At 42.8% G+C, this 144179-nt stretch overlaps 2 protein-coding genes and 1 long non-coding RNA gene across 9 annotated transcripts in view; 2 read left to right on the top strand and 1 right to left on the bottom strand.

Annotated features, from left to right (window-relative positions):
• LOC121488323 overlaps window positions 1-11609 on the top strand; it is a 16269-nt gene extending 4660 nt beyond the window's left edge. Inside the window, exons 2-4 of one of the 2 annotated variants that reach the window (XR_005987023.1) lie at window positions 1-71; window positions 10862-10997; window positions 11126-11609. The exon at window positions 1-71 is cut by the window's left edge and continues 352 nt beyond it. This is a non-coding gene — a long non-coding RNA (uncharacterized LOC121488323). The remainder of the gene's footprint in view (window positions 72-10861; window positions 10998-11125) is intronic. The other variant, XR_005987024.1, reaches the window with a different exon arrangement.
• Window positions 11610-48984: 37375 nt separating this feature from the next.
• Window positions 48985-132339, top strand: TARBP1 (TAR (HIV-1) RNA binding protein 1). Of its 5 annotated transcripts, none has more exons than XM_041746860.1 (30): window positions 48988-49953; window positions 55397-55494; window positions 57055-57124; window positions 59360-59508; window positions 60419-60471; window positions 62152-62249; window positions 64951-65086; window positions 65650-65746; window positions 66900-66989; window positions 72221-72362; window positions 78159-78255; window positions 79218-79390; window positions 88571-88668; window positions 92060-92221; window positions 94688-94875; window positions 95245-95506; window positions 95598-95786; window positions 97297-97487; window positions 97662-97733; window positions 99001-99121; window positions 105710-105820; window positions 108221-108370; window positions 113930-114016; window positions 121048-121244; window positions 125255-125336; window positions 127280-127451; window positions 130422-130613; window positions 130779-130903; window positions 131299-131435; window positions 131756-132339. In XM_041746860.1, the coding sequence occupies exons 1-30, from the start codon at window positions 49041-49043 to the stop codon at window positions 131922-131924; spliced, it is 4821 nt and encodes a 1606-aa protein (XP_041602794.1). In that variant the 5' UTR covers window positions 48988-49040; the 3' UTR covers window positions 131925-132339. The 5 variants fall into 5 exon arrangements, 3 of the variants coding, with proteins under 3 accessions (XP_041602795.1, XP_041602794.1, XP_041602793.1); XM_041746859.1 differs by having other exon boundaries at window positions 78156-78255; XR_005986531.1 differs by lacking the exons at window positions 130422-130613; window positions 130779-130903; window positions 131299-131435; window positions 131756-132339 and adding an exon at window positions 125551-125648 and having other exon boundaries at window positions 48985-49953; window positions 78156-78255; window positions 127280-127415.
• On the bottom strand, window positions 111429-143901 carry LOC121486112 (cytochrome c oxidase assembly factor 6 homolog). Of its 2 annotated transcripts, none has more exons than XM_041746862.1 (3): window positions 143448-143760; window positions 143195-143357; window positions 111429-112911 (listed from the first exon to the last, which is right to left on the bottom strand). In XM_041746862.1, the coding sequence occupies exons 2-3, from the start codon at window positions 143336-143338 to the stop codon at window positions 112795-112797; spliced, it is 261 nt and encodes an 86-aa protein (XP_041602796.1). In that variant the 5' UTR covers window positions 143339-143357; window positions 143448-143760; the 3' UTR covers window positions 111429-112794. The 2 variants fall into 2 exon arrangements, with proteins under 2 accessions (XP_041602796.1, XP_041602797.1); XM_041746863.1 differs by lacking the exons at window positions 111429-112911; window positions 143448-143760 and adding exons at window positions 137011-137354; window positions 143767-143901.
• Window positions 143902-144179: the final 278 nt, after the last annotated feature.

Genomic DNA, 144179 nt, shown 5'->3' with positions numbered 1-144179 from the left:
GTCGGCACCCTTGGCAGTGAAGTGTGACCTTGGTCACCATCGCCTTTCAGCCCCGGCCACGCGCGCATCCTGTGAGTACCCTGGGGAGGGCGACTGTGGGGTTTGGCTTTCATCCAGGAATCGTCTAAGACATTAACTCGCGAGGGGCCCTCGTGGAGGTCTGGGTCGCTGTCACGTGGTGCGGAAGGGGCAAGCCCAGAGGGGTAAGTGATCTGCAGTGAATCACAGAGTGACAAGCACCTGCTCAGCCCAGAAGAGAAGGCTGACTCCCCGGCCACGCCCCAGGCCGGCTCTGAAGCAAGATGTATTTTTAAACACAAGCCTTGTAGAGAAAATGTTCCCTAGCATGTCCCCATAGCCTACTAATGGGGCAACTGTTGGCAACCAGGACTATCAGCCCGTGCTGAGGGCTGTGCTCTCAATTTTTAGTTCTATTCTTGTCCCCTGGCATATGATAGGGGCTGCTGTCCCAGGAGGCTGCAGGCTGCTGATGAAAAAGAAGGTTTCAGTAGGTTCTCGCCTGCTCTCAATTTCAAGACTCTCTGATTTCGTTCAGACGTGGGGCCTGTGGGCCTGTGCTCATTTACGGAGTTGGAAACTTTTATTTTTTTTCTTCTTCTTCTTCGCACTGACGCCATGGAAACTGCCCGATGCTTCCCAGAAGGCCGGGGTCCCCCTGCTTCGCCCCAGGGCTGAGAAGGTTGTTCCCCTGGGGTTGTCGGGGGCGGGGAGGCAGCGGTTGTGCTCCCTCCTGCCTGGGCCTGGTTTCCCAGCTTCCCAGGGGCTCACAGGTGCCTCGTACCCACCCCTCCTTTGCAAATGAAAAGAGCCATTTCGGGGTCAGTTTTGCTGCAGCTTCTTGCTCTGATCAGGGTCTATTTCTCAGCCAGAGCAAAGAAAGACACCTTAGAAGTCCTAATTGAACGGTTCTTGTTAATCCATTCAGGGTATCCTGCTGCATTGTGCTGGTGTGTCCCTGTGGGTTAGTCGGGTTGCTGTGGTCCGTGTCATTGTTTGAAAGGAGGCTTTGCTGACCAGGGCTGGAGGCGACGCCCTTTGTCTGCCTCTCGGCTCTGTGGTCCTGGCCCTCGCCAAGGGAACGGTTCTTGCACTGCTGTGTTTATTTGAGTTATGTAATATAAACAGCTCCAAGGAGATGGGCTCCTCCACTTTTGTGTTTAGACTCAGCCTTCACTTGCCCTCTGCAGAGCTCGTCACTTGGGTGGTTTCCTCTAGCCTGCTCTGTTTTGTTGCTGGAGAACAAAACAGCCTGCCCTTGACCCTTCTCCAAGACAAGCTCTTTCCTCTCATGACCCAGCAAAGGAGAACTAGACGCTGCTCATGCGTGTCCTCAAAGGCTCGGCTCGGGCCAAGGGGACAGGGGGCCGTCCAAACCCAACAGAGACAAATCAGTCGTGGGTACTGACTTTCTCTGTGGCTTCTTCACTGACATGGGGTTGGTTCCTCCACACCAGGAGTATCCCTAAAGCATTGAAGACATAATTCCACTTAGCCTATGGATTCACACCCGACTTTTCAGGAACACAACTGATGGGTGAAACCCATGTGAGTACAGCTAGGAGGGAAGTTCAAAAGGCATTATTATAGACGTCAGCTCCACATTGTTTTGCTAACCTCATCCACTTCAATCAAATATTTTCAAAGCATTTCATTGCTAATTAGGCCACATTCATGGTTTATCCCCCTATGACTCCACACAACAGGAAAACACTGTGCATCTTCTCACTGAGTTTGCCTTGGCACGATGGCGTTCAAGGCACAGTTGGATTATAATGCATTTTTAGTAACAGGTTTCTTGAAACAACTCTCCAAAGGCTGAGTCACTTATTTCTTTATTTATACAGTTGTCTTAATGCAGATCACAAATATTTTCGGAATAGTTATTGACTCTCACATTTCTTATGGTGAGATTCCATCTCTTTCTCTTTAAACACCCCCAACACTCAGATTTGCCATCTCCTGAGGTCACCCACCTCAGGGCAAGAAGGATGTTTGTTCTTGTCATCTCTTCATACCTGCAGGACTAGAAAAAAAAAAAAAACGTGTGCCCCCAGGGTATCAGGGTCTGGAGGAGGGAGAGAGACAGTGGGAGTGACCCTGAATACAGCCAGAGGGGACTGTGCCAGCCCTATGTCTCCTCCCACTGGATCCCCAGAAAACTAGGAGAGAAAGGAAGACAGGGAGGAAAGAAGGGAGGAAAGAAGGTGGGAGGGAGGGAGGGAGGGAGGGAGAAGAATTTATAGCAATGAGAGGGAGGGAAAATAGAATTGGAGCTTTTTTGTGTTAAGAAATACTTTAAAGTCTACCAGCTGAAGCCCAGCCAGGGCCCCTGACAAAGCCACACAGTATCCCTGTGTGCCTTTAAGGCTTCCAGAACCTCCCTGCATTTTTGCTGCAGCAGCAGCAGCAGCAGCAGCAGCTACAGTGGCTTCCAGCCCTTGTATCTCTCTAACTTGCAAAGGCCCAGCTCTTACTCTTCTGTCTCCCTCTGTTTCTCTCCTAAAAGGTCAAATCCCAGCACACCTCAACTTTTCAGCACTTTCCGGGGCGGTGAGAGCCCCTCCCTGGGGGGCTGGAGAGAGGGTTGTGAGGGTGGGGGAGTGGGGGGTTTGCTGGAGGAAATCTGCTGGGGCCTTGACTTTCTCACACATGTTTCAGATGTGAAGGGTGTGATTGTAAACAGCGTCCTCATCGCTGCCAGAGCTGGCCTCCCCACCCGAGTCCTGTTCCCAACACCCTAGGGGTTCCAGTAATAGGGCGTAAAGCAAACAAAGAAAAACAGTAATCTGGTGTTCCAATTGCATTTTTTGTTTTTAGAAAATGTTAATGATAGGTTATTTGATTACCCTAGGTTTGGCTCTGCTTGCTCTTTATTAAGCACATCTGGTATTTAGTGACAATATAAGTAGCAGGAGTTTTTTTGGCACTTGAAAATAAGCTCATCCAATGTTGCCATGCAGTTTGGAAACTCGTCAGAGAGGCCAGCCAAACTTGCGGAGATACAAGACTTTTTCTGTAGGCTGGGCAGCTGGCCAGGACAGCTAAAAAATGTGAATTGGCTAAGAATTGCTGCCACGCAAACACTTCTGGAAATTTCTATGCTTGGGCCTGCCAAATCCATTATGCACAACATGAATTACAAGAGTTTCTATCTCTCCCAGCAGTTGCGTTTTGAGTGTAATTCTCTTGCGCGCTTTATGAAACATACACACACAACCAAAATGAGAAAAACACCACAAAAATCCACTACCATTTTTTTCGTCTCTTTCCATTTGGGTTGCCAAGCGCACAACTTTTCCTGAATTAGGAGAAATAGCCTCAAACTTTGGTTTCAATTACATTAAATCTAACACGTGGGAGGGAACTGGGCTTCCTGGAAATTCTAGAAAGGAAGGATGTCTCACATCATGGAGACAGCCTAATATCTAAGTAGGAAGAACAATAAAACGCAACGAAAGAACTTGGAAGGGGAAAAACATAGACACCCTCCATTCTCCAAGGCCAATCACTGGGGTTTGGGTCTTGCTGACAGATTTTTAGTCAGAGGGGGAAGCCAACCCATCCACAGAAGGTTCTATTCCTGTACCCACGATTGTAACCCTGCATGAGGGTCCATCTGGCACCTACAAGCACACGAGCAGTTTTTGAAGTGGAGGATGGGCCGGGAGGACACGCCACAGCTGGACAAAGGGAAAGCAAGCAGGAGAGAACAACTGACCTTTCTAGGCAGATCCCGGTTCTGCCCAGGCTTCCCTCCTTTCCCAGGGCTCAGAAATGTTTGCATCATTTTCTGATTCCAAATTGAGACTTGCCTCTTTCTTGTGATTCAGATGTGCTAGATTACTCAGACTCTGCCCAGGATCATAAATGGGCCTGGAGCTCTACTTCTATTCTGGAATGACATTCTTCACAGCACACATTTAATAGCTAATATGAGATAACCACACTCGCTAGCTAATAGCTAGATAATCACACTAGCACGTTGTGAGACAGAATGTCATACCTCTAAATCCTTCCAGTTCTGACCAGATGTAATAATGCTTTCTTGACATACAGCCTTTCTCACAAGAACTTTGAGAATCATGTCAATACCAGGGAGTCAAAACTATAAGGTGTTCTAAGAGCCAATGGTCCCAGCTGTGCCATCATCAAGCTGCTACACAGGTCTGTGCCTCAGTTTCCCTCTCTGTGTTTGCTGGTCACCATTTTCCCAGGATATGGAAAAGGCTGTGAGATTGAGCATCAGGTCTGGCCAGGACCCTTGTAACTCTGTGACCTCCTTCCGGGAGGCAGATGTCAGCATACTGTCTTCACTTGGGAAATGGGGACAGTGACAACTTCCTCATGGCACGATTGTGAAGAACCAAGTATAATAATAACCAGGCAACTGCTTTGCAAACCACAAGGCACTCTGCACATGTGGATTGTTATCAGTACCTTGGAATTCCTGATCATAGAACTTTGATCACTTAAATTCCTGTGAATGGGACGTAGAGTGTGTGAGTCAAAGCAGTCCATGCACATGCATAATATAATCCGGAATTTATTGGGGCCAGCAATGAGGAGAGGCTGTTGCTTTCTGCAGCTGATATAGGACAACCTCTCTCAGTATAACTCTTAATTAAAGTATGTCCCTTGCTTACCCTCTCATTCCCCCTCTTCCTCTCTCTTTTCCTTCTTTCACGAATCTATTGGCAGCAATCACTGTGAATGTGCCATTTGACTATGTCGACCTAAGATTGGAGGTGAGGTTGCCTGAGCTAATTAAATTTCCTTTCCCAGAGTGAACTGTATCCCAGAACTATAGTTCACACTAAGCAGTTAAACAGGTTTGGGCATTTGGAAAAAAAAAAAAAAAAAAAAAGAAGAAGAAGAAAAAGAAGAAAAAAACACACTGGGGCCCCGAGAAAGCACTCTTGGCCTCATTTCCATTTGGCTCACATTGTCCTGTTCTTGGCTTAAATTTGGATCCCAGGACACATTTTCTCAGTTTCCTTTTCTCATGTTCCTGGATCTTTGTTGTAGAATTGTAGGAAACACAGAGTCAGGGGAGTCAGCCAAAAAGGATTTCTCCCTTTCCCGGGAAGGTCTCGGATCCTGTCTCAGACACCACAGGGTGGGCAGCCTCCCCTCTGCTATATTGTTTTCTTCGTGATGGCCCAAACTGGGGGAGTTTGAATTCACATTGGTCAAGGGTTTTTTTTTTTCCTTTCTCACTTTTGAGGAGTTGCCCTCTGACTCCCTGGTAAGGACAGCACCAGTAAGCCAGCCTGGTTCCGCTTTAACCTTGGGGCTCCAGGGCTTCTGAGGTCAGACCTAGAGCCTGTGAACTAGGGTGAGTCCAGCCCAGCGGAAGCGTGAACAAAAGGGAGCACAGAAGGCCACTGTTGGGACATGCAGAGGGAGAGAATGGGGCCTGGGGGCGGGGTGGCAAGGGCGCAGGAGGGCATGACTGGAAAGAAGGCCCGGCTGCCACCACTGCCATCCCGGGCAAGGACGGTGACAACAGGCCAGCAGCTCACACACAGCACAAGGGCTGGCTCTGCCTGTCCGGCACCCCAGAGTCTGTGTACTTTCTCTGTTGAATCCAGTTGGCACTGATGTTGGTGGGGTCACAGGGTGAACGTAGAATTTTCTGGAATAAGAGGCAGATGGTGAAGCATTCCCAAGACTTTGTAATATCCAACCAGCCACTCCTGCCGTTTACCTTTCAGGTTTGCCGCTGTGAATAATAGCCATAAATATTTATTGAACCATGACTCCCTCTCCCAGCTTGTCACTGTGAATTGCTTTATTCTCACAGCAGCTCAACACCGTTTCTCTATGACCTAGGCCCTAAAATTACCCCTATTGTTCAATGGGGAGACTCAAAGCTTGGGTGGGTTAAGTGACCTGACCAAGTCTATACGGCTCGTGGGACATGCTGGGCCTCTCTCTGGTGTCCTATTGGTTAACACACAGCCATCACCCAAGGCTTTGGACCACTGACCACTCACCCCTACTCTGTGTCAGTAATACTGTTTTTGCATTTTTGTCAAAATGGGCTTTCCATAGCAGGAGGTTGAAGCACACACTCCCCATCCCTCCCCACCCCTGGCCCCGAATTCCGGGGGTGCTTTATGATTCCACCAGCTTTGGCTTCTAGGTGGTTGCACCTTCCCAGGCAGGCTTACCACCACAGCCCTCACTGCCTTCTGCTTGCTAGCCCTGGTGACAGCAAGAAAATCCCATGCTCTGACCAATAACTAATATGCGAGAGGCTCACTAAGTTTTCAGGTCAAATACACTGTCAAGTGCTCACAGACAAACCATTTCATCCAACATTTTTGAAGTGAAGATGATTTTCCACTCTTGCACTCTTGTATATTCAGTGTTTGCTGAGCACCTGCTGTGCTTAGTATCATCCTACTTGTACTGTTTGAGGCACTGCCTCAAAGAGGTCGCATGCACAGGATGGACATGCTCTTGAAACTCCAGCATTCCAGAGAAAACTCTTCCTGTGATTTTCACACAGAACCCACTCTTCCTCTCCACATGACCCCTCTGGGTGTGAGAGAAATTAAAAAGTTCTTCGTGGAACAGTTATCTGATGCTTTTTTTTTTCCCAAGTTTTTATTTATTTATTCATGAGAGACACAGAGAGAGAGAGAGGCAGAGAGATAGGCAGAAGGAGAAGCGGGCTCCATGCAGGGAGCCTGATGTGGGACTTGATCCCGGGTCTCCAGGATCACAACCTGAACCAAAGGCAAATGCTTAACCACTGAGCCACCCAGGTGCCCCATTATCTGATGCTTCTTAATGGGATTGTTGATGTTACCAACAGGACCTCCCTATGAGCCACTGGTTGAGAAAGTCTGTGTATGACACAAGAAGAGAATGAGGGAGAAAATACAGCTGTCACTATTGTTTCTAAATGACAAGACTGGTTTTAGCACCATGGGTATAGATAGTTATTAGTGTTACATATCACCTTTATGTTTAATGTATGTAATAGTCCAAGAAGCTAAAAAAAAAAATACTTTGGAGGGGGTGGTAAATCTAAGATCTTACAGATACCTGCTAAATTGGGTTGAGTCCTAGCTCCTTCTTAGCTCATAAGTGTCTTAGTTTTTTACCACCATGTAACAAATTACCATAAACTCAGCAGCTTCAAAGGACACATACTTTTTATCTCACAGCTTCCACTGGGTACCTGGGTCCTCTGCACAGGGTGTCACAAGACTGCAGTCAGTGTGTCAGCTGGAGCTCAGGTCTCCTCTGGGCTCAGGGTCCTTCCTCCGCAGGCCCACAGGCAGAATTCGTTTCCTCAAAGCCATACAGCTCCTAACTGTCTGCTTCTTTGAGGCCAGAAGGGAGACAGGGAATCTGCTGCTTTGTCTCTGACCTCTAGATTTTCTTTTGAAGGCCTCATCTGATTAGGTCAGACCCACCCAAGATAATCTCTCTTTCGATTAACTTAAAGACAACCGATTAGAGATCTTAATTACATCTGCAAAATCCCTTCACCTTTGCCACTAAGGTAATGAAGCATCAGAATGATATCCTATCACCTTTGCTGTGCTCTATCGGCTAGAAGCAAATTAAAGCCCTGCTCACACTCAAGGGGGAGAAGGTGATACAAAGGTGACAGACATTGGGGTCATCTTAGAATCTCTGGGTAGGAAGGTCATCTGCATACTTTTTGATCTATTTCTATTTAGCAAAGCTATAGGCACACGATGGAAAAGCAATGGATGGATACTGAGAATTTAATGTTTGGAGATAAATTAAGGCTTTTGAAGACACAAAGTTTCTTCCAGCGCACACCCTGAAAAAGGTTATGCTTTACCCCAGTAGGTCTTCAGGGGTTGGGGTGAAGGAAGTGTGGGTAGGTGACAATTCAGAAAGTACATGAGCTAAAAGAAACACAAGCTGGGAAATCTAGGGCCCGGCCCAATTGCTCCTCTGAAAGCTCTGTGAGCTTCCCCCATTTGGGGAGCAGGGGAAACAGTACCTGCTTTCCCTTGGCAGGGCTGCTGACCAGGCAAAAAGAGACCAATAAACTGCAGGGACAAAGGTCTTATTGTCCTGTCCGGACTGCCGAGGAGCTGGCTGGCAGTTAACAATATGCTGCTATCTCAAAAGGTGGTCGTGTGATCACATCGCCAGGAGGTGGTTTTGTTTTTTTCAATGATAACCAGTGAGGCATTCTTGAGAGGCAGCCAAGTCTCTCCCATAAACTGGGGAATGCATTTTCTGAGCCCACGTTGGGGAGAAAGAGCCCCTTCCACGCTTCCTCCAGAGTCCCACCCCAAAGCTGAGTTCTAGGGCCCCAAACGCCCGGTGCAGCCGTGCAGCCTCTCCAGCCGGCCTCCGCAGTCCCCCACGAGGCACACAAAGGAAGCCAGATCGTGGGGGTCCGGGGTCTTTCTCGGTCACGTGAGGATCGCTCCTCAGTTAGCCAGGGCGTTGCAGCGGCGCGGGGCAAGCCCAGGTGCGGCCCGCTGGGACCCACCTGCACGGTGCGGGCGCGGCCTGCGGAGCCAGCCTCCCCGCGAGGCCGCCGGCCGCGGATCATGTGCAAACATCAGAGTAATGTAGGAAATAAACGTGTAATAAATAATAATAGTGTCGTAAGAGTGGTTGTCACTGCAGTGGTTCTCTCTGTTGAAAATATGGGCTCCAGAGTGTGGATTTCTTAGGCTAATTTTGCCCTTATTTAAAAGAAACTGACAGATGTGCTTTATAATAGGAAAGACAAAAAAATAATAATAATAGGGAAGACAATTTAAAAAGGGCAGAATGGAAGAACACAGCTTCATTTAATCCTTGTTTAACCATTGCCTTGTTCTTTTGGCTTCGAAAGGTCAAGTAAGTTTTTGTTTTCTGGAAGAACCGGTATGTATGTATGTATGTATGTATGTATGTATGTATTTTTAAAGATTTTATTTATTTATTAATGAGAGACACAGAGAGAGAGGCAGAGACATGGGGTGCCTGATCCTGATGCAGGACTCGATCCCAGGACCCCAGGATCACGACCTGAGCCAAGGTCACATACTCAACCACTGAGCCATTCAGGCCCCCTGGAAAAAACAGTATTTAGATGCGACCCTCCACATCTCCCACCCTGTCCTGGTTTCCCCACATCACCACGCCTGGGTCCTAAATTCTCCAAGAAGCTACGTGACTTCAAGCTCAAACCAGGGCTGCAGTTGTTTACGTGTAAGAAAAACAAACATCTTTAGTGATCTGGAAGCCAGCTCAATTTATGATTTGCACACTTTGGAGCTTTCAGTGGAAACACCCCAACAGCGCTGTCTCAATGCGTTTTTCCTGACTCATCAGAAGGAACAGGCCCGTGAATGAAGGAAGCTGGATTGTGACTTCTCTTGTATTCCTGCACCCACTTAAACATGCATTCTAGAACATGAGGCAATTTGAGTAAACCATCTTGCTTTTGAGTCACACACCGAAGATATTTTCGTATCTGAGATGCTTAAAGCATGCCTTACATGGGACACAAAGACACAGCCAAATGAGGGCAAAGTGAGGAATGGGAAACGAAATGTCTTGTAATAACTGCCTGGTCTGGACTATGGACTTGGTTGGAATTTCCAAACGAGGGGATCTTGTTGTTTTTGAAAGCCATGTTGACAAACTGATACTGTATTTTTAGCATGCTGCAAATGGAAAGCATGCAAGATATGTGAACAATATATTTCCAAATATGACACATATTTATAAAACACAGTAAACGCATGACAGATTGAGTAGGATATGTGGAAAAATAACAGCTGTGCTACACCCTATTTCTTAGCAAATTCATACACAACAAATGACATTCACATCCCATGTTTTGCAAAATCTAGTTTTTACGCATTTTGGAAAAGGATGTAGGGAATGAAAGCAAAAGTTTGCAAAAGAAAAAAAAACGGAAGATGGCTGTAAATTTAAGCGACATGTCATGTAATTATCATGTAGAAAACTAGTTCCAGGTAGGTCACCCCATTTCTCCCAGCATGCTGCCTTTTGATGGAAATGATATTAAGTGAAGCATTAGAAGTGATTTCCATTTTAAGATGGGCTAGAAGGTCACATATAAGGGAAAACATATAGAACATTTCAGTATCTAAAAAAACCAACATGTCTGCCAAGGATGTGAAGATTCACTTAGATGGAGTAGAATTGATGCCATTCATAGTTTGTGGCATCAAAGACAAGACTGGGCTCTGAACTGAGAAAAATCTGACCAGAGACTCTTGGATTTGAATAAAAGGCCACAGAGATCCATGCTATGTTCTAAAGCAGGGACTTATCATGAGAAGCAGTGTTTTTGAGGAGAGTATGTTGGCACCTCTGAGTACAGTGCCGGCAAAGCAGTCTCTAACGACTGTGGTATGAATTCCGTATATTTGTAATATAGACATTTACGATTTACAAGTGAGTTTTCTCATTTTCAAACCCATAATTTTATTCAAGCTATGGAACAGCCCTGTGAGGCCTGCAAGAAAGGTTTCATCATTCACACTGTCCTTACAATGAAACCAAGAGTTTGTGACTTCAGGGTCACCCTTAGAAAGAAGAGGCGCCAATCCAAACAACAGGGATATTTGTTCATTTAGGATGCTACCTGGGAGAGAGGGAGTTATAGGCCTTTTTTTCTTTCCTTTTCTTTTTACTTCTGCTTTTTTCCAAGTTTTCTGCGATTAGAAAATCTTATTTTATAGTTAAAATATTTTCTAATATATAAATTAGTAACAATATAGTTATAAAATAAAATAATTTTATGACTATAAAATGACAGTAGATATTATTGCTGTCAGCAAAGGACAAAAATCTCTGTTCTCCTTCCTTGTAGACCACTCCCTTATCTCCATCCTCTACTTGAAGCTGGAGCGGACTTCCCTGTGCCTTTCATTGTTGGCCTCTGCCCCCAGGCCGGAGGAAACGCAAACTCAGAGAATGCCAGGCTCTACTCTGTAGGCTGAACTGGTGTAAGTGAATGTAGAACAGACCAGATTGTGAGTCTAGAAAACTAAACTTGCATCCTATTTTCTACAATGCTGGGAAGTTCCTTCATATCTGTGTGCCCTAATTTCCTGTTCTGTATCCTTTTTGCCAGATATGGAGTGTTTCAAGATTCCGAAGCAAACAGTGCCTTATCAAAGAAAGGTGATGCTAAGATTACATTCTTATGGGAGACTTTGCTAAAACGTTAAAATACTGCCATTGAATTTTCTGGTTGGCCTTGGCCCTATTGGAAGGAGACTTTGGGTAGCAGAGTATGGGGAGGGAAGGGCCGGTGGGCATGGGAGACTGTGGAGAGGGAGATGTATCAGTTGAATTGAGATGGAAGTCATCGGAGGGTATCCTGAGCTCTTCTGGTCCTTCCCTTGTGGGCATGGCTCTAATGGGACCTTCTTCACTAATGGACTCGCCACAGAAACTCATACAAGGAGGCCATCTGATCTAGCATCATAGATAAGAACAGACCAGACTGCTTCCTTGATGTTGGGCAAAGCAACTTAGCCTCTCAATTTCCCCCTTTCTCTACCTGTAAATAAATGATCTCACTGGAAGGTGAAGAATAATTGAGATCAAATTCCTGGAGGACTTGATCTTATGGTTCAGTTTTAACCCTTGGGGGAGGAGGGCCTTTGGAACCTTCTGAGCATCCAATGAGAGCTAGGAGCCTTCCTCCCAGAACAATACCTCCATAACCATCAACTTACACATAAACTCATGTGATTCATAGACTCCCTGAAGCCTAAACTTCCTTTAAGTTAGAAAAAAAAAAAAACAACAACAACACCTACTTTAGAAGAGAAGTGTTATAAACATGTAAAGATAAATCATGTGGCATTTTCATCATGTCACTGCCATCCCACGGACTTCATTCGTGCATCTCATGTGCTACATTATCACTACTATCCTCATTTCATTGTTATTAAAAATACTCTATCATCTCTATTGGTGTTTGTCCTTCCCACAGGCCCTCACCACCTGGTTTTTTATGATTATTATTTATACTCTAAGGGCCTTGGAACCAGGGATGCTTTGCTTCTGGTCCTGTGTGTAAGATAACATAGATCTCTTCCATCTAGATATAATCTAGTAAATAAATAAGAATATGTATAACTAAAGTGAGTTGTTAAAATGAGCTGTTCTTTATCACCCTTGGACAGTTAAAATTACAGTGACTGAGAGAAAATGAAAAGTAGCCTCTCAACATATTATAGAGGACACTTGACACACGCATTCAAACCAAGACTGATTAAAATTTGCATACTTATTGTACTTATTATTTGTTCTAAAATAATCAAAAAACAGTGGTCTTGAAGAAAGAATTTAAAAAAAAACAATATTTTATTCATTGGTTCCAAAGGAACCAGCCCATTTATTCAATGATGAAACAAAGCATTATTTTCACATTGCCATCTAATGTCTTCTGTTTTCTCCTGTCATTATTTAGCTCAGCTGGAAATTAGGCATATTCCTTCATTACGCTTAAAAAAGAAACTGGTATTATGAAAGAGCAATATTTTTGTGGACAACTGGACTTTCTTCAGAAAAAGACACTTGTGTGCGTCAAGGTGCCTCTCAGGTTTAGACTGGACCCTCCTGCTTTTTCTTTTCCCATTTTTGGCCCCATGAATAGGTTTTTAACATGCCAGGACCCACAGTTCTCTCTCTCCCTCTCTCTCTCTGTATATGTGTGTGTATATTTTTTTTCTTTTTACTATCTTCTATAAAAGGAACCTGCTATTGATTGCAGCTGACTGAGTCGTTTGAGTTAATATCTAAGCAACGCTAACCCAGATAGGGATTAGCATTACATCAGCTGTCAGGCGAGGAAGCCTGGCAGCATGCCAGCCTGTAAAAACGGAACGCGTTTGCGTCACTGTTCCCTTGGTAATGCTTCTTGGAGCCTTGTCAGCTGTCCCCTGAGGTTGTTTCCTTAATATGTCAACAGACATTCCTGAATCTTTAATGCTGGATGGCTCTTTTCCTCTTCCAAAAACACTTAGGTGACCAAGAAGCTGGTGCATCCTGTTGCTATGATCTTTTGAAATGTATTTCTTTCATGAAATAGGTGTTTGTTCTATTCAAAAACATTCATTCGAAGGGATTTAAGAAGGTTTAGGTTTCTGCTTCTCCATGTTACAGGACCTATTTTTGAAGAAACAGGGCAGCCAGCTTAGTGCTGAGAGCTGCTTCTCTGCTTTTATCTTCCTTAGGAAAACCCCTTATTCCCTCACCAGCTTATCCAAACCCTCCAATTATCCTGTTACCGTGTGACATTTCATAGAACAAAACATCTGGTTGGAAGACCCGGCTGGAGTTTGCCCCCATTTATGATTTGCTCCCTGACCTTGCTCGAAGAACATCCGCGAGGCAGAAAAAGGTGTGGGCAGTGACCTTGAGCCTTGTCCCCTGCTTACCGAGAACCACAAATAAGAAAGACTTGCCCACCACTGCTGACGTGCGATCTAGTCCCTCGGTTCCCCGTGTCCTTTCTTGCCCTCCTGGCAACTCAATCTCCACTTCCATCTTGGAAAATGTTACGCTGCAAAATACCATACCCGAGTGGTTAAAGCCTCGAGCTCACACACCTTCTTTCTCTCTCTCTCTGCAAGTAAATATAGCTCATTGACACTGGATTATTTCCCTCTGCTCAAGTAACCCCCCAGATCCTTACGCAGCTGCTATAAGGGTTAATTACAGTCAATAGTTTGAGCAACTTCAATTTGGAAAGAAATCATTTGGTTTTTGGAAGGTTAGTGCGGGGGTGCTATTAAATTCACTTCATCATTAGTGACCATGATGGTTGGGGGAAAAATTGGGGGGAAAGCTACTTGCCCCGTGTGAGCCTCAGATTCCACTGTCAGAGGGATGCCTCTCACCACCAGCCCCCCAGTGGGTGCTCATCTTGTCCTTTTGGAAACAGGCGAAGAGAGTTCTGTGGCCATGGAGTCTGCCTCTGGGCTGGGTCTCCTGAGAAGGCTGCTTCCTCATTCTGCCAGCTGATGTAGCAATCCGGTTTCTATTCTGCAAGCCTTGTGCCCCCAGCGCCCGGCCTCCTGGGAGCCCCTTGATCCTCTCCCACTCAAGAAGCTCCCCAAGGTTCCCCAGAGGAGAATGGAAACAGAACTGCCCAGAAGGGGGGAGATTTAGGATCACTGGATTTCAGCATCAAAAGGGGTTTTTAGAGATGTAGTGAAGCTCATGTTCGACATTCATTTTAAGAATGAAAAATCCGAGTGTGCCACTGTGGCATGGTTGGTGTTGGATCTGGGAGGAGGACCTGTCTCTCTGCACTGGCCTCTGCCTTTCTTAGTACGGCAGCTCTTGTCCAGAGGCTGGGCTGGCCTGGGGCAGATCGGTTCCCTCTTCTCCCCAGTTCGGTGCCATGTCCAGGGAGTTAGAGGCTCAAGGACCATTAAGACCACGTGCAATGGGAGTGGGTGATAAGAATGACTGTCGCCTGGGACACCTGGGTGGCTCAGTGGTTGAGCATCTGCCTTCAGCTCAGGTCATGATCCCCCGGGGTCCTGGGACAGGGTCCTGCATCAGGCTCCCCATGGGGAGCCTGCTTCTTCCTCTGCCTATGTCTCTGCCTCTCTCTCTCTGTCTCTCATGAATAAATATGAATAAATCAAAAATATCTTTAAAAAAAAGAATGGGTGTCATCTGAACACATCTCTATTTTTCCTCACTTAGCTGGGGACGCATAGGAGAGCTTTCCTACATGCCCTCCACTTACACCAGAGAGGGCACACCATCCCTGCCCGCACCTGTCCCGTGGCAGGACTGGAGAGGCAGCAAGAGTTACCCTAGCAGTGGCCTCAGGGCCAGAGGCACAGAACCTGGATGGTGCTGAGGACAGCATTTCATGAGACTCTTGCTCTCTTTCCCTTGGGATCCCAGGAGGAAAAAAAATCACAGAGATGCATATAAGAAAGTGGAAAGAGGACTTTTAACCCTCACAATAGGGCTTGCATATCCAGAATAAGATTTCCTCGCCCTTCACTTCTCTTTCCCCCAAATCTATGGGCTACAATGGTGCATAGAGCTTGGTGACCATGATTTAGAGGGAGGGCTCGGGGGCCCAACCTCCTGCATTTTGGCCCACACTCTGCTTGCTACCTGATAGCTGTGTGATCTTGAGCAAGATTTTAGACTCCATTTCCTCATCTGTGAAATGGAGAGAACACCAGTTTAATGAATACCAGCACAAGAGTGATCACATCACTTGTGCTATTCACATCACTTCAGGAACTCCTGGAGAGAATTCTTAAGGCAATTTATAAATACACATCTTCTCTGTTATCAGGTAAGAATGCATTGGTAATCAGTGTATCAGCTTGGTGAATGAGAGGGGCAGTATAGACAAGGAGATGGGTTGGGTGGGAACAAGGCAAATTCCATGAGACCTTGATCCAGCTGCATATCAACATACATCCCACCTAAAGGGTTAGAGTCAGCTTGAGCTTGCCAGGGAGCCCCAAATTCTAGCCATACTAGCTTACAGGTACCTGGTTCTGCCTTGCAGTCTAACTACTGGACATGACTGTGGGGAAAAGAGACAAAAGAAGCCCAAAAGGATTAATGGTTGGCATAGGCATGGCACATCACAGTCTAGGGAGGCTTTACTCTCTATAGACAACATAGGGTTTTATACTATCAGATTATCAGATTTTTTTTACAGATAAAAGAAAGCATTTTTAGGGGCACCTAAGTAGCTCAGTTGGTTAAGCATCTGCCTTTGCCTCAGGTCGTGATCCCAGGGTCCTGGGATCCAACCCCATGTCAGGTGTGCACACATGCACACATAGGCACATGCTCACACACAGATACACATGTACATATATATGCAGGTACACAGGAGCACGTGTGCACGTGTGCACACACACACACTCACAGTCAGATGGGCATGAAATAGGCCAGGCAGACCTGGTGTTTGCAATGCACTCTGCTTCTTGCACTTCCCCAGGAGTGCATGGAGGTGGCTGCAGAGGCGGGGCTCTGGGCTCACTGCTCTGAGGATCAGATAAACCCAGGAACCAGGAACCAGGAAACTGTTTGGAGCTTCATGTCCCCCAAGGGACTGGGGCTGACAGGCACAGGAAAAACTGGAACATCCCCTTTTGTGTTTCCCGATGTGCCTTCGGCCATCGTGACAAGTGAGAGTGAGTTGCATTGGGAATCATTCTTTCTCTCTCAAGCTCTGGAATGAGTCATTTGGCAAATAGCTTCATGGGGAAATTACAAACCTTCCCTGTCACCTATGGAAACCATGGTGGGGTTTTTGTTTGTTTTTGGTTTCTTCTGCTGTTGTCCTCACTTCTGCTGTGTGACAGGGGACGGGGAACCACATACTACACACGTGCTGGGCTCCACCTCCAGATGTATGCAGAGGGTTCAGGCAGGAGGGCCCTGGGATTTCCTCTTTCCATTTGCTATCTCCTTCCTCTGTGATCAGCTGCAGCTTTGCCTCTCTTGTCTTTGCTGTAGGAAAGCAGATTTGGCCAGTCGCCTACAACAATGGGCTGGGGTCAGCCCCTGGGCTCTGGGAGGCACCTCTGCATTTCCCATAGTGCAAGGGAAAGACTTTCTCTGCAAACACTTGAGACATATTTTGGGGGAAAGTTTTCTTGCTTTGTGTTCTCTGCAGGTTTTAGGGCTTACTTTTACCCCCATTATAATAAAACCATAAATCTTTCTTGTCTGTGATACTTACACTCTTCTCATGGCTCATTGAAAATTTCTTTCCTGGAAACAAGAAAGTAGCTAATAAGTTTCTTTTAAAGATTTTATTTATTTATTCATGAGAGACACAGAGAGAGGCAGAAACATAGGCAGAGGGAGAAGCGAGCTCCAGGTGGGGAGCCTGATGCGGAACTCGATCCCAGGACCCCGAGATCACGCCCTGGGCCAAAGGCAGATGCTCAACTGCTGAGCCACCCAGGTGTCCCAGCTCATAGTTTTTTAATAGCAATCTTCCATCCCAGTGGCTGTCATATATACAAACTCTGTCACTTGGGAATATTTTTTGAGCATCTTCTATGGTACGGGCATTGTTCAAGGAGCTGAGGATATAGCAGTGAACAACACCAACACATTAGTTGTCCTGAGGAAGCTGTACTGAAGACTAAGAGAACTTCATAGATATTCCATGAACCGAACTTAGAACTAAAGTCAATACACTGAAGCTTCACTTAAACGAGAGCCTGGGTGGCTAGTCGATTGGGCATCTGACTCTTGATTTTGGCTCAGGTCATGATCTCAGGGTTGTGAGATGGAGTCCTGCATCAGGCTCGGCTCTCAGCTTGGAGCCTGCTTGAGATTATCTCTCTGTCCCTCCTCACCTGCCACCCCTCCCCACCCCACCACACACACACTTGCTTTTTTTCCCTCTCTCTCTCTAAAAAAATATAATAAATAAAATTAAATTTAAACAAGATAGCCTATCTTTATTCACATATCTTTAAATATTGTTATCTAGTCACTTACTGGTGATCTAAAGTTGAGGACTTGGACTTCATTTCTTTTTAGAAACCCTGAGCTCATTTCCTGACTTCGCTGATCTGGGCTATCCACAGATGTCCACCAGGCACCCCACTGATGGAGGCTGTGTCACAGAAAATCTAAGATTCTGGAATGGTAGGAGTGTGGCTAAAGGGCCAAGAGGGCACCACCCGAGAGAACACATTGGTGGTCCCCAGAGGGCAGGTGGGGATGGGGGAAACAACTGATGAGGATGAAGCAGCGCACCTGTTGGGATGAGCACCGGGCAAAGTATTGAATCACTGTAATGTAGACCTGAAACTAATATAACATTATACATTAACGACAGTGGAATTTAAAATAAAACGAAAAAATAAAAATATATAGCTTAACTAAAGAGATGGTAGTTGAAGGACTTTTTTTTAAAAAAGGAAACAACTGTTTTTTGTTTTTGTTTTTTTTTTAGATTTTATTTATTTATTCATGAGAGACACAGAGAGAGAGGCAGAAACACAGGCAGAGGGAGAAGCAGGCTTCCTATAGGGAGCCTGATGTGGGACTTAATCCCAGGACTGGGGGATCACGACCTGAGCCAAAGGCAGATGCTCAACCACTGAGCCACACAGGCACCCCCAAACAACTGTTTAAGTAAACTACTTATGTCTGCAAATTGGGCTCTTGCTGATTTTAATGGGTGGCTCATTCATTCATTTATTTATTGAATGCTGTGGCGGGCCAGGCACTGTGCTCTGTGATAGAAACACAATGTTTAGTAAGACATGGTCCCTGCCTTCAAGGAGCTCATAATCCAGCAAGAAAAGCAGACGGAGAGACAATTGGGTAGCTGTGGTTACCGGCTTGAGGTTGAGGGATGGGCTCCACCCAGCATGGGGCAAACCTTCACAGTTTGAGAGAAGACGTTCAAATTGTGTCTTTAACATGAGCTTAAAAGTAAGTACCTTCTAAGAGCCAGTGCCTTGTCTCCATCTTCTTCTGTCCGACATTTGTCCATGGTGGCTATAAAGAATTTGGCCAAATTATCCAGCTACCAGTAAACATCTACACCAGCCCTTCTATGGGGGAAGCTGCTTAGTATTCTATTTTGTGCAGAGATTAAATTCCAAATTCACTGGCACTGAAGATGAAACAGCTAATTACATACAGTAATTGCATTTAAAATCCATGCCTTTGAATGACTGATGAAATCTTCTTTTTAAATGCTCCTGAAACTCAGCAACCAAACGTGGTTAAGGGGCAGTGTATTTTTAGTGTCCTAGTGTGGGCACAGCTCCATCCTCTTTCACTCACGTCCCTTCCTTGCATTCAGTCTCTGAATTTAAAAGAATACTTTCATCGAAAAGGAAGAAGTAAAATTGTCTCTATTTGCAGGTGACATATTACATTTAGAAAGTCCTAAAGACTCACTAAAAAAAAAAAAAAAAAAAAAAGCCTGTTAGACCTAACAAACAAATTCAGTAAAATAGCAGGATACAAAATCAATGTACAAAAATCAGTTGCACTTCTACACACTAGCCACAATCTATTAGAGAGAAATTAAGAGAATATCATTGACAATAACATCAAGAAGGATAAAATACTTAGGGATAAATTTAACCAACGAGGTGAAAGATCTGCACACTGAAAACTATAAAACATTGGTAAAATAAATTGAAGGAGACACAAATAAATGGAAAGATATTCTGTGTTCATGGAGTGGAACCATTAATATTGTTAAAATGTCCCTACCACACAAAGCAATCTACAGATTCCGAGTTATTCCTATCAAAATCCCAGTGGTATTTTTCACAGAAATAGGAAAAGCAATCCTAAAATTCGTATGAAACCATAAAAGACTGTGAATAGCCAAAGCAATCCTGAGAGAGAAAAATAAAGATGCAAGCACTACATCTCCTGATTTCAAACAAAGCTACAGTAATCAAAACAGTATGGCGTTGGCATAAAAACAAAGAGACAGGTCAATGGAACAGAATAAACAGTTCAGAAATAACTCCAAACATAGATGATCAATTACTATTCAACAAAGGGACCAAGGATGTACAAAGGGAAGAGGATAGTCCTTTTCAATAAACAGTAGGGGGGAAACTAAATATCCACATGCAAAAGAATGAAGCTGGACCTTTATCTTCTACCAAACAGAAAAATCAACTCAAAATGTATTAAAGACATGAATATAAGACCTGAAACATAAAACTCATCGAAGAAAAACCTCCTTAATATTGGTCTTGGAAATTTTTTTTTATTTGACATTGAAAGCTAAGGCAACAAAAGCAAAAATAAACAAGGGGGTTCCATCAAGCTAAAAAGCTTCTGCACAGCAAAGGAAACCATAAATAAAATGAAAAGGCACCTATAGAATGGGAGAAAATATTTGCACACTGTATGCCGGATGGGGGTTAATATCTAAAATATACAAAAAAACCCATACAACATAGCAGCAATAATAATAATAATAACCCAACATGAAAAATGGGCAAAGGACTTGAACATTTTCTGAAGTAGACATACAAATGGCCAACAGATATGTGAAAAGGTGCTCAACATCACTCATCATTAGGAAAATGCAAATCACAATGAGCAATCACTTGACACCTATCAGAATGGCTAAAACACAAGAAATAACAAGTGTTGACAAGAATGTACAGAAAAAGGAACTCTCGCCCACTGTTGGTGAGAATGAAAATTAGTGTAGCCACTGTGGAAAACAGTACGGAGGTTCCTCAAAAAACTAAAAATAGAATTACCAGATGATCCAGTAATTCCACTACTGAGTAATTACCCAAAGAATACAAAAACACTAATTCCGAAAGATATACGCACCCTTATGTTTATTGCAGCATTATTTATAATAGCCAAAGTATAGAAACAGCCCAAGTGCCCATCAATAGATGAATGGATTAAGAAGATGTGGTGTATATATATAATGGAATATTATTCAGCCATAAAAAGAATGGAATCTTGCCATTTGCGACAACAAGAATAGATCTGGAGGGTATAATGCTAAGTAAAATAAGTCAGAGGCAGACAAATACCATATGATTTCACTCATGTGTGTAATTTAAGAAACAAAACAAATAAAATGAGAGACAAACAAAAAATTAGACTCTTAAATATAGAGAACAAACTGGAAGTTACCAGAGGGGAAAGGTTGGTGGGGGGATGGTTGAAATACATGACAGGGATTAAGAGTACGCTTATCACATTGAGCACTGAAAAATGTATAGAATTTTCCAATCACTATATTGTACACTTTAATATAACACTGTAAATTAATTACACTGGAATTTAAAAAATAAAACTTTAAATATAATTTTTTTAAAAGAAAGGAGAGCTAATAAAATTTAGGAGACCTGAAAAAAAAAAAAAGACAAGAGATAACAAATGTTGGCAAAGATGTGGAGAAAAGTGACCCTTATGCACTGTTTGTGGGAATGTAAACTGGTGTAGCCACTGTGGAAAATAGTATGGAGGATCCTCAAAAAATCAAAAATAGAACTACCTCATGATCCAGCAATACTTCTTCTGGAAATTTATATATATTTTGTTTCCAAAGGAAACAAAATCACTTGTCTCAAAAGAACATCTGCACTCTCCTGTTCATGGCAGCATTGTTCACGATAGCCAAGGAACAGAAACAACTTACATGTCCTTTGACAGATGAATGTGAATAAAGAAATGTGATATCTATATATAGATATAGATATCACAATGGAATATTATTCAGCCTTAAAAGAATACTGTCATTTGCAGCATGGGTATTCACCCATGAAGGGTATTATGCTAAGTGAAACAAGCTGGACAGAGAGACACAAATAATGCGTGGGATCACTTTTATGCGGAGTCTTAAACACACACACACACACACACACACAAATTGGGTCTCAGAAACACAGAACAGAATGGTGATCTCCAGGAGCTAGGGTGGATGGGGGAATGGGAGAGGTTGGTAAAAGTGTTAAAGCCTTTCAGTGATAAGATGAATAAGTTATGAGGATCTCACGTATAACACAGTGACTATAGTTGATAATGCTGCATTGTATAATTGAAATTTTCTGAGAGAGTAGAATTTATGTATTCTCACAAAAAAACAAGTTAATATCTGAGATGTTGGATGTGTTCATTCACTCAATTGTGGGATTTCTTTTACAATGTACATGTTCATCACATCATCATGCTTACATTACAACAATTTTTTTTAATTTTTAAAAGTTTCCTCTATAATATTTGAAAGCTTATAATTTAAATACTTGTAATTTGCAGCACTTTAAATATATATTTAAGACTCTGCAGTGTTCTTACTCCTAATTTTAGTCGTTAGTTATTAAAATGTATTCAGTCATTTATTAGAATTTATTCATAGAATCCATTATTCATTATAAACATCTGGGGAAGGGAAGGTACATAGACCTTCCCCAGTGCCTGAGCTCGAGCCAGGGATGCTGCTGGGGATCTCAACTCAGGACACGGCTGCGTGTTTGGAGGACATTCAGTTTCGTTTGCTCTCTCCTCCATTCCTGGTTGAGGCTTCTGGACCTGTTTCAGTTGGATGGGAAATGAAGGAAGTTATGTCAGATGAATCATTTCACTGTGTGTTGCTTTATAGAATCACTTCCCCTGGATAATTAATAAAAGATTGACAGGAAGAATGTCCCTGGAATAATTAGCAGGCAGCTTCAGAATAGGAACTTCTTTTTTTTCATTGTTCAGTCACACCGAGCACCTAGTTTTTGCCATTGGAGGATTTTTGACAGAGGTGGAGGCAGCCTTAGAGGGATGACATGGCTGATTCTCATTAGGACACAGCCTGTGGGCTCCCAGAGCAGAGACCCCTTTCCTCCTTACCACGGAGACACATTGGAAAGCAACCATGACCAGGGAAGAGCCCCTGCCAGACCTCAAGGCCACCTCTCCAGAATCCTCTGTTCTACACACTGGTTTTGGCATTTCCTAGCTCCGACTCACATCTTTTTAATAAGGGCAAGTTTCTAGTTTGTAGGCAAATAAGTCAGGCAGTGCAAATTCAAGTGGCATAAAGGTTTCTGTTTTTACAGAAGATGGTGCCAAAAGTTTTCAGGGACTTGTGGAATCCTAAATCCTGTTTGGTCAAAACCCACATAGAGCTCACACTACAACAAATTGCCTTAAACTCTGTAAACTAACATGGGGACAATCAACTGATTTGCTTTTGGGGTCAAAATGCTGACCTGACTGGAACTCCTCTTTTTCATTACTATGGTTTTCATAGTTTTGCTTTTAAATGAATTTTGCTCCTTTTTGTGATTATCTTTTCCCGTCTCTTTAACTTTAGCGGAATAACATCTACTGATTCAACTGCCATGCTGATATGTGTCACAACTTTATTAATAATCTTGAAAATATTCTTCAAATAAAATTTAAGTCTGGCACTAATATGGCCTGTGACTTCTTGCAAGTCCCTTAAAGGCTTTGAATTTCAGATTCCCCCACTGTAAAAGGAGGCAATTAGAGCAGGATATTTCTAGTTCCTTCAAATGAAAAAAAAAAAATCTGTAGTCCTGAAGTGTACCTGGGTTGGCTTGACTGTGAGGTAGCCAAGGGCTCCTTGAGATCCCTCTAGGGACTCTGCTCACTACCCTCTCCCAACCTCCCCCCTCCTCCCCCTCCATCTCTCCTTCAGGTATCTCTACCAGGCTGACCTCCCAGCCTCCCAGAGCTCTGCTGCCCCAGGCCAAGAGCTCAGACTCCCAGGCAGGCTGCAGGCAAGAGGAGGCCACGGTACTCCAGCCCCAACCTCCTGGTGGGGTGGTGAAGGGACGCTTTGGGGCACACAGATTTTCTCACTTTTTCACAGGTCCTGCCAGGTAAGGAGTTGTTGGCTTTACAGTCCTCAGGACTGTTCTGGGTGACTTGGATCCTTGCCACTCCCGACAGGATGCTTTCCTAACCTGTGACCATGGGGCACCCCATTCACCCTCTCCCACAGGTCACTAACTTTTTCAGCCCCGTTGGAAAAGTCACTTTTGCCAGTCATTATAACTGTAACTTAATCGGCACGATTTATGTGGCTAATGCAACGTACAGGGGATTGTGCTATCACATCTTTAACAGGGTTTCTGCCTCTGAAAGTAAGAGAAACAGCCAGCCACCTTCCTGCTAGACCTCTGGGGGGCTGGGGTCTTGGAAAGAGTGCTGCCTGTTTACACTCTCAGGGGCCACAGAGACCTGGGGGCAGGAGTAGGGAGGATGATTCCAGATCAAAGCCAAGTGTGCCCTAGCCAAGCCAGGCACCCCTCAGCTGCTCTGTTGACAACAGGGTGCTAATAAGGAACCTACCTCGCCAGGGGGTGTGGGTGCACTTGAACTGATTTTATGTAGCAGGACACAAGTGCTAAGTATTATTACAGTAATAGGAAGAGAGCCACCATTAGCATTTTTAAGCCCTAGGGATACTTGAAAATCAGAAACTCAGAGAGGTACTGATAATGGCTGCCTGAGAGCTGGAACTTGCATATGCACAATCACCAAGCTGCCAGCATTTAACTCATCACCATGCACAGTAATTTGGATTACATCAGTCTGAAAGGGGGCTGGGGATCTGGAAGAGGTAGCAATTAAAAAAAATCCTTTTTCTATGTGTTCATTTAATCAACAAATATCGGGCTGAGTGTCAGGATTTGCTCCTGGCAGGGGGTGTAAGGCACCCTGCAGTGTAGCCAGCCTTGGAGAACAGAGGGGAGGAGAAATTCTGAGCCTGGGGGGGGGGGGGGTTATTCTGGAGCCCAAGGAGAGCAGCAGAATCCTGGGGAAGATGGACAAGTGCTGGGGGCCTTGGAGCCCTAGGACAGGGCCTGGCGCCCTGTGGATATTCCCACCACCCAAAAAACATTGATGGAATGAATGAAATAAGTAAATGAAAAAGAATGACATGGGCCCAAGGGTGGCTCAGTGGTTGAGCATCTGTCTTCAGCTAAGTCAGGTGGTGATCCTGGGGTCCTGTGATCAAGTCCTGCATCGGGCTCCCCTGCAAGGAACCTCTTTCTCCCTCTGCCTATGTCTCTGCCTCTCTCTGTGTGTCTCTCATGGATAAATAAATAAAATCTTAAAAAACAAAAAAAAGGAACGATAATCAGAAAGTCCAAACAGGTGTGGGATAAATTGTCTTGTTAGGGGCAGCAAAGCCCAGGAGAAATCATGGTGTGATGGGGTACCTGGCCTCCAAGGGACAGCACAATGGTGGCAAGAGGTCCCAGAGGCAGACCTGGGTTGTTCACAAGAAGGGGCCACAAAAGGACAAAGAGAACAGAAGCAGGGCCAGGCCCTGGGAAATGAGCTGACCCAAGTAGCTCCTCTCAGCAACAGTGCTGAATCCCCTGGGCACCAGCCAAGGGAACTCGCAGTTCAATCTCTGAGTCCCCACATACCACACCCCCGTGGCCAGTCTTCTCTGCTCAGGCAGGCCTCCTCTCAGCTGCCCCAGCAGGAGATTTTTCTGACCCATTCTTCCATTTCCATCCTTGCTGTGTGTTTCATAAATATTTTTCCATTTCATCCTCGCAGCAGTGATTTGGTGATCAGCAAAGGGCCAGTTTTTCAGATGACAAACCCTGGCTCAGAGAGGTTAAGTAGCTTGCCCGAAGTCACACAGTGAGTAAACATGGGAGCTAGGAGTTGGGACCAGGTATGTCTGACTTCGAAGGCAGGATTTGTTCTCCACCATCAGGGGCATTTCATAGACTCACAGAACCTCCAGACTGGGAGGGATCTGGACTATCATCTAGATGAGCCCTCTAAGTGAGGCACAAATCCCTTTCCAGCGTTCTGCATAAATTGCTTACAAATAAGGACAAAAAGAAAGAAGAGGGTGGAGAGAGACATGGAAAGAGGAAGAGAGGGAGGGAAGGAGAGAGGGAGGGAGGAAACCAAAGTCCAGCTTCAATGAACATACTTAGAATTTCATTGACAGAAAAGCCTAGTGAGAAGCTGTTTTAATTTCAGCATGCCTCAACAGTTTGTATGTTATGTTTAGTGTTGTTCTTGTATCAAGTTACATTTGGAGAGGGGCCCCGTCACCTTCTTGGGGTTGGAAGTCTCAGGCGGCGCTGGCCTGCTAGGCTTTGTCCTGGCCTCACACATGTGCTCTCTTCTTCCCAGGCAAACGCTTTGTGTCCTCTTGACAAAGGTCCTAATTTGCTGCCCTCATAATGCAGCTTTTTGATCACATTCCCCAGTTTGATCCCATGTCAGTAGCAGCCTAGGGGGCCCCATCCGGACGGCCCTGGCCTCCCCAATGAGACCAGACCCAGGGACAAAGCAGGAAACAGGTGGAGGGTACTCCCCCAGCAGGTTTAGAGAAGATGTGGTAGCTTTCCCAGATCCAGTTCCTCAGGGAGAAAGAAGCTCCAAGAGCCTGGAGTGGAAATGGGGTGCAGAGAGGTGAACTGGCTACTGTGCCCAGTATTTGTGGGGAGACAGCTCTTGGACCTAGAAGAAGATTAGCAAGTCTATTGCAGGTTGGCAGATACAGGGGCTTTTGTTCTGTTTACCAAGGAGCCTGTCTGGACTTCCAGGTGAGTCGGGGGACAGCCTGCCGGCAGCCCCACGGCCTTCTGAAGAGGAGACAAGGCTGTAGCTGGGCCACAATCACTGCCAAGCACCTCCTGATGCCTAAAAATGGGCCAAACAGCACTGGCTAAGAGCGCAGTAAGGCGGGCTTCCCACCCTCAGGTGGCCTCGGATCTAGGCCAGGGACCAAGTAGAAGGCACTTAGAAGCTAAGCTACATGAAAATAACCATGAGGGTAATAGGAACTTAAAAAAGAAGAGACAGATGTGGATGCAGGTACCTGAAGGAGCTTCTGGCAGGAGGAGAGTCCTGAAGAAGGTACGAGAAGTCTGGGATGGATGTGGGTGGAGAGCAAGGAAGATGGGAGAAGGACGTGGAGAGAGTAGAGGGTTTAAGAGCCAGAAGGGCGGAAAGTCCTCACCAAGTCAAAACAGAAAACAGTGCTGCTTTACGTTATCACAGGTCTCCAAGTCACTTCACATACAGCATCCTGTGACTTCAGCACACACCACACCTTGTCAACCTTTCTTGACAAGTTTAGGAAGCTATGGTCCCATTCTTCAAGCACAAGCTGATTCGGGGGAGGGTCGGGGCACCTGCCCGGAGGCTGGACTTTGGGATTTGGAAACCCAGGGTGATTCTGATGAGTTTCTTCCTGGTGGCTGGAGCTATAAGGGGCAACGTTTGGAAGACTGGAAAAGTAGAGGTAGTGGGTCTGAAGGGAGGGAGAGAGTGGGGGTACGGAAGAAGCAGGTGTGCCCAGATTCAGGGGGAGTCCCTCTTCACAAGCCATTTCGGTCTCGGGAAAGAATGAGGCTCAGTGAGAAACTTGTCCCAAATCATTCAGCTGAGAAGTAATTAAACCTACATTCAAACTCAGATCTGTCTGATCTCAAAGCCCAGGGTACCCAGCCGTTCCCCCATAGTGCCCGCATGTCTGTTAGTTGGCTAGGGCTGCTCTAACAAAGTAGCACAACCTTGGTGGCTTTGACAACAGAAACTTACCATCCTGTGGTTCTGGAAGCTACAAGTCTGACATCAAGGTATTGCCAGGACCTTGCTCTGTCTGCAGCCTGTGGAGAATTGTTCCTCACCTTGTCTGGCTTTTGGTGATGTGGGCAACCCTTGCCTTGTGGCTGCAGTACTTGTCGGTGGGTGTTTCTTCTTCCTTTTTAAGGACACCAGTCCTGCTGGATTAAAGACCCATCCTACTCCTGCCCGACCTCCTCTTCACTTGATTACATCTGCAGAGATCCCATTTCCACGTAAGGTCACATTCACAGGTATTGTGGGTTAGGACTTCAACACATCTCCTTCGGGGACACAGCTCAACCCATAACACTCCTCCAGAGAGTGAGTTCTCACTCGTGAGGGAGCTGAAGCTAAGAGGTTCACGGACTGACCCAGGCCACCAGGCCATCTGCCCACAGGTTGCTGGTGCTGGGAACGCTCTCTCCCCTCGTTCATGTTACAGGTAAAGCCATCTTATAGCCACGGGAGAAAAGACACAGAAAATAACGTAAATTGGGGAGGAGTGAGGAAAAGCAGATATTTAAATTCTCGATGATGAAGTGAAAAGATGAGTGGGAGCCACGGGTAAGGGAAAAGAGGAGCCAGCAATGAAATCACAGCGATCCATCTGGCTGGCCAATCACTTATTCCATATTAAGAGACTCCTGTGTACACAGCCCACAGGAACACGTCTGCCACACAGTAAGCCTTAGATGGGTGGTTCACCATTATAAATGCATTTGTGCATTCAGACTCCCTCCTGACATCTTTTCCTCCCGTCTTCTGTGATGTGTCTTTGGGTAATTCTGAAAGATAACTGTGCTTTACAGTCTTTTAAAAACCAAGGTTTTGGCTTGCTGCTTAGTTTCGGAGATTGGTAATAAATTTGTAAAACCAACATCATTGGGGAAGAACCTGAATTAGCCAAGCAAGAGAAGAAAAATGTAGGGAATTATACTAAACATGATGTGGCAATTCAGTTCATCTCTGGAAATCCCTAGCAAACAGTCATCTTCAAAATATACTTCACATACTATTCTGCACTAATAAAGATCTTGCTCCTATATGAGTATATATATGTGCCTACCATAGGTCCTAAGTATGTATGTACACGTGTGTATGTATGTGTATACAGGCCGTAAGTGTGTATATATAAGATATGTACGTGTGTATATGTGTGTATGTGTATATATGTATGTATATGTCTCTGTGTGTATACATACATATACAGAGAGAGGCCCTAAGTATATACATGCATTCATATGTGTATACATATGGTATGTGTGTGCACATATATGTGTGTGTATGTGAAGGCCTTAAGTATATCTGCATTTATGTGTGTGAGTATATATATATGGTACATGTGTATATGTATATATGTAGATAATATGTATATATGTATTTATGTATGTGTTGGATATGTCCTAAGTATATATATGTATTATATATCTATATATGATATATGTATGTATATATATGTAGATAATATGTGTGTATATGTGTGTATTTATGTATGTGTGTATTATATATAGGTCCTAAGTATATATACGTATTTATACATGTATATATATGTGTGTGTGTGTGTGTGTGTGTGTATATATGGTATGTGTGTGTGTTTTTATATATACACAGCAGATTATAATTAACATGCCTTGGTTAAATGTTCATTACCTTCAAGATCTCCAATGTCACTTTAGCCTCAAAACAACAGTATGACACTGGGAAAATGACAAAGGAAAGCTCCTGAGAACATAGAGCGTTACGCCATTTGGGCTTAGGAGACTAGAACAAGGGACCCCCAGAAAGAGGAGGTGCATGCCATAACATTCTGGATTAAGCACAAATCTTCAGCAATGAGGTGCTTCCCCCGAAATGCCTTCCCAGATTCTAAATATTCTCTCCCCTTATATTTCTGACACCACTGTCATCATTCTTCCAGTTCTCCTCCCCGCATAGCCAAGGGCTGGACCCCAGTCGCTCTTAGTTTTGGAGGCACCCCCCTCCCCTTTCATGTAAGTCATGTTCAAACACCCCCACCCTCCAAGTCAATCGATAACTACACAATGGCTGAGTTCCGTTGCGATACTGCATTGGCACGTTCCACTTTTAGACATCTGATGACACATTTATTAATTTGGCTTATTTTCTATTGAGATTCTGAGGACAATAAAGTCTCCTCTTGAGTACACGGGCACGTTTGGAATTCCTTATTCGGCATCCGGCCCTCTGATTTGCCTCTCCCAGTGACCTCTCAGTATTGACAAGGCACCAGCGGGCCCAGCCCAGCTTTGATTCCTGGATCTCTCTTTTTTCTCCCTCCTGCGACCTTAGTCATAGGTTTGCTTCAGGACCCAGCACGACCACCTCCTCTTCTCTTTGAACTTCCCTCATCTTGCCACAGCATCCAAAAGAGGCCCCCTCTGAACTTCTGACGGTGCCTCTTGTTTGGCACTTTCTTTTCTATTCCAACTAGATAGATATCGAGCGAGTGTCTGATATGGACCACCGCCGTGCTTTTGTGCCTCACTGAATCCCCTACTACGAGGTTTATTTATAGATGTTGGCTGCAGATACCAACCCAAAGACGCAAAGGGAAAAGTCAGCACTTACCTTCTTTCACTGAATCAAGGTGCACCATAATTTTCAAAACCTGTCTCTCAGCTTACAGACGTGCAAGCCCTCGAGCCCTCGCCCATAGAACCGAAAGAATTGAAAGAGTATTTTAAAACCCCAAAAGAGGACAAACATGAAAAGAAGCTGAGCTTTTCAGCACTCCCCATTAAGCAGGCTGCACCTCGAATGTTCAAAACAGTACATTATCTCTTCAAGTGTCTTCCACACACTTCGTCCTGGGGCTGAATATTTATTTTGACTTTCACCATTTATTTCCTTTCCACCAAAGGAAAAGAAAGAATCAGAAATCAGAAAGCCACAGCCCATCACTTTCTAAGAAATGGCCCTCACTCTGGCACACATATGTAGATAAGTGAGTCTTTCTGTCTTTCCAAATATAAAATAATATATATAGAGAGAAAGCAGCTATTAATTAATTTAATTGAGGACTGATTATCCAGTCTGGATTGGACTCAGACTCGCACTTTTCTCCTTTATTCTTTTCTCCCACTCTAGTGGATATCCTGGCCCCCATGGACAGCTGGCTTGGGAAGACAGCCATCACTCTTTTACACAGCAGTTTGGACTTGAACTCTTACAAGATCCTTGCACAGTGTTTGTACCTGGTTTCTTCATAGTTTGCTTGGTCCCCTTAATTAAACTGGGTCACTCCAGGCTGGTTTTTCAGAGGATCTTGATGATTTAAAACAAAACAAAGCATTCTCTGCTTAGCCAGGCCAATTGAAGGATGTCTTCTTGTCCCTCCTCCAATCGCCTGGGGTGGGAGTGGGAGTGATCTACCATGTGCCCTGCATGGAGACCACCAGTCTTTGGGGGATGCCCTCGAAGGGTGCTTTGAGGAGTCACTATTTAGCAAGTACAAAGTACCGTAGAAACCGAAATTGTTTCTGAAAAATGCTAAACAATAAGACATTGCTCAAAAAGGCCTTGGTCCTTTCAGTTGTTTTACAGGAAATCCAACTCTAGCAGCCTTACACAGCCATTATCACTTAATTACCAATATAAATCTCACTAGCAACTTCCATAACTTCATTTGCAAATGAATAGGCACACCTCCTAAATCATCCCCTCCCCTCCTTTCCTCTCTCTCTGGAAAGCCATTCCCCCCAAACCCAGAGCTCAGAGAAACTCCGCAGCTGTGATTTGCAGAGGCTCCTGGATGCCCGGTGTCACACCAGGCCAGCCTGCACCTGGCACATGGCAATGTGTGCTCCACAGGTCCCGCTTCCCGCTCACACCCATAAATCCCTGCTGGCATCAGTGGGGGCAGAAGTATGGCAGGAGCCTGGCTCCATCTGCTTAAAAGGTTCACAAACCACAGTGAACCTCTTAGTGATCTGAGGCCAAGTTTCCGGTATGTAATGAAAACTGAAACCTGGTTTTGGGTTTCCTCACCAAATTCACACAGAGCTAGTCATGGTGAGAGACGTGTGAGGTAGCAAGGACAAGCAGCACGAGGGTACAATGGAGACAGGGCAGTAAGTGGCAGAAATAGTTCTGGCTCTGCCACCAACTTGTGTGGCCTGAAGCCCGTCACCCACACTCACTCCACTTAGGTGGCTTTCTGTAGATTTGAGTGGGTGCTATTGAGCATGACTTTTCCTTCTGGGACCTGTAGGGGGGATCCAGGGCAGAGGACTCTGAGATAGTAGCATTCCCCCTGAGTCTCTTATTTACAGCACACAGAACCTCAGGATGCCATGGCCATCCCACTCATAGCAGCATTTACGTGTTGCCCTCTGCCTGCATTCTGAAGAGTTGCTTTTATTTCTTTAGGCTTCAGCTTTGGATTTCAGGCATATTTATACCTGTTTGGCTTTTGACTTAGTGGAGAACACCAGAAGAATGCCTACATTATTTTGAGGGTTCACCTAAATGACCTCCTAGATCATTCCCAGCGTGGCACTCCTGCGCGTTTGCTAAATGCCGTGGCGGAAAGAGAATGGACCCGGGCTATGAAGTCAGGCACACATGGTTCCAACTTGTAGTCCTTGAATCTACTAGCTGTGTGACTTTAAGCAAACTACTTAACCTCTCTGAGCCTGATTTCCTCATCTGAAAAACCAGGCCAATGCCAACGATCACACTGAAGAGTAAGCAAGTACTTCCAAGACCTGGAACAGAGTGCCTAGACAGTAGATGCCGATGTCAACATTAGATTCTGCTTTTCTGTATTCACATGCGTCTCCTATGAGTCAAAAATGTAGGCCATCCTACATTTGAATATTGCTTCTTTCTTCTCACCCAGGGTCCCACTTCAGAATGAAGGAAATAAGGAAATAAACAATAACCCTCAGAGAGCCTTCTGAAAGCATCACTCATCCATTGAAATGTACTTTCCATTCAAAAAGTGGGTTATTAATTATTCATTCCTATTGGAACTGAAATAAGAACAGAGCTCACTGTTACGACCTGGAGCTTGACAAGAACAGAGTTTTCCAACTGCTTGATTTCAATCATTTCCTGTGATCTTTGTAACATATTCCAAATCTCAGATTTGCAGCATTGAGAATCAGGCAAACTTTAGACTGAATGACTGTCAGGAATATTTAGTAAATGCCCTGGAATGACTGTTCGCTTTACTTTCATTTCCATTCCAGGCAGTGCATTTCTTGAGGATTATTTCACTGCATGGGTGGCCCGAGTACCTTGGCCCTCAGCCTGACGGCTCATTCCAACGCTCTGGGCAAGCAATAACCACCCCAAAACGCAAGCTTCTCTTTCATGCCCCAGTGGCATGAGTAACATCATTAACTCTTCGAGGCTGAGGTTTGGGATTACGTAAAAACCATTCGCCACCCCCCCCCCCCCCCCACGTGTTAGCAGTCAGAATACCAGAGTAACAAAGTGTTTGCAGTCTCTTTTCATGCCAGATGTGGTTGCCCTAATAAACAATCCTTGAGATATTTTTTTCCCCCAGCGATTACATTTCATCAGGATTGGGGGTTTCAAAATGGAAGCTAAGTACTGCCTACTTCTAGTTCCAGCAGAACACACAGGCAAGAAGAGACTCGGCTCTGAAACCCTCAAGGCAAGGGGAAATGCTGCTGACATGTCCCCAGGAGCAAAAGGGCAGGAAAAGCACAGCTGTGCAGTATGGGGTTTCACGGGTCCTCTAGAGATGAGCTTTCTAAAGAGTGAAAACCTTGCAGGACGCTGGTAGGAGGAGACACAGGAACACATTTCCTACGGGCCTTGGGCCTTGGGCCTTGGGCCTTGGGCCTTGGGCCTGCGCCGGGACCAACCGGAGGCCGGCGCTCGGGCACTGCGGGGTCCGCGCGCCATCTGGTGGCTCCGGGCTTGCATTGCAGGCACCATCCCCGCTTTCGCCCCATGGAGGCGTCGTTCCCGCAAGGAGGGCTTAGACGGCTTTGAAGTCCTGCTGGGAGGTGATCACCAGGGCCCCAGAGGAAGACACCAAAGGCCAGGTGTTCTGAATTCCATTACTTATTCTACAACAGGATACTGAGGCCCCAGTTTCTCCCGGAAAACAGAGATAACTACCCTTCCTCTGACCCAGCACCGTGAGCAATCATCTCTGAGCTGTCTGGCCCTTCACATTCTCCTTCCCATGTCACCATCTCCCAGCTCTGGGCACAAGAGTCCCCCACTTGCCCCTGCCTGGAACAGACTTACATTCTCGTCTTAGCCTTCTGGATCCTCCACTTCCCAAGAATCAGTCCACAAGTGCCTTTACATTCCCAGAATACCTTTTGCTCACCCTTATGTTTCCAAAGCATATTCCAAGAATATTGGATTCATTATTAAGAATTGTAACTTTGGAGCGCCTGGCTGGCTCAGCTGGAAGAGCATATGACTCTTGATCTTGGGGTTGTGAGTTTGAGTTGGATGTAGAGATTACTTTAAAAAAAATAAACGTTAAGAAATTCAGGGGCACCTGGGTGGCTCAGTGGTTGAGCATCTGCCTTTGGCTCAGGTCATGATCCCAGGGTCCTGGGATGGCATCCTGCATCAGACACCCCTCAGGGAGCCTGCTTCTCCCTCTGCCTATATCTCTACCTCCCTCTGTGTGTCTCTCATGAATAAATAAAATCTTTAAAAAATAAAAATAAATTTTAAAAAAATTGTAAAAATCACATCTTTAAAAAAAGGCATTCCACTTTGGGAAACTCTTGGTCATACCAAGTTAAAACATGTGGGACATCTCAAGAGCTTCGACCTTCAGAGATCAGAGCAGATTTTTAAGAAGGAACTACTGTTTGCTATATTGCTAAACTTACTTGACATCAAAACCTTTTCCCCATCCTTACTTTGAAGTGCTTCTTGACATATTGACTTGACAAGATAACTTTAGGGAGAAAAGTGTCTAATCTACTCTCTTAATTTGATAGCCATCTTTTCACAAGTGGAAGACATCTGTGTGAGTCTCCTCCAGCTGCCATAACAAAAGTACCATGCTCAAGGCAGAGGTGGGGGTGGGGTGCTTACACAACAGAAATTTATTTCTCACAATCCTGAAGCTAAAAGTCTGAGATCAAGGTGTGGTCAGGGTTGGTTTTTCCTGAGGCCTCTCTGCTTGGCTTATGGAGGGCCATCTTCTCTTTGTGTCTTCTCACGGACTTCTGTCTGTATGTGTCTGTGTCCTAATCTCTGATTCTTATAAGGACACCAGTCCTATTGAATTAGGGTCCAACTTCATGATCTCATTTAACTTAATTACTTTTTTAAAGATCCTACCTCTAAAGACAGTCACAATCTGAGGTACTGGGAAGAGGACTTTAATATATGAATTTTGAAGAGGGACACAATTCAATTCATGATGGCATCTCAGGTTTATACCTGTTGGAGAAAATTTGTGCATCAATGGGAAATTATGCATTCTTTAGGGAAGCGTCCCCTCAACTATAGCTAGGGTGTCAGATAGGGACTGCCACCTATGTTCATAAACAAAGTTTTATTGGCACAAAGCTACACTCATTCCTTCACAGACTGTCTATGGTTACTTTCGTGTTTAAATACCATATGGTTTGCAAAAACCTAAAATATTTACTATCTGGCCCTTTATAGAAAACACTTGTCAATGCCTGGTCTAGAGCACATCCCTCAGGGTTATCTAATTCCATTTCTGTAGGGGCTCTGTCACTTGCATTGCCTTTGAGCTGTTTTACAACTCAGTAAGTTGTAGATGGTAGAGAGCAATGCAAAATAATCTTGATTCATAGACACAAAGCCAGTTCTGCCTCCACTTGCTGGTTCCTTTCAACATTCCTCATCTATAAATGTGATGGTTCTTTGGATTCTCTTTTGAACTGGTTGTGACACCTTGCAGTGCCCTCATTAATCATGAGTTAAATAAAATCTTTGACATATATTCATTTTATATCTGGATGAGAGTCATAATTTAACCTTTTTGAAAATTTTCCTTTAACACATCAACGTTATTATTCTCGGGTCTGATAATAGCATTGGGATTATGAAGGACGATGGTTTTGTTCTCAGAAGATGTGTACCAAAGCATTTAGGAGGGAATGTCAGGACACTTATAATTTACTTGCAAATGGTTCGGCATATATGTATATATACACATGTATGTACATATTCACATACATATAAGGTGCATGTTGAGGAAGACAGAGAGAAAGAGAAAGGGTACACGATAAAATATTAACAGCCAGTGAACCTAGGTGAAAGCCACATGATGCACTAGAATGGTATACTACTCCTTCAACTTTTCTGTAGATTTGACAATTTTCTAAATAAAAAATTGGAGGGATAAGATTATGTCACATTCCCAGCTCTGCATGGAGCCAACCTCACATCTTGTGTCTGTGGGTGTATCTCCAGTACCTCTCTTTTTTTTTTTTTTGAGACTTTATTTGTTTGAGAGAGAAAGTGAGAGACCGAGAGAAAGCATGAGCAGGAGGAGGGGCAGAGGGAGAAACAGACTCTCAGATGAGCAGGGAGCCCAATGTAGGGCTTAATATCAGAACCCAGGATCATGACTTGAGCCAAACGCAAATGCCTAACCAACGGAGCCACCCCAGTGCCTCTATTTCTTCAGTACTTCTGAGAGTAGCCAATTACAGATCTTTGTTAGCTCTGACTCCCTGGAGTTGGTGCCACAAAGAATAGGCAAATGAAACATTGATGTTTCTATTGTCATGTGGCTCCATTTCTTTAGAGACCTTAACGGTACCAAGTGAACAAGATATTAAGGTAGAGTTTTTTAACTAGATTTCTCATATTCCTAAAGAACTCTCTTAAAATAATAGATATTGGAGTGCCTGGGTGGCTCAGACTGTTAAGCATCTGATCTCGGGGTCTGAGATGGAGCCCCCCCCTCCCCCATTGGGCTCCCTGCTCAGCAGGGAGTCTGCTTCTCTCCCTCCTTCTGTGTTCTCTCTCTCAAATAAACAAATAAATCTTGAAAAATAAATAAATAAAATAAAATAAATATTTTCAAATGAGCCCAGGATCTGAGGACCACTTAGAAGATGGTCATGTTCAAGCTTACCGTACTACTTTTGAGGGTGGGCAATGAGGTTTGTGTCTCTCGATTACTGTACAGATATTGTATTAACCCTCCCCTCCCCCCCCCCCAGAATGGCATCACCGCCTTCACACAGTTAGGGACCCCGTTAATTGTAAATTCGTCTAGTACTTGAGTTGGGACTGTAAAATTTGGAGCTTTTCACATACTTAGAGGTCTGAACAGCAAGGTATCAATGAAGGAAGAAAGGCAGCTAAATTCTCAAACATTGTGTCATTTAGCGTGAAGGTTTGGGATTGAAATTTTCTGCCTGAGGGAAGCTGAAAATATGAATTTTTAGAGAATGCTGCCTGTTTCTAAATCTAAAAGTCACACTAAAAATAGCTAATGGGACGGAGCTGCCCAGAGGCTTCTGGAGCTGCCCAGTGGGGCTCCGCGGGGGGACCCTGCTGCGTGGGCATCCCCGGGTGCACTGAGCCACCGTGTTCTCCCGCCCGCCTTTCCTCTGCGCGCAGGAAGCAGGGGCTGGGGCCGAGGGAGATGCTCCTGAACTGTCGGAGGCCCTAGAGGAGGAGACCTTCGACCTCCGCCAAAGCCGTGGTCCCGAAGGGAGACTCACCATGTGGACTCAAAGACCGGACCACCCCGAAATCGACCAAGAACAAACGGACTTTGGCCATGACTCACACTGCCTCTGAAGGAAACTGCCTTTCGTTCCATCCCCACCGATATCATCCTGTTTAAGACACTGGTTTTTCCTATCTGGGTCATCACCATAGCCTCTCATCTGGGTCCTCTGTATCTAGGTTTGCCCACTCCAGTGCACCTTACTAATGGACCCCAAATCATTTGTCTGTCGTCCACTCCCGCTCAGGTTGTTCTATGTTTTCCTGTGTGTGTCAGGATGGCAGAGGCAGTGGAATATTCATTTGTCTAAACCTCCACAGTGTTGAGTGTGGTGTCATTCCTGGAAAGGAGGTTCAAGAAATCGATTTTGAGGGTATACATTCAAAAGAATATTTGAGGGTTTATAGTTCCTCAAAAGCAGGGACTCAGGGAGAGCTGCATATCCGTGTTCACAGCAGCATTATTCATAGCAGCTAAGGGGTGGAAGCCATCCAAGTGCTCCTTGATGGATGAGTTGACACATAAATGTGTTGCATCCATATGATGAAATATTATTCAGCCTTTAAAAGGAAGCAAATCCTGATGCTTGCTGCCACATGGAGGGATCTTGAAGATATTATGCTGAGAGAAATAAGCCAGTCACAAAAGGACAAATACCGTCAGATGTCACTCATAGGAGGTTCTGACAGGAGGCAAATCCACAGAAGGTGAAATGGTGGCTGCCAGGGGCTGGAGGCTAAAAGGCAAGTTGTTGTTTGATGGGGACAGAGTTTCAGTTTTGCAAGATGAAGAGTCCTGGAGGTGATGGTTGCACAAGAGTGTGCATGTGCTTAATGCCAGTGAAACATACAATGAACAAGGATTAAGATGGTAAATTTTACATTGATGTATTTTACCGTGATTAGAACAGAAAAAGAAATCACCTTCAAGGGCTAAATGTTGAATTAAGGAGCTCCTGAATGATTTCTGCTGCATTTGTGCGGTCCTGCTCTTTCAACAATCTTTTAACAGGCAAATCACATCATTCAACATTTCCTCCTATCCCCTGCAAAGCCCTACAGGGGCTTCCCACCTAGAATCAATTATGAAATTCTTAGCCCAACATTTTGGCCTTCCTGGCCTGCCTCATCTCACACACGCATCCCTATTCTTTTGTCTTTCCTCCTACTCCCTCCTGTCTCATGGTTTCCACAGTTTCCTCACAGTTTCCCCTGGCATTAAGCACATTCACACTCTTGTGCAGACAGACACTGACGGCCCCCAGCACAGGCCCTGGCACATCACAGGCAATCAGACATTTGCCAGATGAACCAGCCTGATGTCACATTGTCCTTTGTGTTGTAGATTCTTTCTGCCAGCCCCACTGTCAGAGGTATGACACATGCTAAGACCCCAGGCAAAGTAAATTCATTTCAGGCCAGCTATCGGTCACCCCCTAATGCGAAAAAAGGTCAAAGTCACAGGCAATAACAAGTTCTGCCATCATTCCTAACCAAGGGGAATCAATATTTGCAAAGAACTGTGGTCAGGTGCTCAACTCACTCACTGCCCCGCTTATTCACACAGACATTGATATTTGTCACAACATCGGCTCCAGATATAAAAAGAAATTGCCCAAATACTAGATTAAATGTTAGTTTACCAATAGCTAATTTTCAAATTGAATGCAAACAAGATCAAGGACTATTTCTTCCACCTCCCCTCCAGACAGCCCCAGCACTCTGCTCCTCTTCACAAAAGGAACTGGTGTTGGTGATGGGATGGTCCATTCCATAACAACTTACCATTGTTTTTATCCCACTGTTTATTTGTCCTTTTTACCACTTTTGCTCACACCTCTCCTCTCCTCCTCCCACCTCCCTCACTGCCCCACTCTACCTGCTCCCAAAATCTTCTTCCTCTTGGATCAGGTCTCCCAAAGTTAGAACATCATCCTTTCTCTGTTCTCACCATCTGCTGCTGGATAAGGGGTAGAGCACTGAGTGTGTGTGTGTGTGTGTGTGTGTGTGTGTGTGTGTGTAAAGGGTAGGGTGGTCTTCAGTTTTGAGGATGAGGAAGGAAGCAAGAAGAGGGCCGCCAAAGTCAGGTCTCTGGGTAGAGTACCTAAAAAAATAATAATTCAATCTTTTTTTTTTAAGATTTTATTTATTTATTCATGACACACACACACACACACACACACACACACACACACACACAGGCAGAGACACAGGCAGAGGGAGAAGCAGGCTCCCTTCAGGGAGCCTGATGTGGGACTCCATCCCAGGTCTCCAGGATCACGCCCTGAGCCAAAGGCAGGTGCTAAACTGCTGAGCCACCCAGGGATCCCAACAATTCAATCTTTTGCACCAAAAAAATCACCTCTCCTTTCAGCATTTCTCCCATAAAGTCTTGGGTAAAGTGGCACTCTGTCTCCTTCCACTCAAGCCTTGCCTTGCATTACAAAGGCTCCCTTCTTTCCAGCACAGAGGAAGCAGAGAAAGAGCCACCTGAGAGGTAAACCACACTGGCTTCTATAAACCGCTTAAGGGAGTATAGAGTGGATGGATGCTGAACCAATTTATCTCCATTGATAGGTTGATTGAGAAAAGTTAAATAGTGACATAACACCTATTTCTTACAGACTCAGAAACACTATAGTATTTATTAGCCAACAAGAGCAATGCTGAACTTAAAAAATATAGCTAGCTATCACTAGAAAGATATGAGATTATCAACTGAAAAACACCATAATCTTTCAAATGAACTTCTAACATTCAGCAAATACTTTTTCTTTTCTTTCTTTTTTTTTTTTTACTTAGCATTGCTTTAGCAAACAATGTTTTCAGAAGCACTAAACTGTTTGAGAGCTTTTGTATATCAGTCAAGGTTCTCCAGAGAAATAGAACCAATAGGATATGTGTATGTTATATGCAGAGAAAGAGATTTATGATAAATTTGTTCATGTGATTGTGGAAGCTGGCAAATCCAAGCCTGCAGTGTGAGACCCAAGAGGGCCAGTGGTGCAGAGATGTAGTCTGAAGGCCACCTGCCACAGAGTTTCCTCCTGTTTAGGGAGGCTGGCCTTTTTGTGTTATTCAGGACACTGACTGATTAGATGAGGCCCACCCACAATCTGCTTTACTCCAAGTCATCACATAATATTAATCTCACCCAAAAACATCCTTCAAGTTGACACATCAAATTAACCATCACATCTTGTATGTGTACACTGACACAAAAAGAGAACCCAGCAGAGGACATAGTTCGGTAAAAAAAAAAAAAAAAAAAAAAAAATGTAGGTGCCCCACTACACACTAGGACCAAGGCTGAGAGCTGCCTTACAGAAGTGACACTTCTGGCATACTTTGTGGGGTGTAAACTACTCTTGCCCTAACTCAACAGGAAAACAAAATAAACCACACAATATCTTTGCATGAAATCTTGCAAAGTGTCTCAATAGTTCACCTTAAAAACCTTATCCCACCCCCAGTGAAGAATCAGCAATATCTACTTAATGCCCTCTGGCTCTGATCCCAGGTATAAAAATTTAAATCCATATGCCAAACCATCTCTAAGGACACCTCCATGTCTATGAGGGAAAGGAAATTTCCAGTATTTCAAGAAAAATGTCCCTGGGCATCAGCTACGATTGGTGAGAATTTGATTGGCCTCTTATGTCCAAGTTCGGTTGAATGCAACCGTTCAATCGCTTATCAGTGGGCTGGCAAAATAGAGACAATCCATAATGGATTTTACCCCCTTCTTTATTGCAAATACAGCCATTAAAGGCCCCTCCCATGCTCACAGGTTGGCATTGGCAAGAACTCCCTCCACTTCACATTCTCCCCACAGTGACGCAGTGCCTGCTCTGGAATAGCAATGCGTCATTTAAAAGGAATCTCGTGTGACTGTATATCCTGCCATCACCTCCCAGGCAGCAGCAGCAAAAGGAGAGATGCTGACAGCAAGAGCAAAGTTTGAAAATTCTGATTTGGCCTCAGAAACAGGAGGAGCAGGCTTAATCCTGCTCCCTCTGCCAAACTCCTAGGGATGCAGGCTCAGGGATTAGAGCAGCCTCAGTGGGGCATGCTGCATTCGCTGAACGGGGAAGCACGTTTACCCAGAACCCCTTCTGTTTGCAGAAAAACAAAAAAGGAGAGGAAAGGACTTAGTGGTAAAAGCAAAGACAATTTTTTTTTCTTTTTTAAAAGCTCTTAGATTGTGGTTGGCCCAGTCGCTTAAGCATGGTCTACCTTTAGCTCAGGTCATGGTCTCAGAGTCCCGGGATTGAGCCCCATGTCAGGCTCACTGCTCAACAGGGAGTCTGCTTCTCCCTTTCCTTCTGTGCCTCCCCACAACTCATGCTCTCTCTCTCTTATGTTCTCAAAATGAATAAATAAAATCCTAAAAAACTAAAATATAAAAACCGAAAGCTCTTAGATTGTGTTTAAAAGATAAACTGAGGGATCCCTGGGTGGCTCAGCAGTTGAGCATCTGCCTTTGACTCAGAGCATGATCCTGGAGTTCTGGGATCGATTCCTGCATCAGGTTCCCTGCATGGAGCCTGCTTCTCCCTCTGCCTGTGTCTCTGCCTCTTTGCATTTCTCATGAATAAATGAATCAAATCTTAAAAAATATATATATATATATATATATATATATATATATATATATATATATATAAACTGAAAATGGCTGAAAATTTGGATGGATGGCTGAAATGGCTGAAAACGGATGAAAATTTCATAGCCCTCATAGCATCTCAGTGTTTCATTGGGATCTCAGGAGAGACAACACATAGCCCACCGAGAATGAACATGTCCCTCCTGGGGACTGCTGTGAACATGGTCACACCTCCTTCCCTCCCCTTAGTCAGGCCACTGACTCTCTAGGTTCTTCACATTTCTCTTTCTAGGCATCTTCAAATGAGTGAGGCAGTCCCAGGCAGGGGTTAGACAGTGTCGGTCTGTAATAGGCTGCTTTGCTGACTATCGAAAGGATGGCTCGTCCCCAAATATTTAAGGGTTTATTTCTCTCCTCCTCCCCTAATTTATGGTGAATATCTACCATAAGAGTGGGAAATGCATGAGGAAGGCCAGCAGTTCTCAGCCAGCTTGTGGAGCTTTAAAAAAAAAAACATAACACGGACGCTGGTACCCCCCTCTCTGAGTTTCTGGTTGGTTGAGAGTGAGTCCAGGTGCTCTGTATGAGCAAGCTGATCTGGGGATTCAAGATCCCTGGTGATTCTTCTTGGCACCAAGTTGAAAGCCAACAGAATCTGGGTTAGGCCAACACAAGTGAAGATCTGACTTCCTAGAGAGGCAGAATTAAAAGGTCCGTCTTCATGGGATGCTAATGGCAGTCCCTCACAAACTTCTCTGTGATCACCCACTTGAGTACAAGCTGAGAAAGAGAGGAAGGAGGGATGCATGGCCAAGATGAATTGTGTTCCCTCCTTTTGTATTGGGCCACCAGTCCCAGGACTTAGCAACAGTGCATGTGGGGCTCAAGGAAGACCTGATCATGGCAGTTGATTAGAAGAGGCTCCTCAGTCCAGAAACAGTGAGATGCTCAGAATCAATTGAGCTAATACTACTAAATAATGTGCAACTGGACAAGAGTTCTTGACTGTTCCATACTTGACTGTAAGTATGGAAACTCAAGGAGAGATGCTCAAGCAAACAGGGTCTTATTTTTCTCATATAATAGTTAAGTCCTGACATAGATACTTCCTAGCAGGGGTTGAACAGCTTCAAGGAAGCCAGGTTCTTCCCATGGTTTCTTCTCTGCCACCTTTAATGTGGTGTCTTTCACCTTGTGCTTGTTCTCTGATGGGCTTGAGATGGCGGCCATCGGTCCAGGGAACATACAGTGTTAAGGCAAGAAGGAGTAGAGGCAGGTTGGGGTGCTGATGGTCTCTCTCCTTTCATTAGAAAGCAAGAGCTTTCCCAGATTGTATCGCTAGCAGATTTCTGCTGAAGTCTCTTTTTCAAGGACTGGGACACTCACAGCCAGCCCCCTAACTCTAACTCCTCCCTAAATCTAAGGATAGAGAACAAGATCATCCTGCTGGCTGCCTAAGCATGAACTGTTGCCCTGGGAGTTAACATGCCACCATCCGGAACAAAATCAGGTTTTTGTAAGCAAGGGAGGATGGAGGATAGATATTTGATTAACAACTAATGGTGTCTGCCACAGACCCCAAAGGAATTTGAGTCTTCTGGATGTTGTCCTTAAAACAAACCTACTCCTGATACTGCTACAGCAATTTGCTCCATGGAGATTCTCTGAGGGCTTTCTTGGGAGACATCACAAAGCAAAAATCTCAGATAGAACCTATCAAGCAGCTCCCTCCCATTCTTAGACCCTCAGAGGTAAACAGCTGAAGGCGCCAGCTGAAATCTTGCTAGTAGTGACTATTCTTTCCTTCTATACATGTCTTCCACTTTGCAACTGTGAGCATCAAGGATGGAAAAGCACACTGCATTGACAACCGCACCATCCTCTATCCAGAGAAATGTCAGCTTCTAACTAGATGGGTTTTGGTAATGCGACTATGCATCCACTCCAGAGCACGTGTGCATACAAGATGCAGGCATTTAAAAAAGGACTTTTTCGGTGGGTTTGAGCCCTGTGTTCCTATCTCGTGTTATGTGACCAACACTCACTATTTTTTTTGTGGATATCTACTGTCCACAATATTGTAATGCTCTTGCTCACTTATTCCTGGCAGCAGCAGGGAAGGATCCAGCTAAGTACTGCAGGGTGCCTCAGCAACTGCAAACAGAGAGCTCCTATAAACATTCCCATAAATAAGAGACATTTGAGAAAACATTTACCTGGATGATTTTCCTTAACTTCACTTCCTCTTCCCCCTTCACCTCTCTTCACTACCCTTACTAAGAGGAAGCAGTATTCATTGTAAATGGGAAACGTGAGAAGAGTCGGTATTAAAATTCAGAGGCACCGCCAACATTCACATTTATAAGCACACTATTTCAGCTTAGAAGGGAATCCAGGATATCCATCTTTAGAGATCTCATGGGAAGATTTAAAATACATGGCGTAGGCAGCTAAAGCCCATAAATTTGAATTATTTGTATGTTGCAACTTGTGTTGTGAGAGCCTCAGCATGGTGGTCATTCAGCTGTGAGAGCCAGAGGTGGAGCAGGGGGCATATCCTGGGAAATAGCCCCTCAGGGGCCATCTCCAGACACTTGCACCCACCAGACAAGGCACGGGCAGAGTCTCTTTCTCAGAAGCATACACATTTGTTGCTGGAGGAAACAGCATGCGGCAGGCTTTGGGTGTAAGGGATGCAAGAGAGAATGCTGAATACATGAATCCTTGAACTAAAGTAGCTAAGAAAGCAGGGGAGACTCTAAAACTTGTCTATACTGGCACCTCTTTTTGCTGTTAAAATAATTGCTAGTCATAGACTCTATTCATTTATGGATGAAGCAGGAAATTTGCCAGGATTAGAGACAACAAAGGAGTCTAAACTTCACTCTATCACTTGCAACCAAACACTCACCTTCACCAGGATGAGTAGGAATAGCCAGAGACTCTGGGTCTCCCCTGAAAGCAGCATATTATTACTACATGTTGATCTAGGCAACAAGGACATCAGCTTTCAAATGCTCATATTGTCAGAGTAATTGTGTCCCTGCAAATTTTCTGACTAATGAATTTATCATACTGTCACAATAAAACACTGAATTCTTGGGGCACCTGGGTGGCTTAGTTGGTTCAGCATCTGCCTTTGGCTCAGGTCCTGATTTCAAGGTCCTGCACAGTGGGAAGCCTGCTTCTCCCTCTCTCTCTGCCTCTTCCCCCACTAGAGTTCTCTCTCAAGTGAACAAATAAAATCTTTTTTAAAAATACTGAATTCTTATTTCTCCAGGTTCAAGTGCCTACTGCATGGTTACCATGCTTCTGGTACTTTGTTTGGTGTTTAGAATATGTGAATTAAAGCAAAATCCTAATTCCTAAGGGGTTCATAAGCTGTGGTAGAGACATACACATTCATCCACTCATACAACAATAATTTACTGAGTGGCTACTCTGTGCAACACAGGAAGTGCAGAGATTATGAGGCAGTAAACCTGACATATTGATTTTATACTTTTGTCTCTTGATGTTTTAGAGGTGACATAGCAGGGTGCATGGCTTTAAGTCAGCTCTGCTGCTTTTTTTGTCGTGTAACATTGGGGCAAGTTACTTAACCTCTTCCATTCTTGGTTTGCTCTTCTGTAAAATGAGAAGAATAATAGCACTTCATTTATGAATTGTTTTGAGGGTCAAATGTAATAATGCATATAGAAAAATATTACCACGTCTTCTTTATAGTAAGTATGATGGGTAACTGTTAGCCACTACTCTTACTGCAACTGAAGGTTTAGAGACTACAGAAGTAGAAGCCAGTATGATTCAGGGCTTTGGGAGTGAGTGGCTTCCTGGAGATGCCTTGTAATTTGGGTCTTCATGGAGGAATTAGAGATGGTCAGTCAATAAGCATTGATTTTATTCTTTTTTTAAGATTTATTTATTAGAGAGAGAGAGTGAGAACTCTAGTGGGGCAGGGAGGGGCAGAGAGAGAGAGAGAGAGAAGAGAGAAAGAGAGAATCTTAAGCAGACTCTCCACTCCAGCATGGAGCCCAATTTGGGGCTTGATCTCACAACTGTGATATCATGACTTGAGCCAAAATCAAGAGTTGGATACTTAACCAACTGAGCCACTGGTGCCCCTCAATAGCATTTCTTGAGGATGATAGAGCTAGAGGTGTAAGTGCTGGGATTAGTGTGATTAAAGACATAACTCCATACCTCCTCCCCATCACCTCCAGTCCTCAAATTGTTCATGGTGGGGAGGCAGGTAAAAAAGTAAACCTGCAATTACATCATAGCATGACAAATGCAGTGTTAGTGATATGCTAGGATGCTTGGATGTTTGGGGAATTTAGAAGAGAGTTACCTAACTTAAGTGGGGGTGGGTGTTGGTGGTGGGAGATATTAAGAAATGACTTTGCATAGAGACAACATTTGAACAGTGTCTTTTTTCTTTTTAAGATTTTATCTATTTATTCAGGAGAGACAGAGACAGAGAGGGAGAGGGTGCGGGAGGGGGGCAAAGACACAGGCAGAGGGAGAAGCAGGCTCCATGCAGGGAGCCCGACGTGGGACTCGATCCCAAGTTACCAGGATCAGGCCCTGGGCTGAAGGCAGCGTTAAACCCCTGAGCTACCCAGGCTGCCCTGAACAGTGTCTTGAAAGGAACTGTGTCTAGTCAGGTGGAGTAGAGGTAAGGGCTTTCCAGATGATGGAAGGGCTCTTGAAAGGACAAAGTGAAAGCACATGGCATGTTTTAGGGACTTCAAAAATTCTGGTGTATATTGGGCATGTGGAGATAGGGCTGGAGAAATCATCAGGGCTGGAGAATCAATCATTCATCTTGGATGTCATGCTAAAAAATTGAAACATTATTCTGAGGGTCGGTGTTTGATTTTAAGAAGATCATCCTGGTAGCAACAGGGAGTGTATATTGGAGTGGAAAGTGACTCAGGCGGGAGATCATTGCTGTTATCTTAGTAAGAAAAGAGAACAGTCAAAAACTAAGGTATTAGTTGGGGATGGAGGGACGCTAGAATTTTAGAAAGATTCATGGATAGATTTGAGGAGTGATGTATGTGAGAATCAAGGAAGGGAGTGAGAAGCCTATGGGCTCTCAGGGTTTTGACTTGGGCAACTGAGTGAATACAGGCATTCCCCTTAGTGGGAAGAAGTAAGGATGCTGGGGGAATGAGGATATGGACTCACGTTTGTAGAAGTGTAAACTGAGACCGATGCCCTGAGTGGTATGCCAATGGAGATGTCTGGTAGGCAGTTAGGTAGACAGGTTTGGAGCTCAGGAGAGAGATCAGGGCAGGAGATGCAGATTTTCCTCCTCATCATTAGCATGTAAATGGTAGCCCAATCTACAGTTTTAATGAAGTTATTCAGGGAAAATTTATAAAGTGAGAAGAACAGAGGTCTGAAGATTTAACTCTGGAAACAGGTTAGGAAGAGGAAGAGGAGTCTTCCTCCAAAGAGGTGGAGAAGAAACAGCTGGGAATGTCGGGAAAATAAAACAATAGGAAGAAGCTACGTAATGAGAAGGAGAGGAAGACATTTTGTGCTTTAGGAAAAGGAAATCCTTAACTGTCAAGTATAAGGACGGAAAAGGCAGCTTTTGTGGTTAGGAGACTACTCGCCCACCTTGGTGAGCCGGGGAAGCGGTGGCTGTGGGAGATATTCCTGCAGAGAAGTGCAAACATGTGAGGATGGGGAGGAGTTCCATGTGGCTGGAACACCAGGCGGAGTAGGGGAATTATAACAAGGCTGGCTGGCTTTCACCAGATGCCGAGAAGCCTTCAGTGCATGCTCCAGAGTTGGGCTTTATCCTGTAGGTAACAGGATGAATACATGGGCCAATGTATGAGCATGTTTTTAATGAGTCATTTTTAAAAACTAAGGCAAAGCTTACACGCAGTGAAATGCAGAGATCCCAAGCTTTCATTTCCAGGAGTTTTGACAAGTGTGAAACCTACATCCTCATCAAGATAAAATATTTCCATTACCTCAGAAAGGTCCTGTGTGTCCTGTTTTAATCTCTATTCTCTATAGGCAACTACCATTCTTATTTCTACCCAAAATATTTTCGTCTTTTCTTGAATTTCACATATACATGGATTCATGCAGTACGTAAACTTCGTTCTCTGGCTTCTTTTGTTGAACATAATGTTTTTGCGACTTATCCATGTTGTTGCCTGGATGAGTAATTCATTCTCTATTGCTGAATAGCAAGCGTTATTATAGGAGTGGATCACAACTTATCTATTCCTCCATCGATGGACATTTAAGTGGTAATGAACATTTGGTTTTAATGACTAATGTCGGCAAAAACATTCCTGCACAAGCATTTTTGTTGGAGTATGTTTTCGTTTATTTTAGGCAAATATCTAGGAGTGGAACTACCAAGTTATAAAGCAGGTGCACTTTAACTTCATTAGAAACAGCATTCTAAAGTGACTGTGCCGTTTACACACCCATCAGTAATATATGCAAGTTTCAATTGTCCCACATCCTTGGCTCTTTTCAATTTTGAAAAATTCAGCCATTCTAATGGGTGTGAAGTGGTATCTGTGTGATGGTTTGATTTGCTTTCTCTAACAACGAATAACTTTTCAGAGGTCTCCATTTTCTTGTCTTCATTTGGTGTTGCTCTGAGAGTTTTGTCCATTTTTATTTGATAGGTATATGAAAAATGGATGTGGAGGGAAACTGATTATTTACTGGCATATTATATGTTGAAGGCAATTGATATTTATTGACATATTGCGAGTGGGCTTACAATAGAACCATTTGTGCATTCTGTCAATGAAAAACTGAATGACTGAAAGAGGGGGGGAAAATCTTGCATCTAAGACGTCCGGTAATTTTAAATTTAAATAACTTTCAATTACACAAAATCAAAACTAGAAAAACGACTTTAAATGATATAAGATAACCTTAATTTTAGATAACTTTAAATTATACCTTACCAATTATGTTTATTACGCGTCAAGCTCTTCGAAGGTGGGATAGTGTCTTCTCCATTGACTACGGGAGAGATCTTTATGGTTAGAAGGCAAAGGAAACCCGACTCACAGATTCAGTTTGCCTGGGACTAAGCCAGGAGTCAAACCAGGTGGGGTCATGCTAATGTGAGGCTTTGTTCCTGTACGTAGCAGTAGATGCTGTCATAAACACAGGAAACACACAGATGGACAATTTTTGAGATGGCACAGAACACGAGCATTGTGTAGAAAGAAACACGTGCATGCAAAGGCAGGGGTGGGCCTCTGCTTTTCAGCCCCGTCCCCAAAACACAGCTCAAGTGCTTTTCAGCGCCTCTGAGCCGTTCTCACGTTTTCGTGGGTTGGTTTGTTGCTGTTTTGTTTTCGGGGGTTCTTTTCTGGCACCAGCAGGAAGCGGCGGGCGCTGATGCACCACCTCCCGCGACGTCCTACAGGGGCCTCCCGCCTCCCGCCTCCTACAAGCTAGTGAGGGCGGGGCCAGGGGGACCGGGTTGCGGGCGGGGCCTCCCTGCAGCCGCGCGCCCCGGCCGGCCGCGCACGCGCACGCGCACGCGCACACCCTCGCCCTCGCCCTCGCGCACGCGCACACCCTCGCCCTCGCGCTCGCCCGCCCCTCGTGTGGGCGCCGGTGTCGGCGGCGCGCGCGGCAAATGGAGTGTGTCCTCGCCGAAGCGCTGCTGTCGCAGAGCCGCGACCCCCGGGCGCTGCTCGCGGCGCTGTGCCGCGGGGAGGCGTCCGCGGAGCGCGTGGAGACGCTGCGCTTTCTGCTGCAGCGGCTGGAGGACGAGGCGGCGCGCGGCGGCGGGGGCGCGGGGCCGCTCCCGGAGGCGGCGCGCGAGGTGGCGGCCGGGTACCTGGTGCCGCTGCTGCGGGGCCTGCGCGGGCGCCCCGGGGGCGGCCCCGAGCGGCGGCGCGTGCTGAGGGCTGCGGGCGCCGCCCTGCGCTCCTGCGCCCGCCTCGCCGGGGGCCCGCAGCTGGCGGCCACGCTGGCGGAGGAGGCGCTGCGCGACCTGCTGGCCGCGGGCCCCGCGCCCGGCGCCGAGGCGGCCGTGGAGGTGCTGGCGGCCGTCGGGCCCTGCCTGCGGCCCCGCGAGGACGGGCCGCTGCTGGAGCGGGTGGCGCGGGCCGCCCTGGGCCTGGCGCTGGGCGTGGACGGGGCCGGGGCCGGGGCCGGGCGCGCGGAGGACGCGGCGGCGCTGGCGGCCGGGCGGCTGCTGCCGGCGCTGGGCCAGTGCGGCGGGGCGGCGCTGCGGGCCGTCTGGGGCGGGCTGGTCGCGGCCGGGGCGCCCTCGGGCCCGGGCCGCGTCGGGCCGCAGCTGCTGGTGCTGAGCGCCCTGGCCGAGAGGCTGCTGCCCGAGCCCGGCGCCGGCCGCGGTCCGCGCGCGCGCGAGGAGGGCCCGGACGCGCGGCGCTGCTGGCGCTTCTGGAGGACGGTGCAGGCGGGGCTGGCCCAGGCCCAGGACGCCCTGACGCGCAGGCGCGCGCGCTACCTCCTGCAGAGGGCGGTGGAGGTGTCGGCGGAGCTGGGGGCCCCCTGCGCCTGCGGGCCCCAGGAAGGAACCGGTACTTGCCTCTTTGCTTCCCGCCAGCCCCGCTTGGTTTTCTGGGGTGCGGGTGCGGGGTCGGGGTCCTGCTTCCAGCCCCCGTGCCTGCCTGCTGTGCATTCCCCGGAACCCTTGGGAGCCTCACCTGGAGGGTGTGCGCCACGTGGCACAAATCCCTGCAGCTGACAACCGTCAGCATTTCCTGACCTTTCTGACCCGGAGCGGGGCGGAACCCTGCCCCCGTGGAATGATCAGGAACATGACAGAGCCCCCAAGCAGGATTTTGCAGCCCCAATTGGCGCATCCCGTGGTAGGTCCACCCTAATAGGAAGGAAGGGTTAGCATCCGTCAGGTTGAAGGGAAAATTATTTACCTGTACTGAACACTGAGTTTTGAATGTTAGAATTCTGTCCTAGAAATCATCACGTTCTTTGGAAGTTAACCTTGGCAATTCCCTTGCTGAGAGGTAGCCGCAGCTTATTAAATGTATGGTCCTTAAGTCGACCTTCTGAGGATATTTTCGCTGTTGATTTAATAGGATGAGTCGGATTTTTTTTTTTTTTTTTTTTTTTTTTTTTTACCTTTTGAGACTCTGCTTCCTACTCCTTTATTACACAAGTGGCTGAACTAGAAATGACTCCCTTCAGTTTGGTACTTACAGTTGATTGGTTTGTTCACGGAATTGTGTGAAAGCCTGCTTCAGTCATCTTTTTGAGTCATCCAAGACCAAAATAGATTGATTCAAAATTGTCCCAATAGATAGAGAAGATTTCGACTTTTTCAACTTAGCTGATTTTTTGTTTGAAGTTGTGAGTAGATTTTCAAGTTTGTCTGAAATGTTAGATTGTAAATATTTTGACAGTCCACAAGTCCCTGATCATCCAATAAAGAGTTTTCACTGGAGAACACTTTTTAAATTACCAAAATTAAAGTCATTTATTTTAGAGAGTCATTCTGCAGAGTTTTAAAGATACGCAATAGTTTTTGCTCCCTGGCCACAGCCAGATTTCTCCCTCAGAGAGGAACCACTTGTACCTCTGTTAGCTGATTATTTTGATACTTAACTCTGTGTCTTCCAATAATCTGGACACATCAAAATCATTTGCAATAGTTACACTTTGGTTTAATGTGATTTCAACATTTACAAAATTATGACTGATAATGCTGTTCACAGATGATCTATAAAGTGAATTGTGATTATCCTTTTTCCTTCCTGCAAGGTTTTCCTGGAATAATGTCATTTAAAAAATGGTTTGGTTCTCTCTATATCACTGGTTCGGCTTCAAAGTGTTAGCTAGTTGCCTGAATCTCTCTTGTACAAGCCAGATCACTTTCATGAAGAAGTCTCTTGAAAGCTCAGCCTGGTGTGCAGCTGTCGTTCTTAGGTCTGCCTTCACTTGGAATTTTTGTTTCCTGAAATTTGTATTTCCCCCTTTTTTTGGGGTTATGCACTCATTTTGATGTAGGCATCTTGCAGAGATAATTTTTATCAGAGCATGTTTGATAAATCCATCAAAGGATCCTTTGTGTCTGATACGTTTTTAAAGATTATTTGTTTTAGAGAGAGTGAGAGAGTATGAGCTAGGGGAGGGAGAGGGATAGGCTGACTCTGCGCTGAGCACAGAACCTGACGGGGGCTTGATCCCGGGACCCTGAGATCATGATCTGATCCGAAACCAAGAGCCAGACCCTTAGCCAACCGAACCATGCTGGCACCCCTGGTACATTTTTATTTCTTTATTTCCTTCTGACATTTAATTACATTCCCTGTCTCTTCCTATAGGTTGTCTACCTTTTCCACTAGATCCTTTAACATGTGAATCGTTGTCATGTATAAGTCTTCTACATGGGCCGTCTCTAAGTTTGGTTTTGTTTTTCGTTTTATCTCTGGGCAGTGGGGTCACTCTTTTCAGTAGAGTGAAATAGGTATTTATTCCTAGAGATGGGTGCTCTTCCTCTTCTGTGAGACCGTTAGTGTTGGGGGTTGGGTCACACTAGTTTATGGGGAAGTTGTATTTGGATCTTTTTACTGGTATGGTTGTGGGGTGTCGCTACCTTGTGTTTAATGTGAAGCCAGGAATCCCTAAAGGTTTTTCTCACTGTTCTTGTTTTTCTGAAGTTGTTGATGCTAATTCCACAGATGGGGTTTGCTTCATGCTTTCTTTGGTCCTTCCCTTGGCGGGTAGACCGCTGATGTCTACTCCTTAGTGCAAGGCTTGAGATGGAGGGTGAAGGTGGGGGGATCTTTTCATTTCTTCCATTCCAGCCTCTTCTTAGGCCCCATTTGCCTGAAACTCAGGGTTCCAGCCTTTTTGCCATCTCTGCTCTCTCCTCAGTGGCAGATAACCTCTGCCATTCTTCCCTACTTAGGGAAGGGTGTAGGATTCCCTCAGCCCCTCCTGTGGTGGCTGCATTCTGCTCCTATCTGTGTTGGGGACCTTGACTTCTGGTTTCCTGCCCTCCCCCCACAGCAGCCGACCTGCTTTGTATCAGTGCAGGACTCCAGGCATGAGGGGGTTTCCTCCTGCCAGTATGGGGTTGGGGAAGCAGGTTTTCTCTTCATCCCCTAGGATAGCCAGGTTTTGCCTGTGTCAGGACTGGGACAGGCGTGGGGGATGTGGCAGGGTTTCCTCCAGGGGCAGACAGCTTTGGTCTCCTGTTGGAGGAGGGTCCTGGATGCAGATAGGTTTTAGTAGTTGACCACCACCTTGTACTTCTGTAGGGCTGGGATGGGTTTAGACCTGTTGTCCTCTCAAACCTAGGCGGGCCTATATGCCTGTGCTCCAAAGTCTCTTGCTTTTCCCAGTCTTTCTTAGAGTACCTGGGGGATGCCCAAGGAGACAAACTGGTGAGTGGTTGCAGACTCCCTTGGGGTTCCCAGGGTTCTCAGCTGTCAAACTAGCCCACACCCGGCCTTGAAAAACTCATCAAATGTTCATTGTCTTTTTTATCCCTTTTTTTTTTTTTTTAAGATTTTATTTATTTATTCATGAGAGACACACAGAGAGGCAGAGAGAGAAGCAGGCTCCATGCTGGGAGCCCGATGTGGGAGTCCCGAGTCTCCAGGATCACGCCCTGGGCTGAAGGCAGGCGCTAAACCACTGAGCCACCCGGGCTGCCCTATCCCTTTTTTTTTTTAAAAAGGATTTTACGTATTTAGAGAGAGAGAGAGAGAGAGAGAGAGAGAGCGCGTGCGCGCGAGAGCGAGCAGACTCCCTGCTGAGTACAAAGCCCAACATGGGCAAAGCCCAACATGACCCTGGGAGCATGACCTGAACTGAAACCAAGAGACTGACACTTAACTGTGCCACCCAGGTGGCCCTCATTGTCTTTTTAAAACTACTTCTTGGTAATCACCTCTTCTTCCTGCGCTTGGCCAGAGGTAGATTCAGTTCACGTGTCCTGTCTATTCTTGGAGAGAGTTTTCCTGTCCTTTGGAGTTCCGATCCCCTGATGGCATTGCAGTCTCAGGGGTTTAGGATTATGTGTATTATCCAGCCTTTTCTCTGTTAGTATGGCACGAATATTCTGTAGCTTTCTCTATCCTAAGTGGAAGCTGAGACCAAGCATGTCTAAATGCCTTTGTTTTCCCATCACATTTGATTTATGGTTCAATGGGGTGTATTATTCTAGCTTGGAAAATGTTTCCGTTCAAAATTTTGAAGGCAGTGATCTATTGTCTTTGTAGCTCGAGCTTCCAGTGTTGCTCTGAGCTATCTGAAGCCGTTCCGAATTGTGCTTGTTTATATGTGCTCTGTTTCTTTTCCATGGAAGTTAGTGGGGACTGTGCCTCATCATTCGGAAATTTCACAGTTTTGGTGCTGGTCGGTTTTCATCTTGTGCTGGGCACTTGGTGGATCTAGCCAATTTGGAAGTCATGTTCTTTGGTTCTGGGAACTTTTCCTGAATTACTTTCTCTCCTCCCTTCCTCTCTGCATTCTGTTCTCTTATTGGATATTGAAGCCCCTGGACTGGTTATCAAAACATGTCTTCTGTCCTATTTCCTAGGATTTTGTCTCTTGGTTCTATTTCCTGGGCAACTCTGTCAACTTTATTTCCATTTGTTTCTCTGAGTTTCTGGGTTTTGCTATCAAATTTTTATTCTCATGAGATCTTTTTTGTTCTTACAATGTCCCCTTATTAATAGTATCCTGTTCTTAAGACAGCGTGAGGTTTTCTTCCTCCTGCATAGTTTTGTTCTCTCCAGATTTCCTTTTTGTTTTGGTCTTGATCTTCAATGTAGATGTTTCCCCAGACAGCTCATGATCCTTAGATACCTGTTTATATTTAAGAATAAGGAAGCAGTGCGGTGCCTGGGTGGCTTCAACTTCGTTTCAGCTCCGGTCATGATCTCAGGGTCAAGGGTTCAAGCCCTGCTGTGGGCTCCACGCTTGGCAGGAGTTGGCTTAAGGATTTCTCTCCCTCTGCCCCTCTGCCAGCTTGCTCACGAGCTCTCTCTCCCTCTGTCTCTAATACATAAACCTTTAATAAAAAAAAAAAAAGAATAAGGAACCCAAATCAAGTTTAAAGCTCAGAACATGTACGTGGTGCTTGCCAACTGTGAACTTCACTGCAAGCTGATCTGGCCACGCCAGACTGGGTAATCTCCGGTGGCAGTATTTTCATGTCTTTCCTCTTGGGCTGGCCAGATTCCATGGAGACCTTCTAGGCTGCTGCCGTGTAGTGAAGGCCTGGTGAGCATTCTGGGACCTGAGGGGCTCACATGGTGGAAGGGGCAGGTAGAAGGGGGTCTTGGCACCCTGGGAGCACACATGTTCACTTACTCCCAACCCTAGTAGGGTCTGATGCATCTGAATCCAGAGACCTACCACTTTACCTTCTCCAGAAAATAAATTCCAGGTTTTTTCCTAGTCTGAGCACCAGAAAGGGCACAGAGGGTCTGTTTCTTAAACACACGGAACAAAACTCCCTTAAGTTTAGCCTTGCTTTTCACCTCTACTTTACAGAGTAGCTTTTGCTGCCAGTTCCTTAGGTATGGGAAGATGTTCAGGTGTAAATCAGTTTTTTTTTTCTTGGCTTACCATTTGCCGCTTTATATTCACTTTACTTGAGACTGCTTGGTTTTTCTCTGATTTTCAAACTAAGTTTCACTACTGTTGTGTGCTCCCCTTATCTCCATTCTTCTGGGTTTTTGCCTTTGAAAAATCCTTGACTGTTATAATGAGGTTCTGAGGGAGAGAAAATAGGGTTTTATGTGTTCACATCCATGACTCCTACCAAAAGCTCTAAAACAGTAATTTTAATTAAAAGAAAACAAAACCAAACCTTTGGAGATTCTTATTATCCCAAGCCTCCTATCTAGACTTTGATACAGGGACACCCTCCATTGTTAGAGAATACAATATTTGGTAGTAGTGGCATTATTTTAAAAATGACTGTCATTAAGAAACTTATCAAATCTACAAAAGGAGTAACTGATTTTCCTTTTTAAACCATATCAGGCCCAAGTCTGTTTTGGTGGTCTGAGAAGAAAAAGGATGAGCTTTTAAAGTTTTGGGAAAACTATATTCTAATTATGGAAACTCTAGAAGGAAATCAGGTAAGCGTTTTCATATTTTAACGAATCCTATGTCGATGCAGTGTTGATTTTTTTTTTTCAAACATTTGTAAAAGCAATTCAGAAAGACCAGTTTGAGTAAAGAATAATAGGAGATATGTGTACTTTGTTTTCTGGCATAAATGCAATTTAAATCTGAATGTTAACTCAGGAAATTAAAGCATACTTTTTAATTGACTTCAATTGCCACTCAAAGAGTTTTAGTCTTGACTTTGAGTTCTGGAGTGTTAGTTTGTACTTTCTCAGCGTTATGAATAATCTCCAAAGAAGTACAGACTTAGGAAAATGTTACCTAAGGCAATTTGTGGTAAAGTTAAGTAAATAATTGCCCTTTGGGATCCCTGGGTGGCGCAGCGGTTTGGCGCCTGCCTTTGGCCTAGGGCGCGATCCTGGAGACCCAGGATCGAATCCCACGTCAGGCGCCCGGTGCATGGAGCCTGCTTCTCCCTCTGCCTGTGTCTCTGCCTCTCTCTCTCTCTCTCTCTGTGACTATCATAAATAAAAAAAAAAAAATAATAATTGCCCTTTAACTTTGTAGCTGGCCTGCCTACCTCCCTGTTTTAGTTCTTAGATCTGTGTACCTGGTCCTGCAAGTGGAAACTTGAAAAATCTTTTTCAGTTACCTTTGAATTAACTTTTACAGAATTTTTAAATTGAGCGGAATCTCTTAAGATGACCTCAGTACAGTGGTTCTCAAACTTTAACATTCCTTAGAATTACCCAGATGGCTCGTTAAAGTACAGATTGCTTGTCTGGTCCCCAGAGTTTCTGATTCCGTATTTCTGGGGGTGAGGCCTGAGAATTCATGTGTTTTACAAGTTCCCAGATGATGCCCCTGCTGCTCTGGGATCATTCCTGGAGAACCTGTGGTGGTGCAGGGCCCCCTGGTGTGTCAGCTGCAGACTTGTGGGGGGCTGGCCATCTGTGTCCTCATTGTTAGGTGTCACCCCAAGTGAGCACCAAGCTTTGTTTGTGGACCAAAATAATTACTCATGTGCTAAATATACATGAGGAACAGAGAAAGCATTTCCAAATTCAGATACACTTTTATGGTTTTCCTTAATCAGTGGATACCTCGGACCCCTGTAATTTATTTAGAAACTCTAATTTACCTACATTTATCTACAATAGTCTACACGTGTGACCTTGAACATCACTTGAGGGACTCAAGAGAGTATTTTTTTTTTGCCTTCTTTGTAAGCTGGTGGTATTATCAGCCCTGTATTTCCCAAGACAGTTGAGGATTACATGACATGATTTATGATACTCACTCTACAAATGAGACATTCCTGTCACTACATCCTAGGTTGTATTTATTAGCTTTGCCACACTGAGTCTCATATACTGGAATTTATGTGATATAAAAACTGGAAGAATCAGGCACCTTCTGCACAGTTTTTATGTGGGGAGAAAACAGAAGGACTACTGTTGTATAATAGATGAAACTAAGTTTTGTCTTGGTATTTAAAGTTTTTAAAGTTCATCTTAATTTTTAAAGGTGAGTCTTTATTTCATAGACTTTTTTTTTGTTTTTATTTTCAGATCCATGTTATAAAGCCAGTTTTACCGAAGCTGAAGAGTCTATTTGAATATGCAGTGTCAGAGGAAGATGGTAATGGTTACTTTTATTTTGATTTTTGTAACATTTATAGTTTTCTTTTCCCCCCTTGATATTATAACTAACCATCATTCATTATAGAGAATTTGGAAAAACTATCAAAGTGTAAAACAGAAAACGTGCATCTGCTCCCACCAAGAGAACAACTGTTAACATTCCAGACACATGCCTTCTGGATTTATTGTTCATAACGTTGTGTCTTACTTTGCAGTATGTCCAGATGCATTTACCTATGTCCTCAAATAGTCTTTTAGAACATACCTTTAAATGGCTGTGGAGTTTAGCAGTATGGTTAATTCTGTAAACTTTTGATTACAAGACATTTCAGACATTTGCAGAAGGAGAGGAATATGTAAACTGAGCCCCACCACCCAGTTCAGCAGTGACCGGCACGTGACCAGCCTGTGCCTTGGTCCTTTGTTGCCTCTCCTACCACGGACCATGACGGTCAACCCCCCCCCGACAGCATATCATGTTATCTGTCATTATTTGAGTATACACCCTCAAGGGATAAGAGCTCTTTAGGAATGTTTTAATGATGATATATTCTACATTTTTAGTAGTGGTTCTTTGGTATTATATATTTTAACTGCTTTCCATTCTCATTCTCTGTATCTGTTTCATTGTTAGTTACTTTTGGGGGGTTTCGGTTATTCTGTATCTTGGACTTGATAGGAAATGCCATGATATGATTTTAGGTATGGTTTTTAAGCCTTTAATCAGTATTGTGTTTCAAGAGCTTCTTAGGAGAAATAGAAAAAAACTGGAGGTTCCTAAAATTATTTTATGAGATTAAGTTTGTATCAGCAAAATAGCTAAACGCAGGCTGACCGTGTTTCGTATGCGTATAAATGATCAGCTGCTACATTCTTGTGTTTACCCGTGAGAATTAACCTGGATAAATGGATTTTAGTGCCTACTGCAGATAATTACAACTTTAATAGTTCGACCCCTTAGGAGTTGAGCTTTATCCAGTTGAGTGCTGTGGTTGTTTCTGATAGACTGGGATTTTTCACAGACCGTAAAAATCTATAGTCACCTGGGGCTAGAATTTAATTGAATCCTATTGTGACTTCACTTATGCATTTACTATTAAAATAATTCTCTTATTACCACATTTTGCCCACAGCCCTTGGCAAACCAAATCAAATAGCAATGACAGGTGTGGAAAAATATCTAGAATGTCATGAGTTAAAAATACTGAATAATTTTTTTCTAGAAGAATTAAAGGATATTTCAAAAGAATTAACAAATATCTCCAAGGTGCAGGTTTATTCCATTTTTGAGAGTTTTTTTTTTTTTTTGACTCATTTAGAAATTCACTTAGCATCCAGTATATGCTAAGTGCTAGGGATAAAGTGGTGAGACAGATGTACTATTTTTCACTTAAGTTTTGGCTCTTTTCCATGAAAAGAAAAAGTTGTAATGATAAATCGTATGAAGGTACCAAACAAGGGACTGAAATGGAATATACATTGGGGTGGGGGGGGCGTACTGGAGAGAGGCCCACCCTCAGGGATAACATCAGAGCTCAGAATCGAGACGGCAGAGAGTACAAAAGCCCTTAGGTGGGAACAGCTCAGTGATGCAGAGGCCCCAGAGGACCAGGGTGGCGCAGGTGGGGGCCATGGAAGGGTGGGGTAATGTTGGCATTATTGTCAGGGTAGCCTCATGACTCATTCAGATTTTCTTTCAAGAGTATGAGAAGCCATCAAGGGTTTTAAGTAGAGGAGTGACAGTTTCAGATTTCTGTGGGAGAAGTGGATTGAAGTAGGGTGACAAGGATTGTTTGAAATCACTCCAAACCTGAAGCTCCAACCTGTGTGCATGGGGTAATAGTTAACTTCTGTGTGCTGTGTTCTCAGTAAAGTTGCTTGCAGTCTTTCTTTCTTTTTTCTTTTCTTCATGAGAGACACAGAAAGAGAGGCAGAGACACAGGCAAAAGGAGGAGAAGCAGGCTCCATGCAGGGAGCTCAGGGAAAGACTCGATCCTGGGAATCCGGGATCACACCCTGAGCCAAAGGCAGACAGATGCTTGCTTGGAGTCTTTCTAAACGAAATGCCTGAATGTGGTTTCTCAGTGAACACCCTTGCATGGATTTATAAATTCACTATACGTTCTAACGAAGTTAGCGTGTTTGTGTGTAACTGTGTTGATTTATGAGACTATAGTCTATGTAGAGCAAGAGTGTGAGAATCAGTGTCAGCATCAGGCATTTATTTCCACAGGATGTTGGCTGTTTCACCCATCCTGGCACATGTGTATTTATAAAAGAATGTTTGAAAGTGAAAATAAAATCCTGACCAAAGAAGGTGTTATCCATTTTTTGGAGCTGTATGAAACAAAGATTCTTCCATTTTCACCAGAGTTTTCTGAGGTAATGACAGCCTTTTTCTTCCCCCCTTACTCTCTTTGTTAGGAGATGAGAGGTAAAGACATTTGTTGCAGCATCATGTGATCTTCAAAAAAATATACAAAGGCTCTCTCATAGCAAGTGATATTTTATAGATTTGCATAATGATGCTATTTTCACCATTCTGAATCTTTGAATTATTGCTATTTGTTTAGTGATACTTCTCCCCCATTCTGAGCCAGTGAACTATTGTTAGCTGTGATACCAAGCAGAGATTGCCTTTTGAGCTACATTAGCATCTATACTTCCATTTGTCAGAATCACACAGAGGAGAGACTGAATAATTGTAGCTGTGATCCTGTAGCGCTGATGAGTCCCATGATCATGTAGGGTATAGTATTTTCCCTCACTTAGAGGGTACATACCCTCTAGTAAACCTAGTAACCCTCCTGATTGATGACATGCTGTCATGGTTTGATATGTATCTTTTTCCACCTTCTCCTGTCCTTCCTGCACTTCTTATACACTTGCTTTTTTGACCCAATGTCTTTTAATATTTTTGAAGATACCATTTTTTCCCATTTTATTTCCCAGGCACAGGGGTTTACATTTTCTTTTGAGTATTTCTCTTGCTTTTCCTTTGTAACTATACTTATTTTCCACCATGTATTTCTCCTTTGGGCTCCTTTCTTCCTTTCTGGTCCTGTGTGATCTTTCTTCTAAGTTTTTATCAGGTGGGAAAATTCTGTACCTATTTTGTTGTGGTGGCAGAATTAAAGTACCCTCCAGAATTAGCCTTGAATTAGCCTACAGTGTAAGAGATCAGCTTTGCTCAGAACAGCTCGTCTGCAGCCCTGTTGGGATATGCAGCCAGGGCAGCCAACTTTTCAAAGTTGCAGCCGAAACTTATTATTAATTACATCTTTTGTTTTAGTTTATCATTGGACCACTAATGGATGCACTTTCAGAAAGCTCTCTGTACATCAGGTAAGCAAACATTGTGTTATCTAGCAGCCATGTAGTAATATGTTCTTGATACAGAAATCGAACGTTTGTGAAATATGACCAGGCTGTTCCATATATTTGGTACATCACACATGGTGCTGAATAGACATTCAACTTTTTCTTATTGTGAAGTCCCTTCTGTGTTTGTTCTTTTTGCTCTTCTGTGAGTTGTACCAAGTATTCTTCTCTTTTTGTTTTCTGTTGTCTTTCTGACCTTGAACCCTTCTACTCTTGGGCTTATGGAGAGTATGTCTCACTGAGCTGACTTTCTTCCCCTTGCTCTGACTCCTGCTCTCTTGGAAATGGTAGTGACTTTGGCTAACCAACATTCTACACCTTTTTTCCCCTTTTTTGAAAAAACATTTATTTTAACTTAGAAACATCTGCGAGGATAATACAGAGAATTCCCACGTAACTCTTGTCCACGTTCCCCCGATGTTAACTTGTTACCACATTTGCTTAACTATTCTCTCTCGGTTTCCCAGCTATGTCTGCTGAGCAGACTTACTCATCTGTGTCTGTTTCAGGGTCCGTCTGTCCATCCATCCACCTCTATCCATGTGAAAAGCCACAAGTTCCCAGCAGTACATCCGATTCTAGTCCTAATGCCACAGGGCTCACTAACCTTGCTCTTTCCAAATGTGACAGAGGCTGCCATGACCAAGAATCTGTCACTTCTTTGCCTCTTCTCTCCCTTCAGAAAGTTAGACAGCAAGGAGAGTTTATCAGTATTGTGCCAGAGCCTCGTTTTTTGAGCATTATCTGTACCCTTGAATTACACCTTCAGAATATTCCCCTGCCTTTGAACTTAAGTTGTTTTTTGAATACTGATGAACTAAATTTATACTTGCAAGTCTTCTGTTCTGAATAGCTCTAAACAGACCACCCTCCCCACCCACTGCCAGTTTCTTTAGAATGTTTAAATTTAGTTTGTGCTAAGTTATACTAATATTTAATCTTCTTTAATAAATATTGAAAGAGCATAGCAATACTTGATTTGCCAATTAGTTTTCAAATAACTCATTACTATTGAATAGTTCTGTGAAGCAATTAGACAGCTGGAGAAGCAGTAAAACCTGCTTGGTGCCTCTAAAGGAGTCGACAGACACATTTATTATGAAATGCCTTCAGTTTCCTTGCACTCTAATGTGTTCAATTAGCAGATAATGTTCCTGGTAGAAGCACATAGCAGGAAAAAAAATGACTTTAGTAGATGTTAACAACCAAATGTTCTTGCAAAAGTCATTAATTACTCATATATGTTTTTCTTTGAGTGTTATTTCTTTTATTTAATACTTAAAGATTTAAAACCATTGGATTACATGTTGGGAACAATAAAATATAAGTGAAAATGATCATTTTTGACTTTTAAAAAATTATGCTATTTTAGCAAGATTCATATATGTGTCAGGAAAAGTAACATAAAAAGGAAATCTGTGTCTACTTAGTATGTTACTATACTAACTCATGTCCATTTTCCTAGAAGACCCTGATATTTTATATTCAGAAGGATATTCAAAATTTCACTAAAAAATAAAATGCAAGTTAAAAAAAAAAATGGTCTGATTGTTGTTGAAAGACTCTTGAGCCGTAGTTCATTTAGTTTCAGTATACTTATTTGTAAATTTTAAGTATTTGTTTTTTTTCCTCATTTGTCTATAGGTCCCCAGGCCAGCTGATAGGAAGTGGTTCTCCGTTGGGACTGAAATTGCAGAAGTTTTTAGTCACTTATGTTTCTCTTCTTCCAGAAGAAATAAAGAGTATGTGTCAATAAAGTTTAGTTTTTTTAATTTATTAGCTTTAAAATTTTTAGTATATTGTGATAAAGCACTATTCTATGACTATTATAATCAGTGTTATCCTTTTTCCAGAATATACACATTTTATCAGAATTATGCAGGTTTTCATTGTAATTGGGTACACATTTTTGCCTTTATATATAACATGTATTGTCAGCATTGGCATGAGTAGTATGGAAGTCATTTTAGAATGTGTGTTGCAGGGATCCCTGGGTGGCGCAGCGGTTTGGCGCCTGCCTTTGGCCCAGGGCGCGATCCTGGAGACCCGGGATCGAATCCCACATCGGGCTCCCGGTGCATGGAGCCTGCTTCTTCCTCCGCCTGTGTCTCTGCCTCTCTCTCTCTCTCTGTGACTATCATAAAAAAAAAAAAAAAAAAAAAAAAAAGAATGTGTGTTGCAGTTGGTCATCTTTTCTAGTTTTCTGTATTTGCTTTCCAAAAAATTAGCAAAATTGATTGAAGACCTGTGTTTAGGAAAAAGTTGTAAACAGAGTATCCATTGTGGTTAAACTGTCCCTATATAGATAGGAACTTAACAGGTACAAGAAAAATGTACTTGCTTTATGTAAGACCTTGTGTCTTAGAAATACCCACTTCTTCAGATTAGGGATTTATTTTCCTTCCTGATGAGTTAAGTTGGTAAGCAAAGAGCAAAACTATTGTTATTTTGTTTGTTGAGCAGCAGCAGGATTTAACTCTCCTTCCTGGGTCTTTTTTTTCACTTGTGGCTTTGTGGCTTATAAAGCAAGCCTGGGTAGGAAACACATTTCGTTTTGTATTTCATCTGCAAATAGGGTGAGACAATGACCAATAGTAATATCTATTCAGAAATCAGGGAAAAAAATGAAAAAAGAAGATGTGTGTGTCTCAACTTTAGGTTTCTAGAAAATTGTTTTGATTACTTTTTTAAAAAGCTAGTTCATGGGGAAGCTAACTCAGGTGTTCTTTGGTTTGCCAGAAGTCAGAGAAGTGTAAGCCATCTGGGGATTACTTTGCTGACCATGTTGGCACATCCCAGATCAGCAGTACAGAGAGAGAGAGATTGGGAGGGAGAGGGGATGGTAGGAGCACCCCTAGAGTATGAACACCTGCTGTCTGTGGCCCTGGCACACATGGAAATTTATAAGTGTGTTGCATGAATGTGAAATGGTAGCTCAGCCATCACCATCTTCCCTGTGCCACAAGTGAGGTATGAGACAAACGTGGGAACTTAGCAGAAGAGAGAGCAAGTAAAATGTTAACTCAAGTTACTACTTTGTAGGTTTTTCAGTCAAGTTTCCAGTGAGTATCTTAAATGTGTCTAATTTTGTGTTGGGTACTTAGAAGATCTAAAGTACATGGTATTTTATAAATAAATATAAAATATTATTTTATAAATAAAACACAAGCTCCTTTCAGAAGCTTCTAAGGGTTTCTTAAGTCTTCTATAGTGACGATCAGAGGAAACAGAATCATACTAGTTGCATGATTTGAGGGTCTGTTCGAAATCACGTACTAGCAGAGGAGGCACAACAGAGCACCTTATGTTGGTATCTCAAGGTAGGCGAATAGTAATCAGATCCAGAGTAGGTAAGAAACAGCGAATGAGAAGGATCTAATGTTATCATATGGCAATACTGGAGGCTAGTTACCATCAATAATTCCTACCGTGTTTTTCTTTAACCTCTCCAACAAAGGAATGGTTTCTAACAATAAAAACATTGATCTTACACCTTAAACTTTTTTTAAAAAAATTATAGCTGCACAGGTATCAGAATCTCTGCAATATAGTAGAGTACTTATCTTATAGGAATGAGATTGAAATAACATTGATTTTTTTTTCCCCGACAGGTTTGTTGAGCTATAATTTGCGTACCATAAAACTTGCCCTTCTAAAGTGTTCGTTTCATTGGTTTTTAGTACATTCACAAAGTTCTACTACCACCACTAATTCTAGAATATTTGCATCACCCCAGAAAGAATATTTTCATCACCATCATCAATCATTTTCCATTCTCGTTTCCTGCCAGCTTGTCAGCCACTAATCTTTCTCTACACACTCCCTAATTCTAGACGTTTCATATAAATGGAATCCTATAATATGTGGCTTTTTAATTTATGTCTGATTTCTTTCACTTAGCATAAGGTTTTTAAGAATCATCCATGAATGAGTAGTAATGATCCATGTATCAATATTTCATTTTTGGGGGGGCTGAATAATACTCTCCTGTATAGATACCTCACATTTTATTTATCCATTTATCAGTTTGGTGGACCTCTAGATTGTTTCCACTTCTGGTTATTAAGAAAAATGCTCCTGTGAATATTCACATGCAAGTTTTTGTGTGAACATAACCTCTAGTTCTCCTGAGTGTATACCTGAGAGTGCCAATTGTTGGCTCCTATGGTAATTTTCAGTTTAACTCAGTTTAGCTCATTAGCTGTTTACCACATTGGCTGCACCAATTTGCATTCCCACCAGCAGTGTGTGAGGGTTCCAGCTTCTCTCTGTCCATGCCAGACAGTTATTGTCTGTCCTTTTGACCACTGCTGTCTTCACCGGCGTGGAGTTATATCTCATTATGGTTTTTGATTTGCATTTTCATACCTGCTGACTAATGATGTTGAGCAGCTTTCCGAGTGCTGCTTGGGAACAGTGATGTTTTAAAACATTTTCTTACAGGTAGTTTCCTCTTAAAGTTTATTCAGAAGATGACAAGTAGACATTGGTGTGGCATTCCCATTTTGTTTCTGTCTAAGGCTTTGGCAAATGTCCCAAGATGTAAAGCCCTGGGTGTAGACGGGCTTCTTGCTCTCAGGTAATTTTCTCTATGTTCACATATGGTTATATCTGTAGTCACTTTCCATCAGTAAATTCTGTTTTCCCCTCTGCTTTAGTCTGTAGTGAGTGGTTTTGGTTAATATTGGCATTGGGCTTTGAGCTCTTCCTTGGGAGCTCTTAATTTTATATTAAGAAGTAAAAAATATGTTTATATGATTGAGCTTATTTTGTTTTACGAATGATTATTTTGGATTTTGATCATTTTAAAACAAGGCCAGTAAGGTTTTCTTAAATTACATTGATATGTAGAAAACTAGAGGTAAAATATCAAACAGTAATGTTGATTGCAAAGGATTTCAAAAAACGTAAAATTAGTACTTTAATAGTATCTTCATGTATAGTCTTTGAAAGAGATATATGCCCTATTAAAATTGAGCTCTACTAGAGATCTTAATGGGAGATAATAGCTTTGAAGTTGTACTGATGGTGACTTTCTATGTTGGGCATTGTAGATACTATGAATAATTTTGTCAATATTTACAAAGTACCAGAACTGTCTTTGGGAGCATGTAAATGCATGTTTCTGTTTTTTGGCATCAGGGATGTTCTTCAGTGCACTATGATCACCCATCAGATTCTGCTGAGAGGGGCAGCTCAGTGCTATCTTCTTCAAACAGCTATGAATTTAGTAGATGTGGTAGGTTTATTTATTCATTTAGTTTTTACTTAAGATACTTCAGTTTACAAGTTTGTGATGCTATCATTCGAAAGCCCTGCTCGTAGGGTTGGGCCAGCCTTTGCTGGAGGCCAGGAATGTGAGTTTCAACAGGGCTCTCCCTGTGCTACTAGGGAGAGTGATGTACTGTGCCTGCTGTTTACCCAGGGTGGTTATACTGAACCCTTGCTTTCCTTCTCGGCGTCTGGAGTCTTGGTAGGTGCTATGCAAGGGTGCTGCTGTGACCAGCTCCCAATAAAAACCCTGGGCTGTGAGTCTGTAAGGAGCATCGCTGGTAGACAGCATTTCACATGCTGTCACAGCTTGTTGCTGGGGGAATTAAACCCATCTTGGTGGACTCCACTGGGAGAGGACTCTTGGAAGCCTTTGCCTAGTTTCCTCTATACTTTTTCTGCACATCTTCCTGTAAATTGATCTTCAAGGAGTATATAGTATCTGTTTTTTTACAGAGCCCCTTCACTATTCTTGCTGAGAATAAGGGTCAGCAAACTTTTTCTGTGAAGGGCCAGAAAAAGTTTACTTTTTAAGGCTTTGTATATCCTATAGTCTCTGTTAAAACTACTTAAAAGCAACAATAGGCAGTTTATAAATAAAGTGGCTATGTGCCACTAAAACTATTTACAAAAGAGCTGTGAGTGGTTTTGCTGACACCTGGCCTAGGGCAAGCTATCTTAATTCAAGATATACAGCCTAAAGAGTGAAAAGATTTCTGTGGTTTTCGTAAGATAGGGGGTCATTTTCATGGCTTTGAAAAGTAAGCATCACCTTTCAACTTAAGTAATAAGTAATTTTTTATAGGATGTTTTTGTTTTTGCCTTTAGACAGTGACCATCTTGTCTCTAAGTTGGTAACCTTGATCATAAGGAACATATTTATAAAATAATTTTCCACTTTATATGACAATGTATTGATTGTAGTCAGTATCTTCATTTCTAAAGTTATTTTCTTTAAAAAAAGATAGCTTTCTTTTGATTTAACTAGTAACATTATATTTTAAATAGTATGTTAGCTTGCTTTTACAGTGATTTCATTTTATTCGCTTAAAATTTTTAAATGAGTAACTTAACTTTTTTAAACTGCCCTGACACCCTCCCCCCACCTGCCCCCCTTGTAGGAAAAGGTGTCACTTTCTGATGTTTCAACTTTTCTCATGTCTCTGAGACAAGAGGAGTCCTTAAGACGAGGAACCTCACTGTGGACAGAGGTAAGATTGAAAATAATTTAATGATAAGGTCTTTTGAGAGTTATAAAAAATTGTTTTCTGATTGAACTCAACCACTAGCCACTTATGTAAAATATGTTGACCTTGTTATCTATGGACAGAGATTTTTAAATATTGTGTGTTTGCTTTGAGTGAACCTAACTAATAATGCTACCAAGAATCTTAAAGGGAGACTGCAGAATGTTTGGGATAGAGACAGACTCACTTAGAAGAGAAGGTAGGTAGTCCTTATGGGCAGATCTCGAGTCTGGATAACTCAGAAACAGTAACATAGGACCTCCTCCTTCTGGCTTTTTCTGTTAATGACACTTCCTTCTATCCAATTGCCCAGGTCTGACATTAGGGTAATTCCTGATTCTTCCTGACTTGGTGCATCAAATGTATCATGAAATCCTGAACACCCTTCCTCATCTGCAGCCGTTGGTCTCATGGAGACCCTGGCAGGTGCTACTTCCCCACGATGGCCCTGCAGTCCCACTAGCCTCCTGGTGCTGCTTTTCTGTGTGGGGTCCTTGGTGGTCTGCTTCCTCCTCTCTGTTTTGTCTGAAACCAAGGAACTTCATTCACTCTGCTCCTGTTAGCTCTTACCCATTGGTATAGCTGGTTGAATTATAATCTGTGTCCTCTACAGGTTATATGGTTTTTGAGGACAGGGAGCTTTTTTAAAAAAGAATTCTATTTCTTCAGTACGTGAGAGATCACTGAGGGTAGGGATGTGATCATTTCTTTTAGAAGGCAGGTCCGTCTGTGTACACACAGAGAGAAACGAGAAATCATCTTGAACTGTGTTAAAATAATTCAGGTGTGAAATCATGAGGCATAGAATAGGGTAATAGAGGGAATGAAGAAAAAGAAAATTGGGGTCTTAAAAAAATATGAATTTCATTTTATTTTCTTGATCATAATGCATCTAATTAGGTGGAATCTGAAAAATACAGAACCATGTAAAGAAAATAAAAAATCAGCTGTAATGCCTACAATCAAATTAAATCCATATTTTTTGGCTTAATTATTTTTTTCAGTATACATATTCTCAGTCTTGCTTTCTCTCTATATATGTATATTTAAAATGATATATTATTAACATGTATGATTTTTTTTTATTTTATTTTATTATTATTATTTTTTTAAGATTTTATTTATTCATGAGAGACAGAGACAGAGAGAGAGGCAGAGACACAGGCAGAGGGAGAAGCAGGCTCCATGCAGGGAGCCCGACGTGGGACTCGATCCCTGGACTCCAGGATCACACCCTGGGCCGAAGACAGGCGCTAAACCGCTGGGCCACTGGGGCTGCCCAACATGTATGATTTTTTTTTAAAACAAAAATAATGATTATACTGTTTTTGTTTTTTTTTTATGATTATACTGTTTTGAATTTTATTTTTCATCTTCACATTTGAGCATTTTATTTTATTTAAAATTTTTTTTTAAGATTTTATTTATTTATTCATGAGGGACACAGAGAGAGAGAGAGAGAGAGAGACATAGGCAGAGGGAGTAGCAGGCTTCATGCAGGAAGCCCGACGTGGGACCCGATCCCAGAGTCCTGGGATTATGCCTTGAGCCAAAGGCAGACACTCAACCACTGAACCACCCAAGCGTCCCACATTTGAGCATTTTAACATGTTGCTAAATCTCCACTATGTAATATTTAAAAATTCAGTCGATTAAATATTTTATAATTTATTTAATCAGTTCCTTTTGTTGGACTTTTAGTCTTTTCAATTCATCTAGAAATATATGCTGCTAAAAGGTAAAGGCTTTGAAAGGGCCTAAATAGGCTCTCACCATACCTAAAAGTGTTAACAACCCATTTCTTGATTTCAAATATTCAGTGTTTAAATTTCTCCAGATGTCCAGTAAATATATTTGTTCTTTGCATTTTGTTCAGATATTCTGCTTTGTTCAAGTATTTAAATGACGTCTATTCATTGATAAGTCTAGTTTGTAAATTGTGGTTAATCCATCTGGAATTTATTTTGACATACGGTATGAGCTGTGAGGTCTCATTAAGAAATTGCATGTGAAGATGTTTCAGACTATGCTTGGTCCACACCGAATGTAAGCACACTTTATGGTCTTTTTCCCTTTGGCCAGCCAGATGTTATTTTATTGTTTGTTAGAAAGGCTCACACCCCTCCCCCCCCCCCCCGATTTTCTAACTTGTTCCTCTGATTTTTCTCTGTTCTCTAATTCAGTGTCTTCATATTCTTCTTTCTTTTTAACTTTCTCTTGGTATATTAGCTATCTCTTTATGTCTTCTTTTATTGAAAACTCTTTATTGCACACCTTGTATACACTAGGCTCCAAGCTGAGTTTTGGGAATACATGATCAGCAAGATAAATAGCCGCTGTCCTCAGGAAGCTTTCGTCTGGTGGTTTATAGCTGAACCCAAACCTAATTCTTTTGGTTTAAAAACAGAAGGAATTACATATACATGTGTGTCCCTTAGTGTAGACTTGTCTATAGTGTATAACTTGGTGGGTGGTAGTGTTCTCATTATCGTGTAAATATTATTTTGACCCATATAAGATCATTGATATCCAGTCACTTTTAACCTATGGAAATGGCAATTTCCGGTAGCTCAAGCTAAGTAACATTTTAAAAATAATAGGCTTTATTTTTCAGACCAGTTTTAGGTTCATGGAAAAACTGAACAGAAAGTACAGAGAGTTCCCATACAGTTCCTCAACGCTCTGGTATTAGCATCTTGCATGAATGGGGTGCATTTGTCATGATTGATGGGCCAGTATTGATACAGGATTATTAACTACTGTGCATGGTTAACATTGGGGTTCACTTTTCGGGTTGTATGTTATATGGACTTTGACAGATGACACGTATTCACCATTGCAGTATCACACCGTTAGTTTCACTGTCCTAAAAATCCCCTGCACTCCCCTTATTCATCCCTCTCTTTTCTCGTGCCTCTTCCCCCACCCCCCACCCCCACACACACAGCCACACGCAAACCCTTGACAGCCACTGATGTTTTCTCTGTCCATGGTATTGCCTTTTCCAGAATGTCATGTAGTTGGAATCTACTATGAAGCATTTTCGGATTAACTTCTTTCACTAAGAAATATACATTTAAGGTTCTTCATGTCCTTTCATGGCTTGATAACTCATGTCTTTCAATCTCTAAATAATATTCCATTGTCTGATGTACCACTGTTTGTTCATTCACCTCCTGGAGGATATCTTGGCTGTTTTTAAATTCTGGCAATTATGGCTAAAGCTGCTATAAACATTCACATATGGGTTTTTTGTATGGACATATCTCTTCAACTAATTTTAATAATTACCAAGGGGCACAGTTGCTGTTAAGAAAATGTTCAGTTTCTAAGGAGCTACCAAATTGTCTTTCAAAGTGGATATATCATTTTGCATTCCTACCAGCAGTGAATGAGAGTTCCTGTTGCCCCACATCCTTGTCAACATTTGGTATTGTCAGTGGCTTGGATTTTAGCCATTCTCTGAGGTGTATAGTGGTATCTTGTGGTTTTAATTTGCAATTGGCTAGTGACCTATGATAGCATCTTTTCATATGCTCTTTGCTATTTGTATATCTTTGGTGAGGTGTTGGTTCAGATCTTTGGCCCATTTTAAAAAATTGGGTTGTCTGGTTTCTTAATGTGAAGTTTTAAGAGTTCTTTGTATATTTTGGATACCAATTTTTCACCAGTCATGTGTCTTTTACAAATATTTTCTCCCAATCTGTGGCATCTTCTCATTGTCTTGGCAGTATCCAAATAAACTTTTGAGATTTGTATTTTAAAGGGCAAAGGAACCTGTCTCCCAGGGATTGCTAGGTAGATGCCATTTTAACCCAGAATCCTGAAATGAAAACTCTTTGAAGAGAAAAATATCTTGAATCTTATGCCAGGTTTAATAGAAACAGCAAATAGGAATTTGAGTTTGTCAGTTGTTTTGCTTTAATAGGATGGTGCTTGTGGGAAATGCAAGATTTGCAAAACCTCACACATTTTTTTTTTTTTAACCTCACACATTTTATAGCAATAATTAAGAAACTTAGCTGGCCAGTTTGAGAGAAACATAAAGAAAAAGTATATCCTGTTGCAAGGTCAGTATCCTGGCTGACCTCACTGTTAGATTTCACGATTATCCAACTTGATAAAGACCTACATAGAGCAACTTCTTTAGTGTTCTGAACTACTCGTTCATTGGCACCTAAGGTATGTCAGTTTTAGTTTTGACTGATTCATTTGTTCATCAAGTTTGTCTTTGATCAGGTGATGTATTATTGTCTCCTTATATATAATTTTGGACAACCTTAATGCAAGGAATACTTTAAAAAAATTATTATTTTTTGGAAAGACTTATTTCATAATTATTTACTTCATATTTAAATTCATATGTTGAATTTGTACAGTAAGAGATCTGTAAAAAGAAAACTGAGAACATAAATAGATTTCAAAACAAAATTCACAATTACACGTGACCAAAGATGAATTCTGTGGACTTTTAGTTTTGCAAATCTTCTAAAAGGTGTCATGGAGAAGGATAGGTATTTCTCTTTTTAGTTACTATATTTTAAAATGCACATATGATAGACTTGTGAGGAAGGTAGGAACTTTAATTAAAGCTAATACATTCTACATTCTTTCAAAAACAAACATATCCTTGTTTTAGTATAGGAAGTAGGAATGAATTTTAATTTAATTTTAATTTAAGGTTGTAATTTGGTTTACATAGTGTGTCATTTTTCACAGAGATGTTCTTTAGAAGGCCTTATGAAAATGTGCACTATATATTAGATACCTTAAAACATTTGTTAAGTTTATATATTCATGTGTATGTATGTACACACGTACACATACATACAAATACACTTTTTTTTTTCTATCTGCACTGTGCACAGTCATGGCTAAATGTTTTATTACGTCTTTTTTTTTTTTTTTTTTTTTAGATTTACTTGTTTGAGAGAGAGCACAGGAACAGGGGGATGGGCAGAGGGAGAGGGAGAAGCAGCAGGGAGCCTGATGTGGAGCTCAGATCCCAGGACCCGGAGATCATGACCTGAGCTGAAGGCAGATGCTTAACTGACTGATCCACCAAGGTGCCCCTGTTGTGTTCAGATATTTAAATTTCAGGTTATTGTGGAAGAAAGAAAATTGTCTCAGGGAAATTAGAAACCCTTTGTTCGTTTAGGTTTTTAAAATAAAGAAATAACTGTTTTCTTTCCTAGCTCTGTGATTGGTTGCGTGTTAATGAAAGCTGTTTTAGGCATGCCTCGGCTTGTAGCTCCATTGGACTTCCTGAGACATCCTCTTTAAATGCTTACGTGAAGAACCTAGTTCAAGAGTGTATTAAGTCACCTTCTTGGGAAAGTAAGTCTGAAATCACTTATATGGATTATTATCACCAAATTGTTTTCAGAGAACTTTGAACTAATTTTTCAGATCAAGACAGAAGCTTAACCAAATGTGTGCCAATTTACTGATAATCAAATTTAGGTTTTCAGCCAAATGATGTGAATAATGAAATGTAAACTTAGGTTTCCTAACTTGTACTTTATCTGGTGTAGGACTTGAGATTTTAAACTATTTTTGTATGTTTTAAGAAACTAGTAAATTGCCAGAGTAGGAATTGGACACAGACAAATTTATTCTACAATTAGTTTTTGCAGGCTAGCTACTGCAGCCATGTTTCTAAAGCCTCTGTAAGTGGAAATATTTGTAGACCAATCAATGCATCTTTTGTGCATTTGTTTTCAAAGCATCACCTGCAGTATGAGCTGATTGTGAAAAGTAGTTTTAGGAAATATTATGTTTGAAAGGATTGTTTTGTTTTTTTCTTTTTACCAGATACTTAGCCAAGATCAGTTTTCTAGCTTCTTTGAGGGAAATGTGTAAGAGTGCCATGAGGGAAGAACTATCAGCAGATTCATTAATTAGGATTATTTTTACATTTCTAATGCCTCTTCTTCATTTAAGTCCTTAGTGATAATTTGGGTAAATTGCATCTTTGAATTTAACGCATCTTAAATTTCCTGGCTTTGTCTCAGACAAAGTCATTTTCATGTACCGATTCCTTTAATCTGATCGTGGAATAGGTTTTAAATGATCAGATAATTATCCTTCCGAAATACAAGAGTTTATCTGTTCTTCCTTCTTAGAACATTTCTCTTTCCTGTTTTTTTTTTTTTTCTCTCTGTGCTGTTACTTGGAAGATTCTTTTGTTAGGCCTATAATAATAAATAAATTATAGTCCCTGGTAGAGTACACATATGTTAAAGTCCCTAAAATACTTACAACCTTGTTTTATAATTCAGAATATATAATAGCATCAGATCTGAGTAAATATTCAAAATCAGATGAAACAAGATTTTTAGAATTTCTTCTGTAATATTCCTAGGACTTAAAATATACTGTTTATAATATAATATAATATACCATTTTAAGTTTTTAAAAAACTTGAAATTTGATTTCAAGGGCAAAGGAGACATTTGTGTGTATTTTTAGTATTTTTGTTTGACTTTTAATGCCCTTGGCTGAGTGCCTTTATGAGGTTTAATTAGCAGTTACTGGGGCAGTTTTCAGAGCAAGTTAATAAATTCCAAAGCAACAAAATTTAGCTTGAGTTTCTGAACGTAAAATACACGTACTATTCAATTTTGTTTTTGTATGAGGACTTAATTGCCCAAAACACTATATACAATCAGGTTCTACATCTAAAGTAGATTTTTTTTTTGGGTTGGGGGGGGGGTTGGCACAGTTAATATAGATAGATTTTACACTGTTGATTCAGCAAGCATATATCAATTGTTTTCTAAGGATCAGGCATTGGAGTCAGATATAAAAGCTATATCCCTCAGAGATATAAAAGCTATGCCCTCAGAGAGATCATCATCTAGCAAGGAAGTTGGTAGGTAAGCAGGTAATCCCTGCACAGTGCCTTGAAAGACATAACAAGCACTAGAATGGGGAACCCTTGTAAGCAGTACCTATTTGGAATGGATAGACCAGCAGAGGTAAAGGGAGGCCACCAGGTGGGTGACATCTGACAAGTGAGTAGAGATTAAAGGTGAAAAGTGGGAAGGAATATCCCACAAGGCTGGGATGAACTTGCATCCAAGGAGCTGAAAGTAGGTAGGCATCTATCTGTCTCTGTATTTATAGATCCATCATCTGTCTATGGCATGGAGCCCCAGAAGGAATGGTAAAGGTAAAGATGGCTATGAGGTACACACACACACATTATGTCTACGTGTGTATGCATATGGACACATATACTGTCTTGGACACGTTATGTAAGACAACAAAACAATAGCAGCAAAAACCACACAAAACCAGCATCACCTATAAACAAACAAAAATGTTGAAGAGCTTTCAGGACAGGCTTTCTGAAGTACCGAAAGTGAAACATAGTTTGCAAGTAGCACTAAAGGCTTGTCAGACCTTGGACAGTGCTAAGATTAACCAAAGAGGGAAATACATTTGAAGAAATGTATCTTAAATCAGTCCCTCAGAAAGGATATTTGGTAGAAAGATTTTGTAGTTAAATGATGTGCCTACTTAAAATGTAACCAAGAAATCTAGAGAAACAGAATAGCCCTGAAGTAGTACATTGCAGTTGTACAACAAATTTTAAAAACAGCCTTGAGATGTCATTGACATACATTACACTGCTGTACGGTGTGATGGGTTTGGACTTATGTATATATGAAACTACCACATAGCAAGGTAATGAGCATATTTGTCATGCTCAAAAGTGTTTTCATACCTCTTTTTAATCCTCTTCACCTTTCTTTCCTCCATGCTCCGGACGAGCCCCTTATGCTCTCCCAACACTGTAGATTAATTCACATCACTTTCAATTTTTAAATTTCGTGGTAATATGATTTGACTGGTGATTCAGGGATAAAATGCATTAGGGTGACTAGTAATAGCCAGCAATTCCTTTGTTTCTTTAAAACCATTTTTTGGGCAGCCCTGATGGCTCAGCAGTTTAGCGCCGCCTTCAGTCCAGGGTGTGATCCTGGAGACCCAGGATCGAGTCCCATGTCAGGCTCCCTGCATGGAGCCTGCTTCTCCCTCTGCCTGTGTCTCTGTCTCTCTCTCTCTCTGTGTGTGTGTGTGTGTGTGTCTCAGGAATAAATAAATAAAATCTTTAAGAAAAAAAAATTTTTTTTGCCTCCACTTGTCTGGCTTCAGTGAGCAAAAAGGGAGTGTAAAGAGGTATTCTCCATCAGTGCTTTGCAGAGTATGGTTTTCAGACCAGTAACACCAAGATCATCTGGAAACTATTTAGAAAAACAAATTCTCCAGCTCTGTCCCAAGCCTGTTAATCAAACTCTGGGAGGGGGCTTACCCTCTGTATTAACAAAGCCTCCAGGGGATCCCTGGGTGGCGCAGCGGTTTGGCGCCTGCCTTTGGCCCGGGGCGCGATCCTGGAGACCCGGGATCGAATCCCACTTCGGGCTCCCGGTGCATGGAGCCCGCTTCTCCCTCTGCCTGTGTCTCTGCTTCTCTCTCTCTCACTGTGTGCCTATCATAAATAAATAAAATTTAAAAAAAACAAAAAACAAAAAACAAAAAAAAAAACAAAGCCTCCAGGTGATTCTACAATGTGCTGAAGTTTTGAGAGCCACTGCTCTCTAACGTGGATTTGCTTCCTGTGCTGGCAGGGTACTGAGGAAGCAGCCTATAGCAGAAATACCTGCCAGAGTGCATCTTCCATTAGAGGAGCAACGTACTCTGTTATTATTGGTCTGGTACTGTGGCATTCCTGTCAAAAAAAAGTCAAAAGTCATTAAAAATCCACTACACTTCTGATGTATAACCTTCCCTTTCAGTATCGAAGGTGAAAAACTGCTTAGGATTTCAAACAGGATCTGTGTTTCTGAACTCTGCTGTATTTTGCTAGAGAGAGTGAAACCAGTCAGGTTAGCCACTTTGAGGGCTCAACTCCTGTATGGGTCATAACGACAAGGGTAGTATTTACAGGCCCAAGGCTTCCTGCTTACATGCTATGGGAGTGGGGCTATGATTGGAGAGCTCTCATTCTCAAGTAGCACCCCCACCCGCACCTACCCTGAGGTCAGGGGTGTCTGGTTACATGATTGCTCATGAATGACTTCATCTTAGTCTGTGTTTATGAATGACTTTTTAATGTAAATGTGGGGATGAAAGCATTAATGTGAGGAAAATGTTTCTGAGAACGAGTTTCAGTAACTCATCTTTACTACACTTAGAAATTTAGCCTACTACATTTTTCTGAATAGCACCCACATTGGGTGTTGTTGTTTTTTTAATATGCAAATTTTTTTTACTGATTGTACCTAAGTCGCATTTATAGCATTTTAATAAATAATACATAACAGAGTTTATCATTTTGTTGTATTTTTAACTGATTTGTCCTCCATGCAAGTATGTTTTTACTACTATCTTCTGTACTATTCTAGTGCATTTATGTCAAAATATATTAAATTACCTCCAAAGTATGTGAGGATGTTTAAGAAAATGGTTTAAGTATTTGAGCTACTGGGCTGGAGAACTAGATGTGCTACCTAAATTTTTCTTGAGAATTGAGGTAAAAAGTGTGATTTCACTATAATCATATACCACGAATGCGAAAGAAATCTATTAACGGCTTATTTTCATTTAATTGGCTTTCAGAGATGGGAAAATATTCATTTTAATCTGTTAACCATTTAATCTGTTTACCATGTTCTCTCTTCCACAACTTCTTCTAGAAACTGTGTAAATTCAATTTTTATAATAAACCCAAGGAGAGTCATAGGCTTTATTAGTTTGATTTCATAGAAGATGACCTAAACTTTGTTTTTTAGGTTTTTCTTCTATTTGATTTAATTTAATTTATTTTTAATTTTTATTTTATTTTATATTTTAAAGATTTTATTCATAGAGACAGAGACAGAGAGAGAGAGAGAGAGAGGGGCAGGGACACAGGCAGAGGGAGAAGCAGGCTCCATACAGGAAGCCTGACATGGGACTCGATCCTGGGTCTCCAGGATCACACCCCAGGCTGCAGGCGACCCTAAACCGCTGCACCACCGGGTACACTATTTTTTTTTTTTTGGGGGTACACTATTTTTTTGAGTGTAGTTGACACATATTGTTGTGAGTTTCAGCGTAGACCTAATCTTTCTGAGAGGAGAAACAGTTGTCCAGGGTCCCACAGCTGAAAAGCACAGGACTGGGGTCAGACACAGGTCTGAGGCTCCAGAGCCTTTGTCTGGAACCCATCCCATCCTCCTCTGCTTTCCTTTTAGCCAATTCTCTTCTCTCAACTGAAATAACCAGAATTGCCTCTCATCTCGTTACCTTGAATCTCCTCTTGCTTCCCCTACAGTCTTATGTACTTGGAGAAATCTTTTTAAACTACCAATTTGGATCTACAGATGTTTCCTCCCTTTATATTTCTTCGCTTTAACCTCAAGTAGCTTCTCCTTGCCTTTAGGGTAAAACAAATTCTTTGTATGGCCTGCTAAGGTCTGGGATCTCTTCCCCAGCTGTCTGTGTCACCTCATCTTTGGCACTCCCTCCCACACGTGTACCCCTGCTGCACTGGCATCCTTCCATCCCCTGGAATGTGGCCCGATGTGCCCTCCAGAGGGCCTTCAGTATGCTCTTCTTTCCTTGGGAAAGCCTTGTCTCCCTCCCCCTACTATTCATTTCCCAGCCGCCTTTTTTTTTTTTTTTAAAGATTTTATTTATTTATTCATGAGAGAGACAGAGAGAGAGGCAGAGACCTAGGCAGAGGGAGAAACAGGCTCCCTGCAGGGAGCCCAATGCGGGGCTTGATCCCAGGACTCCAGGAACACGCCCCAAGCCAAAGGCAGACGCTTTAACCACTGAGCCACCCAGGCGTCCCATTTCCCAGTCTTCTTGCTCAGCCCAGTTGTCCTTCATGGGACTTTCTTTTGTTTCGGGACAGATGAGGGCACAGCCTCCTCGTGTGCACTCCCTTCACCCATTTTATACCACTCACTACAACTCTCATTATAACCATGAGCTATGCTGGAGGCCATTGCATTTTATCTCAGCACTTGTACTTTGATATTGATACGACATAATCATTTGGCTGTTTTCTTCTTGAAACATCATCTTTAAAGGATTTTGCTAACGCTTTGCAAATCTCAATTCTCATTGGTTAAGCAGGAGAAGACCGCTTTATGCCTGACTGGTTCGAAGCCAAGCTAGTTGCGATGATGGTCTTATTGGCTGTAGATGTGGAAGGAATGAAATCTCAGTATAGGTAAGTGTTTCTAAACTTGTAAAGAAAGCTTTTTTTTTTTTTTTAAAGACTAATCCAATTTATGGTGCCTGTTCAGACTTTTCCATGATTGGTATGGAATTGATCACAGTATATTAAAGGGAGAAACTAGGAATTCTGGCAGTACGCTAAGGAATTATTTAAAGTTAATAAATGGATAGGAATAGGGTCTTGTTAATCTTTTGAGGTAAGTTTAACTATTAGAGAAGGTCAAAAAACACTATGTACAGTAATCACTGCTTTTGTATAAGAATATTACAAGAGAGGATTATAAGACTCAAGCATAAGATCAGGTAAAGAAATTTACAGGGTTTGACCCCTTTGTAAAAATGTGTAATTTTTTTTAAAGTAGTACAGATAAAACAGTCTCATTTATATTTTGAGAATGTGCCCAGATTATTCTCACCAGATGATAATCATTGCAAAATAGCTCCATTTGCTAGTGTATTTGTGCAATAGGCAGTTAATTTAATTAACATCCAATCTCTTGTAGACAGTTTTAGTGTGAAAGTTGATTCTAATGGGTTTTTTTTTAATAAACCCTTATGATTCTTTGTAGTTTTTTTAACTCCTCATTTCCTTCGTGAACATATATTTGTTTTGTTTTGTTGAATTACTATAGCGAGGTCTCAGCATTTCAATTTACAAATAAATTGGGTATAAGATTTCCTTCCTACTTGTGCCTAGAGTCGAGCATGGTATGTGCTTCCCTGTGCTTTCTTTGAGAGCACACTGAAAATTTACTGAGAATGCACAGACTGAAAGGTCAGCGAGGAGGCCCGAGGGGAAGATCAGTTCCAATAGGTGCTAGGTGTCTGGATCGTCCATAAGACTCATTCTGTCTAATTGAATCCAGTAGCTAAACAGCTCCACAAATTAGAGATGGAAAATAATTTCTTCATGCTTTTGAAATGCTTGATTTGGGCATGTCTTTTAATATCTAGTGAAAAGCGGAGAACACAGAATGTATTAAGGATATTCTTAGATCCTCTTCTGGAATCCCTTATGAAGTTTGGTACAAATGCCTACATGCCCTTGCTGAAAACTGACAGATGCCTCCAGTTGCTGTTGAAGTTATTGCACACTTGCATGTTGAAAGGTTCCAGTACCCAAGATGGTGAGGATACAGAGTTTCTGTTGGTGTCTTGCTTGGTATATGGTTGGTGTCTAGAATGAGAGGAAATTCCTGATCTTTTCAAATAAAAGGATTACCTCATGCATTCAGCAGCTCCTGACTGAGTATCCCTTGGTGGTGCTGGGGATACCACAGCGGAGGCACAGATCCTCTGCCCTCATGGAGCGAACATCATAATGTTCACAGTCGTGGGTTACTGTTGATTTTGGAATGTGATTTTATTTTTCATTGATGCTCACTCATTGATTTGCAGACATGAAAATGGTCCCTGTTTCATATATGTTTAAGCAAGATCCATTTCTAATGGCCACTCTGCTAGAGTTGCAGAGATTAAGCTAAAGCAGCAAGAATGGTAGTTTCATAATTACTTATTTTTAAATATGTTTGTCTCTGAGCACCTTCGAAGTAGAATATACTTCATACAGAAAGTATGGTGGTAGTAGAAGCATGGAGCCTTTTCTTCTTTCCTTAAATGAAGATGCATGCAAGACAAGAGCTGAAAACCCACAGACACTAGAGACACTATTCACAGAAGAGCCTTGATTCTCAATTTTTTTTCCCAGCAGTTTCACTTGGAATTTTAGAAACTTGCTGTTTGAGAATCCTAGGGAAACATCGGTATTAGGCTCACCCTGAGGTTAACATTGATAGGATTAGATTTTAATATATGCTTATGAAATTTTAAAGCTAGTTTACAGATTCTGATATTTTTAAGAACAGCAGCAGAACCAAATGCTGTACAAATAACAGTAATTTTTATAAGCTTTTTGTCTCCTTAAGGGCATAAATTTAGTTTCATTTGACATGTTTTGATTATTTGTAAAAATAGGATTAGTGCTTTCCAGCGTGGGACTGGGTCACAAGTACCCTTCAGAAAATTGTGATATTTCACACACACACGCACACACACACATGAGTGTGTGATGGTTCTATATGTTTGATGCCAAGTAATCAAACACCAGTGAGCTTATTGCCTGACCCAAGGACAAATGTACCTGTTACTCCTCAAACCCGCTTTTGCCTCATTTTGACTTTTGTCTTTATCACTTCCAAGTACTTTCAAAAATGTCTTCACTTCATCGATAGATATTCCCCAACCGTGTAGTGTCTCCTTTTCTTGCTTTTGTGCTCAGTAGGAATGTTACTTCACTGTAGGAACTCTTCTGTAACTGTTTTCATTGCATGTGTTTCTAAGATTCATCCACATCCTTTCTTAGACTTCATCATTTTCCCTGTTGTATAATCATCCTTTGTACAGAAATGACACAGTTCATGCATATTCCCAGTGCTGAACTTTGGATTGTAGTTAATACTGTTACGTATCATCCTGTCACAAACATGTTGTACGTGTCTTCTGGGTCTGGGTGTGTGTCTCTCCAGCATGTGTACTGGTTCCTAGGGTCTGTGCATATTCAGCTTCATATTATAATGAAAACCATTTTTCCAGTTTTCTGTTCCAAAATGTGTGCACATCTTATGTTATTAGCAGCAGCAGAACATGAGTTCCTATAGCACTTCATGCAGGAATTTATGTCACCAAGTTAGAGCCAAAGAAGTACCTGCTTAATTTTAGTAGCTGTTGGCTTTCATACAACTGGTAAACCATATCAAGCTTAATTAACTGTAAATAGATCTTAATCCTGAAAGATTTCTTTTATTGAGACAAGAGAAAAATAGAAAATAGTTATGTCCATTTTATAAATGAGTAAGCAGTCTGAGAATTCATTACCATACCAGGGTCAATGAAGAAATAGTGGTAAACTCAGAAAGTGCTTACTGTGAGCAGGTGAGATTGAGGTTTGGCAGTATGCTGCTGTTTGAGGCAACACTGCCTTTTGTTTAAAAGGTTTTTAATCTAATTTTCAGGATTTTATTATGGAAATCCTTAAATGTACAAAAAAAATGGGGATACCATAATAAATCTCCATCATAGCTAAAACAGCTGTCATTCTTATGTCTTTGAGAGAGTACTACTGTGATTTCCATTTTTACTCCTTTTTTTCCCTTTTTTTTTTAAACCTATTAACGCTCAGAACATCACATGGGGACAAAAGCAGTGGAAAGAAGGGGCTCAGTGTGGAATCTCTGGCTGGATGTTTTTCCCCTTTTCTTCCCCTTAACCTGCAGCGGTTACTGTGCTGATCTTCAAGTTTTGAAGATATTTAAATCTTAATAGGGGAGGGGGCCAACTGTGAAAAGCCTTTGAGCTGGAGTTGGGGAATTCATTCAGCAAATATGTATTGATGATCTGTATGCCAAACACTGTTTTGAGCACTGTGATGTCACCATGAAAAATAGAACATCCTTGCCCTTGTCGAAATTTCATGTATTACAGGGGACTGGGGTAAGGTTGGAAGAGGGATAATAAGCCGTGATTACATACCATATATGGTAGTTGCACAGGTGTTGGGGGAAACAAGGTAGAGACGTGGGATGGGGCATGCTGGGGAAGAGCTCGAGGATTGTGGGTATAGTTAGGTTGTTGAGGAAGACATCCCTGTGAAGGGAACAGTTAGATAAGCAAAGACTCTAAATGTTTCCCTCTGCCCTAGTGTTAAGAGTGCACTAGGCAGGGGACAAGGGCAGAGCTCCAAAGACCAACTTCCAGGCTTGCATGAGGTACTAGCCATGGAAACAGTTGAGTTGCTAAGGGCAGTTTAAGTGCAGGGGACCTGCTGGCTATCCTGGTGGAGTTGGTGAGCCTCTGAGTCTGGAGTTCAGGGAGAAGTGTGGGTGGAAATATAAATTTGAGAATCATAGCATAGACATGGTATGTAAGGCCATGATGCTGGATGAGAACACCAAGGGAGCCAGTGTAGTTGGGGAAGAGGTCCAGATGTGTGGGGAGCGCCAGTGTCGAGAGGTTGGGGGAGGGGAGGGCACTCACTACAGCATGGGAAGAAAAGAATCTGGAGAATGTGCTATTCTGGAAGCCAGGGGAAGGAGTGGTAGCTGCACCAGATATTGCTGGTCAGCCGAAGGAGGAGAGGTAACCGTTAGTTTTGGCAACATGGAAATCAGGGTGTTTTGGGTGGCATTGGGCACAGCTCATAGGGAGGCAAGGAGGTACAAAGTCTGGGGAGCTCTTTCAAGGGGTGTTATGTGTGGGGGAACAGAGAAATGGGACTGTTGCTGTGGGACAGGATAAGTTTCATTTCCTTAGTGGAGAAAATAGCAGTGTCTTATGCTGATAGAAACGATTCAGTAGAGGGGACTTTTGAAGATGTGACCAGGGGACATTTGCTTCCTGATGCCTGAGAGATGGCGAAAGCACATGGGATCTGGGGCACCAGTGGAGGGGCGGCCCTAGATAGGGTGTTGATGGGGAGACAGGTGTAGGTGTAGGTGGGTAGGCAGAGGCAGGAGGCTACAGCAGTCCCTTGCTAGCCGCTGTGTTTTCATAGTGAACGAGGAAGCTGGGTGATTGGGGGAAAGGATGATTAGTGGGTGGACTGGAGAGGAGTAGAAGGCTTGTTGGGAAGGCCTGAGGGTGCACGTGCAGCTAGCGCTCTTGAACATAAAATGGAAGTGGGCGTGTGGCTGTTTGCCACCAGTCTGTGATTTGTTGCCGTTGCAGACCATATCTAATGGGATTGGACTCGGGTTGTGAGTCTCCTTTTGGTGCATCCACAGTACATATAAATGAGGAATTTTTGTAAAATGCTGTTCCAATCTTTTTTTTTTTTTTTTTCCAAAATTCAAGATAACTGCATGCTGCTTATATGTGTGGAAGTGCCCTCTAGTTGCATAGCAGCTCCCCCTTTGGCTCCACTGGATCCCTTGGACCCGAGTACCTGGCCTTCAGCCATGGACGCCTTGCACCCTGACTGCTCGCTACACACACCCTGGCGGGCCTGCAGGCCTCTGTGCAGGGTCCCACTCCTCTCCCAGTGGCTTTTGATTTTGGGCCCAGATTTATTATTTTTAAGATTTTATTTATTTATTCATGAGAGATGCTGAGAGAAAGGCAGAGACATAGGCAGAGAGAGAAGCAGGCCCCATGTAGGGAGCTCTATGTGGGACTTGATCCCTGGACTCCGGGATCACGCCCTGAGCCAAAGGCAGACATTCAACTGCTGAGCCACCAGGCGTCCCTGGGCCCTGATTAATCTTTGTGTCTCCTTGAACTTTTCTTCTGGAGGTAGCTTTTATTTTTTTAAATCGTGATGAAATACACATAGCATAAAATGTACACTTTAACCATTTTTAAGTGTACTGTTAGTGACATTCAGTACATTCGCATAGTGACCATCCATTCCCCAAAGCTTTCTTGTCATGCCAGACTGAACCTCTGTACCTGCTAGGTGCCTCCTCCTTGTTCCCTCCCTCCCCAGCCTCGGCAACTACCTTTGTACTTTTTTTGCTGTGATTTTGACTGTTCTAGTGACCTCAGACAAGTGTTACCACACAGTATTTGTCTTCGTATGTTGGGCTTATTTCACAAACTGTGATGTCTTTAAGGTTCATCCATCCTGGAGCATGAGTCAGAATTTCATTCCTTTTTAAGGCTAAGACTCCATTGGATATGCATGCCGTAGCTTGTTTACCCATTCCTCCGCTGATGGACACGGGTAGTTTCCACTTCTTGGCTGTGTGAATAATGCAGCTTGTGAACATCAAATGTACAAACATCTCTTCAAGTTCCTGCCTTCTGTTCTTTTTTTGGTTGAACATTTTAAAGAACCGCCATACTATTTTCCTCAGTGGCTGCACCCTTACACATTCCAGTCAGCAGTACACACAATCTGTTTTTCCACATCCTTGCCAACACTTGTTTGTTTGTTGATAATGGCCATCCTAATGGGTGTGTGTGGTATCGTGATTTTGACTAAGGCAGCTTTAGACCAATTCCGAGTCCACTTTTGGGATTCAGATGGCCGCTATTGATTATATGAGGCACAGAATAGGAAACAAAACTGTATACCCCATTTTGGTTGATGCTTCGTGCACAGTTTGTGTATCGTGATGAGCTGTTAAATTGGAGAGGTGGGCATGACTAGGGGTCTGGGAGATTCTTCTGTATGAGGTAACTAATGGGAAATACCCTGAGAGTGAGGATGATGTTGGAAACACAGTCCCTGCTTTTCTTCATGTCTCTTCATTCTTTGTCCTACAAGCCTTTAGCTTTCCCTGGGAACCTTAGATTAACTTTAATTTCTTTATGTGATTATTAATACATATAGGAAAAGAAAAGATGGAGAATCTGGAAGGAGTATTCTGTTCTTCCATATTGTTGGTTATAATGCTTACTTTTATAGTAGAAAGCTTTACTTTTCAACCATTTGCTGTGGCTTCTTGACCTGACAAGTGAGTCATGACCTCCTTCAGAGGCCAGATAGTGTTGTTGTCTCTATAATAATTAACATGAAAATTTAAAATTAATGCTGTAATTTTTGATGCTGTGTGATCTTTAAAAAAATGAATGTTTCTAAAAGTGATAGATACTACATTTTGCAAAATGTTCAAATCTTTTGCCTGTTTTAACATTGAGTTGTTTTCATATACTTGTATGAAACATATATAATGAGAATTTGTTATATAATCTGGATACAAGTCCTTTGTTGGATATGTGATTTACAGAAATTTCCACCCCCTCTGTAGCTTGGCTTCTCAGTCTCTTAGATGTCTCTTGAGCAAAAATTTTCATTTTGATGAAGTCTGGTTTGCTTTTCTTTTTATTTTATGAATTGTGCATTAGGTATCATGTTTAGGAAACCTTTGCTGTAAATCAAGGTAATTTAGGATTTTCTCTTTTTCTTCTAAATATTTTGTATTTTTGGATTTATGATACATTTTGAGTTAAATTTTAAGGTGTAAGGTTTAGGTTGAGATTTTTTTTTTTTTTTTTTTTTTTTTTTTTTTTTTTTGCCTGCCTGTGCATATCCAGTTACTCAGCACTATTTGTTGGTGAGACTGTCCTTTCTCTGTTGTTTTGTACTTTTGTGGAAAAAAAAGAAAAGCAGGTAGTGGCCATGGCAGAAATAATCCAAAATAGATGGATAAATGAATGATAAATGGTATATCTATATTTGGCCATGAAAAGGAATGAATTATTGATACATGCTACAACATGGTTGAACTTGGAAAACATGTTAAATGAAAGAAGCCTGTCACAAAAGATCATGTATTATATGATTCCATTTATATGACATATCCAGAATAGGCAAATCTAAGAGATAGAAAGTAGATTAGTGATTGTGTAGGACAGGAAGGGGGCCATGGGTTTATGAGGGTGATGACTAAATGGTATGGAGTTTCTCTTTGTGGTGATGAAAGTATTGTAAAAAATTGGCTCTGATGATGGTTGCACCTATCTATAACTGTTCTAGACACCACTGAATTATACGCTTTTAATGGATGAATTATGTTATGTGAATTATGTCAATAAAGTTGTTTAAAAATAATGAATTGACCACATTTGTGTGGATCTGCTTCTAGACTCTCTTCTGTTCTGATCTGTATGTTTATCCCTTGACCAATACCATACTGTTTTGGTTACTGTAGGTTTATAGTAACTTTAAATAGGTAGTGTACTTTCAAATTCGTTGTCAAAAATATTTCTAGCTATTCTAGTTCCTTTGTCTTTCCATATAAACTTTATAATCAGCTTGTGTTTCCAAAAAAAAAAAAAATCCTGCTGGAATTTTTACTGAAATTACATTAAGTCTATAGATAATTTATGGAGAATTACCTTTATTATACTGGGCCTTTGATCCATGAATATAGTGTGTCTCTCAGTTTACTGAAGTATCTTTGCTTTCATTCATCAGAGTTTTTTAGGTTTCAGCATGTACATCTTGACAGGTTTTGTTAGATTTTTGCCCAAGTATGTCTTTTGGGGGGAAGCTATTATAAATGATAAATTTTTAAAAAATTTTGTTTTCAGTTGTGTATTGCTAGTATACAGAAATGAGATTGATTTTTGTGTATTGATCTTGTATCCTCTGACCTCCCTGAAGAACTTATTTATGAGGTTTTTTTTTTAAACAGAATCCTTGGGATTTTTTTTTTTTTTTTTTAATTTATATAGTCATGACAGACACAGAGAGAGAGAGGCAGAGACACAGGCAGAGGGAGAAGCAGGTTCCATTCAGGGAGCCTGACATGGGACTCAATCCCGGGTCTCTAGGATCAGGCCCTGGGCTGAAGGTGGCGCTAAACCGCTGAGCCACCTGGGCTGCCCCTGGATTTTTTCTTTATAGACAATCATATCCTTTGTGAATGGGAATATTTATATTTCTAGAGTTGTCCATGGTACTCCCTTCTCCTTTAAATGTGTGCAGCATCTGGACTCTGTGATAATTTGTTTCCTCACTCTCTCTGCCTCTCTCAAGACTGGCTAGTGGTTTATCAGTTTTACTTACCTTCTCAAAACATCAGCTTTTGGTTTCATTGTTTTTTTTTCTCTCTTGCTCTTGATTTTTTTTTCCTTTTTTCAATTTCATTGATTTCTGTTTTTTGTTTGCTTCTGTCTGCTTGCTTTGGGTTTATTTTGCCTTTTTTAAAAAGTTAAGGTGGAAGTTTAGGTTATTGATTTTAGATTTCTTTTTGAAAATGACCTCTCATGCTGTACTTTTTTTTTTTTTTTAAAGCAATTTAAACATATTCTGTTTGCTTCTGGCTGCCATGATTTCTCATTTGAATTCTGTAGTAATTCACTGTGTTCTTCTCCTAGGTAACATGCTGTTTTTCTCTGCTTTCAAGATTGTTTCTTTGTCTTTAGGCTTCAGCAGTTTGGTTATACTATGTCATATTGCATATGATTTATTTTATTGATCTATTTTCATGTTCACTGACTCATTTCTCCTGCTTCTCCTTTCTGTTACTCCCATTCAGTGAGTTTTTGAAACTTCAGTAATCACACTCTTTAATTATAAAATTCCTTTTTTTTTTTTTTTAATTTTTTATTTATTTATGATAGGCACACAGTGTGAGAGAGAGAGAGAGGCAGAGACACAGGCAGAGGGAGAAGCAGGCTCCATGCACCGGGAGCCCGACGTGGGATTCGATCCCGGGTCTCCAGGATCGCGCCCTGGGCCAAAGGCAGGCGCCAAACCGCTGCGCCACCCAGGGATCCCTAATTATAAAATTCCTATTTGGTTTTTCAGTGTATCTTATGACACCTTTTATTTTCCCGTATGTTTCAAGAGGGTATGTTGACATCTTTATCATTAGCTGCTTTGAGGTCTCTGTCAGGTTTTTCTGGAGTCAGCATCATCTCATTGTTGGCACTGGTAGATTGTCTTTTTCCCTCATGAGCTAGAAATCTTCTGATGCTTCACGTGCCCTGTTATTTTGTATTGAATCCTAGATATTTTGAATATTATGAGATTCTTGGTCTTATTTAAATCCTGTGGAGAATGCTGATAATCTTGTGTCGCAGTCGGCTTCGGGTTAGGCCTTAATTCCTCACATTCCAGTGTCTGTGCACGTTGCTCCCACTGTCAGCTTTGTGGTGTGGTCTTGACCTGTGTCACGTGTGATCCATGTGGCCGGTCTGGGACCTGGGCAGCTGTCTCTCTGTTAGTTCAGGTTGGAAAGTCTCTGGAAGGCTGCTCACTAGCAGGTCCGTGCATAGCAGCACGGGGTGAGCCCAACAGTTCACGGACCACTCTGGGGCTGTTTTCTTGAGCGCCTCCTGCTCTGGAATTCCTAAGGGCTCACTGTCTGTGTCTCTGGGGTTCCCCTTTTCCATTCTCTGATCAGAAGGTTGGGGCCCTTCATGCTGCCCACTTTCTTGATTGCTGCTGCACGTGGTCTCAGTCTGTGGAGGACCAGGGTAAACTCATTGCTGTTGGGTGTTAGCTGCTTTCTGGATCCATCTGCTACTTTTTACCTTTTAGAGTCTCCACATAGATGCTTAGATATTCTGTCCGGGTTTTATAGTGAGAGAGGCTGGTGTGTTCTTGTTCCATCTTCTGCACAACTACAACTCCTGAGTGATTTTTAGGGTGAATTAGAGATTTCCCCATGGTACTAATTATATCACTTTATGTTACTATTATTAATATGGTACTGGAATAATATGTTATTGGAATTCATTTTTGGTAAGTGACTTACCCATATGCTTCACATAGTTGTACTTTTACTAGAAAGTCTGGCATATTTTGGACCAAGGAACTTATATTCTGGCATTTCAGTTCCTCTTTTCTCCCTGTACAGATGAAGTGTTCACGCTTCTTCAGAGCTTTGTCCTGTCTACTACCGAAAGTGTTTCCGAATTTATCCTCCGACGGCTCACTATGAATGAACTCAGTAGTGTAAGTACTCACAGAAATAACTTTTTCTTCATTAATATTTGAGTGATTACTTACTGGCAGGCATTATATGAAATTTAGACTATTAATGTGATACTTTCTGGAAAAGCCACCTTAGGAAGCAGAAAGAACTTTAAGCTTTGGAGTTTCATCCTTCCATTCCCCCTGGGTCATAACCGAGGCCCCGGGAGAGTTCTGGAGCCTTTCTGAACTTCTGCTTTCTCATCCGCAAAATGGAGATAATATATCCATTCCCCGGGGTGTGAGAATCCACATGGTATGACCTGCCTGGAATACTTCGCATACCTAGGCAGGTTAGGTCCTAGCATCCAGAGTGTCATTTGGCAGGTTTGGGGCCAGACCAGCCATCAGTATGGGTCTGTTTTTAAAGCTCCATAAGCGATTCTGAAACACAGAATAGGTATTAGTGGGTCTGAGGTAAGCATCCTTTTCTGCTGTCTCTGCTTTCCACATATTTTGTTCCCTGTAGGACAGCTGAGAAAAAGAGTACCTGAAACTAAGAAAACACTGCAGGGTGGGATCCTGGGGTGGCTCAGCGGTTTAGCACCTGCCTTCAGCCCAGGGTGTGATCCTGGAGTCCTGGGATCAAGTCCCATGTCAGGCTCCCTGCATGGAGCCTTCTTCTCCCTCTGCCTCTCTCTGTCTCTGTGTCTCTCATGAATAAATAAATAAAATCTTTAAAAACAACAACAACAACAACAACAACAACAACAAAAAACCACTTCAGGGTAACTGCACTGGGATTTCAAAAAAAAAAGTTTTCCTTTTTCTTAAATATTTTGAAAATGCCTATCCTTCTAGAAATGTTTATTATGCTTAATTTTTTTTTTTTGGTCGAAATATTTAGGGACAAATGTCAAAGCTTTAGAATCAGTAGGTTGTTAATAAATTGAGAAAATATACTTTAATTTTTATTAGAATACATTTGATAGGCTCGTGAGCAGGTGTGAAAATACAAAAAGGCAGGTTGTCTACTGAAAGACCTGAGCTGTTTTGGTAGGAAGGCAAGGCAACTGAAAAAAAAAAAAGCTCTCTGGAGTGGGGAATGTTAACTGTCTTACTAAGCAGTTATTAATAGTGGTTTTGCTACACCTTCATTTCCAAGAAGGGGTTTAATGAAGAAGTTTGTTTGGTTTGTTTTGCTTCAACAGTAATATCTTACCTTTATATTAGGGAAAATTTCTGGCATACACAAAAGAAGTAAATTGGACCTCTGTGTACCCATTGTAGATCATAACTATTTGTTTGGAATTTAAAGCTAAAAATACCTTTAAAAGGGGGAAGGGTTCATGTGCTTTTGTTTAACAACATTCTCAGGGAAAAAAGCCCTCGTTTGAGTATTTATCCATTTCCATGGCTGATTTCAAGCTACAAACAGGAGGCCCTGGACCTGGAGAGGGAGGATGGGCCTGGGGCTTGCTGCAGGCTGCTTGGGCACACCGCAGCCCCCTGCCCTCAGCCCCCCAGGGAGCAGCAGCCCCCAGACTGTGAGCCCAGTTCCCGCTCTCTCCTTGGTGCTGCTGACTGCAGCAGTCTGGCCTTCATCCTCTTCCCTCTGCTCCAGGACCTTACTGGTGAGAGTCCTCTCTCTGTCATTTTCTCAGTCTCCTTGTCTCCTGGGTTCTTTTCATGAGCATCAGAACAGCTTTGAGAGTCCCTCATTTCAAGGAGCCCTGTGTCTGTTCCCCGGTCCCTCCAGTGCCTGATGTCCTTTTCTCCCTGAACTGATCTGTAAACACACTCTGTAGCTCCCCTCTCATCTGGTTTCTGCCTCGGTCATGGCTCAGAAACAGTTCTCTCTGAAGCTGTCAGTGACTTCTTTCTCATAAACCTAATGGACACTTTTCAAACCATAGTTTTTGTGACTCCTCAGCCCCAGTGGACACATCAGCCACTTCCCCCTTGAATCACTAGCCATCCTGAGTATCCCTGACACCTTCCTCTCCTGGGGCAACCCCATCTCTCCACCATAACCCCACCTTCCCTTCAAACGTGTGTTCTCTATTAGAGAGCCTTGTACATCAGAGCTTTAGAAAGTGTGGCTCATGCCCTTCTCCCCTACTCCTGCTGCGAGGCGGTCTGGACTGCACCCCCAGTGTCAGCTGTGCCAGGGACCCTACATGACCATCTCTACTGCAAACTGTACCCCCGAGCTCCCTGCCCTGTCAGCCAAGTGCCCTTGGACAACTCCAGTTGAATTTCTCACACTTAAGCCATTCGGAACTGAAGCCCTTACCATTCCCTTCCCAGGAGTGTTCTGCCATCCAGCCAATTTCTCGAGCCTCTAATTTAGGAATTCTGACACTTTGCCTCTCACTCTCAGTACTGGTTTTGGTCTATACCAGGTCCTGCAGTTGTTATTCTGTTTGCATTATGTCCTGGCACTTGGCTACATGCCTAACATGTCGTGGTTGCTCAGCAAAAACTGGTAGAGTGGATGAATTCTGTGTTTCTGGGTGTCCTGGAAGGCTGCTGATTATCAGTAATTGGTATACTGATAATACTTAGGGCCACCACTCAGGGCTACTCCACTTAGCATACTTTCTCTCAGTTTGTTCAAAACCCTGTGGTGGATGGATTTAATACTCCCCATTTTGTGGATGAGGAATCTGAGGCCTACAGAGGTTGGGTCACAGCTGGTGGGTGGTAGCACTAGACTGAACTCTCTGTCTATAAGTCACGGAGACGCGGTTAATTCTGCCTCTGACTTACCAGCTCTGAGAGGCTAGGTGAGCTGTGTGACCTCTCCAGAACTTAGTCATCATCTTAGGAAAGTGGGATCGTAACCTCTCTAATAAGAGTGGAGGATCCTCACCTGCCTGAAACAAAGGCAGTTGTCACTGCTCTAATTTTTACTTATGACATGTTAGCCCTGGGATGCAAGAGTTGGTGGAGCATAGTTTCTGACTTCCAGGGTCTTCTGAGCAAAGCTTGAGCTGATGAGTCAATTTTGATGTGTGCTGCAGTTGTGCTGAATGCACAGTCCCCCTATAAGCTCAGAAGAGGAAGTCCTTAGTTCTGTGTGGAGAGATCATGGAGGGCTTCTTGGAGGAAATGACTTTTTCTCTCATTAATATCTTGTTTCAATACTTTTAAATAAGGTAATTTATATTTTTTAAAGATTTTATTTATTTATTCATGAGAGAGAGAGAGAGAGAGAGGCAGAGACATAGGCAGAGAGAGAAGCAGACTCCATGCCGTGAGCCTGACGCGGGGCTCGATCCCGGGACTCCAGGACCACGCCCTGGGCCAAAGGCAGGCACTGAACCGCTGAGCCACCCAGGGATCCCCGTAATTTTTTTCTTGTCTGAACTCTCATTGTTTTGTGAAATCACAGACCCCGTCTGTTAAGTGTTTTATTGTTTGTTTTTAGGTTTCAGATCTGGATCGTTGCCATTTATACCTGATGGTATTAACTGAGCTTATAAATCTCCATTTGAAGGTTGGGTGGAAAAGAGGCAACCCCATTTGGAGAGTTATTTCTCCTCTGAAAAATGCATCCATTCAGCATCTTCAGGAGTTGGACAGTGGACAGGTAATCCTCGATTCAAGGTGTATAGTTATGTTGAATAAGGCATACATAGAATACATATTTGATTATTAACATTCTGACATAAGCATCTGCTATTTCATTTAAAATAGTGTCCTTTGTTCATAATATCTGATGAAGATTGGGACTCTTATTCTAATATTAGGTATATAACAAAGGTATGGTGACTTTAATCTTAAAACCATTTGGATACAGATAGTGGATTTGTACAGAGTCTTTGTCCAGGTACTGTTAAGGGACAGTTTAATATATGTAAATAGATATGATATATGATAATGTGACATGTAATATGTGAATATGTGACATAACATATGTACATCCAGCAACCCCCATCCTTGGCTCTCTACCTGGTTGTCTATCCCGGTCTTCTGCTGCCCTCCCCGCATCCCACAGTACCCCGATGCTGCAGTCACACATAGGGGGCACCTCCTAGAGCCTCACAGATCACAAGCACATGCCACATCATTCCTCTTCTAGCCTTTCCTTCAGTCTTGTCCTTCTGCTGATGACACCATCTCTTCTAGTATGCGTGTGTCAGTAGTGTCAGTAGTCTGGTCAATTCTTTAGGGCTCAACTTGGATCGATGTCTCATTCTTTCCTTCATTGCTCTGTTGTTCTTTATGCTTCCATCATAGGGTTTATCTTGTTTTTGGAATAACTTACATGTAGATGTCTTGTCCTCTGGATTTTAGTACCTGGAAGCTTTTCTTAAACATGGCATAAGAAGGTATAGTTATGAGCACAGACTTTAGAGTTAGACTTCCTAGGTGTAGATCCTGGCTTGATCTTTGCTAGCTGTGTGACCTTAAGGAAGTTACGTAACCTCTCTGTGTCTCATTTACCACACCTGCAAAATGAGGGTTATTAAGTTGATAATGAGAATTAAAGTGAGGTCATGCATGTTAAAGCTTCAGAACAGTGCCTGGCACATAGAAGGGCTCACTGAATGTTAGCTACTTTACCTTAACACAGCATAACTGTTTAATAAGATTGAGGTGACTCATAGAGTAGTCCAGGCTGCTGATTAAAGCAAGGAAGGTCCTTGATTGCTTTAATCATCTTGAGATATATATATATATTTTTTAGAGATGGGGAAGGGGGAGATAAACAGAAGGAGAGGAAGAGAATCTCACACAGGCTTCACGCTCAGCACAGAGCCCAACATAGGGGCTCAGTCTCACGACTCTGAGACCATGACTTGAGCTGAAATCAAGAGTAGAACACTTTACCGACTGAGCCACCCAGGTGCTCCGATAATCTAATTTTTAAAGTAATTTTAAAGAACTGTCCCAAAATAAAATGATAAAGAGGCCCAGTTACTACTTGTGCATCCTGTCTAGCACATTTTAGTGTGTTAGTGCTGTAAAAGGACATTGTGAATTTTTATGTAGACCCAAATCATGAACCATAACACCTTTTATTTATTTATTTATTTTAACACAATCATTCTTAAAGATGGCTTTTAGTAATTCAGTAAGTTACATTAAGGTTGATGGGTACCATACTGGCTAAAAGTAACATTAAATTCTTTCTTGTGTTGAGGGTGTTGTTATGTAAAATTTACACATAGAGATACTTGCTTTATTTTAGGGGAGTTGGTAAGGGAAGGCATGGAGCAGTAGTACAAAGTTCCTCTCAGGTGGGGACGTGTCTGGCTGGCAGCCTATGGGAGCATTATTGCAGTCTCTCCGGGCAGCTGTTTTCAAAGTGTGGACTCTTACTGGCACTCCTGGCTTCTTAGCTTGGGATGACTGATTTTTCTCTCCAAGTACAAAACCAGGCTGTTTTGGTTTCCTTCTTTTGTGTTCCTCCAGGTAGATTTCAAGTACTTTCCATGAAATCACCCATTTCTGTGATCTTCGCAGTAACCCTATGAATAGATTCTCTTACTGTCCCCATTTCCCAGGTGAGGATGTGTCCACAGCCTCGTCCCTGTGGTTCATGAGTAGCTCTGAGCTCATGGGCTGTGTCACCTCCCCAAGAGCAGCATACAGCTGGCAAAGGAGTTATTTACACAGATGCCTGGAGCCTTTTTCTTTTTTTCTCTTAACATACTTCAGCCAAGCAGTTAAAGTTAAAATCCATAGAAATGTATCTAGATGTGTATGTGAGTAGGAAAAAGGCCAAGAAGTATGGCTTCATATACATGTGGAGGTTCAGTATGTAGCTACTCCTACTTCCAGGAACCCACCTGTCACGTTGAAGAGATCAAATGTCATCTTAGTTGGAACTGCTGAATTTTTATTGCCACTTTAAATTTGTTCCTAGCCAGTTTGTACAGGGGTGGTGAAACTGTTTGACTAATAATACTGGGTTTCCTTTTATTGCCTCTGATGTTCAGTAGCGGGCAGGGAGAGGGGAAGGAGGGTGTGAGGCATCCAGAGGCTGGGAGCTTGGGTCCTGATGGTTAAGATTGGCTCATGGGAAACAAGACTTCCATTTTTCCCTTAGGATCCGACACTTGCAAGGCAGATCCAGAGGGTTGTTAGTATGGCTGCTTTGGCTATGGTGTGTGAGGCCATTGATCAGAAGCCGGAACTACAGCTCGACTCTCTGGATGCTGGACCTACAGAAAGGTTCCTCTCCTCTTTCCCGCTCAATTGTACACTGCAGAAGCCCCATGCAGAGGAGCAGAGCAGGTGTGTTCACCCCAGGGGTCAGCATATATGGGAAGGGCATCTTTTTGCTAATTGTTGAAAATTTCATTCTTGTTTAGTCATTGAGATAATGAGTGATTGCCCAGCCATGTTTATAGAATATAGGAATCTGAAGATGATAATGTATTACCATATCTCTGTTACTGCAAAGCAACTGACTTTATTGCATGTTGTTTTCAGTGAATGACATGAAGGAATAGTTAAGAGGTCGAGGTCTATGTGGTTTCCTTGCTTTTTGGTAGACAGGATCTTTAGTAGTGACCGTTGAATTTCTTTCCTGGTAAAGGTCATTACTGCATGCAGAAGGTACTGACCCAACATGAGGGAGCTGTGACAATGTGTTTGTTTCAGTTCCTTTGAAGAATCATCAGCTTCCCAAGGATGGGGGAAAATAGTTGCACAGTATATCCATGATCAGTGGATTTGCCTGTCTTTCTTGCTGAGGAAATATCACACTCTGATACCAGCGTCAGAGGGTGAGGTTCTGGAACCCATCCTGCCTGCTATTCAGATGCCAGTCCGGACTTTGCAGGCTGCGCTAGAGGCCCTCACAGTACTGCCTTCAGATCAAGTCTTGCCTGTGTTCCGCTGCATGAAAATTCTGGTTCCCAAGGTACAATACAGTGAGGCGCAAACTAGAGTAACTGCAGACGCAGAGATTAAGTGATACTTACATATTTCTCTCTTTCCTTTCTTCCTTCCAGCTTTTGACCTCCTCTGAATCACTTTGTGTAGAGTCTTTTGACACGGCTTGGAAAATTATATCTGCCTTAAGCAATACTCAGCTGATATTCTGGTCTAATTTAAAAGCTTTTGTTCAGTTTGTTTTTGATACCAAAGTTCTTACCATTGCTGCAAAAATCAAGGGCCAGGCATATTTCAAAATAAAAGAGGTAACTTTTTTTTTTTTTTTTTACAGGGGTAAAAACGCATAACGTGAAATTTGTCATTTTAATCATTTTAAGTGTACAGTTCAGTAGGGTGTGTTCACATTGCTGTATCAGGTCTCCACAACTTTCTTAACTCATTAATTCCCTTTTCTTCCCTCCCCAGCCCCTGCTAACCACCGTTCTACTTTCCTATTTCTGTGAATTCAACTACTTTAGATGAAAAGGCGGTCATTTTTTCTTTTCTTTCTTTTTTTTTTTAAAAGTTTTTTTTTTTATTTATTCATGAGAGACACAGAGAGAGGTAGAAACATAGGCAGAGGGAGAAGCAGGCTCCATGCAGGGAGCCTGATGCGGGATTCAATCCCTGGTCTCTAGGACCAGGCCCTGGGCTGAAGGCAGCGCTAAACCGCTGAGCCACCCGGGCTGCCCTTATTTTCTTTTTAATTTGTGTGACCTGTAGCACATGAGGAAGAAGAGAGTTATGTTTGTAATTACATACTAGATTTGTTGTTGTGTATTCACACATTCAGTCCCTAAATATTTTGAACCTTCTTCAGTGTCATGAGTTAGAACAAACTGTGAGATGGAAGACTACATGCAGAAGAGTAGCTGGTGAGCCACATGTGCTGCAAAAATTAACTTTATTTGATTCACATAATGCTTAAACATTTTTTAATTAGTTTCCAACTTTTAAGAATTGGGAAATTTGCAAGAAAATCTGTATTTCCCCTTCTCTTAGAATGTTGGAAAATTGGACCGCCTGGCCACACCGGCCATTCCCAGGAGTTGCCCGTCCAGAGAGGGCATGCCCCTTCCACTTCTGTACTCCACAACAAGTCCTTGACTCCTCCTGGATACCAAAAGCAGACCACAGGTGCCATTTGTCACCACACTTATGCTTGTTGCTTTTCTTGTATAGAGAAATACTTCTCTGAATATAAACTTCTCCAAAGATCCCCCTGGTTTCTGCTGGCATTTACGACCACTGATACATAGTAGGGAACATGACGTGGTGGATGCCATCATGCCTCAGAATTCATGTATACCTTGTTATCCAAAGGAAATGGAAAATAAGGTCTTTTTATTCTGCTATCCCTGCCCTGCCCTTCTGTCCTTTCTTGCCACACAGGACACACTCAAAGACTGAGGTCATTGTTTCTCAGGGAAGGGGGGTGTTAACAAATTGCAGAGAGAACTGTACATGTAGAGGGTGATATGTTTTTCCTCCCTTTCATTCTGTTACTCTGAGCAGTTCTTTCTCTTGGAAAGTCCTAGAAGGATATCGCTATCAAAATTTTATTTAGTTTTCTTATTGAGAAAGTGAAAAATTAGCATTTTGTGATTATTGATGATCTCACAAAATTTTAGCAATAAATAATTTTTTAATTTTTTATACTCTGTAGTTATGTTGAAACTGTCATTTGAAGCCATTCAAGTGAGTTTTCAGTAACACTTTTTTTTTCTTTTAACTAAATGGAATAAAGAATAAAATGACCATTGTTTCTCATTCCAGATTATGTACAAGATAATTGAAATGTCTGCTATAAAAACTGGAGTCTTCAATACACTGATAAGTTATTGCTGCAAATCTTGGATAGTTTCTGCTTCAGATGTGCCCCAAGTATCTTTATCAAGTGCTAAAAATTATAGTGAACTTGTCCTGGAGGCTTGTATATTTGGAACTGTGTTTAGGCGTGATCAAAGGTAAAAGATGCCATTATTTTAACCTTCATAATTCATACTGAGTACCTACTGGAATAGAATTAGATCTTTCTTTTGAGGCTTTCAATTAGAAAAATATAAAGCATTAATTAAATTTGGCATTTTAATTTTTTTGTATCTAAAACCTCTTCTTTGTCAAATATTTTTTATGGGAAGACTTATTCAGGATGTACAGACCTACATAGAAAATCTTGGACACGATTGTGCAGCAAACATGGTTATTGAAAAGTAAGTATGGTGAATTTTCCATATCTAAATATAAATGGAATATTCAAAATTTAACATCAGATGAGAGACATCCTGTATTTATTAAATGTAATAAATGTTTACTAGTAATCTCTACAAAATACTGAAAGAGCCATCAAAAGCATGTTAGAAATCATTTTCCCTGGCTAATATATCAGACCTAAAATTCTTTGCTAAAATTTGATAAGCTTAAAAAATTCTTTAAAGATGAAAAAAAGTAATAAGAAATTCTAACAGAACATGAGAAGATTTTTTTTACAATGTTACTACATTCTTGATGGGAATAAATGAATATTTTCTTGGGGAAAAAATTTGATGCAAGGTTCAGTATAAATAAGAAAATGAGATGGGGAACATAAAACCCCTATTCTTCTTCTTTTAGGTGGAGGGGTGATCATCAGCATACACACGTTATTCTTTTTTGGGGGAAGAAAGGGGTCACAGTTCATCATTTAACAAGTCAGTCTCCCACCCACAAAAATAAAATTATGCCTAACATGCTTTTAAAGCCTTTTTTTTTTAACATCTTATGTTAAAGTTTTGATTTCTAGAATAAGACTTTTCTTATCTAACTTCTAAATTTTTTGGAACTTGTCATGTGGCTATTTTTCATTTTATTATTTCACATAATTTTCAAAAATGTGTTTAGATGTTTTAAAAAATGATAATTATATATATGTATCACAAAGTATTAATTAAAGTGACACTTATTCACATTATAACAGCTGCTGTGAACTTTGGAAATGCCTATAAACAGTTTCACTTAATTGATCTTCCCACATTTGGATACAGAAAGTACTGGGATGCTCAGAGCATGCAGTGCTCCCGAGTTCCCAGCACTTGGAGAAGGTGCATATACTGTGCACAGTAAATATGAGCCATCAGGTGTTTGATGTGTGTGTTCAGCCCCTGAGCAAACAGGCATCCATGGTCTTCTGCAAGGAACTATCTCATGAGCTGTGATCTGTTTTGTCTACAGAGAAGATCTCATTGACCCAGAATGGGTAGTGTGTGTACTGTTTTGCCAGAATTCTGGGGGAATATGTGCTCAGACTCTGTACAGGCTCTCTTTTTGAGATATTTATTTGTTATCTTCCATTATCCTGAATTGAAAAAGCATTGTCATTAAGTATGGAGCTACTTAAACTTAAAAACCCTTGGAAGATTTTGATATTTTGAAATTAATGCTTGACATATTTTTCTGTTGTGAAAATGTATTAACATAGTTTGTCATTTTACATTTTTTTAGTACTAAAAGAGAAGACCACTATGTGAGAATTTGTGCTGTCAAATTCCTGTGTTTGTTACATGGCTCAAATGTATCTCATAAGTTGTTTATGGAAGATCTTGCAATCAAGCTATTAGATAAAGTAAATATACTATATTTACTTTGTTTTTGTTTCTGTGCAGTTAACAAGTCAAAATCAAACATTTGCCCTGTATGTTGACACACTATGTATTCTAAACCTTTTTTATCAGGAAGAAACTTGAGGCTTATGTTCCCTAGTTTTAGTTAACTCTTGGTTAGTGATTGTCCAACCCAAATGTTTGGTTTTCCCTATACTGTCTAAACTTTGCTCAGTGTATTTGCTAGTGCCAGTCAGAAACAGTTAGGTTTAGAGTGATATATCCATATATTGTTTCGTGTAAGAAATGGGATAAAAAGGTAAAAAATTTAGCAAGTGGCATAATATGAAGAATTTGGTTTTTTTTTCATCTGCAAAATCATTTGTAAATCTGGGGAGAAGATAGGACGGATTAAGTCACAATGCTCTCTTCTGAATTTGAAGCTGCACCAGACAGAGTCCTGGTCTGCTTTGTCACCTTTGGGCTATACTGAGACATAACTGATGACCGTAGCCCCCACTACTTGTGTTGAAATCATGCATTCATCATGCATTTATTTTCTGAAGGCAACTGATAAGCTTCAGTTATACACAGTCTGAGAAGTATTTTTTTTTATTTAAAAATCCTCCCTTTGCACCATTGGAGTCAAGGGAGACATCTCAGAGGAAATAGTGTTTTACTAATTCCCTATAGTATGAGTAGACTTTAAGGTAGCAGAATAGTCCCATCATCTAGAACACAAAGATGTATTATAGTGAATATTGATGCACAATACAAAAATAGAAGGGTGTTTTGAGGCAAAGTAAAGCACAATAAGGAGGAGGGATAGCTATTTAGAGCGTCAGAAAGGGCTGCTCTGATGGATGCCATTGATGGAACTCTGTGCAAGGTTGGGGAATGCCTGGAAGGGCTGGTGTCCCCAGGCAAATGAAGGAAGTGCTGCTGGAGGCGTGGAGGGACTTGAGGCTGCCCATTGGCTGTTAGATTCAGCACGAAGGCTGTCATTAGTCACCTCTACAAAGACCTTTTCCTGGGATGGTAAAAATGAGAACCTCATGGTTGGGGAGCCAGTGGAGACGGTGAGTATAGGGACTCTTGAGTTTGCTATGAGAGAGGAGGAGTGGCTGGGATGGTGTCTGGTTGGAGATGTGGTTTAAGGGCTCGTTTGTATGTTGAAGGAACTGATCCAACAGAGGGGAGAAATGATAGCTATGGAGAGGCTGGAAGTGGACACACAGGTGAAACCCTTGAGTTGCCACTTTACAACCACTAGGAGGATGGCTATTATAACAGCCTGAAAATCACCAGCACTGGTGAATCTTGAAATCATCATGCTAGGTGAGAAGAAGCCTGTCAGAAAGGGTCACACACTGTGAGATTTATAGGAAGTGTCAGGATAGGCAAATCTGCAGAGACAGAATAGATTAGTGGCTGCTGGGCCAGGGGCCGGGGGCAAGGAGAGATTGGGAAGCGATGGCGCAGGATTCCTTTTCAGAGTAATGAGAATGATCTGGAATAGAGGGTGGTGATGCTTGCAAAGCTCTATGAATATACCCAAACTCACTGAATTGGACACTTTAAATTGGTGATTTTTATGATTTGTGAATTATATATTTTTTAAAAATCCTTGAATAATCTAGATTGGCTCTAATGTCCATTAGAAGGATCAGCTTTATTTAGGAGATGGAAAAGCAAAGACAGAAAATTTATTTATTTATTTTTTAAATATTTATTTATTTATTCATAGAGACACACACGGGGGCGGGGGTGCAGAAACACAGGCAGAGGGAGAAGCAGGCTCCATGCAGAGAGCCCGACTTGGGACTTGATCCTGGGTCTCCAGGACCACACCCTGGGCTGCAGGTGGCACTAAACTGCTGCGCCACTGGGGCTGCCCAGAAAATTTATATATTAGACGCTGGCTCATGCCAAATTGTTTTTTGAAGATGACGAAAATGAGCAGAGCAACTAATAAATGAAAAGGTAATTTGAAAATAAAGAAAAATGAAAGAATAATCCTAGAGAAAGTGGAAAAAGATTGTATCCAGGGCAGAGTGGGCCTTCTAAGTGTGGTCAGGAGTGATCGCCTTCTGAGCTGGAGAAAGGAGCAGGGCAGGGTTGAAGGAGGGCACGCCTGGGACACTTGTGTTCTCAGCCAGGAAGCAGGTTGTTTCTAAAGGGAAGAGGCAGAAACACGGTTAGTGTTTGAAAACCAAGGTGAAGGTTGAAGTTATATCAATGTCCTCAGTTAGAATTAATACCTGGTAATGCTTAAAGCAGGCCTTTCCATCCAGAGTGCAGAGAGCACAGAGGGTGGGGACTATGCACTGCTGCGTCACTGCTTCCATGCTGTGTGTCTAATGTGTCACTTTAGAGGTTCAGTTTCAAGTACACGGAGGGACAGAGTGAATCAGGAGGACTTGGAGGTGGAGGAGGAGGTGGTGGAGGTGGAGGAGGAGTAGGAGGTGGAGGAAGAGGTGGAAGGGTGGATGTGGAGGAGGAGGAAGGGTTGAGGTAGAGGTGGAGAAGGTGGAGTAGGAGATGGTAGGAGATGGTGGAGGAAGTGGAACTGGTGAATGGTGGTGGTGGAGGGAAGAGGAGGAGATGAAGCTGGTGAGTGGTGATGTGATGGTGGAGGAGGAGGTGGAGGGAGGAGGAGGAGGAGGAGGTTGTGGCAAGCTGGGGAGTACTTCAAGGCCCACCTGGCACCCCACATTCACAGAGCCTCAGCAGCCTGGCTCTGGGCGCATGGCGGCCTGGCCACCCAGCAGGCCAGCAGTTATTGAGCTCCCCACCTTTGTGGTCCTCCCCACTCTCCATTCTCTAGGTTTTACCAAGGCAAATGCGGTTAGTTTTCTGCTTACCTTTTACTGAAAACTTGCTGATATTTTATAAAAAGTAGCTTTAAAAGTGGTCCATTCCTAGCTGGCCTCAGCAGCTACCATCAATGGACAGTCTTGTTGGGTTTACCTCTGATACTCCCCCCAACACATGTTATTTTGAAGCCAATCCCGACATCAGTTTCATCCATAAACATTTCTATATGCATCTCAGGAAGATAAGAATTATTTTTGTTAGTCATAACTACAATACCATTTTCACACCTAAATTCATAATTCCTTCGTATTATCGAATATCCATCAGTGTTTAAATTTACCATTGCTTTACATTTTTTTCAGTTTCTTTGCTTGAAATATGACCCAAATAAGGTCCATACCCTGCCATTGGTTAGTTGAAATGTCTCTAATGCCTCTTAATCTATAGACTTGTCTCATTCACTTTAAACTTGAAAATGTGTTTTTTTGAGAAACCAGATTGTTTTCATCTTAGGGACTTTCACAGTCTGAATTTTGCTGTTTGAATTTCCATGATGCCCTTTATGTTTCTCTGGCCCCTGATTTTATACAAGACAGTATCGAGATCAAGAGTCTTGATCAAATTTAAGTTTGATTTTCCTTTTTGGGGGTAAATATAGGACAAGAGTATCCATCCATCCGGAAATATAGAATATTCACCTGTTTCTCCTTGCAGGGTCTTAGCTACTGATGAATTCCCTCGTTCTGTGAATTCTTCAGGAGCAGCAGGATGGTGATACTCTAATTCTTTTATTCCTTTTTGATTTATTAGCTGAAGTTCATTGTATCCAAATATGAAGTATCTAGATACCTGGGATATATTTCCTGTAGGAAAGACAGGATAAGTGCTTGCCTTATTTCTGTTATTTATCAGTTTTCAAAATAACAGATTTGCTTCCTAGTGTCTTTTAGTTTCTTCTAAGATGATGAGTTGTTTTTGTTTTTCTTTATTTTTAGCTTAAACATATTGATGTGTTTCAGTCCATTATAGTTACTATTAGTGTTTGAATTATTCCAGTTTTGGTCGGGTGAAAGAGAAAACCTGAGAACATAGTGTTGGATGTATTAAATTTGAATTGCTATTGTGCATCCATGTGAAATTACCCAATAATAGGCAGGTGGGAATATGTTGTGTAGGAAAGAAATGGGAGTCCCCAGACCCAGCGATGAATGTGAAGACCGTAGAGAGAAGCCAAGAATGGAGATTTAGGAAACACCAACATTTGAAGTGTATTCATAGGAAAAGGAACCAGAGAAAGATCATGAGGAAGAGGTCAGAGAAGTGAGGATAGAACCAGAATTGAATGGTGGTCTGGTGTTGCTCGTGGCCTTAACTTATCTGGTTGGAGGAGATTCTTGTCTGTCAAAAATCTGGCATAGGAACCTCCATGAATTTGTCCATGATGATAAAGTTTAAACTCAGAGCCTGTTCTGTCCCACCACAAACTGTGTCTAGGTGGCCGTCACTGTGGGAACCACTGTCACCGAGAGCAGGTTAGGCACCGAGGACAGAAGCTCAGGGGATTTCTGGGTTTTCAGAAGCACATGGGGGTATGGCCACTTGGCAGTAGGTGAAGGGACAGCAAACCTGCAAGGCAAGAATTGTACTTTTAAAAAGTCGATTTGAAGAACCTCTGAAAGGAACATAAGGACTTTTCTTCCTCCAATACGAGAAGGTAGAGGTTGAAGACAAAGTCAATCAGGAAGGCTGAAGGAAGATTGTTGAGGTAGGAAGGACCGTATAGCCAGAGTAAGAAACTGGACTGGGTTAAAGCCGTGATGAAGGTGGTAAAGATTTCAGATTTTCCTTGTGGATATGGGAATGAGAAGAGACCTGAGAAGAGCAAAATGACTGTCTGGCACTGTCATTTGTTTGTTCTTAATTTGAATGTAGTAGACATGCACGTTAGGTTGGTTCAAGGTGATTTGACAAGTCTTCACGTTATGCTAGGCTCAGGACAGTGTAGCTGCCATCTGTCCTGTTATGATACTGGCACAGTATCACTGACTGTTCCTTATGCTCTGCTTTTTATCCCTGTGACTTATTCATTCCCTAACTGGAGGCTTGGACCATCCCCTGCCCCCTTCACCTGGTCTACCTGGCACCCCATACCTCCCCTCTGCCATCAGCTTGCTCCCTGTTTTGTTGTTCTGGTTCTGCGATTGTTCATTCATTTTTTTTTAAGATTCCATTTATGAATGCAATCTTATTCTTCTGTTCTCTGGACCAGCAGCTTCAATATCACCAGGGAATGTGTTAGAAATGCAGATTCCTGGGCCCCATCCCCATTCTCCTGAGTCACAGACTCTGGCAGTAGGGCTGGCAGTCTTCACGAGCCCTCAAGGTGATTCTGAGCACTGCAGAATTGGAGACCAGCAGGCTAGTGGTGCTGAGGGTCCAGCCAAAGCTAGAATCCGTACTTTTAATCAAGTCCGGAAGGGCAGGTGATTTTTTTTCTTCTTCAGCAATCCTGACAACTGGAAAGTAGGATCAGATTATTTAAGACCATTGGGTTGATTCAAAAGAAGAGGACTCGCAAATAGGTTTGAGGTTGTTGTGAGAAGAATGGAATGTACTCTTGAAGATACTGCAGAGATTATTCTTGGGGCTCAGATGAGGTCAGGAGGTGTGTGAAGCTAGAGAGAGGTTGGTAGACAGAGAAAAGAACGATCTTTCTGAATATAAAAGAGCATGGTGAGTAGAACAAGTAAAAGGACAGAGGGTTTTGAGCTGAACTGAGTGAGAGCAGCGACTCCAGTGGGGCCTTGATGGCAGGTATGCTGGGGTGCAGATGCTCCCAGAGGCTTGTGTGAACTGCCCCAGTGGTGATTCCATTCTCAGCTGCATCAAGGCTGGGTAGTATGTGAAACGTGAAACACTTCTACCAAAAGAAAATGTTCCCCAAGAAATGATGGAGAGAGAGAAGATTTTAAGACTTTAATCATGGTTAGGAGTCATTAAAATCTGCATTAATTTAGCTATTGTTATAAAATTTTATACACACTGAGATGCATAGAATGGGATCACACCAGAAGAAAGATCGCAGAATTTACCAAGTAATGAGGATTGTCTACATTAGGGGATGGTGGTTTCAGAGATGGTGGATGGCCTATGTTTTCATCTTTAGGACACCTGCGATCATAACTTAGCAGCTAAGCACTTATAGAACACAAGTCAGCCTGGCCGTTGGCTGAATATGGACAGCACAAACCATCACAGCAAGAACATCAGAGAGAAAACTCTGGAGAAGGCTCTGTGCTGCCTTTCTCTGGTGTCTGGTGACAGTATTGATCACACTGTCCATTTACTGCACTCCTGCTCTCGTGGGGTTCACATCCTACTGCAGACCTCATTACTGCCATCTTGCACAGGACAAAGAGGTAGCAAATGAGAGGCGCCTATTTTGATGCATCACAAAATATGTCACATTTCTTGTCTCTCCCCACCCCAGTGACTCCATGTCTCCATCTTAAGTGGCCACAAAGATATAGATGGATATTTCCAAATACTTTTTGTACTGAATACAGTTTTATGGTTCCTGTTCTAATTTTAGAAGCAGATAAATTAAATGAAAGTAGCTAAATCCATTGTTTGAAAGGAAACTAAATGTGTATAAGAACATATCTTTCTGCCTTTGGGAGGATAGCAAGCTCCTGTACTCCACTTAAAGCTTTTAAAATTAAAGTTGTGATTGGTTTTGTTTGCATGGATCACAAGTTCAGTGGGTGATTTGGTACCGCTTCTCTTCTGCCCAGGATGACTTGGTGTCCAAGTGCAGGACTCGGTACTATGTGAACTCCCAGCAGCACCGGGTGAAGAACCGAATATGGCAGACGCTGCTGGTGCTTTTCCCCAGCTTCGATCAGGTATCATTCTTACTCTGCTGGTCCCTTCAAGCGTCATGTTTCCATATGGAACATACTAGTAGAAACTGTAATGGGTGGTCTTAAAATTGAGAAAATCATCTGCTTAAAATTTATACTTTAGCTCTTAAGATTGAAGTTATTCAAGACTGGTTTCATGTCTGTTTTTTTTGTTTGTTTGTTTGTTTTGTTTTTTTTAGAAAGAATCCTAAGGCAATTACGTGTTGTAGAGACAAATTGGAAACTGGTTTACAGGGCACCACTTAATAGTTTTTTCTTATTTTTCTCGTTATTTTATGTCATAACATTTTAACTGTTTAATTCCTGGTGTGCCATTCAATTAGAAAGCATATACACGCAAGCTTCTTGTTTCCCACAGCTGCGTTATTTTGGAATACTCTTGTTTTGGATGAGATTGTCGTTTCCTGTAGCTGATTCTCCCTCCCCACCCTTAATTTCACGGGTACCGTGGTAATATAAACCACTAAGCTGAAACCGAGATCTTGATCTCTTACAACAGTCTTTGCCCAGAGTCCCCTTTTCTCTCCCCCAAGGAAGCAAGGAACAGATGAATTGACTCTGTCTGATTTCTCTAATCACATTAGTTTGATATTCCTGGTAAGAAAATAGATCATTATGTGAAAGTTATGGTATATTTCACATAATTTTAAAAAGCATTTTTGCATTCTAAAGTTTCCCTCTGACTTCAGAGTTTCTTGTTGTCCTCCTCTGTTAAACTCTTTTAAATTTTTTGGAGAATTTTAAAAACTTATCAGACTCTTTTTTTAATTCAATTTTATGAAGCCATATATCTGTGAGAGAGAAACATTTCAGTAACTGTAAGTATGGAAGTATATCCAAATCAGTTGTTTGGATGAAGGTAAGAAGAGATGGCGAAGAGTTCTTTCTGGGGAGGAGCATTAGTGGATATATGGGGGTTGCTAATTTCATCACAGGCTTCTTCATGTTATTTGATTTTTAGAATCCTGTACATATTATATTTAAACTGTAAAACATTTTAGAAATGTTTGGCTAGGTTACTGAGAGTATTTTTTGTCTTGGAATGGAGAGGCGCCCAGGGAGAGACTCGTGCGGTGGGGGTGGGGGTGGGTCTGTCAGAGTAGGCGGGCTTGTCAGGAAGAGCAACACAAGCCCACCTGATATGGAGCAGCCACGGCTGAGAATTTTAAATTGTTGTATTTTGTGGTTGCATTTAACCTTCATAATGGGCTTTCACGTCAGGTCATGAGCATTCCCATTTTGTACATGGCGGGGCACTGCCACACAGGGAGGTGGGGGCCCTGCTTGTAACATAACCTGGCTGGTGAATGGTGGAGATGGAATTCAAAGCCAGGTGCTTTGGGGCCTTCACATGAGCTTTTCTGCTCCTCTTCTGCCAGTTAGAAATTTTTTTAAAGATAGATTGTTCCTTAAAATAAAGAAATATACATAATAAGTGTTTTTATATCTTATATAAGTAAATATATGTATATATTTTTACCTGCTACTTGGACATATTCAGTTACCAGATGGAAGTTCAATTTTGAGGAGAAGCCTGGGGTGGGAGGGGATGATGTGGGAGCTCCAGGTCTTGGCCAGAACTGGGCAGGCGATGGAAAGTCGGAAAAGAGAAGTGAGGGGCCCCAGGCCTGCTTCTCCAGGGTCTCATTTACCTCCATAGACTTAGGCATTAGTCATTCTTGTTAAAGGTTTAGGCCCGTGACATTTTGGCACATGCTGGTTTGAATCTGAATTCTGCCACCTACTAGGTTTTGAGGAAAACACTTAACTTTTCTGAATTTCTCCCCTGTAAAAATATAGAGTAATAATCTTCCTCACAGAACTGATGTCCAAGTGTAAAGTACTCAGTAAAAGTACTTCATCATTATATTCCCGTAAACAGATTTTAGGGTTGATATTTACAGAGAGTTGTAGATCTGATAATTTACTTAAATGAAAACTTTAAGTGCTCGCTTCGGCAGCACATATATTAAATGAAAACTTTAAGCTGTTCTGGGGCCCCTGCTCAGTCAGTAAAGTGTGTGACTCTTGATCTCAGAGTTGTGAGTTCAAGCACCACGTTGGACTTTGTAATGCTTACTAAAAACAGAAAACATAAAAAAACTTTGAGTTTTCTTTTTAATAGTGACTGTTTTAAGTTACAATTAATAACCATTTTCAAAGTTGCTACAAGACTAGATCTGAATTATTCTCACCATAAAAGTAATTTTATGATGTGCTAGAGGTAATGCTGTGGTGGTAATCATATTGTGATATGTGAACATGGCAAACCAACATGGTGCTAGAAACTTACACAGTGTTATATGTCAGTTATATCTCAATAAAATAAAACAAGTAATAACTCTAACCTAACATTTAATAAATGAACTTTATTTTTCTCAGAATTTCTTGAATAGAATTATTGACAAGATTTTCCAGGCTGGTTTCATCAATAATCAAGCATCCATAAAATATTTTATAGAATGGATTATTATATTGATTCTTCATAAATTCCCTCAATTTCTTCTGAAGTTCTGGGATTGTTTTTCTTATGTAAGTAAGAGATTTCTCATAATTTTTGAAATGAAAAGATTTTGGCTATGCTAGGAAATTTGTTTGATTTTAACACTTGCTTTTTGACTGTCTGTTGTCCTGTTCCAATGTATTGACTTCCTAAGTTCTGCTTTGCAAGATTGGAGTTAATTTAAAAGACAGAAATCGCCCTGGCATTCATCTTGAGTTATCAGTCTTGTCTCTCTGCCAGCAAAGTGAATATGGAAAGGTTTATGTTATTAATTAAGAGGGACACCTGGGTGGCTTAATCGGTTGAGCATCTGACTCTGATTTCAGCTCAGGTCGTGATCTCAGGGCCGTGAGATGGAGCCTCACGTGAGACTCCATGCTCAGTGTGAAGCCTACTTCTCTCTCTCCCCCTGCCCCTCCCTGCATATGGGCTCTCTGTCTAAAAAACAAAAAGAAGTAAGAGAAATGGGTGCCTTTTCTATCCTTATTTACCAAGCAATATCTCTGTTTGATTTTAGAAATAAGAACGATGATTAAACGCAATCTTTACAGAGAGTTTTCATGTAGGGAAGTTTCGAACAAGCACAGTAGAGAGACTCAAAGGGAACCCCAATCACCAGCTAAGAACAAGTATCACTTGATCTCCATTCTTACTTCATCTGTACCCTCATCCACACCCCTAATTCCTGTCTCTCCTACATTTCTTAGATCTTGAAAATCGTTTTTGAGGAACAGATAAGTAGTAAGGTTTACAATTGCAGCTTCCTGATAGTGAACTGTTCCAAAAATGGGTCCTGCTGACTTGCCTCAAATGTTTTCTGTTGGTTCCCAGATGCACACTTCCCTTTCTTAACATAAACGATCTTGCCTTCTACTCCATATGGAAGTGGACATGCCTTCCTTCTCAAAGTACTGCTTTGTCAATTTCTCCCTTCCTGTTTCTGGGGAAGAAATTGTTGTCTTTGTCACAGCTTTCCCTGTGTCCATATTTGTATTTTCTTTTGGGAATTTACTCTCAATTTTTTACTCTCCTGTTGACTTTTCCTCTGTCCAGCCATTGCCGTAGTGCCAGCTTTCCTTTACGATGGCCACAGCATTGGGAGTGTGATTTGCTCATTGCGTTCCGAAGACACCGTGTCCTTGACAAATGGAAGGTTTGGGGCAGCACTGAGTCAGGCAATTTGTTGGTGCCATTTCTCCAACAACAATTTCCTCACTCTGCGGCTTCACATTTTGGTAGTTCTCACAGTATCTCAAAATTTTTCATTGTATTTGTTACGGTGTTATTGATCGTTTTCATTGTATCTATTACGTCAACAGATCAGTGATTACGATCTCTTGAAAGCTAAGATCGTGGTTAGCATTTTTCAGCAATACAGTATTTTTAAATTAAGGTATGCACATTGCATCTTTAGGTATAATGTTGCACACTTACTGGTCTGCTATAGTCTAGTACATGTATAGTCTAGTAAACATCACTTTTATATGCAGCAGTATTTCCGAGGTATGCCTGTATTAAACTTTGAGATGAGTGATCTTTCCCTTCCTCTCTTGCTTTAAACCACTGTTGTTAACTACTGTGAGGATTTCATGTGCAGCTCACACAGCCTTTTTCTTGGTCTTCCTCTTCTGTACATTTCACACTGGCAGTGGCTTTCTCTACAGCCGACACGATGTATGCTGTGATGCACTCATGCCCCTTCCCTGTCAGGTTGATTATTTCCTTGTTCCTCTCATGTGTTTCCTTTCCTTGTCCCAATCCTTACACTGGGTTTTATCTTAAGAATCATTCCATACTTGTGAGCAAAGCAAAACGTATAAACTTGTTGAGTCACTAAAATTAATGCAACATTATGTGTCGGCTGTACTAAGAAAAGAATTTAATGAGAAAGAAAAAATATATATACAAGAATGGCCCTGTCTATACTATTTGTAATAAACTCAAATCTCTATGAGTATGAAAACAAGAAGGATCATCAAGCCTCCGGTGCTTCTCTTTCTGCACTCCCCTTGCTCGATGAACCCATGTCTGCGGTTGCCTGCACCCCCAGCCACCAGCCAGGCTTTCTCACAAGAGCACTTCGCATCACCACGCACACCTGAACTGACAAGAGCATCTTTCCCTGATGCTTCTCTCTTTTCTATCATTCTTTGCCAGTCTCTTTGCTTGAAACCTGGCTGTCCCATAAAGTTGTGGCACCAGCTAGGTCAGGCTGGTTTTGGTTTATTTTTTACAATTTGCTTGTAAAGACACTGAAGTTCAGGGAGAGGAAGTGATTCATCACACCAGTAAGAAAGAAGGCTTTAAATCAAGCACCTGTGTAATTCCCAAAGCTGTATATTCTTTTTCACTATTCCAAGATTCCTCATCTGGCTCCCTCTTCCTCTCTTCATGTCTGTGGAATTAGGAAAAATACTCCGTCATTTTTCCTTGAATTGCTTCTCCTGTCTGTTGTTTTGTCTGCTCTCCAGTGGGGAAGATCTGCCTCAGAAAGTCTCAGGAAAGGCAGGCTGGCTCTGGTGTCCTTCTGAGACGTCCTCACTCTCCTATATCCCCAAGAAAGCTGGCACTTCTATGAAGTTTTTCTACTTAGTACTGCCTCTCTTATCATAAAGAGCTTTCAGACTTTGTATATCATCTTCAGGTCTCTTTCTCTGAACATTGGTCAGGGGTATTCCTTGTAAGCAAATAAAACAACTTTTGATTGAATCAGAAAGGGATTCTTAAGTAGTGGAGGAGCTGGGAATTAGGAGGCATGCAAAGTGCCCAGAGTCAGGGCAGAATCAGGCTTGGAAGATAAAAATAAAGGAGGTTCAGTGGCTCCCAGAGCTGTAGCCACAGCCCTGCCGTTGACCTGGTCCACTGGGGATGCCACTGTACCCCACTGGAGGTATGGTGCCATCAGTGCAGCCTGTCATACACCTGCCGCCTCTGTGGGCTTTGCTGTCAGTGCTTCTCAAGGCTAGGCCCTGCCCCCCGCCCTTCATCTGTCCTTGTTTAGTTTATTTATTTTTTTAAATTTTTTTAAAATTTATTTATGATAGGCACACAGTGAGAGAGAGAGAGAGAGAGGCAGAGACATAAGCAGAGGGAGAAGTAGGCTCCATGCCCCGGGAGCCCGACGTGGGATTCGATCCCGGGTCTCCAGGCTCGCGCCCTGGGCCAAAGGCAGGCGCTAAACCGCTGCACCACCCAGGGATCCCTCTGTCCTTGTTTATACTCAGGGGTCACTTCTCATCTGATGTAATGGCTCACTAACTTAGATCTGCATTCAAGACATCTTCCCCTGTGTGCTAAATCAGGAGTTGGCAAAGTTTGGCCTCACAGTGTTATTAGAACAGAGCCTTGTCTGAGGCTGTGTTTGTGCTGAATGAGAGTTTAGTGGTTGCAGCAGAGACTGTATGGCCTGCAAAGCCACACTTTTATTTACTGTTTGATCCTTTACAGAAAAAGCTAGCTGACCCTTCTCCATACGTTCTCCTGAATGTTTGTAGATCATCTAGGACTTGGACATCTAATGGGAATTAGATGTTTCCCCATACATGATCTTCCGACTGCAGTGAACACCACCCTCCATACAGTCACAAACCAGAAGCCTTGATGCTTTCTGTGCTTCACATCAGACTCGGGAGCAGCTTCTGTGGACGCTACGTCCCAAGGGTTCCTGGGTTACCTTCTTCTGCCTCAACCATTCTGTCTGTGTCCAAGCCACTGCTGCCTATCACAGGGCTTCTTGGCTGGGCCACCTGCACCCACTCTTGCTTCCATTTCAATCCATTCTCCATGCTGATGCCAGAGCAGGTTTTTCAAAATGAAAATTTGATCAGGTTATCCACTTGCTTCAAATAGTGCTCTCAGAATAAAGAACAAGAGTCCTCAGAATGGCCTGCCCATGTTAGGTGACTGTACACCATCCTCCCTTCCAGCCCCTCTGTGTGCCACACTCCCCATCTGCATGTTAGTCTTTCTGACAGGCTTCTCTTTCTATTGCTAGAACAGTCCAGAACCCATGAATGTAGGCAACATTTTTGTTGTTGTTGTTGTTGTTTTTAAAGATTTTATTTATTTGAGAGAGAGAGAGAGAGCACAAGCAGGGCAAAGGGAGAGGGAGAAGCAGACTCCCCGCTGAGCAGGGACCCTCCCCCCTCCCCATGCAGGGCTCAGTCCCAGGACCCTGACATCAGGACCCAAGCTGAAGGCAGATGCTTAACCGACAGAGCCACCCAGGCACCCAAGGCAACAGTGTTTTAATATTTCACAATTCTAGGTGGTGTGGGCCTGGCTGGGCAGTTTTTCTCCACATGTGCCTGCCGGGGCTTGGGCTTCCACAATTGTCACCTCAGCTGCTGTAGTGGGAAGAGCTGTGGTGGCCAGGCCTTGCTCTCCGTGCATGTGACCAGCAGGGTGGCTGGGCCTCCTTCTGTGGTAGCTCAGGATTACCAGAATGAGCATTCTAGGAAGTTGTGTCGTGGTGTGCATGTGCTTCCCCAGCCTCTGGTTGCATCCTGCTGGCTGATGTCTCATGGGCCAAAGCAGATGATGTGCCCAAACCTTGCAAGGTGGAAGGGGCCTGCAGTTAGAGCATGAACATGGAGAAGCCAGGGTCACTGGAGGCCACAGATGCACAGGTGTCACTCTGACCCTTTCTGATCTTTCATAGGCATCATGTGTCCTCTGGCTCTCAGGCCATTTGCACGTACCATTCCCTCTACCTGAAATGGCCTTTTTCTTCTTCCTCTGTAGAACTTTTTCTTCCTTTAAATCTCAGTCCACACGTCCTTTGTATCATTTCTTAAAGGAACAGTGGTTTGGATCCCCTTATTAGAGGTTTTTGTAGCATGTAAAGAGTGCTTGTTATAACTGGAATATTAATGTCTTGTGTGATTTTTGTCCTTCTTCCCCACTAGACTAAGTTCTTTGAAGGCAGGAACCCTATCTAATTGTTTTCCCTTATGTCTGGTACATAGAAGACATTCAGTAACTGAATTAATCCTCTGATCTGCTTTGGGAGCAGTCTCTGGACAATGCTATCTGATACCTCCCAGTCTAACTGAAGTCCATCAGTTTATCGAACCAGAGATGTGTTCTTCTGATCCCCATTTTGGGGAAAGTCTCTGCCACCCAGTTGAACACCTACATAGTTTTTCGTCCTTGGCTCTAAAGTTGTCTGCAAGGTCCCATGTAACTTTGGACCTTGTCTCTGCCCGCAATCCCCCCCCCCACCTCCTCCCACCCTCTTCCCTCACTACGCACCTCTTCCTGCCCTCTCCCCTCTGCCTCACCACCTCTGCCTTCCCATCCAGCATCCCTGACCTTGTTCTCACCTGTGCTCTTTCCTTCCCGCTTCCTGGGCCACCTGCGCCTCTTGTGAGTGCACGCTTGGCTGTACCACTTACTTCACAGTTTAGTTCCTGCCTGTGGTGTCTGTGAGTTGTGTTGGGGTTTGGTTCCAGGAAGTTACTTCCCTTGTTTGCCTTTCACCCCAGATCGCGGCACAGGCTGTGGGTCACATCCTGCCTCACGTACTGCCTCTCCTTTGGCCCCTGTAAGCCTTGAGTGACTGTTTCATTTATCTGATTTTTTTTCAGGGTGAAGAAAACCTTAAAACGAGCATTTGTACATTTTTATCAGTTTTGTCACATTTGGACATCATCACTCAGAATATTCCAGAAAAGGTGAGGTTAAATGGGTAGAAGAGTTTAGACCTATCAAAAAAGAATTGTATGTGTTTGTACTAATTTTTTAAAATGTAGAGTATTTCTTGTGATTTTTGCCACTTCTTCTCTTCCCTCCGACTGCTCACCTGCTGTACATACATACTTAGATACAAATACACAGGCAGGTGCTACCCACTTGCACACATATTCAGTGAGGTTTGTATGCCTGAGCACATACTAAATCTGTAGACAAATTGATGGGCAATTTCTAGTGACAGATTTTTAATTTTATACAAGTATTTACAAAGATTATTTAAGTAAGACTTCCTTTATTGCATTTAATGTTCTTTGACTTAGTTCTTGAACACATGCTTGTGCAAAAGATTCTTATGGTCAGAGTATTACAAGCTGTTGGGTAATTGAAGGCTGATGTGCTGTGGGTCATTGTTTGTAGTGTGAGGCCAGTTCTTTCCTTTCTCAGGCTTTGAGCAATTTCCCTTGTGGTTTACCCCACAGACAAATAGAGATTGTAGCTAATTCTGGTTAATAGCTTATGCAAAGTTGTTAAGAATTCAGGAAACAGAGCTGTGACCTCTAGGAGAAACCTGAATATGTGGGACAAGAAGTGTTGTTTGATGTTGGAAGCAAAATAAAAGTACAGGGGAGAAGAGGTTTCCTAGAATTTCACAAAGTGTTCTTGTCTTTAAACAGTGAGCAATCAAAGTTTAGTTGTTAACCTATTTCATTAATTCTAAGACCCGAGATCTTTTCCCCACCATAATTTGGCTCTTAAAATCCTGAGATTGCCAGTGTCTTACAGAGCCTGTCAGCCAGATGGCAGTGTGTGAGTTACAGTTCCCTGAAAACTTGTGTTCACAGCTTCTGGTGAAATCAGGCAAGCTCTAGTGTCAGGTAACATCACATGTTACTTTACTGTCTTAACTATGTGCAGGAAAGAGGCTTGCATGTCATCTACCAAGAGAGGTAGGGTAGACAAGGAACTGTCTTCAAGAACCATTCAGATGAGTTCTGAAAATGAATTCATCTTAGAAGATGCTCCTGCTAGACCTGGAATAAAAAGCAGGTTATTATTTATTTACTTATGAGAGGGAGACAGAGCTGGGGAGGTGGAGGTGAGGCAGAGGGGGAGGATGAGAGAGAATCCCAAGCAGGCTCCATGCTCTGTGCAGAGCCCGGCACAGAGCTTGATCTCACGACCCCAAGATCATGACCTGAGCCGAAATCAAGAGTTGGACACTCAATCAACTGAGCCCCCCAGGTGCCCCAATAACAGATTATTTTTCCATTCAGCTCTATTTGTACTCACTGTATATTACATATTTTAGATTTATTTTTTATTTTCAAAGCATCCAAAAGAAGGAATACTGATTAGTGAAACAGAATAATCTCAATTTCAACATCTTCTGAAAACAACAACAAATGGAGATACCTAAGTCAAGAGCAGACTAGTTTACTGTGTTCGTCTGTGTCCAGGTCCTTCACACTGTCTGTTGTAAAGTCCCTTTTCCCTTGTTACCTGAAAAATGTGTTTTTGTTAAAGACTTCCTGGAAACAGTCAACACTGTTCAAAAGTCAAGACTTTTCATTTTCCTCAAAGTATGGAAATAGGTGCACTTAACCTGGCACAGGTCTGTGCTGAGTAGTTGGGATTCAAAACTTACTGTCAGACAGGACAGAGGTCAGAACACTAAATGTTTTATGAAATTGAAAGCAGAAGGGAAAAAACAATCTTCTTTAGCATGCTCCTGGCTCCTCTTTAGCATGTGTCATATAGTTCCAAGTGTCTAAACCTTGTCAGCAATTACAAGATGGTGTCACTGGTGTTCAAGTCCTGAACAGTATTTATCTCAGTCTTGCCCAAGGTAGTACTAGCACATCTGAGTATAGGATTCATGAAGGGATTCTATTCCCTGTTGAGAATTGTACTGGATTTTTTTTTAAGATTTTATTTATTTGAGAGCACAAGCAGGGGAAGCAGCAGAGGGAGAGGGAGAGGCAGACTCCCAACCAGGGAGCCCGATGTGGAGCTTGATCTCAGGACTCTAGGATCATGACCTGAGCCGAAGGCAGACACTTAACTGACTGAGCCACCCAGGTGCCCCCAGATCATGGTTTCTAATACCATTCTCTCATAAAAAGAACCAGGGCTTCTTGGAGAAACAGCTGGTTCTAGAACTGGGGCAGAAAATATACACAGTTAATAGAAAAGAAGAGCTTTACACACAGGGACGTGCACAGGGCCACAGGAGCCACTGAGAAGACCTCTCAGTAGCTACAGCTGAAACAAATAACAAAATAAAGTAATAGTGGATTACAACCCAAAGTATAAAATAAATAATGCATGAGTTTATTCTGATATAAGTGAATACTGAATAAACAAATGGAGGGCAGCATGGGTGGCTCAGTGGTTTAGTGCCACCTTCAGCCCAGGGCATGATCCTGGAGACCTAGGATCGAGTCCCATGTCAGGCTCCCTGCATGGAGCCTGCTTGTGTCTCTGCTTTTCTCTCTGTCTCTGTCTCTGTCTCTCTGTCTCTCATGAATAAATAAATAAAATTAAAAAAAATAAAACAAAAAACAAATGGCAAAGACAACAAGCCTCTGGTGCAGAATTCCAAATAATTTATGTGGCCACTGGCCTCAAGGAGGGGGCACATAATCCGCCAGTCCTTAAGTGTGAGCTGCCCTAGTGATGGCCTTCCAAAGAATAGAGTCTGGAAGGGGAAGAGTGTCCTTCCTGTGGGGGCGCCCACAGCAGTGGTAAGTCATAGCGTAGTGTGTGCCCCTGCTAGCATGTGATGGAGATGGCCTCTGTGGTTTCCCTCTCCAACGCCATAACCCCAGGCTAGTCGTGGGAGAGACACCACCTGGATCCCAGCTGACCTGGCCACTGCTCCTCAGAACTGACAAGGTCATCAGAATAAGCAAAGTTTTTGAAATTGTCACAGCCAAGAGGAGAGTGAGGAGACACGATAACTGGAAGTAACGTCATGTCCTGGATGGAGGAGGAACAGGACAAGAACCTTAGTAAAGACTAAGGAAGGCTGCATAAAGAGAGGATTAAGGTTCTGGGAGAGCGGAGAGAAATTTGAAGGGGAAGGCAGACGTTTGGACTTGATTCCTTCAGTTTTCTTCTTATGTAAAGTGGGCACACCTCCTGATACCTCAAGGGCAGGCATGTAGGATCAGTGAGTGCTGCAGTTAGTGTGGCTGGGAGGGGGTGGGGGACCATGGATGAACTGGGTGCTCCAGTGCCCCTGCTGAAGATACAGAGAGCCGTGGGTCAGGATTTACTACACCTTCTTTCTGGAGAGCCTCAATATAAAAACCTCTATTTTTTTTTTAGATTTTATTATTTAGGAAAGAGAGCGTGACCTGGGGGGGAAGCAGACCTCCCCCTGGGCAGGGAGCCTGATGTGAGGCTCCATCCCAGGACCTGGGATTATGACCTGAGCTGAAGGCAGATGCTTAACTGACTGAGCCACCCAGGTGCCCCCAAAAACCTCTTTTGAAAACATTCTGTAGCGGGAGCGTCAGGTAGTTGCACTTGCATAGGATTGCACTTGCATAGGATTCAGAAGGCAGAAGCAGGCCTCTGCTGACTAGTAGAGTCATGGAGGTATTTGTTTTCTCTGGAACAGTGTTAGCTGGGGTCTAGTGTCCTGGCTCTGTGAACGCGGAAAAGCAGAATACAGCTCATTGCTCTGCTTGTGTGAATCGCAGTAGGCCTGTGTGGCTGAGGGTCTGCACATAGTAGCTGTAGCTTCCGTGGAAGAGAGAGGTGGTCGCCTGGCTCAGTGGCATAGCTCCCAGTCACTTATCTGAGAGCTGAGAATCCATTTCTTCAGCGCTTCCAGTGATTCTGTGATAAAGCCATTTCTGCAAGACTAGCTGCCAGATTCTGTATCGGCAGCTAAACTGGGACAGATTAAATTCCATGTAGTTTTTACAACACTGCACCAGTTGTATAAAAGGTGGCTGTGGAGAGAGGAGTGTGGGTAGGAGATGGCGTAGTGATAAAAGGACAACAGGAGGGATCTGTGAGCATTGGAACTGTCTGGTTTCGTGACAGTGATGGTGGCTGTGCAAATGCTGTGCTGTGATCTGTTAAAATGTTAGCAGGAGGGGCGACTGGACAATTCACAGTACAGCATCAGTTCTGCAGTGAACTCAGGAACATTTCAGTGGGGAGAGGAGGAGTAGCTGTGGCCCACAAGCTCTGGAGCCTCGTCTGGACTGAAGCCATGGAAGCAAATACAGCTTGATAATACCGGGAAGCTGGGCACAGAGCCCAGAACAGTGCCAGCATTGAAGGGACCGGAGAGGAAAGGAGTGAGAAGGAACGCAGCAGGATGAGGGGGCAGCCTTAGGAATGGGGTGTCCTAAAGGTCATAGGAAGAGCTCTTTTCAAGGAGAGAAAGGCCAAGAGTGTTCAGTACCCCGGAAAAGTCCAGAAAGGTGGGCTTTATCCATAGTGTCCAGCAGGGAGGCTACAACTGGGACCAGTTCCATGAAGAATACAGAAGGGAATAGGAGGGCTGGGATGTGGATGGAGCGTAGGGTCTTTGGGTCAGAAGTTGGAATACCTGATGTTAAGGTTTTAGAAGGAAGAACAGTTACAGGGTCTGTGACAAGGCCTGGGCTCTGGCATAGGCAGAGGACAGAAGGCCGTGACTGTTTCTGTGATGGCAGAGAAGTGTTGAGGAATAAAATGGGTGCAGACTCTTGGGACTTAAGAGGATCCCAGAGAAAAGTCAGTGAGGGTTTGGAGACCATCTTGGGAAGACAGCTCCAAAACCTCAGTGGAAAGATGTAGAAGAACGGGGAGAACAGTGTAAGCTGCTCAGAGGAGAGGAAGCGCTTATTCCTTGGGGAGAAGGCACTGACCTTGGAGATGCATGTGCAGTGCAGGTTGTTGGCCACAGGCCCCGATGGAGGGGTACTTGGGAGCAGTCATCCCTCTCCTCCCTCTGGTATTTGTCCTGTGCCTTTCATGTGTCCTGGTGGGTTGCCCCAGGTCTTAGGAATTCTGCAGTGAACAAAACCATCCCACCGCCAGCCATTCTGGTGGGGGCACAGATGACAAATAGTCATTATACTGTCAGGTGGTGATAACAGGTTTTGAAGAAAATGCAGAACAACGGGTTAGAGATGGGGTGTCTGGGCAGGACGGCCGTTTCAGGAGGTAGGTTCCTTTCCCAAGGAGGTGATCCTGAAAGCAGTAAGTGAGCAAGCCACCCGCAGGTCCAAGGGACTTTCCAGGCCAAGGGAACAGCAGGTGAGGGCCGCAGGGGAGTGCTCTCATCCTGCCTGGAAGTCAGAGTGCTGGTCATGGAATAAGGTCAGTGGGTGCTGGGGAATAGGAGAAATCAGGAGTTTGGGTTTGGATGTGTCATGTTTGGGACAGCTGTCCTTTTACTAACACTATCTGGTTTGCATCATCTTCACACCAGTCCTCTGATGTCCTCTGATGTGTAGCTCGTGGATGGTAAGGCCCACTTGTGACGCTGTGCATCTCATAAACGATGTACACAGCCCTTGCAGTCCGTAGCTAATGCTCTCGGTAGTATTTATGTGTAAGTACTTACAGGGATGCTTTGTAAAATTGTAAGGGACTATAACAGGTTAGTAATCAATAATTAACATTCCCTTTGGATAACATTCCCTCTTTTTTAATTTTTAAATTCTTTTCACGTGTCCTGGATAACTTGTCTTGGTTTTCAACTTCTAAAATACGAGTAAATACTTAATTATGTATCCTTTGGAAGTTGCCACTTTCCTTTGCCACCCCTGACATTTCTCTTTATCTTCCTTCAGCTGAGTAAATACCTCTTTTCAGTACTGCATTTCCTGATTTCTCAGGTATGCATCTGGTTCAGCCTCCCTTGCCTCTCTCGTTAACAGTTCTTCTCCTGTAGCCTTCGTGCCGGGCCCCACCTGCCTCGTTACTGCGCTTGTCTTTGCTCTGTGTACACACGGTTCAGGTTGCTCATCATGCAGGGATGGTCGTAGGTAGATTACAGTTGTGTGTGTGTGTTCATGTGTTTCCCAGGCTTGTCCATAGGATGCAGACAGCGCAGTGGCCTTGATAAATGTTGATCATGTTTTGAATCAAGGACTGAAAGGATCATTTCTGTCTGTATTCTGTCCTTCTTGAAGAAGTTTTGGAGATTAAAGCATGCTGTGGCCGTGCCAGCGTATCAGTGAAGTCTTTTGTGATCACAGTTGTTTTTAGGACTCTTTGCTAGGTGCAGCTCCAGGAACACATACAGATGAGCCATTTGGTACGAGCATCAGGGTAGCCCCTGATATTTTATTAAAAGTTTCAGCCCATCTGGTTTCCACATGAATCTGTGTCACTTCCTTTGCCCTCCGCTGTCTATGGAATTGTGTGGTTTGAAAGTCAGGGCCTGTCATTGCCTGAGATCTCCAGGCTGTGAAGATGGAACAGTCTGTGAATTCACAGGAAAAGACTACAGGGAAGTGTAAACTTTTATTATTTTTCTTCCTACTTAATTTTCCTGCCACCACTCCATGTCTGTCCAGGTCCAAGAGCATCATTAGGCAAACAGTTGTTCACACTGAAAACAGAATTATATGAGAATCTTGCTTTGGTAGCACTTCAGAATGCTCCAGAAGTGGGGCCCTCAGGGAACATTCCTGACTTCTTCAGCCTGGGGTGAGGTGGTAAGTGGAGGGGCTGCTGTTAACACATTGTGGTTGCATAGCGATTAGCATGAGGCTGTCTACATTAGCCCAGGTGCTGGAGTGTGGGGAAAGTGTACTGCAGCTGCCTTGTCCATGGAAACTACAGAGCTGAGAGGATCTCTTTTCCTTGAGGAAATCACTAATGCCAGCATACCTAATGTGTCTAAGAAGGAAGGAGGAACCCTGCTAAGGCACATCCAGTGAAATAAGCAGGACTGTGCAGCATTTTTATCTTCTGTGCCTACTGTGTGTGGTCACACTGTCAGGAGTGGAATGGTCCATGTGTACATTTGAAGGATTTTTTCCCCCTTTCTTTCCAGAAACCAATTCTGAAGCAAGCCCTTATTATCGTCCTGCAGTGGTGTTTTAATCACAATTTTAGTATTCGACTGTATGCCTTAGTGGCTCTTAAGAAGATCTGGAGCATGTGTAAGACACTGAACATGGAAGAATTTAATGCTTTGACTTCTGTTATTGAATCCAGTCTTAATGAAGTGGAAAACATGCCTGGAGCAGGGTAAGCAAACCTCATACCCTTTGCTTTACTTCCAGTAGAGCACACAGAGAGATAAAGAGGTGCATCGGCTTCGTTTGCTTCCTCATTATTCCATTGTGTGCAGACATCAGAGCTCAGACAAGGCAAAGAGTAAGCAGTGCACTATTTGATGTGTGGTTTTATGACAGTTCTATTTGCTGTCAGCCCCATCTTGACCTTTCTTTGCTTTCTTAGTTTTGGTCCTTTGTTTTATAAATAATCTTTTACATGCCTTTAGATATTTGTCTTCAGTAGAGCTGAATGTTATTATCCAATGTTGTTCAAGAAGCTCCGAGAAGCAGAATGATCAGGCCTCTCTCACTTGTACTAATTAAAAATGAAAGCTTTTTTCTTTCTCTTTTCTTAGAGATTGTCTTTATTTCCCAAACAAAATCCTGCACAGATGCTCACAATCAAGCAGATAAGGTGCTGCTGCTGTGGACAGAGCAGGGGAGAGCTATGTGGCTCAGCAGGCGTCTAGGCTTCTTCTCCCACATGCAGCCCTGGTTAAAACTCACCACACAGAGGCAGGCAGGAGTCTCCCAAGCATTGCCTGGTGGCTGAATTTTTTTCCCCCGCTCTAAAAGCACAAGTTTTTATAAACAAACAGATAAAGGTTGGAAGCAGCATATTAAGCATATGAAATAGTGTTTGGAAAACCAGTAACATACAGAAGGTCTTTGCTTGACCATCAAGTGTACAGATGGTGTAAATAAGACTGTGAGTCATTACGAAGCTTCATGTGAGGCCAGGACTTCCATGGCCACAAACTACCTTCTAGCCCCTCTGTCTGCTTTTACTCAGCACATTGGTTAAGAGGCATTTAGGTCATTGAGTGGGTAAAGGAGGTTTTGGCAGTTTAGGAGGAGGATACTCAATTCAGATATTACTACTAAAATATAATTACATGAGATAGAGAAAACTGGAGAAGAGAGTTAGGTGGGGACAAAGGACAGGTTATAGGGGAAAGACAAAAGCACAAAGGAAGGGGCTAGACACCTCTGATAGGTTGGGCACAGTTGGGTGTATAGAAAGCTGCCTCAAATTCTGGTCCCAACTAAACTAGTAATTAAAATTAGTAGTTCACCATAGCAATGCCTAGAATTCCCACCTTTCCAGGTATGTTCTGACAGCTAGAATTCCTGATATTTTTTAGGCAAGCCCAAACGTCCCATTTCTCCTTAGTGGGTGTTTACCCACTGCATCCCCTTAGTGGAAGGAAGTTTGAGGGAACTAAATAGAGTTTTACATGCAAATAGGCATTTGCCAGTTTAGAGTTTTCTCTAAGATGAAATCATGATTTATTGTTCAGTGTTGCGATGTTCCTTGGTAGCTGTGTTTTGATTTCTTTTTTTTTTTTTTTTTAGATTTATTTATTCATTCATTCGGAGATAGCGAAGACAGAGGCAGAGACACAGGCGGAGGGAGAAGCAGGCTCTATGCAGGAAGCCCGATGTGGGGACTCGATCCCAGGTCTCCAGGATCACACCCCAGGCTGCAGGCTGCGCTAAACCGCTGCGCCACCGGGGCTGCCCTGTGTTTTGATTTCTAAAAACAATTGGTTCAGCTCTTTTTTTTATTAAGCAGTAAAACACCCTTTTATAAAATAACTTATTCTTTTTAAAAATCCTAGTACTGGGTATGAGATAGAACCCATAAAAATAAAGGGCCCTGGGCTCTGGACCATGTCTGCTCTTCAAGTACACAGCAGAATCGTTTTGTGCAGGCTGAGTTCTGAGGCGTCAGCCATGGGCCTGGTAGATTCCCCGACGTCATGTGGCTCACTCTACGTGGAGAAGTAAAGATTATGATGAGAACGTGCACACTTTAGGCTGGGTGAGCTAGGGAGGGCTTTTCTGAGCAACACAATACGCGTGTTACAACATAGGGGATGGGCAGGAACTAGGCAGATGACAAGTGGGGCACAGTGAGTCCTGGGCAGCGCCGAGGGTGTGTGAGGCTGTGCTCAGAGCCCGGGGAAGGGGTGGCCTGGCCCCAGAGCAGTGAGTGCAGGCAGGGCAACGGCCAGCTCCTGTTGAGGTAATTGTTGAAACTCAAGAGTGACTTCACCTGGTTTGCTTTTGCCATTTTTTAAAGTATGAAGAAAAAAAAATAAAAAATAAAGTATGAAGAAGAGAGCAGAGGCAGGCAGTAGAAAATGGGAGGAGATCGTGTGTTAGATTATTTGGGGGCAGAGAAATACCAGGTTTGAGGTAAGTTAAATGAGAGGTTAAAAGCACCTGCTGGATTTCGTTGAGAGCCTGTCAGTAGCCTTGTTGGCGGGCCCACACCAAATTCAAGTGGGTTAGGGGCTGGGACAGTGTGTTATCTGTTCAGTCTGGTGATAGTCTCAGAGCTGTCTATTCATTTCTTTTCTTGACTATTTCAAATACTTCATGTCTTTAATTTAAAAAAAAAAAAAAAAAAAAGGACGATGAAGGTAAAACACACCCATGTGGTGTAGATAATTCTCTCCAAAAACTCCTCTGTGAAATGTCACAGGAAGAATAGTTGTGGTGGATGTACAGAGGAGGGCTTTTATTTTATTTTTGGTAGCATTCGTTGTTTTTCAATTAAGGATTCATGATTAGGAAGCTGAACTGTGTGGAAAGGTGTCACATAAAGGCCAGACCGTCTCCTTCCCCGTCCCTGCCCCTCTTTCCAGCAGAGGTGTCTCTCCTGTGAGTGGGTTTCCTCTCCACAGCCACCTGCTGTTCCCTGGGGCTGCGTACCCCCAGCTCTCTCTAGTCCTCACCTCATGGAACTTCAGTCCCTTCTTTTTTAAGGTTTGACATACAGCCCTTTGAACAGGCTAGAGGCAATGAGGAGACAGTTCAGGAAGTGGGATCTAGAGCACGTGCCTGGGATTGTCCCTTGAGGAGACTCCTGAGGCGAGGGGACAGGAGGGCAGGGGGGAGGAGTGCAGGAGGGGCGGGCTCTCCTCTCAGCGCTGCAGAGGCTCAGCCAGCAGAGGTGAGCAGAGCGGCTGGGGGCCCTGGGAGTGAGGAAGATCTAGCAGCCGTCACAGGTGAGCGCTCTTGCAGGAAGGTGCCTCGAAACTACTGATTTGCATTTGGTCATGGATTTAAACTGAAGCCTGCTGGTCGTGTTATAGAATGTTATCCCTACCCCCTCTGCCTTTTAAAAATTGGCAGATGTATTAAGACTTTATAGCCCGTTCAAATCACATTTGTTTGGTTGAGGAATGCTGGTGCAGTTTGGCTCTCTGTTGTGGATCTTCAGAATCAAAGTGTTCACTGCCAGACGGAGACTTGAAGACTCCAACCCAAATTAATTTCTCTTTTTTTCTTTTTCTTTTCTTTTCTTTCTTTCTCTTATTTGAGAGAGAGAGAGAGAGAGAGAGAGAGGGCAAGAGAGAGAAAGAGAACATGAGCAGGAGCAGAGGGAGAGGGAGAAGCAGCCTCTCCCCAGGCAGGGAGCCCAATGTGGGGCTCAGTCTCAGGATGCTGGCATCATGACCTGAACCGAAGGCAGATGCTCATCGACTGAGCCACCTAGGCTCCCCACCCACCCTACACCCCTGATTTCTTACATAGTTCCCTTTTAGAATTCTTTTTCCCCAAGCATGTTAAGTCATACATTGCCCAAGCTGTTCCTGTGGTTTTCCCATCGTTGCTAGTTGATGGCCATTTCTGCTTCCCATCACCTTTGATGGGGTGTGGGCCTCTGCACAGCCTGCTGGATTGATCCCTTTAGAGACCGGGGTTTGCTTCTTGTTGAGTCACTGTTTGTTTTATCACTGTAAAACAGTTACTTCTATCTTTGACTTTCTTTTCAAAATGTCAGATCAGTGTCTGTTTAAAGTATGTTGATCTTGGAGGGGAGGGGTGTATAAATCTTTGGATAAAATTCACAAAACTTCCTGTTCCGTCTAAACTCTGCAGTACCTCTTTGTGATTACCTAGCTAATCCCTCCCCTCCCAGAGTTGCCTCACTTGTCTGTTAACTCATACTGTATGTTTCACCCTTAGGAATGCCAAGAAGAACTGGCAACGCATCCAAGAGCATTTCTTTTTTGCAACGTTTCACCCCCTTCAAGATTACTGTCTGGAGGTGAGCGGAGAGTGTCATTTGTAAACTATTGAGTATGTCTTTAATCCTGGCCTGCCCTTCTGCCACTGTTCTCGGAGGGTTATAATTAGGTAAATTTCATATCACCCTCAAGTTGTACAGTTCTAAGTTTAATTTTGTTCCTTCATGCAGATGACTTGCAGTTCACTCTTAAGCAGTGAAAATTGGCTAGTCATTGTCACTTTCTATTCCTCAGGCAGTGTCTGGCTTGTAAACCCTGGAAGGGGGAATATTTAACTCTAAACAGAAATCTGTTCTGACATTAAAAGGAGATGAGTGAGAACATTTGTGCAGGTGAGATTTTGTTGTAATGAAGCCCATTGTTAATGAAAGAGCAGAGAGATCTGTCCTTTTGTTACTTCTGGTGTCTGGATTCTGGGTGACTGGAATCATACCACATGAGACATCACCTCCTTCTATCCCAGTGTGTCATATAATTTTAGGAACCATAAATATGTTTATTACAATTCGCATGTGAATTAATATATAAATTATTAAAATGTGTATGAATTGTATCACTTTCTCCCTTTTTCAACCATAAATGTAATTAATGTTCTGCCTTTGAATTTAAAACATGTGACCTAGGACTTTTCCACAGGAACTTTAGCTGCTGTGCAAATGCAGTTTGGGGGGTCGGTTACTCATAAACTAGCCTTTTAAAAAATACCAATCTATATATTGTGAGATGCTCACTACAGAATATTAATGCACTTTGTTGGGCATTTGTGCAAAATGTTGGGCTTCACTGCAAAAATACAGGATTTTTCAAGTATTTTAACATGTTCTTCAGCCCCAGAATGCTTTCTTTGGCGCCTTCCTGAAGGACTTGTCATAGTTCTCTAGTGTTAAGTCAGCCCTTTCTGTTCTGTTGTCCAGCAGGAGTAAGTCCCTTCTTCCCACTTCCCTTGCACTCTGTCCCTGACGCCTTCCTGTCCTCCCTTCTGTGTTTTCTCCTCTGTTAATGATATGAGCTGTAGGTGTATGTGTGTGTAACATGTTGGCTCAAAGGACTCGGCCTCTTTCTGCATTTGGACTGTACTTGGTTCCTAGACAGTAAACACTGCGTGGCAATCGTCACACCCATTTACATTGCACAAATAGTGCCAGTGTGAAGAGAGCCATTATTCCTTCCAAAAACCATTATGAAGACTTGTGTGTTGTCACGTTTATTTTCAGTTTTAAATTGCCTGTTACTTGTGCTTCTGAATGTGCCTTTTCACCTTGGATGACTTTCTGGTTCTGTTTCTTTCAGTAGGTTAAGAAAAGGCCAGGAGGATTGCTTATGTAATGGCAGTAATTACCAGGTCCAGTGGTGTCACGCTGTGCAGCTCACACACACCTCGATGTGCTCTTTTAACCCAATTTTATCCTCGTTTTACAAATGAAGAGGTTGAAGCCAAGAAAGGCTGAGTGGCTGTTTGAATCACAGCTACTAATACACAGTCAAGACAAAGTTCAGATTCCAAATTTGTCTAATGGTAGCAAGAGGAAAGATTTGGCATCAAAAGAGCTTGAACTTGATCGCTTACAGAGGTGTTCGGTTATCAATAAATAGCACTTACCTAAATGTTGCCCAACATTAATATTGATTAATCCTAAAATACTTAAAAAAAAAAAATCCTAAAATACTTTTTGCTTTTATTAAGAGCACAGTAGTTTATTACATTCAGTGAGAAATAACCAAGTGGACGATCTGCCTGCCTCAAGAATTTCCTCAATTAATCCCCTGATTGCTTAGAGAAGATGAGAAATATGTATAGATATAGTTGCTACAAGATATAAACGAAAGTATGTAATATAATCATTGTGATAGTTTGGGAGAATACATCAATCACAGTAAATAAGTTGTATCTTAAACACGTTACCATGTATTTTTTGTTATTTTTTAAGGGAAAAACATTCAGATTTTACAATTCTCTTTTCAGACCATATTTTACATCTTTCCACGCCTTTCAGGCCTGGTTGAAGATGAATGGATCGCCATTGGTAAATTCACCAGATTCACGGATATCCCTTTGGATGCAGGATTTCAATGGTACCTTTCTCCAACTCACCTTTGTGAACTAAAACCAGGTGACTGGGCTCAGCAGGACATAGGTACAACACTTTTCTTTTTCTCCGTCTGTTTGTCTTGATTAGCCTGAGTCGTTTCAGTTACTGAGAACTGGGAGTTGATACTTCCCTTCACTGATGTGGTGAACTCTGCTCCTCCACTTAGAGAAAAGACCGTGGAAAAAATGTGGTATAACTTTGGGACTTCTAATTGGTTGGCTTCACTATAACAAGCCAAAGAGAGCCTGATCTGCTTTATTCTATAAAGCTTAGTAGCTTCTCTTTTCTTTGAAATATTATTAACTAATATTCACTACTCTTCCATCATATATTAATGTAAAAATACAGATTTTAAAAAGGGTCAGATTATGAAATCTCAGTTCTTGGCCCATTTAGGAATAAAGCAGAACTCTGGTTTCTCATCAGTTGTGGGTCTGGTTGGACCTCACTCATCTGTTGGACCTCCTCCTCCTGTTTCTCCACCCCTCTGTTATGCTTACTGCTTCCCTTCAGCTTTCCTAAGGACCCATGTTTCCTTCTATGGCTCACCTCCTCCCCATCCCCACAGTCCAGTTATGCCCAGAAAAGCCAAGGACCAAGTCTCCCACCCGTTTTTGAAACCACAGCTCATGTTAATGGTGGTGTAGTGGTCATCTACCATCATCCTCACCACTGTCACTCCTTTGGTCCTCGTTCTGGCTCTCTCTGACCCAGGACCACCAAGGATTCTTTCAGAAAATCAGAAATGGTCTTGATCTCCTTCACAGAGCCTGAGTGGGTATTCTCTTATCATACCTGCCCTTTATGAGACCTTAACTTGCTAGCTTCTGGCTATCCTGATTTTCTTCTTCAGTCTGACTCTTCTCACTCCTCTTTGTCCTCTACATTTGTAGTTCCCTAAAACTATAATGTTTTCAAGAATCCTTGGACAACTTGTGCAAAGTACAGATACTTAGATTTTAATTCAGTATGTCTGGAAGAGAGTTCTGGGAAAGTGCATTTTTTAAATCAAACACTCTAGATGGTTCACTAATACATTTTAAGACATAATCACCTTAGATTTATTTATTCTTTCAACAAAGACTTACTGATTGCTTCATGTAAACTAGCATTAGGCCAAGTCCATGCCCTTGTACAGCTTACATTCATTCCTGCATAAGTGGTAGCAAGAAAACAAATGAAGCAGGGTAGAGATAGTGACCAAGAATCAAAGAGACCTTTCTCAGGAGCTGACATTGAGTAGAGACCCATGTAAAGTGAGAGCAGTGGAGCAGAGATCTGGAGAGAGAACTTTCCCAAGACAGGACATCAAACAGGGAGATTTTGGGGCAAAGATGGTGACAAAAGCTATTCCATCAGTGTGGTGAGGACATCAGGCTGAGCAGAGACAGAGCAGAGAAAGACAACATATGTGGGCAGCTGGTTTGCCCTGGGGCCACGTAGCAGAACAGAGAAGCCAGGTGTCACTTGGGTGGGGAACAGGCTAAGGGGAAGTCTCTGTTTTGTTTGGTGTGTGGTACTGAGAAGGGTGTTGCAATGTGGTTTTTATGCTAAGACTTTAGTGTTAGCATCCTCTGAATGTTTTCACTGGCCTGATTTCCTTATTCTGCATTTTTATTAATTTCCCCAACTCGAGACCACCACCTATATAATGTAATCTCTAATCTTTATCCCTGCCTGGCCTCTTTCCTGAGCTTGCTGGACATTTGCACCCAGATATGCCATAAACCCTTTATTTTTTTTTTATTTTTTTATTTTTATTTTTTTTCATAAACCCTTTAAATTCAACATATTCAAATTGGATTTCCCTTTCTGCCCACACTTGCCTCCTCCCTAAACCTGTTAATGAGGCGCCGCCTCAGTCATCACAGAAGTCATTCTGTTCCCTCATGCCGCATAGATCCATCACCAAATCGTGGTGATTCTCTCCTGGATCAGGCTGCTTCTGCTCTTGCCTTGACTTGATTTAGACGGTCTTTTGTCTTTGCCTGGACTGGTGCAAAGGCCCCAGCTTGTCCTCCACCTCACTTTTAAGAGGCTTTTCCCTAAAACACAGAACTAGTACTGTTCTCCCCCTTCATAAAACCCTTTAATGACTCGTATCTGTAGAGTCAGTTCTTCATCATTATATATAAGTTTTGTATTATCTTTTTATGGTCTGAGCCATCATGTTTCATCCATGGCTGTGAGTTATACCAAAGTTCTGCTGCTGTCTGGGTCACTCCTGCCTCCTGCGCTCATGCACATACTGTCTCCAGTCTGCACTGCCCTTCCTGAGCTGTTTGCAGACTCCTCCCTGAGCCTTCCTGGGTCTTTCTCTCTGCCCTTCCCACCCTCCCTCAGACCTTACATATCCTCACACTGGTACCGTGTTCTAGTGTTTGCATGTCTCTTCCATCCCGGTAAACTAAGTGCCCCTTGATGGCTCAGTCAGCAGATTGGAGTTAGAGCAGTTGAGGAAGAGCCTGGAAGGACAGTCTCAGTCCTGGGCTGCAGCTCAGAACCCTGCATTAGACAGGTTACTAACATTCTGTGTACATGTTGCATTGGCTAAGAGATCATTGCTTCTAAGGCCTCATTTTAGGAAAGTTCCCCCAAGTATTTGTAAAATAATTTAGGATAACGACTGTGTATATTTATTTTCAGGAATATATTATTGTTTGTAAGATATACCATTATTTTATGGACCTTGAAGAAAAAAATGCCAGAATCATACCAAACTAGGATACCTTCTGGATTCAAAGATCCTTCCCAATTTTGGATATGCTAAAATGTAGACAAGTGCATCTTTTATTTTCATCAAATATAGTATATTGGTTGTTGGAGTTGGATTTGAAAATTTAAAATTACTGTTGAAAATGGCAGTTGTACCTGAATCTAAGTAAAATTTTTAGTTAATAAATCTCATTCTAAACTATTATTTTTAAACTCTTAAATGTGTGTGTGTGTGTGTATGTGTATATATATATAACAACGAGATTTTTATATATGGGATTATTTCCTTTTCCTTCCCAGGCTCTCACTCAGGAGAAGCAGATAGCCAATCAGAATGGACTGATGTTCAGAAGAAGATTATCCCCTGGAAAAACAGTGCTCCAGATTTAGATCTGGAGGTAGTATTTCAGGATCGTGTTGCCAGACTTGGAAAGTCAATTAGCAGACTGATTGTAGTGGCCTCGCTCATTGATAAGCCAACTAATTTAGGAGGTAAAATTATAGTTTGCCAGAGGGCTTGCTTGAAATCTTTTGCTCCTGAAGTTTTCTATTCAGTCCAGTACCACTATGCCCATTTTCCATATGTAAGTCTCCTTGGGAGCTTCAGAGGGATATGGCCCAAATGAGCTCAGCGGTGGCCTGGACTGTCCTCTGCAGGGCTATGCCGGACCTGCGAGGTGTTCGGGGCATCGGCGCTCATTGTGGACAGCCTGCAGTGCGTCAGAGACAAACAGTTCCAGAGCCTCAGTGTTTCAGCAGAACAGTGGCTTCCTTTAGTAGAGGTGGGTGGAAAGTAATTCATTATTAAAACGTTTATTTGCCCAAATTTTTGTAATTCGCTGCCTTCCAGTATCCATCCTTTTGTGGGTACTACATCTGTCCAGCTTTAATAGCTTAAAATAATACTCAGCAAAATACACCTCCCTCTATCCTCTCATTCCTTTTATTATCTTTCACATTGTTGTATTTTTAGAATTCTTTTCTTTAATATTGTCCTGTTGCAACTCAGGAATGCTTTTTATAAATGTATTTGATATTGGGGGAGTTTAAGAGTATTATTCTTTTCCCTTTTAGAAAGACTTAGTTTCATAAAAGTTATTTTGAAACTCTGGTTGTACTCCAAGCAAAGCTGTAAATGAATAATTTATTATTCTCCTCTTTTTATACTCATTTTAAGGTGAAACCACCTCAGCTCATTCATTTTCTGCAACAGAAAAAAGCAGAAGGTTACACTGTCATTGGTGTGGAGCAGACTGCCAAAAGTGTGGACCTGACGCAATACAGCTTTCCGGAGAGATCTCTGCTCTTGTTAGGGTAAGAAGATTCATTTGGAGTCTCAGTGTAGAAAATGCTTTCAAAAATTTTACAATTCACCGTGACTCCTGACCTTATAGCCACATCAGGAGTTTTGACTTACATTTATGGAAAGATCTCTAGTTTTTGTTTTATTTCACCTGTTTGGGATGGTCACATGAACCTTAAATCAACCCACAAATCTGTTACTTATTTCCCTGGTTCCACAGACTTTACTTCATTTTGTTAATCTGACTCTTCAGTGACATTCAGGATATCTGAGAAAAAAAAAAACTTATTACAAGAAAACTAACCTTTCTTCTTCCATTTTTCATCATTAGAAATGAACGTGAGGGAATTCCAGCCAATCTGATCCAGGAATTGGATGTTTGTGTGGAAATTCCTCAGCAGGGCATTATCCGCTCACTTAACGTCCATGTGAGTGGGGCTCTCCTGATTTGGGAATATACCAGACAGCAGCTGCTTAGGCATGAGGACACCGAGTCATGAACTTTGTGCCTTATCTGAGATGAATTATCGGTGCTCTTGAAACAATTTTTAAAAACTATGTGTACTAATGAAATCGATTATAAAATTTACTAGGATAATTTGTATTTTTTTCTTACCAACTTAATGCCAAAACTTTTTCATGTGCCTTAAATATATCACTATATGTTGTCTCCTTGAATAAATATTTTTAGCTAAATTGCATTGCTTTGTTAATAAAATATTTTAAGTAACTGTGGAAATAAAACAATGTATTTTAAGAAAAGAACTCCTTTCATAGAAACTGGTATTGTCGGAAACGACTGTGATGGCAGTAAGGAGAATTACAGCAGCTGTTACCTTTGAACACCATACCTTTCCATCTTCAGGAGGCACAGTGGGGTAGACGCAAAAGTCCTGTGTGGAGGGGAGTCATTAGCCTCTGCTGCTTTATATGTGCTTAATCCAGGGAGGAAACACGCTTGGCAAGATGTTAAGGCAGCTTCCCTATAGAATTCATAATGCTCAAGTAATAGGTTTTAATTTCCTCTTAAAGCCATGAAATAGGCCATTATTGTTCATATCATTCAAAGTTTTGGAAAATTTTCATATACTGCCTTTGTTCAGAGAGTTCAGATAATGGTTAGAGAAATAGTCTGTATTTTGACAAATGTCCACATCGACGCAAAGACAGTGAATTATTCTTGCACATCATCACCAAGAGTAAGAGTGGAGCCCAGGAAGAGTCTGATTTACTGTTTCTGTTCTTCTGAGGGTGTTTTTGATATTGAGATTACTTTAAAATTTAATGGTGACCATTTATTACCATTACCATCCAGCAATGAACTTCAATCATGTCTGGGACCTTTTTAGTAATATTTAAACCTCAGAATCTGTTACCAGTATATATATTTTTTTTTTCTTCTGTAGGTTTATTTATTTTTTTTTTCTTCTGTAGGTTTATTAAAATAATTTGGGTTTGACAGAAGAGTTGCAAAGATAGTACATAGTTTGCATATGGCCTTCACCCAGATGCCTCTATTAGGGTCTTACAGAATTGTGGACACTTACCCAAACTAGGAAATTAACATTGGTAATGGTGCTCTTCACTAAACTGCAGTCTACAGATCTGACCTATCCTGAGATTTCTTATTTTCCCACTAATGTCCCTTCTCTGTTTCAGGACACTGCATCACATTAGGTGGTCCGGTCTCCTTAGTCTCTTGCTATCTCTGCCAGAATTTCCATCTTTCATGGTCTTCCCTGACTTTGACACTTTTGAGTCAGGTATTTTGTAAACATCTCATGATTTGGGTTTGTCTAATGTTTGTTTTCTCATGGTCAGACTGAGGTTTGGGGTTTTCAGAAGGACCCCCTGGTGATCACATTTCAGCATGACGTACTCCCCTGGTCATTTGTCAAGGCAGTGTTTGCCATGTTCTTCTCAATGAAGTTGCTAATTCTTAGTTTCCATGCTTTGTTAGAAGCCAGGTCACTAAGCCTAGCCTACACTCACAGGTAGAAAATAAACTTCACCCCTTGGAAGGAGGAGTATGAAAGACTGGGAGTAGTTGTTGAAAGTACCACAGTAATTAAGAAGTATTGTGAGAGTCAGACTTGGAAGCTTGCTGATCAACTTTTTCCTGTTTGTGTTGCCCACTCATTCTAGTACTCGTCCATGGGTGCTTCCTGCAGTGTTCTCACGGCGATAATTGGTGTTTCCCTCATTTCTTCTACATTTAGGGATTTGGATCCTTCTGTAAGGAATACTAGTCCCAGATTCAGTCATTTGTTCAGATCAGTGTGGATGGTTGGATCTTGTGTCCTTTCGACCTGTTCCCATTCTTCTAATTCTTTTTTTTTTTTTCTTTTAGAACTTCTTACTCTCTGGTAGTATACAGTGCTCCAGGCACTTTCATTTTCTGCCCCCCCAGTTCTAGAATCCAATAGTTCTCCAAGGAGCGCTGGTTGCTAGACGTGCTTGCTGCTGCTGGAGCATTGAGAAACAGGCCTTCTCGGTGGATGGAGCTAGGGAATCTAGGTGTCTACAGCCCATGTGCGCACAAGTGTAATGTCTAGATGTGAATATGAATGTGAATTCTTAGTTCCGCAAGGTTAATCCTGACATTCATTTATTTTTAACTGCTTTTTCTGACTTAAACACACTCCTAGTTAGTGTACTTTGAGAGTTGCTGAACCAGAACTCTCTTAAATTTCACAGAGTTAAAAAAAAAAAATTAGCAGAGTTTGTAAGTTCTTTTGGTCTGTAGCCTTACAGGATCCTGTCAGAACACCGTTTTTCAAAGTTATTTAGATCAGCTTCATTCTTATCCACCTCCCGTGAGTTCATGTCCTGTATTTATAATATAATTATATTCATTTATCACAGTCTACATTCTAAATGAGAATCCCTCCAAAATCCTGGTTGATCTTACTTTAATATACATGCAATCATAGTCACTCATGAGTGTGTACAGTTCTTTGGGTTTTGATGAGTGCATACTCACAAATCCACCACCAGTGACATAAAGACCATTTAAACACCTAAAAATTCCTTGGTGTGACCCCCTCATAGTTGATCCTTTAACCCATTCCCAACCACTGATCTGTTTTCTGTACTTATTTTGCCTTTTCCAAAATCCTGTAAATGAAGCATATACTACATCACCTTTTGGGTCTGGCTTCTTACAGAAAAATGTATAGAAGGTTCATCCATGTTGCTACACGATACACATTCCCTTTTTATTGCTGAGTAGTAGTCTATTGTTAGATGTAGCTGTTTTTTTCACTCCTCTGTTGCAGGAATCTGGGTTGTTTCCAGTCTTTGGCAATTATAAATAGTGAAGCTGCTATAGACATAGGTTTTGTTTTCAGTTCCTTTGGTAGAATACCTAGGAGTATGATTGCTGGGTCATAAGGTAAGCATAAGTTTAACTTTATAAGAAATTCCAAACTGTTTTCCTTTTCCAAAGGGGTTTTATTGGTTTTCATTCCCATCAGTGAAAATAAGTTTCTGTTGCTCTGTAGCCCTATTAGCACTTGGTACCGTCAGCTTTTTAAATTATTCTGATAAGTGGGTAGTGATAGAGCATCCTGGTTTTAATTTGCATTACTCTACTAATATGGAGGATCTTTTCCTAATATATTAGTTATTATTCAGTACTATGAATAGACATATGACAATATTCACATAACTTGTCCATTTTTTAAAGCCTGGGTGATTTCCTTTTAAGAGTTTTAAGAATTCTTTATTGGATACAAGGTCTTTATGACATCTGACTTATAAATATTTTCTCCCAGTCTGTAATTTATCTTTTTCTTAACAGAATCTTTTACAGAGAAAACATTTTTAGTTTTTATAAAGTTCAGCTTTTATAAAACTTTTTTTTCCCGTGGACTGCGTTTTTGATATTGTGATCTAAAACTTATTATTTTCAAACCTAAAATGCAGAATTCCTGTTTTCTTCTAGAAGTTTTATATTTTGCATTTAGGGCTATAATCCATTTTGAGTTTGTTTTTAATAAGGTGTGAGGTGTGTTAAGGTTCATTTTGTCTCATATGAATGTGTACTTGCCAGCACCATTTGTTGAAAAGATGATTCTTTCTCCACTGAGTTACCTTTGTTTAAACTCAGCCAACTCTATTCATTATGTAGATTTTTGAACTCTCTTTTCTGTTCTACTAAATGAGGGGTCAGTCCTTTGCCAATACCATAGTTTTGATTACTCTACCTTTAGAATAAGCCTTGAAATCACGTAATATGAATCATCTAAGTCTGTTCTTTTCAAAACTGTTTTGGCTATTTCAGTCCTTTGCCTTTCCATGCAAGTTTAGTCAGCTTGTCAATAGTGTCTACACAAAAAAAAGCTTGCTGGGATTTTGATCAGGATTCTGTTGAACAAACTGGGAGAATTTAACATTATATTAAGAATAGTTTTCCTGTCCTTGACTACAGTGTATCTAATTAGATCTTCTCTGACTTTAAGTATTTTGTGCTTTAATAGTTCTCAGATATAGGTCCTATACATAGATTTATACCAAGTATTCCTTTTATTTTTTTTTAAGTGCCACTATAAATGGTACATTTTTTATCTTATGTTCCAATTATTCCATTCTGGTTTACAGGAATAGGTTTTCTTTTGTATGCTGACCTTGTTTCTTACCATCTAAGGTTCACTTAGTTCTAGGAACTTCTCAGTTTTGTTTTTTAAGTTTTTATTTATTCATGAGACACAGACAGATACATAGGCAGAGGGAGAAGCAGGCTCCTCATGGGGAGCCTGATGCAGGACCATTCTAGATGCCATGAAGAACATCCATGACTCATGGGAAGAGGTGAAAATAACCAGCATTAACTGGAGTTTGGAAGAAGTGGATTCTAACCCCCGACGGATGACTCTGAGTGGTTCAGAGCTTCAGGGGAGGAAGTCACTGCAGCTGTGGTGGAAGCAGTAAGAGAACTGGAGTCTGAAGATGGGATTGAGTTGCTGCAAATCTCACGATCAAATTTGAAGGGATGAGTTATTCCTTATGAAGGAGCAAAGTGGTTTCTTGAGATGGAACCTACTCCCGGTGTGAAGATGGTTGAAATGGCAGCAAAGGATTTAGAATATTACCTAAGCTTAGTTGATAAGCAGTGGCAGGATGTGAGAGGACTCCAATTTCGAAACAAATTCTACCGTGGGTAAAAGGCTGTCAAACAGCATAAGGTGTTAAGAGAAATCACTTGTGAAAGGAAGAGTCCATCTTCATTACTTTTAAGAAAAGGCCAGAGTGACCCAGCCTTTGGCAACCACCACCTTGAGTAGCCATCCACATCAAGACACTCTACCAGCAAAAGAAGTATGGCTCGCTGAAGGCTCAGATGATGGTTGGCATTTTTTTTAAAGGTGTGTGCATGTTTTTTTTAGACCTAATGCTATTGTGCGCTTAAGATTTCAGTATAGTATATAACTTTACTATGCACTGAGAAATTTTAAAAAACTCACCTGACTTGCTTTATTGTAGTGGTCTAAAACTGAATCTGCAATATCTCCAAGGTATGCCTGTATTTAGATCTGTAATATTCAACTACTACTCCAACCGAAAAAAAAAAAAAAAAGACATGGGTTTTTATAATAGGCTTTAATTTTTCTTCAAATATACCTTTCTTACTAAAACTAAGCATATTTCATACCATTTCAATTCTTCATAGTATGAATGATGGAATCCGTTAGTTGATCATTTTAAAGAGCTGTATATGTGGAACAGTCCTGTTGTTCACCATGATTCAAACTACTACTGTCCCATAGTCCATGGAGCATTTTTGCAAGGTCAGAAATAATAATTTCAACCATTCTGAAAAGTTCAGGAACAGCCTAGGACTTTGCGGTTGTTTTTGAAGGCTGGAATTGTCCTGCTTCAAATTTTTCTTTGAACTTTAAGTAGTCTCTTCTTTTATCAAAATATTTTATCTGTTAAGAAAAAAGTGTTTGAAATAAGGGCAAGTTTTGCAGCTGACTTAAATGTTAACAACTTATCAACATAAGTTGAGTAAGTGGCATAAGTGATTTGTATTCTAGAAATCATTCTGAATCAATGCATATGATGTAGAAGAGTCCCCACAGAAGGTGTAGACCAGTGAGCCCTAACCCTTTCTGAGTTATAGATCCTGTTGAGAATTCAAATAACCCATGAACCTTCTGGAGAAATTTCCCTGTGCTTGGACTTGTGAACCTTGCCATGTGGGCTCAGAGAGTTCATAGACCATAAAACTTCATGATTTAAAGACACTATACAATTTTTTGTTTGTTTGTTTTTTTAAGATTTTACTTATTCATGAGAGACAGAGAGAGAAGCAGAGACATAGGGAGAGGGGGAAGCAGGCTCCATGCAGGGAGCCTGACGTGGGATTAGATCCTGGGTCTCCCAAAATCAGGCCCCGGGCCAAAGGCGGCGCTAAACCGCTGAGCCACCAGGGCTGCCCTGTACAAGTTTTTCTTATCAACTGTAAGTTCAGCAAATTTTGTAGTTTATCAGCTGTGATCATTTATCTCATCCAGAAATACACATTGTAACAAATAGTTAAATATTGTATTTATAAATTGAGTGGATGGTAAAACTTTATAATAAAGACTTTATCTTTTTTATATCCTTCTCTTGCCATAGGGAATTTGAAGTACCTTAAAGCCCCATGTCCTGAAACAGTAAAACTACCGTAGAAAATCAAGGTCACAGACAAAACTGTCACAGTTTCTATATCTGAGCTGCTTTGCAAACAAGGCAGAGACAGAACACCATTCTCATTGTCAGGATAAAAAAAAAACCACTAGTTCTTCTGTTAAAAGCTTTTTAACTCCACTGAATAACTTAAGAATTAAAGTCTATGTGAAAGTTAGACTGAGAATGTATACTTCTGTCTTAAGCTGACATGCGAGGGACAGATAAGCCAGGTATAGAGTTAAAATTTCTCCTGAGGAGACAATAGCCATGGAATGTCCTAACAGTCCCCTCTGACTATGGCTTTCTTGCTGGCCAAGAAACCTTGTCCTCTGAAAAGCAAAGACTATCAGAAATGTATTACATCAATAAAAATGAAATCTCCTACCTTTGCTTAGGGGATCTAAGGCAATCTAACACAAGGAAGCAGCCTTGATTTCCAGCCCGGGAGCAAGATCTCAGATAAGGGATTTCTGAACATGACATTCATCTTTAAGAAAATAGGACCCTGGGTCCCTTCTCAGTCCAGAGCAGACAATGACCTGTTTATATGCAGCACTGCTTTGGGCTTATCAGAGCATGGCTTCATTTCACTTTTACCTAACTTCCACCCTGCCCTGAAATCCTCTGATGACTCCTTTCCTGTGCTTGGGAGATGCGCACAGTTTCTCTGATGTGCACTCTCCCTGGTTACCAGACCCCAGGGTACCTCCCCCCGTTGGCTAGGATGGGTATTCTGCATAAAAGACACCACAGGAAGAAGTGGACAGTGTCTGTACATTTGTGTTAAGAGATCTTTGCGACAGATCCTGTCACATCTCCAACTGCCTATCCAATAATTCCATGGAGATGTCTTATTAGCACGTTGGTCCCAACTCATCCCGAACCAAGCTCTTTTTCAAATGCGTTTCTCTTAATACTTCTTTCAGTGAACGCACCTCTGTCCACCTAAATGCTTCGATCCCACTCCCTCTCCATAACACCAGACAGACCCTCGTTTCTCATTCGGACTGTTGTAATAGGACTTGAACCAGTTTCTCTACCCTCCTTAATTCACCGGCCACACCGCTGCCAAATATGATCTTTTGTGAAACCCAAATCTGGTCATGTCCCTTGCTGGAAGGTGTTTCAGGGCAACCCTACAGACTTAAAGCTCCACATCCAGCTTCTCAAACAAGGCTGTCCATGGCTTATTCTCCACCCACCTGTCAGTCCTTTCTGAATCTGCCAACAGTCCCTGAAATGCTGGCCGTGCAGCACTGCTCTGGTTCCCGGATGTGCTTATTTCTTGTGCGCTGTGCTTCTATGCCTTTGCATGGCCCACACTCTGCCTGGACCGCTCTCCACTCCAGCTTTCCCCTCCTCAGTTAACATTCGAGGATCCTCAACATGGGGCATGTGACCTCTCTAGAGGCTCAGGAGCCAAGGAGCACTGACTGAGAAGGACGGAATACACGTGATGCTGGTATCCCTGAGCTGTTACAGGAGAGGCAGAAAGCAGCACCAATGCCAGAACACTGGGATTTCTGAAAGTGACATTGGGATCAAGTGTCTTGGATAATGCTGGGATGAATGATGGATCTCATCCCTGCTCCTTCCTCAGTGAAGAACCAACAGGACTTTCAACAGGCCTGTTACACAAGTTAGGCTACTGAGCGCCATCAAAGCAGCAAAGCACTAGAGAAGAGAAATTCATTCTGGTGACAGCATTTTAGTTGTATGGCATACTTACTATGTAACACATTTATTTACTACTTACTGCTTAGCTGACCTCGAACAAAGTCTGAGCCTTAGTTCCTACTGTATAAAACAGACACACAAGTAGGAGACTGAATAAAAATTAAAGCTAATAAAAAAAAATGCCTCAGACTGGACCCAAACAATACTTTTATGACCCCCCTTCCCCCCACGTACCTCCCCCTTCTCACACTTGGCTCTGGAAAAGTCTCTCTGTTTCTAGTGTATGGCTACTGGGTACGACTTCAACAGGCAATCTCTGAGCAGAGCTCATAGGTGAGCCGGGAGCAGGCTCAGAAGGAACACTATGGAAGAACTGTGAGAGTGTTCTAAACACCTACAACACAACACAACACTATCAAAAGCTGCAGAAGTCAGCTGGAACTCTTTGCTACACTGCCTCCCACCTCAGTTGGGGTCTGCTACAGCTTTGCAGACTGCTCACTAAACCAGCACTCCTGTCCTATTGCTTGCATGGCTCCATGTCCGCATGGTCAGTCCTGCAGCTTGGATCTCTCAGCTCCTTAACCTCGTCAGTGATCTTGTCCTGCAACCTGTCTCATCCCAGGATCAGCTTCTCCCTAATCCCCCCATTCTGAGTAGCCAATTCTCCAATCACTGCTTCTTCCTTTTCTCTGTAGGACCCTAATGCTGACAACCCACTGACCCCACCACCTTTCTACGGATTCCCTCTCTATTCTCCCAGGTCCCCTTCCTGCCAAACTCAGAGCTCTCCAGTAGCTTCCTATAGCACTCCGAGTAAATACCACTGGCCCTGGCCTCCTATCACCTCTCTGACCCTAACTTCTGCTACTCTCTCCTTGCTGTTCCTTAAACAACCTGGGCCTGCCCCCACTGCAGGGCTGCTGTGTTGTCCTGCTTCCCTCCTGCTCACTCAGTTAAAGGCAGAGGCCCTGGCCTCTGGGACTGTGCTGATGTTGGTGTCTTTCATTGAGGTTAGGAGCACAGACGAGAGGCCTGCTGGGTATAGGATGGATAAGCATTCAGTCTCATATATGCAGAGGTCAAAGTTAGTCCTGTGAGCACCTAAACATCTGAACCTGTTAAGTAGCTTTAGCTCAGCAAGTGCCTCTGGTTGGAGAAAGGGCCAGGCTGGAGCTGCAGGCTAGGCATCAACACCTGAGACCAGACTGCCTTGAGGTAGTGAACAGCTTAGAAGAGCCCTGGCATTTAAGAGATGCACAGGATAGTTCCCCAAGAGGCATGGCCGCTAGACATGGAGGAGGAAGACTAGGGGAAGGAATCATAATGGCATCCAAGGAGATAGCACTTTGTATTTAAATAACTATAGTTACGACTAAGCTTCTAGAACACCATGCGGCTTGTGCAGGCTATTTTCATGGATCCTCTTCTTGCATGACAGGTCCAGGAGGGAATATGTGGAGAAAGGAAAAGCATGAGGTCCAGACCTCCAAGCTCAAATCCAGGCTCTGCACTTACCGGTGACTTCATTTCAATGCACCTGTGTCCTTGTCTGCAAAACTAGGTGACAGTTACCATGAGGAATAGCAGAGTTGGAGGACACCTCTGAAGTGCTCAGAGCACATACTCAGTAGATGAGCTGTGCCCAGGACAGAGTACCCTGGAATGGTGCGGCCCCCTGGGCATGGCACTCAGCCAGTGCCAAGTGGAAGGGACAGAGAATAAGGAAGCAACTGACTGGCTGTAAAAAATCCTTTATGATACAGAGAACAGGAGCTGCCCAGAAAGTAGGGGAGTGGGAGGGTCTGCTAATCACCAGGCTCTAGAGAAAGCACGGAGTTTCCAAGGAGAGAGAAAGGCTAAAAACAGGATGAAGTGTGACTTTCCAGAGCGGCTAAGACAGAGATTCCCATCCATGGTTATCAGAATCACCTGTAGAGCCAGAGCTGTTTCAAAAGCTCAAGTTCTATTTCTAGATATTCAGTAAATCTGAGGTGAGGTCTAGCACACAACTCTTTAAAAAATCTCCACATAATTATGACATGTCACCTGAGTGGGAAATCATGGCAAGGCTGGCAAAAGTCAAGTCTCACGGGGACAAAATTCTCCTGGAAAAATGTGGGGATGGGGTGAGAACAATCCACCACCAACACCCTGGCCCCCACGGCCCCTGTCCTGCCCTGCTCTCAGTGACCAAGGGGCTGGAGAGCCCAGTGAGAAAAGGAAAGCACAGGCAATAAAGGCCACTCAAGGACTTGGGTCTGCGTCAGCCCAAGTGCCCACATTCTCCACCTACTTCTTAAATCACGAGTTCTCGGTGCATCAATCCTAATGGGAAAACCAGGGATGTATAACATTTTTTTTGCCTAAATCATTATACAGTGCAATCACAAAACCCCATACTTAACAGGTTTCTGTTTCTAAGTCAAGTGAGACACTGAATCTTCATAGGAATCCCATGAGATCGGTTGCATTATGCTATTTTACAGAAGACTTAATCTAAAGCAACCTCTTCTGACTGCATTCACTCCCAGTGTAGCCCTCCAGGATGACCCCCACCCCTCGTGGTCTCCTGCACCCCACCTCCACCTCATCTAAAAATGTGAGGTGTGACCGTGAAGACCCTAAACCATGTCCTCTGTAAGGTGAGCCGTCCTCACAGCTTTGTGGCATACTCTGCAGCAGCATGACGGAGAGGAAAAGCACAAACTGAGGTTTAAATCTTAGGTCGGCCAGCCGGGCCTGACTCAGAATCACAGTTCTGCCTCTGACCAATACTGAACAAGACGTGCCCTGACCCTCAGAGGCCTCCCCCAGAAACGGAGAGCAAACCAGATACCTGAAAGGACGTGGATACAGGAGTGTCACGCACGCAAACAGGACATTCCCTGCGCTCCATGTGAGTTCCCCTCTCCAGCCCTCTCCCAGAGGAAGGACGGGCAGCGCAGAGCAGGGGAGCACCTGTCAGGGAGGCGCTGGGGGCAGCTGCGGGCAGTTCCATCCTGGGAACGTCCTCCTACTTCCTAAACCACTCCTAATGCTTTGGTTAAATGACCATACGATTTGGGGCGGGCAACAGGGAATGCTTTATTTCTTTTTTTTTTTTTGAATGCTTTATTTCTGATAATAGCTCTACGCCAGTGAATCGCCCAACTCTCGCCCAAGACTAAATATTGTTCTTAAGACCCTGGAGAAATCTACCAACTTAGAGGATCGGAATTTTTGGTCACTGTTCCAAGACCACTGAGAACAAACCTGTAAGTGTCAGGTGACGTTTCGCCGACTGTCGGCCTGATAACGGGGCATCGACAGGGCTGCGTCCGCTGCTCACACCCCCTCGCGCGGCGCGCGCCGCCTCCACCGCCTCCCGCACACGTCGAGCCCCACGCGCGGGGACAGCCCGCGCGCGCCTTACCCACTGCTGGGGACAACGGGCCTCGAACGAGCTTCTTAACTTCTCGCACCGAGACGCGTCCTCTGTGTTGTCGTCTAGACACCTCCAGTACTCATCCCGGGCTCCCCAGCAAGCCTGCCTCTCCTTCATGGACGGGGCCGCCATGTCCGAGGCTCGGGCTGGGCTGTCGGCCAAAAAGCACTGACGTTAACCAGGAACCCGTCGTCCGAGACCGGGCGGCCCTTGCTCCCCACCCAGGGCCGCCGCGATGCACCTGAAATCCGTCGCGTCTAAGCTCACGAGACCGTAAGGCGCTCGCGTTCCAGGCGTGTCTCCCACACCCAAGCCGGGCCGCTGGCGGCTGGGGCTCAGGGGGCGCGGCGCCCGCTCCCAAGGTGGAGCAGGTGGAGCCCAAGCGCTAGGGGCGCGACCAGCCGGCAGGGCCGGGCCGGGCCCACCTGCTCCCCTCGGCGCCGACGGGAGGAGAGGGTCGTGAAAGCCACACACCGGGAAAGGAGGGCGTGCGCGGCCGCCCCGGCGCCGGGGGCCCGCCCCGCCCCGCCCGGCGGGGGCTCGAACCGCGGAGGACTCACCACCCAAGAGAGCGCTTCAAGCCGCGAACCCGCCAGCCGGCGCGGGGCGACCCCGACGGGATCCCGTTCACCGCGCGAGGAGGGCGGGACTTCCGGCCCCGCCGTCTCACCTACGGCGGCGACTTCCTTCCGGACCTGCGGGGCGGGCGAGGGAGGCGGGGCCTGCGGCGCGCGGCGGTGGAGGTGGAGGCGGGGCGAGGCGGGGCGAGGCGGGGCGGGGCGGGGCGGCGTCGCAGCTCCGGCGGCCTCCACCCTACGGGTGGGCCGGTGCCTTTCCCCCCGAGCTTTTAGCCGCTGTGAGGGCCTGTGCTTTCGGGAATCTAATTTTCTATGTGTCTCTCTGCCCGCGCCGCCCGGAAGGCTTGACTTCGGAGCCCCGCTGGACAAGGCGGCTTGGGGTGGACATTTGCCCC

The sequence above is a fragment of the Vulpes lagopus genome, chromosome 3 (assembly GCF_018345385.1).
Source record: "Vulpes lagopus strain Blue_001 chromosome 3, ASM1834538v1, whole genome shotgun sequence".
NCBI lineage: Eukaryota > Metazoa > Chordata > Mammalia > Carnivora > Canidae > Vulpes > Vulpes lagopus.
Note: the sequence above shows the minus strand (reverse complement) of the source record. Positions and strands in the feature narration are given on the sequence as shown.

What these genes read in the sequence shown, in the direction of transcription:
- TARBP1 (XM_041746859.1), top strand. Translation starts at nt 49,041, where the DNA reads ATGGAGTGTGTCCTCGCCGAAGCGCTGCTGTCGCAGAGCCGCGACCCC. An exon ending in CGGGCCCCAGGAAGGAACCG is followed by an intron (nt 49,954 to 55,396) that starts GTACTTGCCTCT and finishes AAACCATATCAG; the next exon opens with GCCCAAGTCTGTTTTGGTGG. An exon ending in TTCAAGATTACTGTCTGGAG is followed by an intron (nt 125,337 to 127,279) that starts GTGAGCGGAGAG and finishes TTCTCTTTTCAG; the next exon opens with ACCATATTTTACATCTTTCC.
- LOC121486112 (XM_041746862.1), bottom strand. Translation starts at nt 143,338, where the DNA reads ATGGCGGCCCCGTCCATGAAGGAGAGGCAGGCTTGCTGGGGAGCCCGG. An exon ending in CCCGTTGTCCCCAGCAGTGG is followed by an intron (nt 112,912 to 143,194) that starts GTAAGGCGCGCG and finishes CTCTAACTGCAG; the next exon opens with GCCCCTTCCACCTTGCAAGG.